Source organism: Papaver somniferum, chromosome 10, assembly GCF_003573695.1.
Source record: "Papaver somniferum cultivar HN1 chromosome 10, ASM357369v1, whole genome shotgun sequence".
Lineage (NCBI taxonomy): Eukaryota > Viridiplantae > Streptophyta > Magnoliopsida > Ranunculales > Papaveraceae > Papaver > Papaver somniferum.
The window spans coordinates 139,971,757-140,110,573 of record NC_039367.1 but is presented as its reverse complement, the minus strand read 5'-3'; the positions used below and the strand labels follow the sequence as shown (position 1 = coordinate 140,110,573).

The 138,817-nt window shown below is 38.1% G+C and overlaps 2 protein-coding genes and 3 pseudogenes across 4 annotated transcripts; all 5 read left to right on the top strand.

Moving 5' to 3' along the window:
* The first annotated feature begins 6,849 nt into the window (after positions 1–6,849).
* On the top strand, positions 6,850–10,697 carry LOC113318519 (RGG repeats nuclear RNA binding protein C-like). The gene is made up of 6 exons (XM_026566688.1): positions 6,850–7,220; positions 8,488–8,836; positions 9,195–9,435; positions 9,614–9,766; positions 9,867–9,929; positions 10,148–10,697. The coding sequence occupies exons 1-6, from the start codon at positions 7,058–7,060 to the stop codon at positions 10,418–10,420; spliced, it is 1,242 nt and encodes a 413-aa protein (XP_026422473.1). The 5' UTR covers positions 6,850–7,057; the 3' UTR covers positions 10,421–10,697.
* Positions 10,698–11,892: 1,195 nt separating this feature from the next.
* On the top strand, positions 11,893–15,462 carry LOC113319396 (homeobox protein ATH1-like). Of its 3 annotated transcripts, none has more exons than XM_026567656.1 (6): positions 11,893–11,952; positions 12,513–12,603; positions 13,148–14,421; positions 14,504–14,856; positions 14,945–15,005; positions 15,120–15,462. In XM_026567656.1, exons 3-6 carry the CDS (start codon positions 13,285–13,287, stop codon positions 15,264–15,266), a joined length of 1,698 nt encoding a protein of 565 aa, XP_026423441.1. In that variant the 5' UTR covers positions 11,893–11,952; positions 12,513–12,603; positions 13,148–13,284; the 3' UTR covers positions 15,267–15,462. The 3 variants fall into 3 exon arrangements, with proteins under 3 accessions (XP_026423441.1, XP_026423442.1, XP_026423440.1); XM_026567657.1 differs by lacking the exon at positions 11,893–11,952 and adding an exon at positions 12,141–12,242 and having other exon boundaries at positions 12,540–12,603; XM_026567655.1 differs by lacking the exon at positions 11,893–11,952 and adding an exon at positions 12,141–12,242.
* A 3,019-nt stretch (positions 15,463–18,481) lies between these two features.
* LOC113316335 lies at positions 18,482–26,825 on the top strand (annotated as a pseudogene).
* Positions 26,826–38,816: 11,991 nt separating this feature from the next.
* LOC113318720 lies at positions 38,817–40,205 on the top strand (annotated as a pseudogene).
* A 7,030-nt stretch (positions 40,206–47,235) lies between these two features.
* LOC113316334 lies at positions 47,236–106,166 on the top strand (annotated as a pseudogene).
* Positions 106,167–138,817: the final 32,651 nt, after the last annotated feature.

Below are 138,817 nucleotides of genomic sequence, written 5' to 3'. Positions count from 1 at the left end.
AGTGTCTTTTGATGTGAACTGGGCTTTGGATTCAGTCAAGGATCTGGGCCTTTGGGCCTTTGAGGAACTGAACTTCAGTTTTGATTTAGCTAGGCCTTTGGGCTTACCTTAACCTAAACTGTGGTTGGGCCTTAATAGTTCACTTGTGAACTGGGCTTGGTAGTGAACTGAGAACTAGGCCTTTAACTGGACTGAACTTGAGCTTTGAAGGCTGGGCTTTGGAGAGGAAACAGCAGCAGCAGAGCAAAGAAAGCAGCAGCAGTGGCAATATTGCACAGCAGCACAAGGCCAAGAAAACAGCAGAACAAGCCAAGGGGAAGAAAAACAGCAGCAGCAACAGGGTTGCAGCAGCAGCACTGCAGTGAAGAAAACAGTGGGAAAACAAGGCAATAAAGCAAAGGCAATGCAGTAAACAACAACAATGGAAATACTAGACAGCAAAGAAAGATGACAATGAAAAAAACAGTGTGAACAAGATAAATGAACCAAGGCCTAAGGCCAAGGGCAGGGATGTGGAGAAGAAGTAACAAAGCAAAGCTAAGGCATTCATCTAGAGTGGGAAGAGAACTAGCTTGCTCATTGTCACTAGTGAGCACTAGTTTCTCCCCACTACTCAATCAAAACAGTGCACTGAAAGCTCTAACCTAGCATATCATCACTTCTTGACAGTGAATTGAAACAACAAATGAAGAATGAAGGAACACACATCACAAGAACATGAAACAACTGAAATTAAACCTTAACAGACATCACAAGGAACAAGCATCACAACTGAAATTAAACCTTAACAGAACAAACATCACAACTGAAATGAAGGAACAAACATCACAAGGAACAAAACAGGATATTAAAACAGGGAAATTAAAACATGGAAAGAAACTAAAATTGAACAGAAATGAACATGAACAGAAATGAAATTGAAATTGAAATAAAATTGAACTAAAATTAACAGAACTAAGTTCTGGACACTGGCTAGTCCAGCATGCCCTCTCACACACACCCACAGTCCCAATTTATACCCAATTACATCATTAGGGTTTACACCCTTTTCACCCAAAAATCCCCAAATTGAAAACAGTACAATTAGGGTTTGGTTTTACCTAATTCACCTAATTCAATCATACCCATATCCCTACTCTAGCTTCCCTATGCTCTCCCTAACAGAAATTAGGGTTTTCTATAAAAATCCCAAATATTGAGAAATTAGGGTTTCGTAAAATCTTACTTTGATGGCGCAATTTCTTCAATCAATCGCTGACCCATCCTTCCTCTGACTTCACTGCTCCTTCCCATGCCTTTTCTAGCTTCGATTGATAACATGCAATCATTCTCATCAATTCCACACGTCACTGAAATCGTGTGATGTTGATGAAGTTGATTGAAAGTTACCATGTGCGGTAGGTGGTGTGGTTGTGGCAGAGTTGGTGGTGGCGGACATGGTGGTACGGTGGAGCGGCAGTGGAGTTGGTGGTTGAGCGGCAGGTGAAGAAGGTGGTTCTGCAGAGGGAGGTAATGGAGGAGAGGTCGATATGGGTTAGGGTAGGGGCTGTTTGTTTGAGGTCTAGGGTGTTCTGCACTTGGGTGTGAGGCGAGTTCATCGATTTTTGATGTTCAGCAAGACTAAGCCGTGAGATGTGGAGCTGGTAGGTATATCGGACGGTGATGCGGAGGCAAGCGAGGAGCGACCGTCGGATGAAGGGATACAACGAAACGAACGGTGCTAGATTAGGTTAGGTGCTGTAGTGTAAGGCGGAGATATCAAACTTTGATAAACAGCAAGGGAGCAACCGTTGGATTCAACTACCATCTAATCTGAAGGCTTGGAATTTCAGCGCTGTGGTGCTTGGCAGAGACTTCAGATTTTGATGCTCTATGAAGGAGCGACCATCGGATGCTTCTGAGAACTGATCTGATGGCTGAGAACGGAGGCGTTTTTGTGTGTAGAAAATGAGGTTGTGCGCACCATTCTTCGCGGCTTCCTTGCGTGATTTCTCCCGGCTTTTCACTACTTTTCTGCTCTTTTTGCTCCGCAAGTCATCCAGACTTTATTTATTACCTAAAAATGCAAAATTAATTAATAAAAATATTTATTCTTGAAAACAATGAAAATACAGAATATGGGATAAAATGTAGAATTAATACACAAAAGATGAGTTAAATGCCAACAAAAAGGGATAAATATATACAATATTTGGCACTCATCACATATACAAGGGAACCAGTGGTCGATAATCCTAACTTTAGGTCAAAACAACTGGCATATACAAGGGTACCAGTGGCCGACTTTATTAAATTTATTCCGGTTGGTTTAGTGGTCTGGTCTCTCTCTCTTTTTTTTTTTCCATAATACTTTTTTTTTGGGTATCTCAATCACTCTATTTCACCCTAGCAGTGGTAATAACTTGATTCGTGAGCCCCACCTAATCACTTAGAGAAACATATTTTAAAGAAAACAAAATAAAAAAAGAAGTGAAAAGGATTCAACGAGATATGGCGAAACTACCATGTTTTTTTTTCTAACACCTGAACTCTGTGCTTTTATGAATAGACTCTTTAGATGTTTCCATCTTATCAGATTGGTTCCTCAACTCCTACAACCAAGATGTTTCCATCCACTTAGATTGGTTAGTGCCATCCTTAATAAGCATAAATTTTTGGCTCTGGAGTTTATTTATTAATGCAACTAAAAAGTTTCTCCCATACCCCCAAACTTAAATCTAACATTGTCCTCAATGTTCTAAAGATAAAATTAAAATCATGAACAAGGAGAAATTGTTACCATTTGAAGCAAAAAGAGTTTAAGAAAAGATATTACCGTGTTGCATGAGCATGGATTACCTCCCAAGAAGTGATAAGTTTAACGTCTTCAGCCAGATTAATAAAGGATTAGTCACCTTATAAAATCATAAAGTAATAGCCGAAATATTTGTGGGTCATCAAAACCAAATAAAGCTACCACAAGTAAAAGGAATTTGCAACATAATGTGGACAAATAAAGCAAACCCTTGTCTAGTTTCCTATTTAAGACAACTAAATCTAGCTGTGGTTCAGGTTCAGGCTCTATAAATGGGTCCAAATAAAATATTTTCATGGGTTGGATTTCCTCGTAGCTAAGTTCCGATTCAGGTATTAGAGTCTGGAAAAACTCAAGTAAAAACTTAGAAGCACATAATAATAACCTAAATAATTGCGGATCCTTAAAGTCAATCAAATTTGACTTACATAGATGACCATAATTGAAGTGGTGGTCATTCTTAAACAAATGTGTCGATTCCAAAATCCTAAAGTACTTAGGTTTAGTCTCAAAACTTAATAATTGTCACATCTGAAACATATGCGTTCCCACAATTGGTTGAAAAATATTTGGTGGGAAAACAAAGTTAATCTGGGTATCATAGCCTCGACAAACCACATCAACCAGAGGATGGGTTTCTAACAACTGAACTTCCTTATGGACATCACTAGGTTCAGGAAAACGTGTATGAAGATAATCTTGTAAAATGGTTGAGGCACATATGTCAAGTCCCAAGTGAGGGACCTTTCTAAGAGTTAAAGCACATGGAGAATGATAATCACCCCCAAACTTAGAGATTTCAGTGTCTCTAGAAAGACTAGTCACAACTTCCCTAATTTCTAGGTCATCAGATTCCTGAAAATGGTCAATTGATTCTTCTAAGTCTGGTACATCCTCACTCATCTCGACGAGTTCATTTTCTTTGTCTAAGACTAATGTTTCTAAATCGCTAGACTCTAAAACAATATTCTCAGAAGAAACTTGTTCCTCTAAACAATATTCTTAGAAGCTCCGCATGATGAAAACACGCTCAAAATAATAACTTATCGCTGAGTAGGTGTTTTATTGGAGAAAAATAGTATTACAGCCGAATCTGTAACAGATATAATTGTTACAGAATAGTCTGTCATAGAAATTGTTGCGAACTGAAGATAATAGTTACTAATGCGACTGTTACAAGATTCTGAAATTTAAGACCCTACAAACGACAGTCATGTACAGTCTTATGTTCTTCAGCTTCGTCTTCTTCCTGCTGCTGCTGCAACTTCTCCCGCAGCTTGATTATTATCTCTGCAGCGTACCCCTAACTCCCGACTCCTCTATTTTGGATTCGAACCACTCCTTTTATACACAACAGGTCGACTAAATCTCAAGAATATCTCGGATCTCTTTTTTCTTTCTCCCCACGGCCAAGTTACGGCTTTTATTCATTTCTTTTCTCTTACGCGTCTTCTAAATTTGTCCAAACTCTTCTAAATCCGGTAATCAATCCTAGCAGAATCAAAACACAATATCCTCTCCAAACTTGCACGTAACTTCCAACCAAACTATCCCGATAAAATTTCTTCTTTCCCTGTTTGCCGAGAATCAACGTGTACCTCCCTTTTTATCGATCAAAATCATCTTACCACCCCTGTTTCAATATAACAGGATCGTACGTATGCAACTCAGAGAAAATATCTCTACCAAATACAATCCAGGGATCCAATCAAACCCGAGAAAACTTATATCCCCTGTGTTGTCGAGAAGCGATTATCCAGACAAATCTACACCATAAAATCACTTCTATCAGCCCTGTTCATCCCATTAGAGTCCAGCCCAATCAAAATATGAGATTGAATCTCAGTAAAACTCGTCCGGAAAATCAAACCAAAAATACGAATTTGAAAGATAAGAGATGGTGTGCCCATATCCATCTGTCGGGTGCCTATATCCATTGTATACCCTGGGGTGTAAATAGCAAGTGGGTGCCCCTAGTAACTGAGTGCCCCTTATCCAAATGAGGGGTGCCTTTAGTAGTTTTCTCCCACTAGCGCAAATATCACTTTTCGAGCCAATTTCTCAGCAAAAGCATATTTCTCCAAAAACACCTGCAAAAGTATAAAATAATCAACTAAATATAAAAATGGGTGCTAACAAAGTAGATAATTGAGATCAAAATAGACACATAAATGCGTCTATCACTCATCGCAGCTCGTAGCCATGCAATATTTACTCATCAAATACAATAAATCTCATGTAATAAAACCAAAATTACTAATCAAGATTCTCAGGTTTGTTGTTGAAGGCTCGTTTATGTCTCTCTTTCGTGTATTTTTTTCGGTAAGAAAAAGGTGATAATGGTGTATGTTTTCTGGTGATTTCTATTTTCCATGCTACTTTAAAAATAAAAAATGATAAATGAAAAGGGTTCTAAAACTGTACAAAAACTAATTCTCATATGATAGACTGTTAAAGGGTCCTATGGCATTCAATTGTTGTGCCCCAACATACAAAAAATAATTTTTCCATATTTATTTATTTATTGGCAAAATAAAATTTAATTATTATTAATAAAAGAATCCGGCATAATAGTTACATTCCCAAATTAACTATTATTTTGGAGAACATATACCTAGTTTTTTACATTTATGATTTTTCCATATCTGAATCCGGCTTTCGTTTTTAAAATTTGTTTTGTAGATGCTTTGCTGGTATCTGTCCAGAGACTAGACCTTACGAATTCGGAAACTGAAAAGGACATTAAATCATCTAAGAAGCTTATTCGTACTTATCGATAGCACTATCACAGTACCTTGTATTAATAAATGATTTTAATATTCTTTATAGTTTAATTTTCTTTATTTTTTAGGAAATGAAAACAAACCTTATATATTAGATAATAGCCTAGTTGAATTGGATTTATTACATCTTACATGACCATAAAAGTCTACAACAAAGTTCAAGCAATACTCATCCACATTATTATTTCTCCACACATATAGACCAAAGAATTCTACCGTTATAACCAATACAAACCGTTTTTTACGCCAAGAATTAATACATAAAACTAAGTTAAATGTCCATGGATGGATTGTTAAACCTAGACTAGAAGCTGATGCAAGTACGAACAAAACTTCAAAAATGAATAGATTACAATAAAACAAGATTAAAATCAATAGCAAGACTAACAAAAAAAATCTTAATAACAATTACTAAATCGAAAAGATAAATTTAAGTAGGCTAGAAACTGATTTGAACAATAACAGAATTTCAAAAAATAAATAGATTGCAATATCTAGTAACAAGAACAGAACTTCAAAAAATAAATAGATTGCAATATCTAGTAACGAAAGAAATCAATATATTTTTCTTTTCTGCTCAGATCCGCTCTTACCTTAGCAGGAAAGACTCAAGCGATTAGGATTCATGTGATGGTTTTTTCGAAAGAAAAAAGATTTTGGAAAAGCAGAGAGAAAAGTATTCTGGTATAATCTTTTATAGTCTACTATGTCTTTCGAGCCAACAATCATTTTACGCGTCCAATGTATCACGTTTCAAATAAACACATGTTTGTTTGATTATGTTATTAAAACGCTGGCCCGAATTTTCAGTCTAGCAAAATGAGATTACTTACACCGGTTAGATCTACGTTATATATTAACAAACTTGAACTATAATTACTTTACCTGTGTCTAGCTAACAAAGCCTGTACATCCAAACACCACATATCTGCAAACACATGGTGAATCAAATCATCCGATGACATCAATAAATGGTCCACAATTTTGGATGAAAATTAAGTTGTAATTTTTTTTCTTTTAATAAAACCCTAGTTTATATTAATAAATACTGAAATATACGCGCCTAAGTATTTGTTATTCGATAATTCTTCCACCATAAAACTTTCTTTAGGTTATCAACAATTTTAGTTGTAGTCATATGCGACCCGGGCTTGCATATTGGGCTAAAACATTAAAATGTGGTGCCCTAGTACTTCCATCTAGCAAAAAGATACCAACTAGCAGACACATACCATATATCAACCATCAACAAATAAATATCTTTACTCTCACGTTTTTCTCCTTTTCTTCTACAGTCTCAAGAAAACAAAACCCTCCGCCGCCGCAACCACCAAACATTTTCTAGAGTTTTATCAAAATCACACCACCACAGCCACCGCCGCTGCCGTCGATGGAGTTAAAACAAAACTAGATCATCAAAATCACTCCAAAGCTATCATTGTCTAAGTATTTTAGTGATCTTTGTTTGATTTGGACAAAAATGGTGACAATGAACTCTTTTGATCTCTTAGGAGATGTTGATAATGAAGATCCATCACAACTTCTTGAGTTACTTCAACAAAAGATCAAATCTAAGAAGTTATCATCTGTTGTTCCTGATGCTGATGAAGTTTCTGCTGCTGCTAAGTTTCCTTCACATGCTGGTATAAGCAGTTTTCTCCAACTCTTTACTTTTTTTGTTTCTTTATGGTGATCCTAGGGTTAGGGTTTTGTGGGTTTTGTTTTGTTGAAGTTTCTAGGGTTAGGGTTTTGTGGGTTTTGTTTTGTTGAAATTTAAGTAAGGGTTTTGTGGGTTTTGATTTCTTGGAATTTCTAGGGTAATGATTTTGTGGGTTTTGTTTTGTTGAGATTTTTTAAGTAATGATTTTGTGGGTTTTGATTTCTTGAAATTTCTAGGGTAAGGATTTTGTGGGTTTTGTTTTGTTGAGATTTTTAAATGAAGGGTTTCGTGGGTTTTGATTTCTTGGAATTTCTAGGGTAAGGATTTTGTGGGTTTTGTTTTGTTGAGATTTTTAAAATAAGGGTTTTGTGGGTTTTGATTTCTTGAAATTTCCAGGGTAAGGTTTGCCGTTTTGGCCATGGTGATTTGTAGTATATATAACATGAATGGATGATTTTGTAAAATGTAGTACCGGTTTGGTGTTCTGCTTGCTATTACTTTGTTAAGCTGCTATCATGATGTCTCTGCTGTATGTACTTGAATGAATGGATGTTTGGTGACTGCAAATTGTTGTAATTAGGGTATTGCTTGCCTGGTTCTCTCTGTATTGAGAAGAAATTTGAGATTTAAAATCTGGGGTTTCTTGAGAATGTGGAGAAACCTTAGGTTGTGTAGTAGAATAAATGATCTATGTAGGACCGCAAAGTGTAGTACTGTTGATAGGTGAAGTGTTTGCCTTTCTGTCTTTGAATTGATATTGTATATCCTTATAGATAATCTGTATTGCGAGAATGTTTAGAAACCTTGGGTTGTGTGTTTTTTGGTCTTTAATAACTTTAATCGATAGAGATGAATTTGGGATATGAATTAACTAGTAGGACAGTGTCATTTGTCACTGAAAAATCTGGGTTCTGTTTTAGGTTGTGTATCATTTGGTATGGCATTTGTTTTAGTTGTGTTAAATGAGGATATGCATTAACTATTAGTGCATTGTGTTACTGAAAAATCTACTTAGTAGTACATAGTGTCTTAGAACTGAAAAATAATGAGCTGGTTTAGTAAGAATTTGGGTTTGAAAATATCAAATTGATGGGGATGAATGGTTAGCGCCATTGAATGTAGTACTATTTGTTGTTTTAGCTTACATTTGGATTGTACTGTTTGTGTTTGTTACAAATATTATGTGTATTTTCTGCTGGTAAAATGAATGTTTGAACGAATGTTTTAATAGTTCAGTGTTATACTTGCAGTGAAGGAAAGGAGAGAAGGTTATTCAGGGCCACGAGATGGGGAACGTGGGGGTACTGGACGTGGTAGGGGAGGACGTGGAAGTGGTTTTGGTGGTAGGAATTCTTACAGCAATGAGAGTTCTGATGGGTACACACCTAATGATTCAGAATTGGAGAAGGATTCGAGGAACGGTTTTGATAGGGAGCACGGTATGCGTCATGGACCAGGTCCATATAGGCCTATTCGTGGTGGTGTAAACACATGGGGTGACCCTTTTGATGGTGGAAATCGTGATAGAAGAATCAGCAATAGGTGGGCGGGCTCGAGGAAACACGGCAACTCGGCAACAGCCCATGACCAGCCTGAAGAGTGAGTCCATTCTCTAATTCATAATTATTTTTGTTTATACATATTTCTGATATACACTGAAACTGTTGTTTTAAATCTGTAAGATTGTCTTGTTTGTGATCTGATACAGTTTACTAGTTTTTGAAATGAAGGAATGTGGAAATCTGTAAGAGTTTTGGGTTGTTTAAAGAGCTGATAGTGATTTTATATGCTTACTCGGTTATGTTTTTTTATTTTTAAAGTTTCTAGATTCTAGTAGTAGAACTCAAAACAATTAGTAACGTAATTTATACTTTATCCTCGTTTTGGATTTTTTTTTAAAGTCTTAAACTGTGAATGCATGAGTAGTAACTTACGTGAGGAGAGTTTGATGGATCAGAAAACATGAGGACCTTGTTGCGGAAATGAAGGAAATTATTTCTGATGAGGTGGAGCAGAGTGATGCAGCAGCATCTGAAGCAATTAATGACTGGGAGGAGTCCAAAACTAACGAGGAGAAGGAAGCCGAGACCAAGAAAGCCGAGGAGGAGGCCAAGAAAGCCGAGGAGGAAGCTTCCAAGAGAGCCGAGGAGGAGGCCAAGAGAGCCGAGGAAGAGGCCAAGAGAGCCGAGGAGGAAAAGGTACTGGTTGATCACATTTTCCTGTGTATATTTTACTATTCGCATGTTTTTTGATTTTTCTGTTCACACTTCTCCCTCTGCCGAGCAGTGAAGTTTGCAAGATACTAAAGATGGTATTTGTCTGAGGAATTAAGCATTGATTCTAAATTATGCAGCTGTTTTGCTTTCCTGTTTGTAGAAGATGACACTGGAGGAGTATGAAAAGGTACTTGAAGAGAAGAGAAAAGTTCTAGTTGCAATGAAGGCTGAAGAGAGGAAAGTTGAGTTGGACAAGTCGTTTGAGTCTATGAAGCTGCTTAAGAAAGGAGAAGAAGAAATTTTTGTCAAGCTGGTAAGATTGTCTTCGATGAGCTGTCTGATATGCATGTCTATCTCCTTTACTTATTTAGTGGTTCATTTTGGTTTCTGATATGCCTCATTGGCTCTGTTAGGGCTCTGACAAGAATTCAGGAAAACGAAGGGAAGATGGTTATCGCGAGGAGAAAGTCAAAAAGGTACTCCCTGTTGTATTTGTTATATACCCTATATGCCTTTTTATTCAGCAACTGTATTGACACAACATAAACCCAGTTTTTCAGTCCTAATGACACCAACATGACTACCCTAATATGTCTCGACGTCCATCAGAATGCTCTTTACTCATCTGTTCTGTTAGATAGTTATCTGTCATGTTGATAACTTATATGACCAGGACTTTTCTGTTTTTTGACAGTCTGTTAGCATCATTGAGTTCCTGAAACCAGCTGAGGGTGAAAGGAGAAACTATAGATCTGGAGGTGGTCGACGTGACAGTGGTGAAGGTGGTCGAGGTGCAACTGGAGGTGGTCGAGGTGCTACTGGAGGTGGTCGACGTGACAGGGGTGAAGGTGATCGTGGTGCCACCAGAGGCCGTGGTGGGGGTCAGAACAACAACAATGCAAGATCATCACCTGATGGTCCATCTATTGGTGATATCAGTCTCTTTCCCTCATTGGGTGGAAAATAGAGACACATATTTTAACCTACACCCAACTCTTTGTTTTGTTTGCCACAGAAGTTTTGTAGAGTTGGGTTATGTGGTTAGAAGAATTTGAGGTTCTCTTGATCCTCTACTTTTAGGTTATGAAAGATTTTTATATTAGTTTAGTGATACATCTGTGATCACAAATATTGAAGTACCTCTTTAGTTTATCTGCTTATGGTTAGCAGCAGCACAGTCCAGATTATAAAACCTCTCTTAACTAGTCAGATTTTAAGCCTATATTGCTCTATGGTCTTTTTTGGCAATACTAATCTTCCTTTGGGGTCAGTTTAGATGCTTATTTGGTAGCATTTGCTAGCATGTATTGCAACTGAGCTGCGTGACTTGAGTTGTACAAAGGCCAAATATGGTATTGGCTTTTAGATAGTCACTCACACTAGGAGGCATGAATGTGCTCACACCCTTGATTCCGAGTATAATAAAAAAAATTGGAAAAGAAAAAATGCATGGATAGAGTTAAAAGGGACTGAACAATAACTGGTTGGCTTTGGAGCTTTCATTTTCCAGATTATCACTTTACCTGGTTACTCATATGCAAACATAGAATAAACCACTGAGAATCCCAAAAACATTGTGAATTGTGATCTTTCAAATCCCCAAAATTCACTTCTATTACTACATTTTACTTGTAATAAACAAAAGATAAGACCCAAATTCCAATTATGATCATGGAGTGTGTTCATGATAAACCCTTCCAAAGTTCAAAGCATCATCAGGAGGCAGCAGCATTTGATTCTTTGATTCTCTTCTCTTGTATGCTTACACATTTGCTGCATCACTGCATGATAACTAGCTCTAGCCATAGCAGCAGGCTATAAACACCAGTGAGAACATGAGCCATTTTTTCTCAAAAAGGCTCAAAATTATAGACCAATCTGAATAACAATAATATAAAAGCACTTGCACAATAATATCAAAGTCCAATAATATAAGAAAAGACATAATGTTTGTAGACTCATAGCCCTTCCATTCCAGGTAAAACTGACACTACTCTGTTTCACAATCAGTAGTCCTATACCTACCAAACCAAACCCCTCTCCTCCTGCAATTCTCACTCATGAGATCATCAGAGACTGTATCTCTTTACTAGATTTTGTTTTTCTGCATCATTTTTTTCTTTTTCACTCATCACCTAATAGTAGTATCCATCAATAACTTCTGAAATTTTTTCAGTATTAGTACACTCTGTTTTTTTACTACTCTGTTCTCAAAATTTGAAGAATTTTGTCTTCTCATACTCATCTTTTTACTAAACCCATTATCCTAAAGAGCCCAAAAAGAGATAATGAGATGAGAAAAGATAAAGTAAAATCAATCTTCTTCACTCTTTGATTATCTGCCATGAACAGGGTTTTTTTAGCAGATAAAAAGATTCCAGATGCTTGCTTTTTGTAAGAAAAACAGAGGAAGGAAGGAAGACAAAGCAAAATCTGATACAGAAAACGATGGGTCCTCAAAAGCCTGATTCGAAAATGAGTGCTTCTGCTTCAACAACAGTAACCTCCTCCTCTCTCTTTCACTCTTTTCAGTGGTGTTTTTACTTGGGTTGTCTTTTTTTGATTCAATTTCTGTTTATAAGCTTTATAACATTGTGGGTTTCTCTTAGAATTTCATAAATTCTTCTTAAAATTTCGAAATTCTTTAAGACAAACCAATCAATCCTCTGTTCATGAAAAGATGAAGATTAGACTTTCTAAATGGGATGTTCTTTTTTCTATGGTGATTTGATTTGTGATTACTATTGGAGGAAGGAACATCAGAACATGACTACCAATTAGAAATTAAGGTTCTTTATCTTTCAATTCAAATAGTTGATTCTACTGTTCTTGAAAGTAAATGTTTAGTAGTACTAAGGTTTTGATTTGAAATGTTGAAGTGAAGTCTAACTTTTGATGTCAATCACTGTTTATGAAAAAAGGGAAAATAGAAATTATCCATTTCTGGTTGCTTGATTGATTGATTACAAGGGGCTTTAAAATGTGGAATAAATATTGGTTTCTTCAGCTTTGTTTGAATACTAAATTCATTCTTTTTCTTCGGTTTTGTGATTGATTAGGTTTTGAGTTTCAGCTGCAAATTTCAGGTCTTCTCGGAGTTCACTCATTCTTCTAAGTGGTTGTTGCTGCTATTGCTGCTTTACATTCAAGGTTTGTCACTGTACATGACTTGCTTTACTACTTGACTGATTAGATTTATGATTTCTTTTTGGGTTCTTCCTTGAATTTTGGGTTGTTGTTCTCTGCTCATAATGAATTCTGTTGTTAGTTCTGTTTGTTGTATAGTAAATTGCACACATTTTTAGTTACTTGAATGAGTGTTTCATACTTTCAAGTAAGAACCCTGAACCCTGAATGTAAGAACGAGTTGAGTATTGACTGTTAGAACTCTGAGTTGCACCATCATGATTTTTGCTTTGTTGGTGAATCTACTGTCTAGATGCTCATGCATCTTGCTTTGCATAACTGATTGGGTGCAACAGAAAAAAATAATGCGAAAATGTTAGGAAAGTGTCAATATGGCCATGTCAAGGGATCATACCTCTTTTGTATATCAATTCTGTGGAAAATTATCCGGTGAATGATTGCGAGTCGAAACGAGAAAGTACTTTACGTTGTGTTGCTTGATATGAAAGCTGGTAGTGTGTGTAACTGCAATATTTATTTGAAGAATTGCTGTCTTCGTATTTTGCAGGTAAATGTTACATGACAATGGGATCTATTTTGGGGACGTAATTTTTTGTATGAGTTTGGAGAACTGATACAGGACAGCTTGTTTAGAACTTCTAGCCAAGTTAAGTTTTGCACAATTCAAGAGTATCTTCTGGTAGAATGGAGGATGGAACTGTGAATTTTACGGGCTATACAGATCCAAATTCTTTACTCATTGATGGAATCATGTCCAATATAAGTTCACTAGTTCAAACAGATACTATGGATTTTAACAGCCTCAGCCAAATGATGGATAGATATTCTTCGGTTTCAGCATTGCAGGGAGAGCCAACAAATAATTTTCGGATTGATAATCTTGGTGCTATTAGTGATCCAAATATACCGCTTTCTAGAAATACTATTGGGATTAGCAACAGGAATCCTCCAGAGCAAATTTTTCGAGGAACAGCCTTGACCGATGCTTCATATGCTACAAGCAATAACGGCCATGAAATCCTTAATGGAGTGAGCATATCTTCTTCCTCGAGAATGGATTCAGGAGACTTGAGTTCTGTTGTTTCAAACAATCGCGGTATTGGTACTTCACAAGTGCCATGTAATGCGTATATGAACTTTGGGCATAATGTGGTGCAAAGTGATGCAGAGTTCTTGGCACAGGAAAAGGATTTAAGTTGGTCGCATCAACTGGATAGTAGATGGGGCTTTGATAACCCTTCCATCGGAAATTCGCACACCAGGGAGTGGAATTCGCTTGAAACATCTAATTCAGGCGTGGATCAGCATCCGTATAACTACCATATGCCCTCAAATGATGGCAATCGCGCAACTTTTGAACCTTCTATAGTTGATGTATCAAATATCCCAAATTGGTCTTCAGAAATGAATTGTTTGGGATCTTCTCGGGAAATTGGATGTTCTGACCAAACTTGTAGGTTTGAGGAGCCTTCTGTTGACGTTTGTACACAGAGACCGGTTTCAGGCACTCAAGAATCATCTTCCGGATCAGATTACCTCCAAGTTCTGCAGCAAATACTGGCCGATGTAGCAAGCTTTTCACTTGGAGGTTTTGAGAATGGTAAAGCATCTTCAGAACGGTCCAATATGGGTGCAAAGACATCAGGTTCTTCAAACTGCCGCGCTGAGAAGGGAAAGAAGGGGATGTTTACAAGAGGTCCCAACCCCAATGAGTTCCCTTATCCTCCTGTAGAAAGCAGCTGCAGGGATCAACCGATTGTCACCTTGGAAAGGCGAGAAGTTGAAAGCAGAAAGGATAAACTGTTGAATCTCTTACAACTAGTACGTCTTCCATACATAAGTTTGTTTCCCTGAATTTTCAGCTATGATATATTCAAAAGCGTAAATTCTATTGCTTATGCAGGTTGATAGGAAATACAATGAATGCATGGATGAAATCCATACGGTGATATCTGCATTCCGAGCTGCAACAGAGTTAGACGCGCAGATATACACTCGTTTTACTCTTCATACTGTCTCTTCAGCATATAAGAATCTGAGACACAGAATTGCCAACCAAATACTAATAAACCAAGACTGTCTCGGCCGTCAAAGCGTGAAGGAGGATCCTTCTCTGGAGTCTTCATTCATCCAAAACCAATGGGCTCTGCAGCAGCTTAAGAGAAAAGGTCATCATTTATGGAGGCCACAAAGAGGCTTGCCAGAAAAATCCGTCTCAGTCCTGCGAGCTTGGATGTTTCAGAACTTCCTTCATCCGTGAGTTCCTTTATTCCTTCACAATAGGTGATAGCAAATACTCTTTGTTCCGAAGATGACTTGCTCACTTGTACGTGGTTGATTTCAGGTACCCTAATGACGCGGAAAAGCATTTGCTCTCAATAAGAAGTGGACTCGCAAGGAGCCAGGTACTTGCAACTCAAAGAGCAAAAATTTAGCAAAAATCTTACAATCATTTTAAAAATTGTGAAGGTTTTACTCATTCTTTTACCTTCAAACCTGGGTTCTGGTTGTTTGATCAGGTCTCTAATTGGTTCATAAATGCACGTGTTCGACTCTGGAAGCCAATGATAGAAGCAATGCATGGAGAGATTAATAGCAGAAAGATCTGTTCTATTGAAGATGAAATTAACAGCGATGATCAAAGCTGGAGTAACATTAGTCATTGATGAATGCACAAATGGGTATAATGCACGCACACCTATTCCAGCAGACCCTTTTGGTGTTATATTGTATACTTACACAACCTAAATGCACTGAAATGCATATCCGTCGTTGGAGGACCTTGTACATTGCGACATTATAGTCGGTATGATGTTTAATATGGTGCGATAATCAGGAATATAACTGTTATTTATGCCACTTAATGTCCATCCTAATTTTGCAACAATTCGAACCTATTCTCGTAAATCCAAGTATGCAGAAAGTAACGTAGCCAACTGTTTTACAACTAGTCTGTTTCTGGTTCCTTGTTCGTTTCTTCTTCACCTTGATTGTCATGTATATTGTTAGCGAAGTACGACACATGTTTTAAGACCAAGACATGAACCGTGGTTTCTCATGCAAGGAAAACATAACTACCAAAAGAAAAAGAAAACCAGTGTGGAATAGGGAAATCTGGCAAAACCTTGAGACAAGTATTTCAATGTAGTTTCCAAATTTTGATGAGGCCGCAGGGCTATAAACAGTACTTACGACATGCTTGTTTGCATGTGACTCGTGATATGGATCTGTCTCCGCCCTTGACTCGGTGCCGTTTGTTGTATAGTTTTTTTTTTTTCCGAACAGACTCGCTACTTGAGTAAGACCTAATGTCTGATTCAGACTCGTTTTAGTGAAGGAACAAAGTGCCTCTTATTCATGGGATCAAGCCACCAACTCACATGATTTGAGTCAACTAAGTCTTGACTGACTAAAAGAACAAATACATTGAGTAAGATTTAGACGAGTCAAGTAATTTCAATCAGAGCTAGACAAGCCCGATCCAGAAGAAAAAGAAACAAAACACCATGTTAAGATGGCATAATAATTTGCTATTATCTAGTAGTTATCCTTGCTAAACACTTACAATAGTAATCTGTTACCTTTATGGGTTTTTTTTTCGCTTTTGACTGTTCTTGTTATATCCTATACAAGATAATGATCGATGAAAGCCGGGCTTCCCCATCCTGATTCTCCATCAGTTGGCAAGTTGGGAAACATTTGGCTAAACCCTTGGTTATATCATAACAAATCATTGATGCTCAAACCCAAGCTTTATTGGTGCATAGAACAATCAAAACTAACTGAAAAACCAATAAGAATATGAATTTTGTATATTATTTGACCAAAATATCTTGCTAGCATAGCTCACGAGCGGAGGCAGGTATTAGCAAGTAGGGGCCATGTCTTCACTCTCCAAATAGATCCCAAAGCCTAGTTATATATATTTTAAAAAACTAAAAAATATTTTCTTGAAAATATGCATAAATAGGCTTTGAGAACTCGATCACAAGTAAAACAACTGTTTCGACTTGCCCATGCCTAACACCGCTCCTGAAATAATCATAGCTCATCCATGAAAATTCTCTTTCCACACTTGTTTAATCCAAGGTCATCCCCCGAACAAAACCAATAGGAAATGAAGAGACCGATTTACATGGATTAGTACGAAAAAGGGGAAAAAATTTACATGATTATATCTTGTTAAACTAGTAATTAAGAAACCATATTTGGGGGATATCTCCAAACAAATTAGAAAATACCCAAACAGACAATAATTAGATATTATGAACTAATATAAAGAACCCCTTACCTAAATAAATTTAGTAATACCTAAATTTCCATTGATTAATTAATTATGGCTACATTATTTTTTTAAGATTAAACTTGAGATATGATTATTAGGGAGGATAACGATTCTCAATTGCAACTAGGTGAAGATAATCGAAATTTTATATTTGAAAGAACCATAAATTAAGAACGTAAGAATATAAGTGAACAGCTACACAAGGATGATGTTGTGACCATTCCATTGTGATGTCCATTGTGAAGCAGCTTCAAATCAATTCTTGATATTTTCAAGCTTAAAGTCCCCAAAACTGTGATTACATCTCAGTGAATAGCCATACGGAGGTGTTACTTAAATGTCTGAACGCCACTCTACTCCCCTCTACATCTTAAGTGTCCATATCATCTACTAAAATATATAAATTTTGAAAACTGGTGAACCTTTTTGGGGGAAGTGAACTAATAAGTGGCGAATATATTGACACTTAAGATAAGAAGTAGAGTAGGGAGGTGTTTAGGGATTTAAATGTCATTTCTGACAATAATAAGATCAGCCTAAGAGCATAGGCTATGGAGGAGGGTTCTCAGTCAATATGAATGAGTTTCACTGGGTTTGATCAAATTAGGTGCTGCTATGGAATGAGAACACTCACGCATTCATCAAAAATCACTCACACACTCATTGAGACGAATGAGTGGTCGAAAGTCTTCACTAAGCAGCTGAATGTCAGCTATTTGGGAAAAAAAGACCTTGAGCAGCTAAAGATCTGTCTCTCAAGCATTTTTTTAGCCTTTTTATTTATTTAAAACTCTTTAAAAAGGTATCCCATACTAGTTTTATTAATAAAAAAACTTTGAATATATCCAAAAACGGCTAAAGATCAGCCTTTTAGTCTATTTTCTACTCATTCCATAGTGCGAAAATCACTCTTCCACCCAATCTCTCACCGGATTTGGCAGTGAATGAGTGCAAAACACACTCATTCCATAGCCCTTGATCTAAACAACTAATACAAACTAGGATAAGAAAAAGTGTTATAAGCCTACACATTTTAACACACCTAGTCACTCACAATTCCTCCAATTTTTTTTTGTAACAAATGTGATTAATTAGAAATTAAAAATTAAATGAAAATAACCCAATCATCTAAACAAAAGTAGAAAAAACCCTAGATGTAACTGGAAACTTTCTAGTATAGTAAAGCGGTGAAGTCAAGTGTAAACAAGTATAGACAGTGTAAAAAAGAGGTCTTCCCAATCCAAAAGGAAAACAATAGGAAATGAAGAGATGGTTTTTCATCGATCAATGTCCTAAATGAAAACATGGTGAGTGCAATTAACCATACGCAAGTCATAGAAATTTAATATTCGACCACATCTCAGTCCCAAGAAAGTGATTATAACTATTGTATGGGGATCAAATATCGAAGGTATCTCTTCAAACTTTGACTCCCCACACATTTAAATGTACATATAAACTCTCCCGACGAGCATGATACTTTCATCAGAGGTAAAACCAAAAATTTTCTTTCCAAAATGAATGGAGTTCTTAAGAGATGACCAAACTCTCTAACAAAGAGTGCTCAAAAACTAGTATTTTAGAGATGATCGAATCATGGCTTCCGATATTGATGATCATGATAAACAACAAAAAGTAGATTCTGGCAGAATGATTTATCGTCTCAATTGTAAATAGTATATGTTAATATTGTTTACTTAGTTAATATTCTTTTACATATGAGAGTATAAATCATTATACGAGTATCATCTAGTTGTTGTTGCTGATCATCAACATCAAAAACCATGATTTGGGACGGTGGTTTTTGAGACTTAGGAAGAGACAAATAGGCAGTAAAAGAATGAAAATAATAAACCCCAACACATATACGTTTAAATAGTAGGTTGAACAGACAACAAAGAAGTAAGAACACGATTGCATTTTGTTTAGATTACTAGTATGTGTAAACGTGGAGCACCTATTTTCAGTATTGGTAATAGCTAAGGAATAAACACGCATAAATTTAAGTCTTTCTCTGTATTGTTAAGCCATTGTCTTGCCACGACAGAGATTGACTGTGGTTGGTAATTCTCAACCGAAAGATAAGACTTGAAGTTATATAAATCATCAAAAAGGAGAAAAGGTCATCGATAATGCTCCACTTTTCATGACTAATTTGTTTAGCGTCATTAATTTTTTTCGCATTTATTAATTTTTTTATGTAATTTTATTCATAAACAAATAGAGGTTTTTACGGAGTAGCGGTTCATAATAATAAGAATTATTATTATGTTACTTGTTAAATTATTGGATAGATATTATTACAGGAAACTAGTTAGAAGCCTAACAAGCTAAACTCCAACGACATACTATTACATTAATTGAACAGGTTGCTGTGCTAACCTACCAGCGAACCTCATGGATAACCTAACCAAGGGAGTCGAAACAGCGGGAGGGGGGCTGAGATTGTGTCACAAGGGGGACAAACTAACACTACCTTTCATGTTATTTCCTGCAATATTACGCCATTGGGGACTCGAACCTGGGACCTCCTGGAGCGCATTAAACTTTATTATTATTATTGTTATGATTATTATTATTATTATTTATTTATTTTTATTATTGAAGATTGCCCCAGAGGCTTTTATTCATAAAAGGAAAAATCGATGTTACAAAAAATGGCCGGGAGGCGTGCAACAAGTTGCGCCCCGATGCCTTTGTGAATGATAAGAATCAGACTAAGCAAACTTAGATGAGTAGGAACGCATTTTATACTACAATTAAGTTCAGTTCACCATCTCTATGTTTCTTCTTGTGAGTAAGAAGGGGAGAGTTAAATCTGCACCAGTGGAAATATTACTTTCACAATCGTTTCTCTCTATGTAGTATAAGGTCGGAGGTTGACATGCATTGAGACATGTTGACATTATAAACTTGGGATTTCGACCGAATCTTGTCAGGAAGGATGGGCGTGCTCAGGGGGGCGGCCCATACCTATTCAGTACCAACACATATTTTTTATATATATAAAGTCATGGATTAAACTAAAGAAAAGTTTATATTATAAGCAAGGTTTAGTATACATTTATCACAAGTCTACACATCTTTATACGCTTTTATAGCCTGTTTGGATATGCACTTGGAAATTATTTTCGACTTTAAGAAGTCGAAAAGCAAGAAGTTAGTTTGGTTGTTGAATTTCAAAACAACCTATAAAAGCAAAAAAGTTAACTTTTTGTGAAGTAAAATAGTTGTACTTCTGACTTCTGCTTATGGAGAAACAAAAACACTTCTACTTTTGATATCCAAACATGTTATTAGTCACTTATAGCATGTTTGGATACCAGAAGCAGAAGTGCTTCTATTTCTCCAGAAGCAAAAGTCAGAAATAGAAGTCAATATTTTTTTGCAACTTCTAAAAGTCACTATGAATTGTGTACCTAAACCAACTCCTGACATTTCTGTTTCCAGAAGTCAAAAGACAACTTTTGGAATAATAGTCAAACATGCTATTAATATCCCAACACATTTGTATTCATCATAATCATAAATAAGTATATCTAGTGTTTTAATTTGTGTACTAATATATGCAAGATGTTCCGGACAAATCCATCATACGATCATGTCCCTTGAAGAAATCTGGCCCAAACCCCCAATTTTTTCCATCTTAACTCGATGGATCCTCCTCACCTTCAGCTCATATATAGGATCTATGGAGTCATGAGAGTTCACATAGAATGGTAGTGGAACTCTCACCGTCTTCTTTTCATTAAATCTTTTTTCCCTTCTATTAGAAAACCACAAATCATCTTCAAAGAAAATGTCACTCAATGCAATGAAACCAGATTCTGTAGTTTTAGTTTTTTTTCCGTTAAACTTTTGATTATATATAGGTGTATACAAGTAAACCATACCGATTAAAATATGAACATGTTTGTACATTGTTTGGCGAGAATTACTTGTTATAGTTCCGGGTAAAGCCAAGTATTAGGCTGAGTGTAGTGGAGGAGGGAAGTATGGGGTTGAGCAGTGTTGCCACGTCAGGAAGAAGAGAGGCCAGAGGATGAGTGTAGTGGACAAATTATAGGGAATGAAAGCGACGTTTGAGTGTGGCTAAAGGCCTGACTCAAACACCTTTCCTTTCTCTCTGCTCGAAAGCAGGGAAGGCTAGCAGGAATTTAAAACTGGGCGAGATCTAGGGTATCGCCATAAAAATTGGAAAAGCAAGGTGGGGGCCTCGCTTTTGTGAAAACCAACTACTACCCTGACCTCGCTACAAATACTACTATAAAAAACAAACAATAACAATCAAGATAATTAGTTCAATTACATACCTCAACGAGTTCTAGGTCTTTAAAATGAAATTAATCTAAACCGTATGTTCACCATCACATACTTGTAAAACCCCTTTCAACGAGTTTGCTTAAGGTTTCTCCAAGCACTCACGATAATTAGACAAAAAATGATGAACAAAAAAACCCTAGAGGAAGAACAAGTTTTACACCAACTCTCTGTAGAGTTCGAATGGGGAGGAGAAAACGATGGGAAGTATAATATAACTGGAGCGAGGACAGCGTCGTAGCTTCAACGCATATTAACTAGTCAAGATATGGATGGGGCCCTCGCTTTAAAGCTATGTCCGTGACCTCGCTCAGAGCTATGCCCGGGACCTCGCTTATATTGTAATTCCCTCCCCGCCCACTGCACTCAGGCCTCTCTTCTTCCTGACGTGGCAACACTGCTGAACCCCATACTTTCCTCCTCCACTACAAGTATATGAGAGTGAACATATGGTTTAGATTAATTTCATTTTAAAGACCTAGAACTCATTGAGGTATTAATTGAACTAATTATCTTGATTATTATTGTTTTTTTTTTTTATAGTATTTATAGCGAGGTCAGGGTAGTAGCTGGTTTTCACAAAAGAGAGGCCCCCCACCTCGATTTTCCAATTTTTCTGGCGATATCCTAGACCTCGCCCAGTTTTAAATTTCCGCTAGCCTTCCCTGCTTTCGAGCAGAGAGAAAGGAAAGGCGTTTGAATCAGGCCTTTAGCCACGCTCAAACGTCGCTTTCATTCCCTATAATTTGTCCACTGCACTCAGCTTTACCATATGGAAAAGATGGTCTCCTCGATTATCAATCCAAAGCCTATTTATGAATATTTTTATAAAATATCTCAAAATTATCATTTTGTTCGTTGTTTGTACTCCCACTGGGGTAGAACAATGTCTTTATCGGTTCAGACCCCGTACAAAATGGTTTAAAATTACGGATCCCAGGCCATAAAAATGACTATATATGTCCACGTTTATATCTAGACACCAATGGCATTAGAATTGGATATTCCAATATTATTTTTTTACTTTGACTTCACAAATTTATACGTATACGTAAACTCTCCTAACATGTTGGTTGTATTGTTTTTTTTAGTTATGGTGAGTTTGGATGTAGAATTTTAAAGGTGAGATTTATGGGTTCATGGGATTTGGTGGAATTACGTTTCCTTCGGAATGTTTGGTTGTCTAAATCCCTGGAATCATGTTTCTCGCGGGACTCAATCTTCCAGCAAATCCTCCATATGGAGTCTGACCCCTCCTCCTAAGATTTGTTGGGAAACTTATCAAGGGATTCATGGACCCACCTTTTTTAACTTTAAATCTCATATATATATATATATATATATATATATATATATATTCAAGAACGATTTTTTGGGGACCATGGTTTTATTTTGGGTAAAGACATTAGAAGTAAATCTAGGTCACCCATTATCTGGATTTTTATACTAATACCTAAATTACCCTCCTGATTAATTTTGGGTGATGATTAGTTAGTGTTAATAATAGTTAGTGTAATGATTAGTGAGATGATTAAGTTAAAGATAATTAGTGACATTAAAAAATCAGATGTTTTTTTCAAAGAAGTAGAATTATTGAGAGGGTAAAGTTAGAGAAGATGAAGAAGGAAAACATGAAAAACGATGGATTTTACCAACCACAACCGGAGGAAGGGTATTTGGGTGCCCAAGTGTGCTTCAAACTTAGATAATGTTGGTTGAATTGTTCCAAAATTTCAAAAAAAATGAAATCTTTTATGTAGATTTGGGTCAGTTCGGTTACCATATGTCAAGAACATGTAACCGAACACACCTGAAAGTGTAGTTCGGTTATGTTTTTCAAACACGCAGGTTACCGAACTCGCTCGTTAATGGAGGTTTTGGTCGTACAGTGTAATGTTCGGTTACCTAGGATAAAATGGTAGGTAACCGAACTTTGAACTTAACAATTTATTTGGGTACATCTTGTGTGTTCGGTTAGTTCGCAAACTTCAACGCAACCAAGTTTCCAACCGAACTGCAGGTTAAAAGTAACCTAGTGTTAGAAGTTCGGTTGGTTCGCAAACTTCAACATATTTTGCGAATCAACCGAACTGGGCTTATATATGCGTATATGCAATTAGGCAAACGTTCGGTTACTACAAAAGTTCGGGGATATCCTTATTTTGCGAAGGAACCGAACTTATGGACTTGTGTTGTTCTAATACAAGGAGTTCGGTTAAAAGTATTTTTTACGAATCAACCGAACTCTATTGGCTAAGTTCGGTTACTTTGTGGTTTTAAAATTTTTTGCGAAAAAACCGAACTCTATTGGCTATGTTCGGTTATTTTGGAACTCAAGATAGTGGCCACAACAACACAGTTCAGTTAGACTGGATTTGTTTTTTTTTTCGGTTCTAAGGGTGGAGTTCGGTTACTTTGTAGTTTTAAAATTTTTTGCGAAACAACCGAACAGAGAGTTCGGTGACTTAGTTTTAAATCCAATAACACCGAACTGTTCTTCGTGTTCTTCATTTTCAAGAAGTTTGGTTAGTAAAACCCTATTTTTGGAAAATCGGCCTAACCGAACATGGCTCTGTAACTCCTACTAAAACCCTATTTTGATGATTTCTATTCGATTGAAGCAATCAAAATCAAATTAAAGTGAAGGGTTTGCTGGAAAATACCTCTGGAGTGGTCCCATGGCAGAATTAGGCTGCGGCTGGCGTCTTTTATACTCGATAAAATTATCATGTAACAGAACTTAATTGTGATTGCATTGATGTTGTTACATTTCTTAAATAGGCGGTGGTGGTGGTGGTGGGAGGAGGTGGTGGTGGTAATCGGTGGTTGGTGGTGGTGATAATCAGAGGTTGTGGTGGTGGTAATCGGCGGTGGTGGTGGTAATCGGTGGTTGGTGGTGGTGATAATCGGAGGTGGTGGTGGTGGTAATCGGCGGTGGTGGGCGGTGGTGGTGGGAGGAGGTGGTGGTTACATATATATATATAGGTGGTTATTAGGTTGGTTTTAAATTAAATTAGGTTAAGGGTAGGTTAGCCATTTCAACGTTTTAGGACACCCCTTATCACTATAGGGAAGGTGGCCTAATAAAACCATGGTCCTCCAAAAAAACCATGGTCCCCAAAAAATCGTTCATATTCAATTTTACGATTTTAAGGGTAATACCAAATAGTATATTGACTTAAAAATAAGATAATTTTATACTCCTATTAAGTGACCTAGTTCAAGTTTGCACAATTTTTAAGGCAAACAAGGGGAAAAGTATTTTTAAGCACTTTTTATAATTATAGCCTTATGGATAATAAATAGTGAAATTTTGAAATGATTTATCTCTCAAACTATACCACGGATGTTCGCAAACTTTGTATTATTGAAAAGCATTTTAAAACACCTATGTAACGAATATAAACATGACTACCAAATTATGCATATTTATTATATTTCTTATAATCATTAAAAGGATAACTTTAGGAATATCTCCTTGTTTAGTGATATAGATCACTTAATGATGGGACAAACTCTAAAAGTAACTAGGTCACTTATTAGTGGGACGGAGGGAGTATATATAAATCCTAGGAATTTTAAATGAGTTTCCAAACACACGAGAGATTTACATGAATTCCAGAATTTGTAATCCCATGGGATTATAAATTTTTAAATTCTCTTCTTCCCTCTTCTGAATGAGCCCAAGGTTTTACAAATTTTCAAATTTTATAACGGAGACTTATGAAAGAAATTTTAGGAGGCTTGCTATGCATTTGTTGAGATTCGAAAATATGAGAAAACTTGCAACATTGTTAATGGGTGTCAATTTTATCTAGAGGGTACCAAAATCCATATAAGACAGTATTTTTCAAATTTGTTTGATATAAATTTTGGGATCCTCCCACGTACACAGATACCCTTATTAGCAACCAAGAAAATTTGTGCATAATACGAGCTATATTAAATCAAACTTCTTGAGCCAGATCAGGCCAAAAAAAATTTAGATGATCTAGAGTTTTCATTACGAACAAGGTTTGGAATGTATGTATCACAAGCCTCCGCATCTCAATACCGTTATTCATTTATAATTTTTAAGGTTTCAATTTTTAAGTAGATATTACTGCGTTGTTAACATATATAACAATATACAAGTTAAGATTCGACATAAGAAACCATTATTTTCTTCATTAAATTCTAACTTATACATCAATATATAAATTAACAACACCCGTAACTGATTAATTAAAAACCCAAAGTGCTTATGTCGATAATACCATCGGAAAAATCAACAAATCACAATTTCACTAATCCCCACATTCAATCGAATATTAAACAAAAATAACCTATCAGGTCAACAAATTAACTCTTTTATCTGAAATTAACTCTTTTATCCGAAGTCACTGATTCAATTCTTCGTGCTAACTACTTCCAAGAAAAAAAATAATGTTTCAATCTCAATAGCACATCAAAGCTAGCAAATATTTCAACTAAAAACATTAAAGTCATGTGAAAACAATCTACACTAAGATTTGAACTTGTGAGCTAGGTATAATATTTTTTAGCAGCTACTCTCACAAAAAAAAATATTAAAACACTCCCCAAATAAATAATTGGGCCACAAATTATAAACAACAATTGGGCCAACATCGAATCCATTCAAAAGATTCTTCTCCCTAAGATTTTTCGTGTCAAAACGTAATAAATAACAAATTTAAGGGTACTTCCAGGAAAATAAGAAACCAAACCCGGAAGAACCTCATATCCTTTTCATCTTCCTCCATTGAAATTATCATCCTCAAACTCTGCTAACATACGCCACCATCATGCCAGGAGGTGAACCTCTTTATCCTTCACCGCAACATCAACCTGCAACACCACCGCAGCAACCTACAATAATAAAAACAACATCAGAATTACTAGAAGATGGTCTTAAATCAAAGCGGAAGCACGGCGTGTTGCAGAACCAGAACCTGCTTTAGCATCACCCTCTTCCCTTGAAAGATCAGGTAACAAACTCTGTTCTTCAACCTTATTATCAACACATTTGTGTCGGAACTCGTTCGCAACCGATTCCGATTTACGTTCTGCAACTGTAGCCGATTCAAGAGCAGTCCGGGTTCGTGACCCAGCTTTTGTGTCTTACTCACATTGTTTGTTGAATTACAAAGGTTTTTAGAATTGCACACAAATTAGCCTTAGCATTAAACTCTAGGATTGAGGATGTTTTTGCCGTGGATATACATCCCGGGGAAGATTGGGAGAGGGATATTTTGAGAATCTGCAGTGATTGGGAAATGATGTGTTGATTTTGCATCATTTAACGCTAGGTGGGACGGGAAATCGGCACCCGAAGATTAGTGATGCGGTGTTGATTGGTGAAGGTGCTAAAATTGGTGCAGGGTGTGTAGTGCTAATTGATGTGCCTGCAAGAACTACTGCAGTTGGTAACCCGGCTAGATTAGTTGGTGGGAAAGAGAAACCTTCTAGGCATGAAGATGTACCTGATGAATCAATTGATCATACTTCTTTTATATATGATGGGTCTGGTTATATTATATTATTTAATAGGGTGTATTGGATGATGATTTATCTTGATAAAATTAGATACTGGTTTTACCAGAATCTAGTGGATTTATAATGTTTCTTAAAGAATCTTTAAGATTCTTATAGATATATGATTCTGGATTATAATTGATTGCCTTAAAAATAGTTAGATTAGTAAGTTTATTTGAAAAAACCAAGGTCATCGTCATTCCCATAAAAAAAATATATATCCAAAAGTTGAGGTGGTGGGTGGAGGTTGTGGTGGTTGGTGTGTGTGGTGTGGTGGTGGCGGTGATGGTTGGTGTGTGGTGGTGTGGTGGTGGGCGGTGGAGGTGGTGGTTGGTGTGTGTGGTGTGGTTTGGTGTGGTGGTGGTTGGTGTGTTTGGTGCGGTGGTGGGCGGTGGTGGTTGGAGTGGTGGTGGGCGGAGGAGGTGGAGGTGGTAGTGATGGGTAGTGGTTGGTGTGTGTGGTGTGGTTGTCTGGTGTGTGGTGGTGGTGGTGGTTTGTAATGGTGGCGGTGGAAAAACATACCATGTTGTGGTAAAAAAAAATTGTCCATAAGAATCCATGAAACTCTTGCGATTTGGGTTAAGATTGATATAAGATAATAACATACATATTTTGCCATAAAAATCCATATATATATGTTCCTTAATTATTTTAAGAAATCTTAAATAAATTGAATACCTAAGATACTTGTGGAATTTAAAACAATACTGATTGAATACCATGAATATTTAATGATTTCTTACGTATCCTGATTAAATACTTAGAAATTTTTATGATTGTTAAATATCCAAATAAATCTTAATTCAATACACGCGTAAAAGTGTCTTAAAAGTTAAAGTTAAAACAGATAAATTTGTTGTCGGTTACATTATTTGGTAGATTTTTCTGCTTTTGTTGTTACGAGAGATTTGTCCTTTGTTATGGAAATTAGCAGTGTCAGATATTGCAAATTGCTGATTATTTTTGAATAAATCTTCTGTATTAGATTGTTTTTTTGTGCTTGCTTCCATGGAAATATGGGAAATTTTGGATTTGAAACTTTAAATGGGGAATGGGGGTTTGACGGGTGGTAAAATGGATTTTAGTGATACACTGTTAGCATCTTCCTGGCAGAGAAGATTAGTGTTCTGTTTTGGTTGTTGAGCAGATAAGAATTCGACTGATTTGTGTTACAAGGCCCTAGTTTTGGTGAAAATTTATTTATTGATTTTTTTTTTCTTTGTCAGAGGTAAGATTTTTGAATTAGGTAAAATGCTAGTCCCTACTTAGCAATTCGGAGAACTATTCGCGAAAAGTTCCGAATCCGAATTTTACCCGTCTAATTCGTGTCCGTCTGGAACTCCGATCAGGATTCGCTACTTTTTTGGAATGAACCGAACCATGCGCGATTTTTCCGAATTCCGAATTGTTCGCAACAAATAATTTGTGTACCTGGAAGGGGTCGAACTCCCGAACTAACTTCTATTAAGTGACTTAACCATCGATCTGTAGATCATTTGATGATTGTTAAGTACATATTTCATAAATATTCATTTTACACATAAAATATTACTACTCACCCTAGAATTTATGTTAAATATATATATATTTTTATATATTAACACAGACCGTATTTTGGGTGCCAAAATAACATCCCTAAAATAAATTATACACGTACGTACGTCGTTCCGTACTATCCCCGTTCCACGAATCGTTGACCGAATAGTGGACCGAATTTCTGTTCCACCAAAATGAATAATACACGTATGTCTGCCGTCCTGAACGTTTCCTGTATTCCGAATTGTTAACTATGTGCTAGTCTTCTCCCACTCCCTTCCCCACCCCTTTTCCCCTTTACTCCATTACGTGTCAAACAGATAGTGGTGTGATGTCACATAAAAGGGTCTTCTGTTAACTTCAATTCAAGAAATCAAGGGCTAAGATCGCTGTCATCTAATGGGGGAAGGGGACGGGAAAGGGAACGGGAGAAGTGTAGCAACTTCGTTGAATTAGTTTTGTTATCAGAGGTAAAGTTTTTTATTAAAAGGTGTGGACTCTCATTTCTGAATTTGACTACTACTTTGATTTTAAGTGCTTGTTGTTGTTGTGCTGGAAACCTTGAACTTCATATGGGTAACTGGAATTTGTACTTGGATGAAAACACATGATCGAGCAGGAAAATATGGTTGAGGTGCAGTGAGTTATTAAAGTTGTGCAGGTTGTACTTATGAGCATGAAAACATTTGTGGCATTTGGTTCTAACTTCCAAGTGATATGAACTCCCCCAGGGCCCCAGCCATTCAAATAGATTGGAGATAAACACATGACATTGGACCTAATGTGAAAAATTACAAATATGTTTGTGTTTAAGAGCACATCTCTTCGTTAAACTAGACGTTAAACACTAATAAATTATGTTATGTGTGTGTGAATGAATTAAGAGTTTCGAGTGATTAACCCTACTAAAGGAATACAATGATTCCCATAGCAGTAACATGACATCAAAATACTGGGCGAGAACTTGAAAGCACAAAAGAGAATTTTGAATCTCTTACGAAAAATCCGTTTCGGTCCTGGGTGCTTGGATGTTTCAGAACTTCCTTCATCCGTGAGTTCCTTTATTCCTTCATAATAGGTAATAGCAAATAATAAATAATGGAAATTAAATAAATATTCCTTCTTTTCAGGGATCTTCATAAATATTCCTGAAAACTTCACAAATATCGTTATAGGGTATATTTTATGTTTTTAGGGCCTAGTTTTTGGCACATGTAAAACCATATTAAGTCAATTCAATCTCCGGGAAAAGGTTGGGTTGACGTTTTCACGTGTCAAAAACATACTAGTTCATTTTCATTATCCAAAAAAATATTAGTTCATTTTCATTGGAAAAGTATTATAAATAAGGGTATTTGTGAAGACCCAAAAAAGGAGGGGTATTTAATTAATGTTCCCAAGCAAATATTGGTTGTTCCGAAGATGACTTGCTCAGTTGTACGTGGTTGATTTCCGGTACCCAAGAGACGCGGAAAAGCATCTGCTCTCAATAAGAAGTGGACTGACAAGGAGCCAGGTACTCGCAACTCAAAGAACAAAAATTTAGCAAAAATCTGACAATCATTCAAAAAAATGAATATCTTCATGAAGGTTTTACTCATTTTTTTTTTTTTTTGCCTTCAAACCTGGGTTCTGGTTGTTTGATCAGGTCTTTAATTGGTTCATAAATGCACGTGTTCGACTTTGGAAGCCAATGATAGAAGCAATGCATGGAGAGATTAATAGCAGAAAGATCTGTTCTATTGAAGATGAAATTAACAGCGACGATCAAAGCTGGAGTAACATTAGTCACTGATCGATGATTCAAGTTTAGCATAACTGAAGCAAATAGGTGCAACGCACAAATGGGTATAATGCACGCACACCTATTCCAGCAGACCCTTTTGGTGTTATATTGTATACTTACACAACCTAAATGCACTGAAATGCATATCCGTCGTTGGAGGACCTTGTACATTGCGACATTATAGTCGGTATGATGTTTACTATGGTGCGATAATCAGGAATATAACTGTTATTTATGCCAACTTAATGTCCATCCTAATTTTGCTATAATTCGAACCTATTCTTGTAAATCCAAGTATGCAGAAAGTATCCTAGCCAACTGGTTTACAACTAGTCTGTTTCTGGTTCCTTGTTCGTTTCTTCTTCACCTTGATTGTCATGTATATTGTTAGCGAAGTAAGACACATGTTTTAAGACCAAGACATGAACCGTGGTTACTCATGCAAGGAAAACATAACAACCAAAAGAAAAAGAAAACCAGTGAGGAGTAGGGAAATCTGGCAAAACCTTGAGACAAGTATTTCAATGTAGTTTCGAAATTTTGATGAGGCCGCAGGGCTATAAACAATACTTACGACATGCTTGTTTGCATCTAACTCGCGATATGGATCTGTCTCGGCCCTTGACTCGGAGCGGGTCAGAAGTCAGACCGTTTGTTGTATAGTTTTTTTTCAGAACAGACTCGCTACCTGACAAAGACCTAATGTCTGATACAGACTCGTTTGAGTGAAGGAACAAAGTGCCTCTTATTCATGGGATCAAGCCACCAACTCACATGATTTGAGTCAACTAAGTCTTGACTAACCAAAAGAACAAATACATTGAGTAAGAGTTAGACGAGTCTTGTAAGGCATGTATTGTACAAGATGTTGATTGTTTGTCGTGTGGTGTTCATGAGGAAACAAATACTCATTTGTTTTTACATTGCAAAATAACTTTTGAGGTTTGGTCATTTCATGAGTAGTTTCGGAGTCAGATGGGTTTTTGCTAGTGATGTAAGAAGAACTTTGTGGTGATGGAGTAACAGAAGGAGTAAGAAGAGACTTAAAAGACCATGGGGATATTTGACTTCTACTATTTGGTGGAGTTTTTGGAGAGAAAGAAATAACAGACTATATAATAGTGTGAGTAGAAACTCTAAGCAGATTATTGCGGAAGTAAAAACATTGTTATTCAATTGGACTCAATACACATATATCTTTTCCGGTTTCACTTTATCCACTCTTATTTGTAATTGGGTTGTTGTTCTTTGCACATCCATGTAATCTTTCTGGTTTCTTTTTCACATTTTCAGTGAGACAGAACCATTTATAATCAAATTTGCTCTTTGCCGTAAAAAAAGAAAGATTTAGACGAGTCAAGTAATTTCAATCAGAGCTAGACAAGCCAGATCCAGAAGAAAAAGAAACGAAACACCATGTTAAGATGGCATAATAATTTGCTATCATCTAAGTAGTTATCCTTGCTAAACACTTACAATAGTAATTTGTTACCTTAATGGTTTTCTTTTTCGCTTTTGACTGTCCTTGTTATATCCTACTACCTCCGTCCCATTATTAAGTGACCTACTTTATAACTAAATTTAGTTATAAAGTAGGTCACTTAATAGTGGGACGGAGAGAGTATAAGAAAAATGATCGATGAAAGCCGGGCTTGCCCATCCTGATTCTCCATCAGTTGGCAAGTTGGGAAACATTTGGCTAAATCCTTGGTTATATCATAACAAATCATTGATGCTCAAACCCAAGCATTATTGGTGCATAGAACAATCAAAACCAACAGAAAAACCAATAAGAATATGAATTTTGTATATTATTTGACCAAAATATCTTGCTAGCATAGCTCACGGGCGGAGGCAGGTATTAGCCAGTAGGGGCCATGTCTACACTCTCCAAATAGATCCCAAAGCCTAGTTATATATATTTTAAAAAACTAAAAAATATTTTTCGTCTTTTCACTTACTGCTTATGAGGTGACATTTTTTTGTTGTCTCTTCTGACCGTTAATCCTGGTTCAGCCACTGGTATAACTTTTAGAACTTAACTACTCAAACAATTAATGATATTCATAATTTATTTTTGTTGTTATTGAGCTAACCAATGGCGGTACTAGGATTGAAGGTAAGAAGGGGCAAAAAAAAATAATCTCACTTTGTAAGGATAAACAATGAATAAAAAAAATTAATACGTTTTTTTTAAATATGCATAAATAGGTTTTGAGAACTCGATGAAAAATAAAAGCAACTGTCTCCACTTGACCATACCTCACACCGCTCCTGAAATAATCCAAGCTCATCCATGAAAATTCTCTTTCTACACTTGTTTATCCAAGGTCACCCCCGAACAAAATCAATAGGAAATGAAGAGACTGATTTACATGGATTAGTACGAAAAAAGGGGGAAAAATTACATGATGATAATATCTTGTTAAACTAGTAATTAAGAACCAATATTTAGGGGATATCTCCACAAATTGGGAAATACCCAGAAAGACAGTAATAGGATATTATGAACTAATATAAAGAACCCTTTATCCAAATAAATTTAGTAATACTCAAAATTTCCATTGATTAATTAATTGTAGATGCATTATTTTGTTAAGATTAAACTTGAGATATGATTATTAGGGAGGCTAACGATTCTCAATTGCAACTAGGTGAAGATAATCGAAATTTCATATTTGAAAGAACCATAAATTAAGAACGTAACAATACAAGTGAAGAGTTATACAAGGAAAATACAGAAACTGAGGAGGTTAATCTTTTATTTTATTTTTTTATTTTGTTTTCCTTTTCTATTTTCGATTCGTAAGGAAAATGAAGACACAGAACCAGAGTTGATATTCCCAAATGTGGGTTCTTAACTAAGTGTCCGACAGGTGAAAATCGAGAGCAAACATAACATATATTTGGTCGTAAAGGATTAAAATTTTGGTTCACCACCTTACTAAAATGACCTCAATTTTTTTTATATGTGGTAATCTAATATTGAATTATTCTTGTTATTTTCTTTTCTTTCGAAAAGGAGGATTAAACCTCGTTCATTCCATAAAACCTCACATGTCTCTTTGTAGCGAGGAAGAGAGTTGATTATAATTGCATTCCAGATTTGGCATTCTAAATTGTTTAAAAGGTTCTAAGATTTTCCCCTGTTCAATATTTGGTGATACCAAATCTATTACAATAAGTAGAAATATAGGTTGTTTGAGCCGTATCAAATCTATATTTTGGGATAAAACCTTGCACTTTAAAATTTATGCAATTGTTAGGATTATAACAAAAATCTTCACTAATCTTGAATCTAAATTATCTCGCGTTCGCATATATTCCCGTCAACAACTTGAGAATAGGCTCGGAGTTGCTTTGGAAAATGATGTTGCAACCATTCCATTGGGATGCCCATTGAAGCAACTTCAAATCAATTCTTGTTATTTTCAAGCTTTAACTCGACCCCTTAAAACTGTGATTACATCTCAGTGAATAATCATACGGAGGTGTTACTTACATATATAATAAGTGGCGAACATATTGACAATTAAGATAAGAAGTAGAGTAGGGAGGTGTTTAGGGATTCAAATGTCATTTCTGACAATAATAAGATTAACCTAAGAACAAGGGCTATGGAGTGAGAGTTCTCATTCAATATGAATAAATTTCACTGGATTTAATCACATTAGGTGCTGCTATGGAGTGAGAACACTCACGCATTCATCAAAACTCACTCACACACTCATTGTGACGAATGAGTGGTCGAAAGTCTTCACTAAGCGGCTGAATGTCAGCCTTTTGGGAAAAAAAGACCTCGAGCGGCTAAAGACTCGGGCATCTTTTTTAGCTTTTTTATTTATTTAAAACTCTATAAAAACGGATCCCACACTAGTTTTATTAATAAAAAAACTCTAAATATATTCAAAACGGCTAACCGCTTGGGTAATTTTTTTCTTTTAAGCGGCTAATGATCAGCCTCTTAGTCTATTTTCTACTCATTCCATAATGTGAAAACTACTCTTTCACCTGATCTCTCGCTGGATTTGGCAGTGAATGAGCGCAAAACACACTCATTCCATAACCGTTGATCTAAGCAACTAGTACAAACTAGGATAAGAAAAAGTATTACAAGCCTACACATGTTAACACACCTAGTCACTCATAATTCCTCCATTTTTTTCTGCAACAAATATGATTAATTAGAAATTTAAATTAAATAAAAATTAAATATGACAAAAGTAGAAAAAACCCTTGATTATTGGAAACTTTCTAGTATAGTACAACGGTGAAGCCAAATGCAAACAAGTGGAGAGAGTGTAAAAAAGAGGTTTTCCCGATCCAAAAGGAAAACAATAGGAAATGAAGAGATGGTTTTTCATCGATCAATGTCCTAAATGAAAACATGGTGAGTGCAATTAACCATACACAGGTCACTGAAATTTAAATTCCGACCACATATCAGTCCCAAGAAAGTGATTATAACTATTGTATGGGGATCAAATATCGAAGGGATCTCTTCAAACTTTGACTCCCCACACATTTAAATGTACATATAAACTCTCCCGACGAGCATGATACCTTTATGTGTTGCTAAATTGGCATCTTATTTTGATTATTATCAGAGGTAAAACCAAAGTTTTTCTTTCCAAAATGAATGGAGTTCTTAAGAAATGACCAAATTCTGTAACAGAGAGTGCTCAAAAACTAGTACTTTAGATGAAAGTAGGAGACTCCTTATTGTTATTGTGGAGCTTATGTGGGTTGTGAACTCTGTTGAGAGAAGTTCGTACTCTAGTTTGTAATCTACCCGCTTTATAGTGTGATTGGTAGCACTTATTTTGCTATGAACCCTGTTTTTTTTTTTGGACTATATAACCAAATATATCGAGCTTGACTATAATTTTTTTAATATATTAGGAATAGACAAAGCACTGCTCATCTTCGGATTCTACACCCCTGTGCTACTTGGTACCTATAACTAATAAATGCTGGAAATATATGCTCCATGTTTATAAACACTGGTGTGTAAAATAAAGTGTAATGATATTTACTTCATTGTTATTTATTCAACTTACTATTTGAGTATCTGTTTATTAGGATCTATTATTCTCACTTTTTTACAGCCCCTTCGTCTCTTTTTTTTGTCTCGAAAACCACCACCCCAAATCATGGCTTCCAATGTTGATGATCATGATAAACAACAAAAAGAATAATTTCTCCTCTCAATTGTAAGTAGTATATTACTTAGTTAATATTCTTTTACATATGAGAGTATAAATCATTATGCGAGTATCATCTAGTTGTTGATACTGATCATCAACATCAGAAGCCATGATTTGGGGCGGTGATTTTTGAGACTAAGGAAGAGACGAATAGGCAATAAAAGAATGAAAATAATAAACCCTAACACATAGACGTTTAAATAGTAGGTTGAACAGACAACAAAGAATTGATAATAACATGATTACATTTTGTTTACATCACTAGTATGTATAAACGTGGAGCACCTATTTTCAGTATTGGTAATAGTTGAGGAATAAACACGTATAAATTTAAGTCTTTCTCTGTATTGTTAAGCCACTGTCTTGCCAAGACAGAGATTGACTCCCATTGGTAATTCTCAACCAAAAGATAAGACTTGAATTTATATAAATCATCGATAGTGGCTTAACTTTTCATGACTAATTTGTTTAGCGTCATTTTGATTTTTTTTAATGTAATTTTGTTCATAAACAAATAGAGGTTCTTACAAAGCAGCAGTTTATTACTACTACTATTATTTATTTTTTTAAAAGTGATAATTATACATCTATATGAATGATAAGAATCAGAGTAAGCAAACTTAGATGAGTAGGAATGCATTCTATATACTATAATCAAGTTCAGTTCACCCTCTCTATTTTTCTTCTTGTGAGTAAGAAGGGGAGAGTTAAATCCGCACCAGTGGAAATACTACTTTCACAATTGTTTCTCTCTGTGTAGTATAAGGTCGGAGGTTGAGGTGCATTGAGACATGCTGACATTATAAACTTGGGATTTCGACTGAATCTTGTCAGGAAGGATGGGCGTGCTCAGGAGGCCGGCCCATACCTATTCAGTACCAACACATATTTTTTTTTATAAAGTCATGGATCAAATTAAAGAAAAGTTTATATTATAAGCAAGGTTTAGAATAAATTTATCACAAGTCTACACATCCTTGTACGCTTTTATAGCCTATTTGGATATACACTTAGAAGTTATTTTTCGACTTTTAGAAGTGGAAAAGCAAGAAGTTATTTTGGTGGTTGAATTTCAAAACAATTTCTAAAAATAAAAAAATTAACTTTTTGTGAAGCAAAATAGTTTTACTTCTGACATCTTCTTCTGGAGAAATAGAAGCACTTCTACTTTTGGTATCCAAACATGCTATAGGTAATTAATAGCATGTTTGGATACCAGAAACAGAAGTGCTTGTGTTTCTCCAGAAGCAGAAGTCAGAAGTAGAAGTCAAAAAATTCTGCTCCTAAAAATTATATGAAATTGTGTACCTAAACTAACTTCTGACTTTTTTATTTCCAGAAGTCAAAAAGAAATTTTTCGAATGATATCCAAACATGCTATTATTCCGACACATTTCTATTCATCATAAATAAGTATATCTAGTGTTTTAATTTGTGTACTAATATGCAAGATGTTCCGGACAAATCCATCCGACAATCATGTCCCTTGAAGAAATCTGCCCCAAACCCCAAAATTTTCCCAACATAATTCAATGGATCCTGATCACCTTCAGCTCATCTGTAGGCTCTATGGAGTCATGAGAGTTCCCATAGAATGGTAGCGGAACTCTCACCGTCTTGTTTTCATTAAATCATTTTTTCGCTTCCATTAGAAAACAGCAAATCGTCTTCAAAGAAAATGTCGATCAATAAAATGAAACCGGACTTTATAATTTCTTAAAAAAAAAAGAAAAATTGTCCTTTTTTTTTGAAGGGTTAATTGAGATACTTTTTTTTTTAACTGGGGCTAAGTGCCGGCATGGTCGATAGATTGCCGACATGGAAAAATCATGCTGGCAGCTACAGTAAAATATCCCCAATTAATTGTTCTTTTTCTTCCCGTTAAACTTTTGATTATATATAAGTATATACAAGTAAACAATACTCATTAACTGGCCCAAGTATTACCAAATGGGAAAGATGCTCTCGTCACTTATCAACTGCCCCCGAAACCTATTTTTACAAGAAATCTCAAAATCATCGTTTTGTTCGTTGTTTGTTCTCGCACAATGAATTTTTTTTCCTACATATTCTACCTTTGGAATTGGTATATTTTGCGGTTTCCTACGGAAAACTAAACTCTAGTCGAGGCACTATTATTTTATTTGTAGAGTTTAAAAAAATTATTTTTTCTTAATGTTCATCATTCATTTTCTAAAGAGCTAATCGACAGAGCAGACCTAATGGGGAATCAAGACTGAAAGTAAGTAGGGGCTTAATCTCACTTTGCAGATACGAACAATAAATAGAAAAAATATTATTTATGCCCAACTCCGCCCCTTAATGGATCCTTATTATAGCACCGAGGTGAGAACAATGTCTTTATGGGTTCAGGCCTCATACAAAATGATTCAAAAATCAAAATGACTATGTCCTCGTTTATATCTAGACACCAATGACATCAGAATTGGATATTCCGATTAGTATTTTTTTACTTTGACTTCACAAATTTGGTCGTACACATAAACTCTCCTAGCATGTTGGTTGTAGTGTTCATTTATTTAATTACTTTTTTTTTTCTCTTTCCGATGCATGAAATTTTATTCTTCCCTTTTTTTAATAGGTACCCAGTTTTATTTGGGAGGGTATCAAAATTCATATAAAACAAATTGGTATTCTTCCAAATAAACAGATTCCCCTATCAGCAACTATGAAAATTTGTCCATAATAATAGTTAGATTAAATCAAACTTCCTTGAGCCAGATCAAGCCAAAACAAATTAAGATGAGCTAAAGTTTTTATTATGAGAAAGGTTATGACTGTTTGTATCACAAGCCAGCGCATCTCAATACAGTTGTGTTGACTTGTGTTTTTATGATTTCATATTTTGAAATGGATATTACTAGCGTTGTTAACATGTATACCAGCATACAAGTTAAGATTTAAGTTAACAAACTATTATTTTTTTTATTAAATCTTAACTTATACACCAGTATATAAATAAATTAACAACACCCGTAATTGATTAATTAAAAACTCAAAGTACTTACGTCAACGGTAGCCATAGAAAAATCAACAAATCACAATATTACTAACCCCAAATTCAATCGAATAATCAAACAAAAATAACATGATCGGCCAATAAATTAACTCTTTTATTCGAAGTCAGTGATTCAATTCTTCGCGCTAATCATTTCTAAGAACAAAAAAATGTTTCAATCTTAATAGGCACCAAGATTTCAACCAAAAACATTAAAATTACGTGAAAACGATCGGCACGAAGATTTAAACATGTGACCTAACATACAAGAGCTAGTTATAATTTTTTTACCGGCTAATCCACTAAAAATTAAAAGAGTACTGAAATAAAATAATTGGGCCACAAATTAAAAATAAAAATTGGGCCATCATCAAATGCATTCAAAAGATTAGATTTTTCGTGTCATAAACGCAATAAATAACAAATTTAAGGGTACTTACAGAAAAATGAAGCAACCCAGAAGAACCTCATATCCTATCATCTTCCTCCTCTATTGAATTCATCATCCTCATCTTCAAGTTCTGCTAACATACGCCATCATCATGCCAGGAGGTGAACTTCTTTATCCTTCACCGCAACATTAACCTGCAACACCACCGCAGCAAGTCAGCAACCTACAATAATAAAAACAGCAACATCAGAATTACTAGAAGATGGTCTCGAATCAAAGCGGAAGCACGGCGTGATGCAGAATCAGAACCTTCTTTAGCATCACCCTCTTCCCTTGAAAGATCAGGTAACGAACTCTGTTCTTCCAACCTTATTATCAACACTTCTATATGATTTGTGTCTGAACTCGTTCGCAACCGATTCCGGTTTACGTTCTGCGATTGTAGCCGATTTAAGAGCAGTCCGGGCTCGTAACCCAACTTGTGTGTCTTACTCACATTGTTTGTTGAATTACAAAGGTTTTTAGAATTGCACACAAATTAGCCTTAGCATTACATTCTAGGATTGAGGATGTTTTTGCCGTGGATATACATCCCCGGCGAAGATTGGGAAAAGGGATATTTTGAGAATCTGCCGTAATTGGATGTGTCGATTTTGCATCATGTAACGCTAGGTGGGACGGGAAATCGGCACCCGAAGATTAGTGATGGGGGAGTTGATTGGTGAAAAACAACTGCTGTGGGTAATCCTGCTAGATTAGTTGGTGGGAAAGAGAAACCTTCTAGGCATGAAGATGTACCTGGGGAGTCTATGGATCATCATACTTCTTTTATATATATATATAATATATTCTTTTGATGCAAATACTTCTTTTATATTTGATGGGTCTGGTTATATTATTTAAAAAAGTTAAAGTTTTACAGTATCTGGTAGATTTTTCTGCTTTTGTTGTTACGAGAGCTTTGTCCTTTGTTATGGAAATTAGCAGTGTCAGACATTGCAAATTGCTGATTATTTTAGAATAAATCTCCTGTGTTATATGGTTTTTTGTGCTTGTTTCTATGGAAATATGGGAAATTTTGGATTTGGAACTTTAAATGGGGGAAGGGGGGGTTGACGGGTGGTAAAATGGATTTTAGTGATACACTGCTAGCATCTTTGTGGCAGAGAAGATTAGTGTTTTATTTTGGTAGTTGTGTTACGAGGCCCGAAAATGCTTTATACCCCGCTTTTTTTGCCTCCAAACTTTGTCCCCGCGACGTCTCATCGCGTTAGTGGCTCATCCAACACCAATGGGTCCCCTGCTTGCTCCAGCACCAATGAAAAAATGCCACATCGCGGGGAGAACGGTGGGGTACAAAGTGTCGTACAAGGCCCGAAAATGGGTGAAAATTTATTGAATTTCGTTTTGTGTGAGGTAAGATTTTTGAATTAGTTTTGTTGTCAGAGGTAAAGTTTGTCAGTTTTTTTTTATTAAATGCAGTGGACTCTCATTTCTGAATTTGACTACTTTGATTTTAAGTGCTTTTTCTTTATAGGCAAAATAAGAAGATTACATATCACCTCTTAACACACTGTGGTCGTTACAAAGAGTTGGCAATAACCAGATCCGTGGGATAGACCAGACCATCTGACTCACATTAGTCTTAGCCCACTGAGCCAGATCGTATGCTATTTTATTAGCAGTTCCATGTATATAAGTGAAGCGAAGAGACTTGAATTTAGGGATTACGTTTTCCACATCTTGAAATAGAAAGTGAGTTCTCTGGTCTCTCAAAAATGTCTTATGATTGATTTGGTGCAAGGTATTCATGGCATCACTTTCAATGATAATCTAATCCTGTTTGTTCTTCCACGCAGGATTTAGGGCATCTCTAATGGCTCGAATCTCCGCTTCTTCTGCTGAGCAGCAATCCAAGTAAGTTGCTTGAGCAAAAATGAATATTAGTTCTGAATTTCTGATAATGAACCCCATTCCTCGTTCTTTAGAGTTTAGATTCCAAGCACCGTCAGCATTTATCTTTATCCAATCTGTTGGAGGATCCTCCCATGGAGATGTTAACTGATGGGGTGTTATTGCAGATATCTTGTTCATGATTGGAGCTTTAGGGGTATCTATCAACATGGATTTCGCTCTTGCCCAGATTGTTGAAGGTTCTTCTAGTAAGTCATTGTGGTCGATCTCATTTCTGCTTGTCCAAATTGACCACATCATGCACGCAATCTTCATGAACGAATCATCTCTTCCAGAAGAATCTTTGTAAGGTTGTAGCCGGAGCCAATATCTAATCCACTGATCAAAGGTAAAATTCTGGAACTGTATATTCTGAATATTTAGGATTACCCATACTTGATTCAGTCTAGCACAAGATACTAGGGAATGCGTAATGGTCTCAGATTTCAATTTACACCTAGGGCAAATATATTCGGAACTGTGTATACGATTATGTAGAATTTATTTAGTAGGTAATGCCCCTTTCAAAGCTTTCCACACAAACAACTTAATTCTTTCAGGGAGGTTTTGTTTCCACAAGGTTAACCAAAGTTCATTGTTTGTTTTGTCCCCACTCGTGCTGAGAGCACAATAGGCAGATTTTGTATTGAAGTTGCCATCTTTTGATGGAACCCATACCCTTCTATCACTAGAGGGCTCAACACTAAGAGTGATTTGTTCAATCAATTCTTTTGTATTTTGATCAAAGACAACACTTAGTTTTGCTGTATCCCATGTTCTTGTTTCCTGAATTATGAGGTCTTGTACTTTCAAGTTTACATCAGGAGCAGAGTTATTCTTTGGTGTAGCAATCCCTTTACCAGGTATCCAGTTGTCACATCATGGGTCGATGAAACTGTCTTCCCCCATTACCCATGATATAAATGGTTTGATTTTACACATAGTACGATGTAAGCATTTCCAGACCCACGAGGATCGGTCTGAGAATTTAGAGTTTAGGATATCTGTCTTAGGATAATATTTAGCTTTTAAAACTTTTGCTAGGAGTGAGTCTGGTTGCTCTACTAACCTCCACACACTCATCGCCATCATTTCCATGTTGTTAATTTCGCTAATTCCGAATCCCAGACCTCCTTCTTGTTTTAATTTGCAAATATTTTCCCACGCTATCAAGTGAAGTTTTCGCTTTTTTGAATTAGGATCTTCACCCCACCAGTATCTGTTCAAGTGACTATCAATCTTCTGACACATGCTTTTAGGGATCAGGAATGTTGCCATTTGATATAACGACATATCTTGGCCCACATGTTTTACCAAGGTGGTTCTTCCTGCTTTGGATAAGAATTGGGTGAGCCAACCATTAACTCGTTTTTCTACAGCAGAAAGGAGGGCGAGATGAGTTTGTGTTTTTGATCTTAAAACTGTTATAGGAGCCCCTAGATATTTTTCCCCAAGGTTGAGCTCAGATATATTAAGAATTTTTGCTAATATCCTTATATGTTTTGGATGAACTTTTTTACTGAAAAAAATTCCCGACTTGTCGAAATTAATTTCTTGACCACTTGCTTTACAGTATTTTTGCAGGTACTCTTTAATAGCGTGGAACTCTGGAATGGTGGCCTTAGCAAAAAGCAAATTGTCGTCAGGTTAATTTCTTCTGGATGTTTGATGTAAGACGATAATGCTTTTGCGCAAATGATATATAGGTAGGGGATAAAGGGTCCCCTGCCTTAATCCTCTTTCTGGTTTAAAATTCCCCAATGGGGCACCATTAAGAATGATAAAATACGATACAGTTCCCAGGCAATTCATAATTAGCTTTATCCACTTTGGATGAAAGCCCAATTTAGTCAAAATTTTGGCCAAAAAAGACCACTCAAGCCTGTCATAGGCTTTGGACATGTCCAACTTTATGGCAACATATCACACCCTTCCTTCTTTATGCTTGATTGAATGTATTAGCTCATGGACCAACACAATATTGTCAACAATTTGCCTTTTGGAGACAAATGCACTTTGATTAGGTGATATTACTTTTTCCAGTAATGGCTTCATCCTATTAGCCGTAGTCTTAGAGACAACTTTTTAAGCAAAGTTGCACAGCCCGATAGGCCTGAATTGGTCGACAGAGTCAGCCATAGGGTTTTTTTTGGTGTCAAGGCTATATTTGTATGATTAAACTGTGTTAGAAGATGTTCAGACTCAAAGAATTGTTTGACCATCATAGTGACACTTTCTCCTACCATTTCCTAGTAATTTTGATAGAACAGGACAGTGAACCCATCAGGTCCTGGTGCCTTTTTTGCTCCCAATTGGAAGGCAACTTTCTTTATTTCCTCATCTGTCAACGGGGCCACTAGGGCCTCATTATCTGTGTGAGCCTCATTATCTGTGTGAGTAACTTTGGACTTAATTGTATCAGTGATGTTGTCAGTAACTTTGCTATAAAGTTGTTGAAAATATGTGATGAGTTCTTCACCAATGGCCTCTCTAGTTGTTAACCAAGTCCCATTTCTGGCTTTAAGCCAAGAAATGTTATTTCGTTTTCTTCTAAACATGGTGGATTTGTGAAAGAATGACATATTTTTATCACCTTATTGTAACCATAATTCTCTAGATTTATCTTTCCACAAGATTTCCTCTATAGAATATAGGTACGTGAACATGTCAAATAAAGCAGAGATTGGATTAGTATCTCCTGGTGAATTCATTTACACCTCTTTTAAATTCTCTTTTGTTTCATGTATTGAGAAGATGTTCAGACTCGTGAGTTTGTTGAAAAAAGTTGCAGTAGTTTTTGAAGAAGAAAAACGTCTCCGTGAAGAAAAAGAAAACAAAACAAAAAAATGGGTCACTTCCTAATAAGTGATCAGAGAAGGATTTGAGGGTAAGAGCAACAGAAGATTGCTTCCTCAAATTAAGAAAGAAAAAAATTGGCAGGAGTGCCATGTTGTCACGAGACTCTAAATTCTACTCGTGATAAGAAGAAGAAAAAATGGTTGGGTAAAGGTGGAACCTCTGAACCATCTATGAGATCAAGCTTCAAAAATGGCAACTGAAGAGCTAGCAAAATTTCTAGGCTAGCAACAAAAGAAGAAAACAGAAGACAAGGCGATGGAGACACTACAAGGAAAAGTAGAAAAAAAAAAACTACTGCGAGCGGAAAGCAAACAACTGCCGAAGCGAAAATTGGGTGAAGATCAAGAACAAAAACCAATTACAAATTACGGGGGGAAGATGCATGAGCATAGATTTAGTGGAAAATATGAAGTTTAAAAACAAAGAGAAAATATGAAGTTTAAAAACACCCGAGAAGAAGAAAAAAGTTGCTGACAAAGAAAAAATACAAGGGAAGTGGAAACACTATTAAGAAGAGTTCACATTTGATCTACAATTTAAGTGTCACCAAAGAAAAAAAATGAACAAAAAAAAATATATATAAGAAAAAAGAAAAAAACACTTCCTAATAAGTGATCAGAGACTGAGGGAAGAGAGCGATGACAAATCTGCCTCCTCAATTGCAAAACAAGGAGTTTGAGGATAGAGGTACTGCCTCCTCAATTGCAAAACAAGGAGTTTGAGGGTAGAGGTACAGATGCCTCCTCAAATATCAAAACAAAAGATGACACTCCTTGCTTTGATATTTGAGGAGGCCTCAAACTCATGCCTCCTCAAATATCAAAGCAAAAGATGACACTGCTTGCTTTGATATTTGAGGAGGCCTCAAACTCCTTGTTTTGCAGTTGAGGAGGTAGACTTGTCAACGCTCTCTTCTCTCAGTCTCTGATCACTTATTAGGAAGATTTTTTTTTCCCTTTTTCTTCTTCATTTTTTCTTTAAACTTCATATTTTCTCATCTCAATAAATTTTTCTTGATCACTTATTAGGAGGTGCTCTTTCTTTTTCTTCTCTTATTTTCTTTTCGATCTTGCGGAAGACTTTCACGCACATATGGATGGAACGTGGCTCTGATACCGTGTTGAATTTTTGATATGTTTTGATGATCACGGAGATATATGAGCATAGATTAGATCTGCTCATATAGAGCTCCTAGATATGGAACAAGATGATTCTCAAACTCACTTTTTTATTAATGTTCTTGTTCACCTTACAACTGAGGACATCATTGCCTTTTTATAGGCTTTGTATACCGATTAGGACTTTACCTAGACTTTTCTAGAGAACACTGTTAGCTAGCCTTTTTAGACCGACCCTTACAGACTCTAGAGAATTCTTTTCTCTATCTTATCTTGATCAAACCAGTTACATATTCATGTTTTCACACTGTAACAGCTGACTGATTCCTATCTCTAGTATTCTCTAGAGATTTCTAACACCTAATGTTATAGAACCTAGTTCACACTTATCAAGCAAACTAGATTACAAATTAGACTTTTCCAATTTGTAATCACACTGTAACACCTGATTTTTGGGGGCGTATCTTCTCTTCTTCTTCAACATCATGTCTTCATATATATATATCTTCTTATCTCTTCAATTTGAAACGGAAGCTTAATTTGACGCCCATATGGATCGAGACAAGCTCTAATACGAGATGATTTTTTAGATATTTGATGATCATGGAGATGTATGAGCTTAGTTTTGATGTTGCTGCTCATACAGAGCTCCCGTATATGGAGCAATATTGTTCTCTCCAAACTCACACTTTTTATTTTGTTTTGCTCGCATCATAGCTTCTTTGCAACTGTTCTCTTTCTTTGGGCTTTTTACAAAAGTAGGCCTGTTTTTTTGGTGCTTTTCAAATCTAGGTCACTTTTTTTATTTATTGCTAGACTAGGCAAGTTTTGACCAAAAGTGATGGATGGAAAGTTAGCACCGTTAGGTGTAACTAAAAAGACCTAAAAGTCCTTTGTATCACTGATTTAATGTTATATCATTGATTTAACTCAGTTCCTCCTTTGAAGTCCTTTGAATCGACGATTTGAGTCTGTGTCACTGATTTAAATCGGGGAACGGTTTCAGTTCAACCCATGTATGTACTGTAATCACGACCATTTCCCTGTCATCATTCTCAGAAGCAAAGAGAACCCATCATTCTCAGTTCAACTCATCTATGTGTGTATATAATCCATCAAAAGCAGTATCTAATTGACGGCAAAGCTAATTCAGTTTAGGCTGAAACAAGAGTTGTGCGGTTCATGCATTTTAACAAGCACCTCGTGTGCGTTTTGCTGCTGCTTCAGAGATAAACTCCCTCTTGATTTCTAAGACCATATTATATCTCTTTCCCTGCAATATGATTCAATTCCACCAATACCTCCCATTTCCAATCATTCAAACCTATAAAATACACATTAATCTCTTCAACATTTGTTCTCCCAGCTACACCTAGCAACATCACTGCTAACACCTGCTCCCTGCAATTCCATCTCAGACTCATAGCACCATTTGTTCTCCCAGCTACACCTAGCAACACCACCTGCTACTACTTGTACATTGCATCACTTCAACTGCTTCAGTTCTTTCGACCATCCCAGCACGATAATCTCTGTCTTCCTACTCAATTCAATAACACAAGACAACTATTCTCCACAGACTTTCCTGTAACAAAAAAAGCCAATTCTTGGTTGTTCCATTTTCTTAGATCTGACATTCTCTGACGCAACACACAAACCCATTTACCACCAGTTGTGACTTCTCTGCAGCACAACTCCAACATCAACCAGCCTTTTAATATCAATTCCTGCAGCTGCAATATACCTGCAATTTTAGCTGAAATCAGTGATGCACACATCAGCAACTTCTGCAGCACTGCATCAAAAACTCCACCTGCTCATCCCTTCAGCCATCAAACTTACCCACTAATTCACTATAAACTGCACTCATTCAATTAACACAGTACCTCAACAACTCTGCAGTTCCACAAGTGCCTCCAGCTCCTCTGTAACAACCATTCTCTCTCTCAAACCATCAGCTCTCCACATTTCTGAGCAACATAACCCTGTCTCAGATACTGCTCGGAACAACAACAGCGGACTCAAATCAATTATACCATCACCTATTTCACATCAACATCATTACAGCTCTCTTACAGCACATCCTTCTCTTAACTTCAAGGTCAAAGAACCAACACCTTTTCGATCTCTCAATTCAATTGAAATCCAACTTCCACTTCTTCATCTCTGTCTCAATTTTGGTTCTTAAATTACACAACCTCTTCTGAATCTCAACCTCCGCAGCATAGATCCCATCGATCTCAACCTCCACAACAACCATTTCACTCTAATTCTGTAATAAATTCATAACAACCACAATTGAAACCCCTTTCTCAGCTTGTATTCGACATGAACCACCCTTTTGTGCAGCGAACGCTATCTTTCTCTGCACTAACAATCAATCAAACATCCTTCTGAAATCAACAAATCTTATGGTTTCAAACTCAATTTGAGCAACCCATCTTCTTATTCATCAACATAACCACAAAAATCTCACTTCTCTGCTGCCTTCTAACACAATTTTCACCACACAAACACCAAATTCCATGTTCATTCAAATGCAAGAACCCATTTATTTTCATGCCACAGATCTCCTTTAATTACCTCCAAAACTTCTTATCTTCCTCCTATTCGAATTCCCGTAGAAATGCCTCCCCCAATTGAACGCGAATACCACCTGCTGCTCTCAAGTATACAACAGATGTCTCCATCCACTCTCATGTTCCATTCTGTGTTCTCGTCATTCAGGAAATTCTGTGAACAGGTTGTGTTCCATTTTCAGTTCGTGAGAAGGTAGATTTTTGCTGATTTCTTAGCTCCTCCTTATAGATTTCTTGACCTGCAAAATTACATTTCATAACAAACCCACATTCATAATCATTTTGAACCTGAACAATACCTAACTTGGACGTACATCACCACAAAACCATCGGCAAAATGAGTACTCAGTGTTGTTCACAACCAACCCATTTCTTCACTGATTTTGCTCGAGTCTCCAATTCTATGAAACCCACCCTTTCACGACCTTGTATCTATCATTTCATTAATTCAACAGCAACCACTCTTGTCTCCATCTTGTCATCATAATTAAATTGTTAAATATCCTCTACCAAGTCTCAATCAGCAAACACATCACCAAAAATCATTTCAATTCCTTATCAATTTCATCTCAAATGCAGATAACCACAAATCCCTAAAAAAAAAATTGTAACATCTCCAACTAGAGTCAGATTGTAAATTTGACACAAACCCAAATCAAATCCACCATCAACTGCTTGTATTTCATCACCATATCTCAAATCAACTGCAATTGCAACTTTTAAGACAAAAAAAAAAAATCAACTGCAACGCATCGCTTTTTTAGCTCGCAACCACAATCGAAACACCTTTCTCAGCTCGCCTTCAACATCCTCCACCCTTTCTGCAGCTACCACTATCTTTCTCTAATCATCTCAAACCCTAGATTTTCTACATTAATCTCTCTTATTTTCGGAAGCGGCTGGTAAAGAACAGAGATAGAAAGAAGAACAGGAAAGGAGGAACTGAATGAATGCATTTTAGGTCTTTTTAGATTTGTAAAAAGCCCATTTTAGCAACACGTGGACATCTTACCTAGTGTGACTGACACACACGTGTGAAGGACATTTCAGTAATCTTACCACATGTATGAGATCTCCCTATATGATATTTTGGCGAGATATTGACAAGTCAACGCGATAAATTGACCGAGATGGTTAAAGTGGATGGAATCCGTTTAACTTGCCTAGTTTTACAAGAAATAAAAAAAGTGGTCTAGAAATGAAAGTGAGGGTCCAGACCAGGCCTACTTCTGCATATAATCCTTCTTTTTTCTTAACTTAGAACTTCTGTAGCAATTCTTCATGTTGTTTTTCATCTCTTTTCATTTTCTTTCTTTTCTTGTTCTTCTTTTTCTTTTACACTTGATTGGGTGATAGCTTGTGTTGGTCGTTGGGGTTTGAATCCTCTCATCTTCTTAAGCATCACATCTTCTCATCGATTTTGATTTTCGTCGCAAGCGGACCTTAACGCCCATATAGATCGAACTAAGCTCTGATACCATGTTGCGCTTCATTTCTTTGTTGTAGTATTTGCTTAGCACTGCAAAGCCGCATGTCTCGAGTGTACTTGTTCTGGAGATGTTTTCGACTCGTCAAAGAAATCAGTGGACATGTATCCACTGGAAGAAGAACAAACTACTGCTAAGGAAACTACAAGACAAAGTTTATGCAACATCGACATATCAAAAATGTCAACTTTGAAGAAGGCTAGCACAATAAAGTTAGCTATCACCGAATCCCAAGTGTCATCAAAGAAAAAGATGAAAAAAGAAAAGATAGAAAAAAGAAGAAGAAACAAAACTCCACTGAATTCGTAAGTTCAATAAACTTACAGAAGCAAAAGTGTCTCCATGAAATGAAAACAGAGAAGTTGTGTTGGAGGTGCACATGGGATTGCGTTTCTGATATTAATATTGAGGGAAGAGAGCGACACATGTTTGCCTCCTCAATAATCAAACAACAAAGATTAAGTCGAGGGAAGAGGGCAACATGATTGCCTCCTCAACTGTCGACAACTTTTTTGAAAGACAAAGTCGAGGGAATAGAGCAACATATATGCCTCCTCAGTTGTTAGCAAAGTTCAAGAGACTATTGAGGGAAGAGAGCTCCAAGGATTGCCTCCTCAATCGTTAAAGAGTTTTAGAAGCCGATATCGAGAAAATGTCTATAACGATTGCCTCCATATATTGAGGGAAGAGAGCGTCAAACGATCGCCTCCTCATGTTGTGGGAAGAGAGCGTCAATGAAGACAACCTACTCGATTTCGGAAAAGAGAAGAAAAAGAAATGGCAAGAAAGCCAAGTTGTCGGAAGAGAAGAAGAAAATGTTTGGACGGGAGTATCCGCATAGAAGACGGCAATACTCCCCAAACACCAAAAGGTGAAATGAGTCCATACATGAAGTCAGCGGACATGTATCCGCTAGGAGAAGAAAAACTACTACTAAGTTATCATTCTATAAAGCCAGAAGATTAAGACAAAGCCATAGAGAAACTAAGACAAAATATCATCGCCATGACGACAAGTGAAAAATGAAGTCACTGCGAGCAAGAGAAGCCAAGGATAAAAAAATTTGGGGGAAGATCAAGAAATCAAAGACCATTACAAATTAAGGGGAGTGTTAGAATATCCTAATTTGTAATGTTCTCCTAACTCAGATAAGTGTGAATAGAGTTTAGTCTTGTAATGTGAACAAGAGAAAAAAAAGTTATGGTGTGAACAAGTGTAGATGGTCTACCAAGTAATACCGTAGATTACTTGGAGTGCAAACAGATGTATACTTGGAGTCCAAGGGAAGTATACTTGGAAGCCAAGGGTCAGTAGCCTATAAAAAGGCAATCACATATCAATTGTAATGTGTGAGCAAGAAATACTAATAACAATCTAGAGTTTACAGAGAACTACATCTTGCTCCACCACTATTACTATCTCTATCTATCTAGGAGCTCTGTATGAGCAACTCTATCACTAGCTCATACATCTCCACGCACTACCTTCTATCAATATTACCAAGAATCAGGTTTATTACAAAATATCAACATCCTTGTTCCTAATTATGATGTACATCTTTGGGGTCGAGATTTAAGCTTCTGCTTTAAGATTGGGGATTTCTGGTTTTTCTTCCGGTGATTATTGGTAGCTGTTAGTGTTAGTTTTTGCTTTGTTGGTACTACTGAATTGTTAATGAAAAAGCAAGTTTATTAGAGACCAAGGTTTCGTTGTTCCTTGGATAGTGGTTCTATCTGCTATAGGAGAAGGAATTGATTTTCCTGTTCTTTCTTCTGTTAGAGACTCGTCTCTCGGTGAAGATGATTTGATCCAAATCGGCCATGTAGGACCGGGTTGGTTCATCTCTAATTCGGTGTGTAAGAAAATATCTTCAATTTTCTTGATGTTGAAGTTTTATCTCGTGTAGTGTGCCTGTTAGAAAACTAGGTGTCGTCTGTATGAAGCTTTGCTTCTGTCGATAGTCTTTATAGCCTGTTTTGGCAATTTAAGTACGTAAGCCTGCTGTCAGTAGTTTTTTTAGCCACGTGTTGGCAAACTAGTAAAAGTTGTTTTAATCACCAGCGTAGTTGGACTTTGAAATTGATTTTTGGACCTGAATTCATTATTTCGCTGATGAATTTGCCTGTTTATCCCCCCATTGTTCCGTTGTTTTGATGTTTTGACCCGCTTTTATCGTGCTCATTCTCGGGCTGCTCCTGTCGATGATTTAAAAGAAAAAAAAAAACGTTTGAGGGAAATATTTATTTTTTTATTCTTAATTTTGTTTTGGACGTTCGTCTCTATTTACGAAGAAGAAGCGGTTTTTTTGTCGGGACGTAACTCCTTTTAGATCTGATCCATCATTTTGCTCGTTTAGTCCATGTCTCGTTCCCGGCACAAATATGGCAATCCAGCTCTCCAATTTTCTTCTCTTAGCATCTCTAAAATCCCAATTTCAATCCCAAATTAGTTTCCATTCAAAACCTTCGTCAGAGCTCTTTAACAGTAAATCCTAAAAGGCCTATAGCGCATTCATCCCCTACCACTAAAATTCACCCAAGAAACTCTACCTAACTCAAAGCCGTTCTACCACTAAAATTCACCCAAGAAACTCTACCTAACTCAAAGCCGTTCTAGGCCCAAGATGAACATTCTAGCCTGGAATTGCCAAGGCATTAACAATCCAACTTCTATTCAACACCTACAGGGCCTAGTATCATTGTATAAACCCAATATCATATTCCTTTCAGAAACTTTAGCAAATGACCGACATATGTCAAATCTAGCTCGATCGCTTCAATTCCAAAACCTAATCTCTGTTCCTAAAGTAGGTCGTAGAGGTGGACTTTGTCTTATGTGGAACAACCTAAATATTCAGATTCTTCTTCAGTCCCGGAGTTACATTCACGTCATCATTACTCCACCTGGCCCTGCACAACCGTGGATATGTACCGGCATCAAGGGCCCTCCTCATCCAGACGCAAGAATAGACTTTTGGCAAGATTTCCCAACAATCTTCCCAAATACCAACAACTCAACTCCTTGGCTCCTAATAGGGGACTTTAATGACATAATGGATCAATCGGGAAAAAAAGGTGGCAGACAAGTCACTTATAGTCAGACTCAAGCGTTCATAACAATGATCGACCAAATGGGTTTTATCGATCTAGGATTTCGAGGAGATCCATTCACTTGGACCAACAACCAACATGGTCAAGACAACATCATGGAAAGACTAGATAGAGCAATCGCAACGCAACACTGGCGAACAGGGAACCCTCATGCAGGAGTCACCCACCTTCCAAGGATTACATCGGATCACGCACCTATCCTGCTACACACCAAAACAATAGACTGGCAAGGGAAAAAAAATTACAAGTTTGAGCATCTATGACTGACACATCCACAGCTCAAGCAAATCGTCGAAACTGCCTGGACATAACAAAGCGACTCAGATTCTACCCTGGATCTTCAACTCAGGTTAATCACAACGGGGCAAACACTAATGGAATGGAACAAAGACACTTTTGGTCATCTTCCAAAGTTAATTCGCAATTCAACAACACAAATGCTATCCACATCGGAGAAGAACTAATTTTTTGGATAAATCGCGAGAAGGAGTTACGCAATCATCACCTAACCTTACTTCAATGCCATGCAACATACTGGAAGCAAAGGTCAAGAATTCAATGGCTCCAATCAGGAGACAATAATACAACCTTCTTCGATACCAAGGAAACCATCCACCGGAGACACAACAACATAAAGCAATTACAGGATCAGCAAAACAACTGAGTCAGTGATAAAGATCAAGTGATCCAAATCATCCTTGATCATTTCACCAATCAATATACGGCCCCAAACACAACTCTAGACGAGGATCTCTTGAAGCAGTAGATCCACGATTGACACCATCACAATGTGACCAGCTCTCGGCGACCGTAACGGTAAAGGAAATCAAGCAAGCATTGTTCTCCATCAACTCTGAAAGTGCTCCTGGTCCAAATGGATACACAAGTAAGTTTTTTAAAGTTTTCTGGGACACCACTCATCTTCAATTAATTTCTATGGTTCGTAGTTTTTTCGATAACTTGAACATTGTAGGATCAGAATCTCGCAACAATTATGTCTCAGCGAAATTATCAATGGTATAACACAATAGCGTCGCAGAACAATTTCAGAAACGACGTCATCAAGGATCATGAGAAAAATGTGATAGTCCTGCGAAAATTAGAGAGCTTGCGAAATTAGCATTTGTAAGGTTGCAAGAATGTCGCAAACCATATCCGAAAATAAATGACAGATTAGATGTCATCCACTATGTATTTCATTATAAATAGTCATTCGAGTTGTAAAGGAGGGGGAGATCTTTTTTAAGTAAGAAACAAGTAAATGGGAGAGAAAAAGTTCAGAGCAAAGATCATTCTTGACTTCTTTATCTTTCTTGTAAGAACATTCAGAAATTAATCAATAAAGTTAAGAGTGTAAACCTAAAATGAGCTAATCAATAATGAAATCATATGAGGGGTGTAGTGTAGGATTTCCTGCAACTACATAATGGCGCTAGAAACAGGGAATTGAAGATCGAAAGTTGAAGACTGTTGATTGAGAATATTCAAATCAAGAAAGTGATTAAATAAATTAGTGAATCAGTTAGAAGAAAGATGAGTAGAATTAATGAAAATGGCAAAAGATTGGAGTGTAATATGATAACAAAAATCTTGATCAATGAATTCCATGAAAACATCAAAGGAAGAATACATAAACGAAATTTTGAAGGAAAGAAAGTTATGGAGGTAGAAAAAACATCACCCTTGAAAGATTGGGAAAAGCAAAAAATTGCATTCATGGCGGAAGAAATACCAAAAGAAAATTTGAACCATACATCTCCGTTGGTCATCACAGTGCCTATTACACGAAAAGAGAAGGATGCAGCAATAAAATCCACAGAAGAATGGATGTTGAACATAACTTTAATCGATACATGAAGTTCAGTTGATATAATATTTTATCATGCATTCCGGGGAATGGGATTTAAAGATGAAGAAATGTCCAGTTCAGCATATTTTGTTCACGGCTTTGGAAAATCCATAACAAAACCTAAAGGAGAAATAGTGGTACGAATTCCACTTGGAGAAATCGAAACATATGAAACATTGTGCGTGGTGGATATGGAATTGCCATATAATATGTTATTAGGAAGATCATGGATACATGTGATAAAAGATGTGGTAGCAACGTCGCATCAATGTATTAAATTCCCCACTCCAAATGGAATAGGTGAAATTAGAGGAGATGTTGACAATGCGAAATTATGTCATCAAATTGAAGTAAAACATTATGAAGAACAAGCAAAAAAGAAACAATTTCGCAGAAAATTGGCAAAGGAAGCAAAGAAGGAAGAAGAATTTAGAGTATATATGATAAGGGCAAAAGAAGAAAAAGGAATACCTAGCGAAATTTCGGAAGAAGGGGAAGGACCCATAAAAGCAATAAAAGAACCAACACCAATGGGAGAACCTAGACCCAGTTACACTGCCGCAGAACCAACAAAAGAAATAAATGTTGGGACTGTACAGGAGCCTCTAATGTTGAGAATTGGAACCAAAATGGATATACAAGAAGAAAAAATAACTGTTAACTTGTTGCGAGAATATAAAGATATTTTCGCAGGAAACATGGATGAGATACCAGGAATAGATCCATCAATTGCTTGCCAAAAATTGGAGACTAACAAAAATGTGAGACCATTTAAACAGAGAATAAGAAAAATTACAACAACTTACGATTCCCAAATAGAAGAAGAATTACAGAAAATGCTTGAGGCAGGAATTATAAGAGAAGCTAAATACCCAGAATGGATAGCGAATATGGTCATTGTCCCAAAGAAAAACAAGGGAATCAGGATTTGCATAGATTTCAATGATTTGAACAAAGCTTGACCCAAAGATAGTTTTCCGTTACCAGATATTCCTCAAATGGTGGAATCCGCAGCGGGAAATGATAGGGTATCATCTTTAGATGGGTACAAAGGGTATAACCAAATTCCTCTCGCTGAAGAAGATCAAGAACATACTGCTTTCTTTGCCCCTATAGGTTTATATTGTTACACGAAAATGCCATTTGGTTTGCGAAATGCGGGAGCGACATATCAAAGAATGGTAGAGAAGGTGTTCGCAAAATGGATATATAAAACATTAGAAGATAAAGACCATGTACAAGACTTGAGGGAGATTTTTGAACAAATGCGACAGTATAACATTAAATTGAATCCTGAGAAGTGTACTATTGGAGTTGCATCGGAAAAAAATTTAGGCTACATTTTATCAAAGGAAGGAATACAGTTTGATCCAGAAAAAGTGCAAGCAGTTCGTGACTTGCCAACACCAGCAACAATAAAAGATGTACAAAAGTTGAATGGGCTTCTAGCTTCGCTGGGGAGATTCTTTTCGTGATTATCAGACAAATGCAAATATTTTTTCGATATACTCAAGAAGGGTGCAAAATTTAAATGGATTGATGAATGTGAAAAGGCTTTTCAAGGAATCAAAGAACATATTATGAATACAACTATTTTACAAAAGGCAGAACCAGGAGAAGAATTATTGATTTACCTTGCGACAACATCGCATGCATTAAGTGTTATGTTATTGCGAGTAGACGCAGGAGTGGAGAAACCCATTTATTACATTAGCAAAACTTTTAATACCACTGAGAAGAATTACTCAAAGATTGAAAAGTTAATCTTAGCATCAGTTTATGCATCATTTAAGCTCCGCATATACTTTCAAGCACACAAGATAAAGGTATTAACAAAAGTACCAATTGAATCAGTGATGAAGAATTCTAAAAGATCAGGAAGGGTGGAGAGATGGAATGCACAAGTAGGCCACTTTGATATTAAATATGAAATTTTGTCTTCACCAAAATCACAAGTTGTTGCGGATTTCTTGGCAGAATTTCCCTTAGAAGAAGATGAAGCAGTAGAAGACATGATGGATGTAGAAGAAGAACATGGAGATCCAAAAGATTTAATAACAGAACCAAATAGGTGGGAAATAGTGGTAGATGGATCATCAAATGGAGAAGGAAATGAAGTTGGAATTGTTTTAATTTCTCCAGAGGGAATAAAGATGGCTTTTTCATTCAGATTGGAATTTGCATCCACTAATAATGAGACAGAATATGAAGCTGTGATACATGCTTTAAAATTCGCAAGACGCTTTTGCTTTCATCTCAAGTACGATGACAGATCCAACTGCGAGATGCATAAATATACAAACACTTCTGTCACCATCAGTCAATAAAGAAGAGGAAGATGTGGATGTGATGGTCATAGATAATGAAAAACAAGAACAAATAAATAATGTCGCAGACTGGAGAATGGAGCTTCACGCATATTTGGCGAAAGGAGAAACACCAAGAAATAGATTGGAAACACAAAAGTTAAAAAGCCGAGCAACGAATTATGAATTAAGAGATGGGTTGTTATACCGAAAATCTTTTAGTGGACCATCACTCAGATGTTTGACACGAGAGGAAGGAGAAAAGGTGCTGAAAATGTTACATAATGGAGACGCTGGCAATCATAGTGGAGGAAGATCTTTGGCACATAGAGAAAAAATGCAAGGTTATTACTGGCCATACATGCATGAAGATGCAAAACAAATATCAAGACGTTGCGAAGATTGTCAGCGACATGGAAAGAAGATACATGCACCAGGAGCACCATTGTCATCATCAACCAGTGTGTGGCCCTTTGGAAAATGGGGCTTAGATATTGTGGGCCATTTTTACCAGGAACTAGACAAAGAAGATACTTAATAGTCGCAACAGATTATTTCACAAAATGGACAAAAGTGAAGGAAGTACAACATATTCGCGACAAAGATATCATTACATTCATATTCGAAAATATCATTTGCATATTTGGAATTCCTGCACAGTTGGTATATGATAATGGGAAACAGTTTGAGGGGCAGAACATATAAATGTTACTCAATGCATTCAAGATAAAATGTGGAAAGTCCACTCCTTTATATCCACAAGCTAATGGGAAAGTAGAAGCAACAAATAAAACAATTGCAGATATATTAAAGAAAAAATTAGAAGGACATCACAGATCATCGTGTGAACAAGTACATAATACAGTATGGGCTTATAATACAACTAGAAGAGAAGCTACTGGAATGTCACCTTTTTGTTTAACATATGGAGTTGAAGCGGTGTTACCAACAGAAGTTGTTATTCCGACAACAAAAAGAGAAGCTTGGGAGAAAAATCTTACTGCGGGTTTAATTCTAAACAAACTTGATGAATTAGAAGAAAAAAGAGAAAAAGCTTTACAACATATGGAGACTTATCAGCGAAGATTGGCTCGAGAATATAATAAACGTGTCTAGATACGTGAATTTCAACCAGGAGATTTAGTTTTGGGAGAAACACCAATATATCAGCGAGAAAATGGTGGGAAATTAGCGAAAAAATGGGATGGACCTTACATCATAAAGGAGATAGTTGGAACATGAGCTTATAGATTAATGGACCCAGAAGGAAGAGATGTTGGTCATAGATTAGATAGACCATGGAAAAAATTTTACTTGAAAAGATATTATCCGTAAGAAGCTTTGAGAAGTTATTAATTCTGAAAGAATAATTGCAGGATTATTCATGACAAAACAAGATCATGATGTGCGAAATTTTCGCAGAGAACAATGACATAAAAGAAAGGGGCGAACCTTTATGGCGTACACCCTAGTTCACGAATAAAATTTCGCCAAGAGGAAAATGTAAGACCTAAAGTACGTCATATTAGGGGGTACCTGTTACATGACTCAGGGAAAGGATATACCGCCACCGGAACCTGAGTCATGAAGATTTGGGGTCAATAAAACCCATCCGGGAGAGGCATCTTGTATTATCAACTTAAGCATATGACTTAGGTTGGGCGACTAAGGTAATAAGGACTCTCCCAAGGAGTGCAGATCTGATAAAGGCGCCGAGGTACACGGTTGAGTCAAGAGTGTCGAGGGCGTTTGAAGCGTCCTTCCCATTCTTGACAAGTCTTGGCTTATACTGCACTCGGCCCGAAGAAAACCCCACTTAGGGTGCAGTCTCGTAACCATAAGCCCTATAGGTAAAAGAAATGAGAAAGGCATTTTTCTTCGCAAGAGAAGAATAAGATTCTTCTAATTTGGAATATTGATCTTTAAGATGATTTTTCTTCACACTTAAAGCTATTCTACCTTGAATGAGTGAATCTCTTTCAGTGATAGATGATTCTGTTACTTCTTTAAGTTCATTTTTTAAAGAGCGAAGAGATTTTTCTTGGTCAGCACATACTTTTTGGAGGATATTAAGTTGTTGCGAAGATATCTCCATCTTGTTTAAATAAACTCGCTTCTCTTGAAACAAGGTTTTATTCTCATCTGATAAAGTTTCCATCCCTAAATTAGCTTTGGTTAAAGAATAAGAAAGACGAGATACTTCATTACTTAATAGATCTTGTTTTTCAACTAATTGGGTATTTTCATTGGTAAGGTTATTTATTTGATCAAGAGAATATGAATAGAGATTATCTAATTGGTTATATTGATCCATTAAGACTTCTTTATCAACACGGGCTTCTTCAACAGCAAATTCAAATTGATATCTCTCTATTACTTGTTTCTGATTTAATGCTTAACATGCGAAAGAGGGATTTAAAGGATAATTAAGCAGGGGAAGGATAAAACCATCGAAAAGGCAAATTAAAGACATAGATGAGGAAATCATACCTCTTAACTCATCATTCTTCTTGCGAAGATTATCACGATCCAGCAAAACATTCTGAAGTTTCTGATTTTCAAGACGAAGAGCATTACATTCTTTTTCTAAAGTTGTCTGCGAAGCAGCTTTGTCAGAACCCAAATGCTTGCTCAGAATTTCGCAAACATTAGACTTGATGGGACCAGTGGAAGACTTATTTCCATCATCTAGAATCTCAGATAAAACCTTGAAAGAAATATTTATCCCTTCCAGGGTCTCTTTCGACAAAGGAGGAGACTTAGGAAGAGAACTGGTAGAGACAGAAAGTTGAGAAACATTCTCAATGGGAAGAGAAGAGGCTTCATTCGCAAAAGGAACCACAAGGGGAGTTTCAGTCATAGGAAGATCAACTGGAGAAATGAAATCAGAGGAAGCATTCTCGCGAGTTGGAGATAAAGGTTTATCTTGCGAATATATCGCAGGAGATTTGGAAGAAATGAAGTCAAAGGCAGCGTCTTCATGAATTGGAGATAAAGATTTATCTTGCGAAGATGTCGCAGGAGATTTGAAAGAAATGAGTAGATGGAAGGGAACAGTAGTTGGAACATCCTTGAGGTGGAGAGATTTCTTGTGAGGTCTATGAAGATCTTTATCGCCCTGCGAATTACAATCTAGATAAGAAACAGAGGCAACAATATTGTTATTAGAAAAAGATAGTGTTTCTTACTACCTCCTCATTCGCAGACTTCCTTTTATGAACGACAACTTTATGCTGTGATTTGGGATTGTTAGGATTCTGAACTGAAAATTTAGTGTTGGATCCGCTTTTGCTGAAAGAACAAGAGTATGGGAATCACATAAAAAACATCACATAAGGCAATAAACAAGATCAATTTCAAATATATTAATTTCATCAAAATTTATAAGGAAGAAAAAAAGAAGACTAACCTTGATGAATCCATGAAAGATGATAGCAGGGAAATTATCTTGAAGAAGATCACGAACTGTGAAGATCTAATTTGAAGTTGAAGAAGAATTTAAAAAGATTGAAGAAGAAAGAAGAAAAGTTGCAACAATTGAGTTTGCAGAAGAACGATGAAGTTGCAGAGAGAATAAAAAGAAAGAATAAGAGGATGAAAAGAAATATATATAGAGGGAATTTTTCCTCGAGAAAATAAACATGGTTAATACAGAAAGATTTAAGCGGTTAAAAAGTAACGGTTACAAAAGACGTGTCGAGAAATAAATGGAAGAAAGAATACGTGTGATAAATGCAGAATATGAGAAAATAAGTGGTTGCGGCATTTCTCACATCATTCTCTACTTTGCAGAGAAGATATGAGAAGAGGCAAGATGTAGGATCAGAATCTCGCAACAGTTATGTCTCAGCGAAGTTAACAATGGTATTGCACAAAAGCGTCGCAGAATAATTTCAAAAACGACATCAGCAAGGATCATGAGAAATATGTGATAGTCTCGCGAAAATTATAAAGCTTGCGAAGTCAACATTTGTAAGGTTGCGAGAATGTCGCAAACTATATCCGAAAATAAAGTACAGATTAGCTGTCATGCACTATGTATTTCCCTTATAAATAGTCATTCGAGTTGTAAAAGAAAGAAAGATCTTTTTTGAGTGAGAGATAAGTAAATAGGAGAGAGAAAGTTGAAAGCAGAGATCATTCTTGATTTCTTTATTTTCCTTGTAAGAATATTCAGAAATTAATCAATAAAATTAAGAGTGTAAACCTAAAAATAGGCTGATCAACGATAAAATCATACGAGGGGTGTATTGTAGGATTTCCTGCAACTACATCGAGAATGGAAAAACATCTTCAGGACGATCCAATATGGGTACAAAAACAACATGTTATTCAAACTGCCGCACTGGGAAGGGAAAGAAGGGGATGTTTTCAAGACGTCCCAACCCCAACGAGTTCCCTTATCCTCTTGTAGAAAGCAGCTGCAGGGATCAACCAATTGTCACATTGGAAATACGAGAAGTTGAAAGCAGAAAATAGAAATTGTTGAATCTCTTACAACTAGTACGTTTTTCATAGAGAAGTTTGTTTCCCTAAATTTTCAGCTATGATATATTCAAAAACGTAAATTATATTGCTTATGCAAGTTGATAGGAAGTACAATGAATGCATGGATGAAATCCATACAATAATATCTGCATCCCGAGCTGCAACAGAGTTAGACGCGCATATATACACTCGTTTTTCTCTTCATACCATCTCTTCAGCATACAAGAATCTGAGAGACAGAATTTGTTAGACAATTGCTTGGTTGAACCCACCAAGCGTTGGTATGTCAAGTTTAGTTGTCATATTTTAGTGAATCAAAACTCATTTTAAGAGTGCTTGATTATGTAATAGAGTCAACTTCGTATAGGTTAGCTTAAAAGTATTAGGATATGAGATATTACAAGTATTGTGAAGACTTGAAAAAGTGGAGAAGTAAGAAGCTACAACGACAACATCATCCTTCCACTTAAGGTAAGTGATATTTGACTTGAATTATTTCATTCCCTAACGTATCTTTCAAGTTGTGCATATTGAAAACAAAACTGCGAAGCATGAACACTCTAGATAGACATAGTATTAAGGAATACAATACGAGGTTGATTGCTTAACCATTAAACTTTGTAGATAAGACATCGACATAATCGTTTAAATGCTATTGTGATTATGTATGGGTATGAGGTGAGGATTTCATCCTAGGAAATAATTTTTTTACATGTGTTTTAAGGAAGTAAGTTCATAAACTTGTTTATGAATCGAAAAGGAAATCGTCAGGCGATATTGCTATTGTTATTCATTGCATATCTTGTGAACAACCAATATGTGTGATTTAGTATAACCGCTCATGACTTGTTTGTGTTCTTGGTAAAACTATTCACACTACAAAAATACTGAGTTTTAGTGATGCCAAACAGCCGTGGCAATTGGCCAAAAATCCTTGGGAAAAGATAACTTGCTACGCATGTATGGTCATAACAAATAGTCCAGTGGCTAATTGTATTAGCCACGATCTCTTCCACGGTTGTTTTGTGTGGCAACTACTATTTGATCATTTGCTGCTAGTTCCAGACGTGGCTATTTAGCGCACATGTGTGCCATGATTTGCCATTGTTGCCACATGTTATATCGTGGCAAAAGGTCACTTTAAGAGTTTCTTCACAGTCTGTTTATTATAGCTTGGTTTGATTTATTAGCAAGTACCGAAACTTCATACTAAAATTATTCACCAATAATTCACGGAGGAAAAATATTTAAAGCTTTCGTTCATTCGTTAATAAAAACCAAATACATCCAAAAGATTCAATTACAGATAAGCTAGCTAACTCAAATAATATTATCGTCAATTTTTGATATTGAAACATAACAAAACTAAACAAAAAAGCCGACTGCATATGATACTAGAAGTAGAAAAACTTCAGGTGTTAATATTTACTGACAACAAGATCAACCTGTCTCTCCATAACTTTAAGTGATCTAATAAGACATCTCTTTTCGCTTCAACCTTGAATTGAGGATATTAAGGGGAATAGATGACATCTTCACTTTGCATTTTTGCATGAAAAGATAAAGACCAGCCATTTTTGTTGTAATTTTCAACCATCCTGGGCTTCTGATCACCTTCCACCTGCTCTTACAATGGATGTAATTAAGCATGACCATTCTAATACCATGGGATGATACTTTCCAGCCAAATCCCAATAAGTATAAAACATACACTTCGAAATTATTATCGAACTCTGGTGTGCTGCATCTAGTCACATGGCAATGGACATAACTGAGCTATACATTCCAAGATTATTCAACCAAAATCAACCCTTAAACAGGAGCAAATAGGGTGATGTTAAGTTAGCCTTCATAACAAACCTTAGAAGTTGCAAATCGTAAGGAAATAATGTTATAGAAAAATCAAAAAGAAATGAATTGGAAAACATTTCCTCCAATAATTCTAAGATCATTGAAGCTCTGTTAATACAGATGCGTGCACATATTTTTCTAAATTCAAATAGTCTACTTATCTTTACTCATCCATAAGCATAAAGGAAATGGAAAAGAAATATACATACCTCCAATGAAAACTGAAAGCACAAAATCATAGGTTAAGAAAACCAAAGTTCTCTATCCTTATACCTCTTTAAGTCCATAAGTTGTAGCATTCTGGCTTTAAAGGTAACATTTTCGTCCACACATATCTCAGATGTAAAGAGCAAACTTTAATGACTACTTTAATAATTCCTGCAATCCAGATAAATCGAATTTTGAATACCTAAGACATTTGCAAGATTGAATTAAGAAAAGATGAGCATTGCTATCGTGAACAGGATATAAGTAGCTCGAGAAGTTTCCATGTAACGATAATTCCTTTGACCACGAATGCGTACCATCAGACTTTTCGGACGCTCGTTCAGCAGTCTCAATCTAAAATCACCAATCAAAATAATGACATTCACCAACTTAGAATGAGAATTTCAATCATAACACAAAATTTAAGAAAAAATGGAACTTGTACCGAAGGAATTTAAGATTCTTTATTCTGAGTGGAGTGTGGAGTGTAATAATGAACCACATTACCTACTTTTAGAGGCATACATTTTTCTGAAAGGGTAGATTACTACATCAGTCAAGAGAGTTCCAAGGGGAACATGAATGATACAGTTTAAGACTTGAATGGAAATATAAGGGAAACAATATATTTTCTGATGCAAAAATAAAATCACTATGAAGAAAAGATGCTTACTGGATAGAATACGACCAAACCAGCGCCCATAGATTGCATACATAGGTTGGATATGGACAACAAGGTCACAAGTTTATGTTTGTCGAGACATTTTCTACAAATAAAAGAGCAATTAAGAAAGGTTATGGTTGTAAATAGTATACTTAGTTTTGCTAAAACATTACCACACTTCCAACGATGTCTCTTCTCATGTTTACAGAGAAGGCATTGCGTTAGTACGTGTTGTTTTGATTAGAATTACACGCTTGGGGACACAACCAAAAAGGATCACCTGAGTTGAGAAAAATTTCACCATTCAGGGCTCTATTACAACTAGTATACCTTCCTTCGAAACTACTAGGCATAGCGGAGTCATGCCACTAATATATAGCATAAATGTGGTGCTCTTTTCCACAAAATTGTAAGAGCTCAAACTATGAAGCTGAACACCCATGGGAAATGTGGGAAATCCAAGTGAATAACTACTTACAACCAAACACACACAATAAAACGATTTACCCCTTACACAAACCTCCAACTACAAAAATCTAAGTGAAGTCCTGAAACAACCATGATCTCTATTTATATGTGTCGATAGATACAAACGAACAATTAGGTAATCTGCAGTTTTACTTTTACATGATTTTTTTACAAGTAACGATAAAAAATTAATTATATAAACAAATTATATAACCACTCTAATCTGATAACACGATGTAATTGTGTCTATGCTCTATCAATGTAAAAAAGAAACACAGTAAACAAGAACATCATTCAAATTGCATAAATCATAACAAAAACCCATGAATACATTCAGTAGATGGTATGCTAAATTAAATGAAAAACCATACCAGTAATCTCTCTAGAAATCTCACCCCCTAATCTTTAGGATGTTCATCTTTTTCTGATGAAATCAACTAACACCAGCACCACTTATATCGACCTCTTGTTTCCGATGTTCCTATTTCTTTTCCTCTTCTTCCCTCTAAAATCAAATCGAGCAATTAGGGAATCCCACCAACTTTATTGAGAAAATTATACTAAAACAGATTAAATTCCAAAATTAACGAAAACATTATAAAATTAAATTGCCAGACATAAAAATGAAACAATCTAGTGTTTTATTCGAGAGAAGGAAACAAAAATTATCTCGAAACAAATATGGATAGCCCTTACCCGTATAAGATTTTAGTATCTAGGGTTTCTTTCGATCTGATTTTAATGGTATTTAGGGTTGACATGATTTAGGGTTTAAAAATGAACAATTAATAACAAGGTAGGAATGATTATGTTGTAGGATTGGGACAATAGAGTAGAAGATGAAGCATTCAAGTTTAGGTTTACTTTTTTTTTTCTGACCTATATGTTTAAGTTATAAGTTACGGTGGTTTTGGGATGAAGATGATGGGATTGGGAGTATCGAAGAATAAGGAGAAGTGGGGAGGTTTCCTCTATTTTACAATTAAAAACGTGGGCCAAGTTTTGATTCAGCGGGAACATTTTGGCGCTTATAATTTGACCAGTTATCTCCGGCAAGGTGAAAAAAGCCCACTAGTTCCAACGAATTACTATGCCGTGACTAAAATGCCATAATAATATAAACATGGACCTATTGTATGCCCGTAGCAAATGCCCCAAAAGACGTGGCAAATAAGTCATCTATTGCCACACCAAAGATAACCCGTGACAATACGTCATCAATAACCACGACTTAAATTAATCTGTGGCAAGAAATTGTCACAAAGGCCTGACTTATGTATTGGTATGACTTTTATTAGTGAAACCGATCTTAAGTAATAACCTGAGATGGTATGATCAAGTTTGTGATTTGTGTATGACCGACTCTGGGTAAAGGGGAACCGATCCTAGTAAGAGGTGCAACATATCACAAAGGGGAATCGATCCTTGTATGAGGTGCAGCAAATTTTTAGCAGAAAGGGGAACCGATCCTATGGACATGTGCAACACGTTTTTAGGCAAAGGGGAACTGATCCTATGGACATGTGCAACACATATAATTTAGATATCATATATATGTGGGGAACCGATCCTAGTACCTAGTCAACGGAATTTTGGAAAGCTAGTGTGACTATGCATAGTACTCACATGGAGGTAGAACCAAAACTTCTTTTAGTAGAACCGTTAAACCCATGATTTGTGATTGAGTGTTCTTGATCAATCACATAGTTCTTGAAAGTCAGATAAACCAATTCTAAACTTGTTTGGAAGTGTGGGAAATCAGTTTCCAGGTTGTAAGTATGAAAGAGGACTTACAAAGTAAGGATGTCGACATACTTTGAACATGTGCTGTAATGTTTATCTTTCAAAGTTATTCCTTAATAGCTAAAGATAGAAAATCCCAGGATCGAAATATAAATAAGTTAAGAATCTTTTATTTAAGGTTGTTAATTTTGTTTTAGGAAAATGAGAATTAGTAATGTGCATTTACTAGTTAAAGATTTTCCAAAGATATTTCCGGTCAATATTTTGGACAGAGCATTTCCAGGAATTATGGAAACCGAATTTGGAATATATTGCATATCTTGAGAATATTTTCGGTTTTGGAAATTCCTTGGTGTCCAAACTTCCTTGTCTATAAATACTTGAAGTTTGCATTTCTAGCAAACTAATCCTTCGTGACAGCAAACTTCCTCGGTTGTGTTGTTACTGGTGTAGCCGCCTATTCGGAGAGGAGAGTAACCTAATTAGGCGAAATCTCTTACGACCGCTCAGTTTAAAGTCTTCTTTGGGATAAGCTCTATTAGTACAGTTGGTGAGAAACTAGATAATTGCGATTTATCTTGTGTTTTCGACTAATGGTGCTTAAGAATCTTATCTTCTGATATAAGATTCACTCAAACTAGATCGAAGTTTCAACATGGATCTTTAGACTGTTTTTAGTTCTAAAGACGATCTTGTAATAATCCATTGTTAACAGACTTCATTCTGTGCGTGATTGATCACAAGAGATTCAAGTTGTTGTGTGCAGGTGTTTATTGAAGATCTAAGAAGATTTTAAGACAAAAGAAGATATTGAAGATTTCTGATTTCGGGTTCATAATCTTTGATTTGCACAATATTTTTTTCGGTATAAGAGGATCCAACTATAATCTGTTTATCATGTGGTAGATTGGATTGATTAGTTGTGTAGATCGGCATCAATACAATTCTTTGTGGTTAAAATTATTGATTGAAAAATATTAAAAATTACCTTTGGTAGTTGAACATAAGATAGATCTAAGAACCTGACGAAGGAGTTTATTGAGATAAACAGAAGAGCCTTTGTCGAACTCACACCGCTTGGTTGAAGAGAGTTGCTACCAAACAGAATTGTTGTTCCTTTACTGTTTGGAATACGAACCAAAGGAATTGTTCCAAGTACGTGACTTATTCATAAGTTGGAGGCGTGGGAATACAGACGGAACTAGGTGAACTATAGGTTTAGTTGCTTGGTCTCAACTACACGAAGTTGGTTTAATTTTATGTAGCGGCTTAATCCTGAGAGTATTCAATTCTGGACAAGGTCCCGGGGTTTTTCTTCATTTGCGGTTTCCTCGTTAACAAAATCTTGATGCGTCATTTACTTTTATTTTTCGCATTATAATTGTTTTATTATAATTAAATTAAATTACACAAACGTCAATTCCTATTTACTTGATAAGCAATCCTATTGTGTTTGGTTAAGTCCGAACCTTTTTATCAAGTAAACATACTTCGTTGTTGTATTTTCTCGATATCGTATCCATATATGATCACACGAAGTGTGAACCGGTTAGTTGCATTGTCTCGACTCAGTCCATAGACAATCACTTTCAGAGAAAGTACTTATAGGTAGGAAAAGCTTTAGCTTGAGGTATATTTGGGTACCCTCGCCTTTTCAGAATTTCCAACCAAATACTAATAAACCAAGATTGTCTCAGCCGTCAAAGTGTGAAGGAGGATCCTTCTCTAGAGTCTTCATTCATCCAAAACCAATGGGATCTGCAGCAACTTAAGAGAAAAGGTCATCATTTATGGAGGCCACAAAGAGGCTTCCAGAAAAATCCGTCTCAGTCCTGCGAGGTTGGATGTTTCAGAAATTTCTTTATCCGTGAGTTACTTTATTCCTCCATAATAGGTGATAGCAAATACTATTTGTTCCGAAGATGACTTTCTTAGTTATACGTGGTCGATTTCAGGTACCCAAATGACGCGGAAAAGCATTTGCTCTCAATTAGAAGTGGACCGACAAGGAGCCAGGTACTTGCAACTCAAAGAACAGAAAAGGGAATTTTGATAAAGTGACCCAGTTTTGAATTAGGAAAATAAAGTGCCCCTGTTTTTTTGCACTTTTCTAAACTTCCCCATTTTATTTTTCAAATAACGCTTTCCATCCCGTTAAATACGAGGTGTCAGTTATCTCACCTATTAAAAAGTCATATTTACCCCTGAACTATGTCGTGAACCATGAACTATAACCATGAACCGTAACCCTGAATCCTAAACTATGAACCTTAAACCCATGACCCTGAACCCTGAACTATATCGTGAACCATGAACCCTGGACTATGAACCATGAACTATGAACCTTAAACCCCTAACTCTGAATCCATGAACCGAGCTCGACGAACCTGAAAAAATGAAGTAGAAGATAAACGTGACAAGTAAAGGGTAAATAAGTAAAAAATTAGATGCAAAACTAAATTAGATGGAAAAGTTAATAGTGGGGGCAGTTTTAAAAAGTTGAAAAAAACGGAGGCAACTTATTAAACCGGAAATTGAGAGTGGGACAGTTTATCAATATTATTAAAAAATTAGCAAAAATATTACAATCATTTCAAAAATATATAGATCTTCATGAAGGTTTTACTCATTCTTTTACCTTCAAACCTTGGTTCTGGTTGTTTGGTCAGTTCTCTAATTGGTTCATAAATGCACGTGTTCGACTCTGGAAGCCAATGATAGAAGCAATGCATGAAGAGATTAATAACAGAAAGATTTGTTCTATTGAAGATGAAATTAACAGCGATGATCAAAGCTGGAGTAACGTTAGTCATTGATGATTCAAGTTAAGCATAACTGAAGCAAATGGGTGTAACGCACAAATTGGTATAATGCAGGCACACCTGTTCCAACAGACCTTATCTCACCGATGTCTGATGACCCTTTTGGTGTTATATTTGTATATGTTGGGATATATGGTTTTTTAAAAGAATTATTTGTACATTTATATCAACAATTCAAGGTTGGCCCAGTGGTTAAGTATTTTGGGCCTTGAGGGTGAGGTCTCAAGATCAAATCCCTCCCCCTACTGATTGGGTATATATATATGTATATCATTAGTCCGGGAGAGGGGCCTAGGGGTCTTGGGAGGTCTTTTGAATTTGAAAAGTATTTTTTACTGTTTTTAAAAAAAAAAATTCAAAACATTTTTACAGGTTTTAATTACGGATTCAATTGTATTTATTTTGGCATAAAATGCTTGACCGTTTTTGGACTGTTACGCAGGATTTTGTGGAGACAATTAAAACCAAAATTTATTTCCATTAATTTTTTCTTAATTGAGAAGGCTATAATAAGCCATTTTTGAGAGGCAGAATGGTAAGAGTTTTGCATATACTGTTTTTGTGAATCAAGAGACCAAGTTTTTTTTGAGCAAGAATAAAAGAGTGAAAGTGATCGATTTCTCACTGTGTGCGTGAGAGATCGACGAGAGTTTTTTCTCGGCTGTTTTTTCCTGGGGACGTTGTGACAAAAAGAGACTGCTAGCACAAAACTCAAGGAAGAGCCACGAAACTTCTTAAAGAAAGCGACCTGGTCGTGACTCAGCCAATACCTTGGATTTTGTGTTTAACCCTTGTTTTGCAGGTGTGAAATCGGTAACTGTTCCAACAGTTTTAAGACGGATCTTTCTGCCATGGAATCTGAAAAGAAAACTGTTGCTGATATCAACAAGCCGTTCAAGTTTGAAGGAATTCATTTCAGAAGATGGAAGCTAAAGTTGTTTTTCTATCTCAAACTGATGAAGTTGCACATGATGGTGACCTTAATCAAACCAGCTAATCCACAAGATGTAGAAGCTGCGAAAAAAACAACTCCAGCCGCAACAACTGCAACTCCTCAACCAACTGAAGAACCTGTTGAAATCCAAACTGCTGAAGAAAAACAAAAAGCCTATGAAAAATGGATTGATAATGACTTTGATTGCAAAAACTATATTCTGAATGCTTTTTCTGACGATCTTTATGAATATTACTCCACATTTGATACTGCTAAAGATGTGTGGGATGCCTTACAGAAAAAATATGACACCGAAGAAGCCGGATCGAAGAAATATGTTGTAAGCCGCTACTTGAGATATCAAATGGTGGATGAAAAATCAGTCGTTGCTCAGGCTCATGAACTTCAGAAAATAGCTCATGAAATTATGAAGGAAGGTATGAAAACTGATGAACAATTTCAAGTATCTGTACTGGTTGATAAATTACCACCATCTTGGAAAGATTTTCGTAATACTTTGCGTCATAAAACTAAGGAATTTTCTCTTGAAAGTTTGATTTCTAAGCTCAGGGTTGAAGAGGAAGCACGGAAACAAGACAGAAAGGAAGAGATTCTTATCGTTTCCAACAATAAGAATCAGAATCAGCCGAGTTTGAAACCTAAGAAAAAACCGATGAAACCTGACCAGAACCAAAGTAAAGGAAAACCTAATCAAAACAAGAACCCACACCCATCAAGGAAATTTCAGAATTCTTATTCTGAGTTCCTTTGTTATGCCTGCGGTAAACCAAACCACATGGCTAGGGATTGCAGGAATAACAAAGGAAAGAATAATGCTCAAGCTAATGCTGCTGAAAGCGTTATAATTGCCATGGTTTCTGATCCAGAGATTCACATGGTTGGTGTAATCGATGGGTGGTGGATAGATAGTGGTGCTTCGCGCCATTGTTGTTTTGATAGGTCCCTATTTAAGACCTATGCAGAAATCAAGGATAAGAAAGTGTTGTTGGGAGACTCCCATACCACTATTGTGAAAGGTTCTGGTACGGTAAAAATGAAGTTGAATTCTGTGAAGACAATTATGCTGAAAGATGTCCTCCACACTCAAGAAATGAGAAAGAATCCTGTTTCCGGCTATCTTCTCAACAAGGATGGATTGTATCAAACTAATGGATCTGATGTTTACAATATTACTAAAAACAGAGTGTTTGTAGGAAAAGGTTATGCTGTTGCTGGAATGTTTAAGCTTAATGTTGAAATTAATAAAATTGCATCTTCTTCTTATATGATGTGTACTTTTAATGTTCGGCATACTAGACTTTGTCATGTGAACAGTAGATCAGTAGATACCATGAGCAAGCAAGGTCTTATTCCAAAAATATCCATGCATGATTTTGAAAAGTGTGAATCTTGTAGTCAAGCAAAAATAATCAAGAGTTCCCATAAATCTGTTGTTAGAGAATTTGAGCCTTTAGAGTTAGTGCATTCTGATTTGTGTGAATATGAAGGTATACTAACTAGAAATGGAAAAAGATATGTCATGACTTTTATTGATGATTACTCTAATTATACGTATGTTTACTTGTTAAGTCATAAAAATGAAGCTATTGAAAAATTTAAGGTTTTTATTGCTGAAGTTGAAAATCAATTTGGTAGGAAAATTAAGAGATTTCATAGTAATAGAGGAACTGAATATGATTCTAAACCATTCACTAGAATTTATGAATTTTCTGGAATTATACATGAAAAAACTTCTCCTTATAACCCTGAAATGAATGGAAAATCTGAAAGAAAGAATCTTACTTTTACTACTCTTGTGATTGCATGTTTCTTGAGTTCTGGTGCTGCCCCTCATTGGTGGGGAGAAATCTTGATGAGTGTTTGTTATGTTTTGAATCGTGTTACAAATTCAAAAACAAAAATATCACCTTATGAACTTTGGGAAAACAGAAAACCTAATGTTACATATTTTAGAGTATGGGGTTGTTTGGCTTATGTTCGTATTCCTGATCCTAAAAGATCAAAGCTAGCTAGTAAAGCTTATGAATGTGTTTTTGTTGGGTGTGCTCAAAACAGTAAAGCTTATAGATTTTTTGATCTGAATAATAAAGTTATTATTGAATCTATTGATGTTGATTTCTTCGAAGATAGATTTCCTTTTAAATCTAGAAATAGTGGGGGTTCCGTACCTAGTACAAGTTCTGAACTTAGAATAGAAGAACCTAAAACTGCAGAAACTAGAGACGCTAAAATTGAACCTAGGCGTGGCAAAAGGGCTAGGATTGCGACAGACTATGGTTCTGATTTTGAAGTTTATACCCTAGAGGAAGACCCTTCTAGTCTTCAAGAGGCACTTAACTCTCCTGAATCTGGTTTTTGGCAGGAAGCCATAGATAATGAAATGGACTCCCATAATCTTAATGAAACTTGGCACCTAGCTGACTTACCCCCTTGTTGCAAAGCAATAGGTTGTAAATGGGTACTTAAAAGGAAGTTGAACCCTGATGGTACAGTAGAAAAACACAAAGCTAGGTTGGTAGCTAAAGGATATAGGCAAAGAAAAGATGTAGATTTCTTTGATACTTATTCTCCTGTTACAAGATTGACTTCTATTCGTGTTTTGATTGTTGTTGCTGCTGTGCATAATCTTTTTGTTCATCAAATGGATGTTAAAACAACTTTTTTGAATGGTGAATTAGAAGAATAAATTTACATGGAACAACCTGAAGGTTTTGTTGTTCCTGGTCAAGAGCATAAAGTGTGTAAGTTAGATAAGTCATTGTATGGTCTGAAACAAGCTCCTAAGCAATGACATGAAAAATTTGATAACTTGATGATTTCACATGGTTTCGGAATTAATGAAAGTGACAAATGCTATAAGTTTGAAAACAATGCATGCACCATGATTTGTTTGTATGTGGATGATTTGCTGATTTTTGGTTCAAACTTGTCTGTGGTTGAAGAAACTAAGGATATGCTTAAGTCTAACTTTGAAATGAAAGATTTGGGTGAAACTAGTGTAATTCTGGGAATTAAGATTACTAGAACTAATGATGGTATTTCTTTGGATCAGTCTCATTATATTGAAAAGATTTTAAAGAAGTACAACTATTTTGATTGTAAACCTGTGAGTACTCCTTTTGATGCTAGTGTTAAACTGTTTAAGAATACTGGTGATAGCGTTAGACAATCTGAATATGCTAGTATAATTGGTAGTCTTCGTTATGCAACTGATTGTACTAGACCAGACATTGCGTATGCAGTGGGGGTTTTATGTAGGTTTACCAGTTATCCTGGTTTGGAACACTGGAATGCAGTTGAGAGGGTTATGCGGTATCTTAAAAAGGCCATTAACCTAGGATTACACTACAAGAGGTTTCCTGCAGTCCTTGAAGGATACTGCGATGCTGATTGGAACTCTCTTTCAGATGACTCCAAGGCCACTGGTGGATATTTGTTTAATATTGCTGGTGGCGCTGTGTCTTGGAAGTCTAAAAAACAGACAATTCTGGCTCAATCTACGATGGAGTCTGAATTGATAGCACTAGCAGCAGCTAGTGAAGAAGCAGGATGGTTGAGAAACTTGCTTTCTCAAATTCCTGTATGGGATAGACCGATACCAGCTATTATGATCCATTGTGATAGTACCACAGCTATTGCAAAAGTACATAACTGTTTTTATAACGGTAAGAATCGACAAATGCGTCGAAAGCACAGCAAAGTTAGAGAGTTTCTCACAACTAGTGTTGTACGTGTTGATCATGTTAGGTCGGAAGAGAACTTAGCTGTTTTTTTAACGAAAGGATTAGCTAGAGAAAAGGTATTATATACCTCTAAAGGCATGGGACTTTTGCCCACTAGAAGTTGAGTCATTTTGTGATGGATACCCACCTAGAAATAGGTTCAAAGGGAATAACGATTCACAAATGATATGGAGATAGAATCATGCATCTTTCCCATGGCATGATATCCTGAAGCGGGTTAAGGTTGAGTTCTTTAACTCTTAATGAAGTCTATAGCTCTGTATATAGTGTGGTACCAAGCTACACGAGTATCTTTGATAGACTCACATATGTGAATGACAAAGTGTGGCCGCTTTCTATGAGAACATGGGCAGTTCTCTAGAACATTTATTGAAACTGGGATAAGCACAAGGATGTAATGTGTTGGCATTTAGGACTTTACTCTTAGTATAGTTGCGTGTGTATTAAGTAACCTGTTCTCTCCATAGAGTTCAAAGACATGTGTTCACTCTATGTCAGAGTTCAGAGAATTTAATACTATGTAAAGGTTCAAAATCGAAAGATACCTTTACATATGCACATAACTATACGGATCTTGCTCAGTGTTTTTTTTTTTAAAAAACATATAAGTGAGGAATTGTTGGGATATATGGTTTTTTAAAAGAATTATTTTGTACATTTATATCAACAATTCAAGTTTGGCCCAATGGTTAAGTATTTTGGGCCTTAAGGGTGAGGTATCAGGATCAAATCCCTCCCCCTACTGATTGGGTATATATATATATATCATTAGTCCGGGAGCGGGGCCTTGGGGTCTCGGGAGGTCTCTTGAATTTGGAAAGTATTTTTTACTGTTTTTTTAAAAAAAATTCAAAACGTTTTTACAGGTTTTAATTACGGATTCAATTGTATTTATTTTGGCATAAATTACTTGACCGTTTTTGGACTGTTACACAGGATTTTGTGGAGACAATTAAAACCAAAATTTATTTCCATTAATTTTGTCTTAGTTGAGAAGGCTATAATAAGCCAGTTTTGAGAGGCAGAATGGTAAGAGTTTTCCATATACTGTTTTTGTGAATCAAGAGACCAAGTTTTTTTTGAGCAAGAATAAAAGAGTGAAAGTGATCGATTTCTCACTATGTGCGTAAGATATCGACGAGAGTATTTTCTCGGCTGTTTTATCCTGGGGACGTTGTGACAAAGAGAGACTGCTTGCACAAAACTCAAGGCAGAGCCACGAAACGTCTTAAAGAGAGCGACCTGGTCGTGACTCAGACGATACCTTGGATTTTTCGTTTAACCCTTGTTTTGCAGATGTGAAATCGATAACTGTTCCAACAGTTTTAAGACGGATCTTTCTGCCATGGAATCTGAAAAGAAAACCGTTGCTGAAATCAACAAGTCGTTCAAGTTTGAAGGACTTCATTTCAGAAGATGGAAGCTAAAGTTGTTTTTCTATCTCAAACTGATGAAGGTGCACATGATGATGACCTCAATCAAACCAGCTAATCCACAAGATGCAGAAAGCTACGAAAAAAGCAACTCCAGCCGCAACAACTGCAATTCCTCAACCAACTCAAGAACCTGTTGAAATCCAAACTGCTGAAGAAAAACAAAAAGCCTATAAAAATGGATTGATAATGACTTTGATTGCAAAAACTATATATTCTGAATGCTTTTTCTGACGATCTTTATGAATATTACTCCACATTTGATACTGCTAAAGATGTGTGGGATGCCTTACAGAAAAATATGACACCGAAGAAGCCGGATCGAAGAAATATGATGTAAGCCGCTACCTGAGATATCAAATGGTGGATGAAAAACCATTCGTTGCTCAGTCTCATGAACTTCAGAAAATAGCTCATGAAATTATGACGGAAGGTATGAAAACTGATGAACAATTTCAAGTATCTGTACTGATTGATAAATTACCACCATCTTGGAAAGATTTTCGTAATACTTTGCGTCATAAAACTAAGGAATTTTCTCTTGAAATTTTGATTTCTAAGCTCAGGGTTGAAGAGGAAGCACGGAAACAAGACATAAAGGAAGAGATTCTTATCGTTTCCAACAATAAGAATCAGACTCAACCGAGTTTGAAACCTAAGAAAAAACCGATGAAAACTGACCAGAACCAAAGGAACGGAAAACCTAATCAAAACAAGAACCCACACCCATCAAGGAAATTTCAGAATTCTTATTCTGAGTTCCTTTGTTATGCCTGTGGTAAACCAAACCACATGGCTAGGGATTACAGGAATAACAAAGGAAAGAATAATGCTCAAGCTAATGCTGCTGAAAGCGTTATAATTTCCATGGTTTCTGATCCAGAGATTCACATGGTTGGTGGAACCGATGGGTGGTGGATAGACAGTGTTGCTTCGCGCCATTGTTGTTTTGATAGGTCCCTATTTAAGACCTATGCAGAATCAAGGATAAGAAAGTGTTGTTGGGAGACTCCCATACCACTATTGTGAAAGGTTCTAGTACGGTAGAACTGAAGTTTACTTCTGGGAAGACAATTATGCTGAAAGATGTCCTCCACACTCCAGAAATGAGAAAGAATCTTGTTTCCGACTATCTTCTCAACAAGGCTGGTTTGTATCAAACTATTGGATCTGATGTTTACACAATTAATAAAAACAGAGTGTTTGTAGGAAAAGGTTATGCTGCTGATGGAATGTTTAAGCTTAATGTTGAAATTAATAAAATTGCATCTTCTTCTTATATGGTGTGTACTTTTAATGTTTGGCATACTATACTTTGTCATGTGAACAGTAGATCAGTAGATACCATGAGCAAGCAAGGTCTTATCCCAAAAATATCCATGCATGATTTTGAAAAGTGTGGAATCTTGTAGTCAAGCAAAAATAATCAAGAGTTCCCATAAATCTGTTGTTAGAGAATTTGAGCCTTTAGAGTTAGTGCATTCTGATTTGTGTGAATATGAAGGTATACTAACTAGAAATGGAAAAAGATATGTCATGAGTTTTATTGATGATTACTCTAATTATACGTATGTTTACTTGTTAAGTCATAAAAATGAAGCTATTGAAAAATTTAAGGTTTTTATTGCTGAAGTTGAAAATCAATTTGGTAGGAAAATTAAGAGATTTCATAGTAATAGAGGAACTGAATATGATTCTAAACCATTCACTAGAATTTATGAATTTTCTGGAATTATACATGAAAAAACTTCTCCTTATAACCCTGAAATGAATGGAAAATCTGAAAGAAAGAATCTTACTTTTACTACTCTTGTGATTGCATGTTTCTTGAGTTCTGGTGCTGCCCCTCATTGGTGGGGAGAAATCTTGATGAGTGTTTGTTATGTTTTGAATCGTGTTACAAATTCAAAAACAAAAATATCACCTTATGAACTTTGGGAAAACAGAAAACCTAATGTTACATATTTTAGAGTATGGGGTTGTTTGGCTTATGTTCGTATTCCTGATCCTAAAAGATCAAAGCTAGCTAGTAAAGCTTATGAATGTGTTTTTGTTGGGTGTGCTCAAAACAGTAAAGCTTATAGATTTTTTGATCTGAATAATAAAGTTATTATTGAATCTATTGATGTTGATTTCTTCGAAGATAGATTTCCTTTTAAATCTAGAAATAGTGGGGGTTCCGTACCTAGTACAAGTTCTGAACTTAGAATAGAAGAACCTAAAACTGCAGAAACTAGAGACGCTAAAATTGAACCTAGGCGTGGCAAAAGGGCTAGGATTGCGACAGACTATGGTTCTGATTTTGAAGTTTATACCCTAGAGGAAGACCCTTCTAGTCTTCAAGAGGCACTTAACTCTCCTGAATCTGGTTTTTGGCAGGAAGCCATAGATAATGAAATGGACTCCCATAATCTTAATGAAACTTGGCACCTAGCTGACTTACCCCCTTGTTGCAAAGCAATAGGTTGTAAATGGGTACTTAAAAGGAAGTTGAACCCTGATGGTACAGTAGAAAAACACAAAGCTAGGTTGGTAGCTAAAGGATATAGGCAAAGAAAAGATGTAGATTTCTTTGATACTTATTCTCCTGTTACAAGATTGACTTCTATTCGTGTTTTGATTGTTGTTGCTGCTGTGCATAATCTTTTTGTTCATCAAATGGATGTTAAAACAACTTTTTTGAATGGTGAATTAGAAGAATAAATTTACATGGAACAACCTGAAGGTTTTGTTGTTCCTGGTCAAGAGCATAAAGTGTGTAAGTTAGATAAGTCATTGTATGGTCTGAAACAAGCTCCTAAGCAATGACATGAAAAATTTGATAACTTGATGATTTCACATGGTTTCGGAATTAATGAAAGTGACAAATGCTATAAGTTTGAAAACAATGCATGCACCATGATTTGTTTGTATGTGGATGATTTGCTGATTTTTGGTTCAAACTTGTCTGTGGTTGAAGAAACTAAGGATATGCTTAAGTCTAACTTTGAAATGAAAGATTTGGGTGAAACTAGTGTAATTCTGGGAATTAAGATTACTAGAACTAATGATGGTATTTCTTTGGATCAGTCTCATTATATTGAAAAGATTTTAAAGAAGTACAACTATTTTGATTGTAAACCTGTGAGTACTCCTTTTGATGCTAGTGTTAAACTGTTTAAGAATACTGGTGATAGCGTTAGACAATCTGAATATGCTAGTATAATTGGTAGTCTTCGTTATGCAACTGATTGTACTAGACCAGACATTGCGTATGCAGTGGGGGTTTTATGTAGGTTTACCAGTTATCCTGGTTTGGAACACTGGAATGCAGTTGAGAGGGTTATGCGGTATCTTAAAAAGGCCATTAACCTAGGATTACACTACAAGAGGTTTCCTGCAGTCCTTGAAGGATACTGCGATGCTGATTGGAACTCTCTTTCAGATGACTCCAAGGCCACTGGTGGATATTTGTTTAATATTGCTGGTGGCGCTGTGTCTTGGAAGTCTAAAAAACAGACAATTCTGGCTCAATCTACGATGGAGTCTGAATTGATAGCACTAGCAGCAGCTAGTGAAGAAGCAGGATGGTTGAGAAACTTGCTTTCTCAAATTCCTGTATGGGATAGACCGATACCAGCTATTATGATCCATTGTGATAGTACCACAGCTATTGCAAAAGTACATAACTGTTTTTATAACGGTAAGAATCGACAAATGCGTCGAAAGCACAGCAAAGTTAGAGAGTTTCTCACAACTAGTGTTGTACGTGTTGATCATGTTAGGTCGGAAGAGAACTTAGCTGTTTTTTTAACGAAAGGATTAGCTAGAGAAAAGGTATTATATACCTCAAAGGCATGGGACTTTTGCCCACTAGAAGTTGAGTCATTTTGTGATGGATACCCACCTAGAAATAGGTTCAAAGGGAATAACGATTCACAAATGATATGGAGATAGAATCATGCATCTTTCCCATGGCGTGATATCCTGAAGCGGGTTAAGGTTGAGTTCTTTAACTCTTAATGCAGTCTATAGCTCTGTATAGATTGGGGTACCAAGCTACAGGAGTACCTTTGATAGACTCACCTATGTGAACGAGAAAGTGTGGCCGCTTTCTATGAGAACATGGGCAGTTCTCTAGAACATTCATTGAAACTGGGATAACCACAAGGCTGTAATGTGCTGGCATTTAGGAATTTAAACTTGGTATAGTTGTGTGTGTATTAAGTAACCTGTTCTCTCCATAGAGTTCAAAGACATGTGTTCACTCTATGTCAGAGTTCATAGAATTTAATACTATGTAAAGGTTCAAAATCGAAAGATACCTTTACTTATGCACATAACTATACGGATCTTGCTCAGTGTTTTTTAAAAAACATATAAGTGGGGGATTGTTGGGATATATGGTTTTTAAAAAAGAATTATTTTGTACATTTATATCAACAAATCAAGCTTGGCCCAGTGGTTAAGTGTTTTGGGTCTTGAGGGTGAGGTCTCAGGATCAAATCCCCCTACTGATTGGGTATATATTTATATATATATATCATTAGTCCGGAAGCGGGTCCTTGGGGGTCTTGGGAGGTCTCTTGAATTTGGAAAGTATTTTTTACTGTTTTTTTTTAATTCAAAACGTTTTTACAGGTTTTAATTACGGATTCAATTATATTTATTTTGGCATAAATTACTTGACCATTTTTGGACTGTTACACAGGATTTTATGGAGACAATTAAAACCAAAATTTATTTCCATTAATTTTGTCTTAATTGAGAAGGCTATAATAAGCCAGTTTTGAGAGGCAGAGTGGGAAGAGTTTTCCATAAACTGTTTTTGTGAATCAAGAGACCAAGTTTTTTTTTTGAGCAAGAATAAAAGAGTGAAAGTGATCGATTTCTCACTGTTTGCGTGAGAGATCGACGAGAGTTTTTTTTTTCTCGGCTGTTTTATCCTGGGGACGTTGTGACAAAGAGAGACTGCTTGCACAAAACTCAAGGCAAAGCCACGAAACGTCTTAAAGAGAGCAACCTGGTCGTGACTCAGCCGATACCTTGGATTTTGTGTTTAACCCTGGTTTTGCAGGTGTGAAATCGGTAATTGTTCCAAAAATTTTAAGACGCATCTTTCTGCCATGGAATCTGAAAAGAAAACCGTTGATGATATCAACAAGCCGTTCAAGTTTGAAGGACTTCATTTTAGAAGATGGAAGCTAAAGTTGTTTTTCTATCTCAAACTGATGAAGTTGCACATGATAGTGACCTCAATCAAACCAGCTAATCCACAAGATGCAGAAGCTGCGAAAAAAGCAACTCCAGCCGCAACAACTGCAACTCCTCAACCAACTGAAGAACCTGTTGAAATCCAAACTGCTGAAGAAAAACAAAAAGCCTATGAAAAATGGATTGATAATGACTTTGATTGCAAAAACTATATTCTGAATGCTTTGTCTGACGATCTTTATGAATACTACTCCATATTTGATACTGCTAAAGATGTGTGGGATGCCTTACAGAAAAATATGACACCGAAGAAGCCGGATCGAAGAAATATGTTGTAAGCCGCTACTTGAGATATCAAATGGTGGATGAAAAATCAGTCGTTGCTCAGGCTCATGAACTTCAGAAAATAGCTCATGAAATTATGAAGGAAGGTATGAAAACTGATGAACAATTTCAAGTATCTGTACTGGTTGATAAATTACCACCATCTTGGAAAGATTTTCGTAATACTTTGCGTCATAAAACTAAGGAATTTTCTCTTGAAAGTTTGATTTCTAAGCTCAGGGTTGAAGAGGAAGCACGGAAACAAGACAGAAAGGAAGAGATTCTTATCGTTTCCAACAATAAGAATCAGAATCAGCCGAGTTTGAAACCTAAGAAAAAACCGATGAAACCTGACCAGAACCAAAGTAAAGGAAAACCTAATCAAAACAAGAACCCACACCCATCAAGGAAATTTCAGAATTCTTATTCTGAGTTCCTTTGTTATGCCTGCGGTAAACCAAACCACATGGCTAGGGATTGCAGGAATAACAAAGGAAAGAATAATGCTCAAGCTAATGCTGCTGAAAGCGTTATAATTGCCATGGTTTCTGATCCAGAGATTCACATGGTTGGTGTAATCGATGGGTGGTGGATAGATAGTGGTGCTTCGCGCCATTGTTGTTTTGATAGGTCCCTATTTAAGACCTATGCAGAAATCAAGGATAAGAAAGTGTTGTTGGGAGACTCCCATACCACTATTGTGAAAGGTTCTGGTACGGTAAAAATGAAGTTGAATTCTGTGAAGACAATTATGCTGAAAGATGTCCTCCACACTCAAGAAATGAGAAAGAATCCTGTTTCCGGCTATCTTCTCAACAAGGATGGATTGTATCAAACTAATGGATCTGATGTTTACAATATTACTAAAAACAGAGTGTTTGTAGGAAAAGGTTATGCTGTTGCTGGAATGTTTAAGCTTAATGTTGAAATTAATAAAATTGCATCTTCTTCTTATATGATGTGTACTTTTAATGTTCGGCATACTAGACTTTGTCATGTGAACAGTAGATCAGTAGATACCATGAGCAAGCAAGGTCTTATCCCAAAAATATCCATGCATGATTTTGAAAAGTGTGGAATCTTGTAGTCAAGCAAAAATAATCAAGAGTTCCCATAAATCTGTTGTTAGAGAATTTGAGCCTTTAGAGTTAGTGCATTCTGATTTGTGTGAATATGAAGGTATACTAACTAGAAATGGAAAAAGATATGTCATGAGTTTTATTGATGATTACTCTAATTATACGTATGTTTACTTGCTAAGTCACAAGAATGAAGCGATTGAAAAATTTAAGGTTTTTATTGCTGAAGTTGAAAATCAATTCGGTAGGAAAATTAAGAGATTTCGTAGTGATAAAGGAACTGAATATGATTCTAAACCATTCACTGAAATTTATGAATCTTCTGGAATTATACATGAAAAAACTGTTCCTTATAACCCTGAAATGAATGGAAAAGCTGAAAGAAAGAATCGTACTTTTACTACTCTTGTGACTGCATGTTTGTTGAGTTCTGGTGCTTCCCCTCATTGGTGGGGAGAAATCGTGATGACTGTTTGTTATGTTTTGAATCGTGTTAGAAATTCAAAAACAAAAATATCACCTTATGAACTTTGGAAAAACAGAAAACCTAATGTTACATATTTTAGAGTATGGGATTGTTTGGCTTATATTCGTATTCCTGATCTTAAAAGATCAAAGCTAGCTAGTAAAGCTTACGAATATGTTTTTGTTGGGTATGATCAAAACTGTAAAGCTTATAGATATTTTGATCTGAATAATAAAGTTAATATTGAATCTATTGATACTGATTTTTTCGAAGATAGATTTCCTTTTAAATCTAAAAATAGTGGGGGTTCTCTACCTAGTACAAGTTCTGAACTTAGAATAGAAGAACCTAAAACTACAGAAACTAGAGACGCTGAAATTGAATCTAGGCGTAGAAAAAGGGCTAGGATTGCGACAGACTATGGTTCTGATTTTTGAAGTTTATACCCTAGAGGAAGACCCTTGTAGTATTCAAGAGGCACTTAATTCTCCTGAATCTGGTTTTGGCAGGAAGCCATAGATAATGAAATGGACTCCCATAGTCTTAATGAAACTTGGCACCTAGCTGACATACCCCCTGGTTGCAAAGCAATAGGTTGTAAATGGGTACTTAAAAGGAAGTTGAATCCTGATGGTACAATAAACAAACACAAAGCTAGGTTGGTAGCTAAAGGATATAGGCAAAGAGAAGATGTAGATTTCTTTGATACTTATTCTCTTGTTACAAGATTGACTTCTATTCGTGTTTTGATTGTTGTTGCTGTTGTGCATAATCTTGTTGTTCATCAAATGGATGTTAAAACAGCTTTTTTGAATAGTGAATTAGATGAATAAATTTACATGGAACAACCTGAAGGTTTTGTTGTTCCTGGTCAAGAGCATAAAGTGTGTAAGTTAGATAAGTCACTGTATGGTCTGAAACAAGCTCCTAAGCAATGGCATAAATTTTTTGATAACTTGATGATTTCACATGGTTTAAGAAATAATGAAAGTGACAAATGCATATATTATAAGTTTGAAAATAATGCATGCACCATGATTTGTTTGTATGTGGATGATTTGCTGATTTTTGGTTCAAACTTTTCTGTAGTTGAAGAAACTAAGGATATGCTTAAGTCTAACTTTGAAATGAAAGATTTAGGTGAAGCTAGTGTAATTTTGGGAATTAAGATTACTAGAACTAATGATGGTATTTCTTTGGATCAGTCTCATTATATTGAAAAGATTTTAAAGAAGTACAACTATTTTGATTGTAAACCTGTGAGAACTCCTTTTGATGCTAGTGTTAAACTGTTTAAGAATACTGATGATAGCGTTAGACAATCTGAATATGCTAGTATAATTTGTAGTCTTCGTTATGCAACTGATTGTACTAGACCAGACATTGCGTATGCAGTAGGGGTTTTATGTAGGTTTACCAGTTGTCCTGGTTTGGAACAATGGAATGCAGTTGAGAGGGTTATGCGGTATCTTCAAAAGACCGTTAACCTAGGATTACACTACAAGAGGTTTCCTGCGGTCCTTGAAGGATACTTCGATGATGGTTGGAACTCTCTTTCAGATGACTCCAAGGCCACTGGTGGATATTTGTTTAATATTGCTGGTGGCGCTGTGTCTTGGAAGTCTAAAAAACAGACAATTCTGGCTCAATCTACGATGGAGTCTGAATTGATAGCACTAGCAGCAGCTAGTGAAGAAGCAGGATGGTTGAGAAACTTGCTTTCTCAAATTCCTGTATGGGATAGACCGATACCAGCTATTATGATCCATTGTGATAGTACCACAGCTATTGCAAAAGTACATAACTGTTTTTATAACGGTAAGAATCGACAAATGCGTCGAAAGCACAGCAAAGTTAGAGAGTTTCTCACAACTAGTGTTGTACGTGTTGATCATGTTAGGTCGGAAGAGAACTTAGCTGTTTTTTTAACGAAAGGATTAGCTAGAGAAAAGGTATTATATACCTCTAAAGGCATGGGACTTTTGCCCACTAGAAGTTGAGTCATTTTGTGATGGATACCCACCTAGAAATAGGTTCAAAGGGAATAACGATTCACAAATGATATGGAGATAGAATCATGCATATTTCCCACGGCATGATATCCTGAAGCGGGATAAGGTTGAGTTCTTTAACTCTTAATGAAGTTTATTGCTCTGTATAGAGTGGGGTACCAAGCTACAGGAGTACCTTTGATAGACTCACCTATGTGAATGAGAAAGTGTGGCCACTTTCTGTGAGAACATGGGCAGTTCTCTAGAACATTCATTGAAACTGGGATAAGCACAAGGATGTAATGTGCTGGCATTTAGGACTTTACTCTTAGTGTAGTTGCGTGTGTATTAAGTAACCTGTTATCTCCATAAAGTTCAAAGACATGTGTTCACTCTATGTCAGAGTTCAGAGAATTTAATACTATGTAAAGGTTCAAAATTGAAAGATACCTTTACTTATGCACATAACTATACGGATCTTGCTCAGTGTTTTTTTTTAAAAAAATATAAGTGGGGGATTGTTGGGATATATGGTTTTTTAAAAGAATTATTTTGTACATTTATATCAACAATTCAAGCTTGGCCCAGTGGTTAAGTATTTTGGGCCTTGAGGGTGAGGTCTCAGGATCAAATCCCTACCCCTACTGATTGGGTATATATATATATATCCCTCCCCCTACTGATTGGGTATATATATATATATATCATTAGTCCGGGAGAGGGTCCTTGAGGTCTTGGGAGGTCTCTTGAATTTGGAAAGTATTTTTTATTGTTTTTAAAAAAAAAAAATTCAAAACTTTTTTACAGGTTTTAATTACGGATTTAATTGTGTTTATTTTGGCATAAATTACTTGACCGTTTTTGGACTGTTACACAGGATTTTGTGGAGACAATTAAAACCAAAATTTATTTCCATTAATTTTGTCTTAATTGAGAAGGCTATAATAAGCCATTTTGAGATGCAGAATGGTAAGAGTTTTCCATATACTGTTTTTGTGAATCAAGAGACCAAGTTTTTTTTGAGCAAGAATAAAAGAGTGAAAGTGATCGATTTCTCACTGTGTGCGTGAGAGATCGACGAGAGTTTTTTCTCGGCTGTTTTATCCTGGGGACGTTGTGACAAAGAGAGACTGCTTGCACAAAACTCAAGGCAGATCTACGAAACGTCTTAAAGTGAGCGACCTGGTCGTGACTCAGCCGATACCTTGGATTTTGTGTTTAACCCTTATTTTGCAGGTGTGAAATCGATAACTGTTCCAACAGTATACTTACACAACCTAGATGCACTGAAATGCATATTCGTCATTGGAAGAGCTTGTACATTGCGACATTATAGTCGGTATGATGTTTACTGTGGTTCAAAATTCAGGAATATAAACCCTTATTTATGCTAACTCAATGTTCATCCTAATTTTGCTACAAATAGAGCCTATTCTCATATAAATCCAAGTATGCAGAAAGTATCGTAGCCAAATGTTTTACAACTTGTGGTTTCTCGTTGGTTTCTTCTTCACTTGATTGCCATGGAAATTGTGAACTACTGCATGTTGTAAGACCAAGACATGAACCGTGATTACCCATGCAAGGCAAACATAAACCAGTGAGGAATGGGGAATATGGTAAGTTTTGGAGACAAGTATTTCACTGTAGTTTCGAAATTTTGATGAAGATGCAGGGTATAATTTGCTATGGTCCAAGTACTTCCCAATCTTGATGTGTACACATATATCTCACTGTCAGACACGTGTATATAAAAAGATACGTGGAAAGCATGCATGCCAAAACATCAAAACATGATACGCTGCGAAACACCAAATAAACCCCGAGGAGTTACTTTATCTCATCCCCAAAAGAGAAGCTAAGATCAACGGTGGAGAGAAAGTTAGCTGACACGGACGTGACAGGGGCAGAAGACACTTGTATGACACGAGCAGACCTCTCAACTACCCACATTAAACACTCTGAGCAGTGTACGTGTCGATCAACCTGTGGAACGAGCGAGGATGCATCTGCGGGATCAAGGGGCAAACGCAGACCTCTGCGTGATAGACGCAAGAACACAAGAAGATAAGGTTCCAACGGCCTTCAGAGATGGGTCCCACATTCTAACCTTATAAATACCCCGTCTCCACCAAGAGGAAGGGGGATCGGAAAAATCAGGAAGGGAAGGAGAGATATAGATTGCAAGTGTAAGTTAATCCTTTAGAAGAGAGAAACATGTAAACCCAAAAGTCATTCGACTATTCGTGTAACCGTGAAGAATATAGTAAAACAACAAACCCCGTGGACGTAGGCCTTAGTGCTGAACCACGTAAACCTTGGTCTTGTTTACATTTCAACACTTTATATTTATTTAACCCCATGGATCTTTACTTATACGTTTTGCTTTCTTTGTTTGTACTTATATCCCGTGCGTAAACGCCTCGCATGGAGTTGTTAGATGAGGCTATGATAAACCCGAAGGTTTTGAGCCAAGGAATCAACACTAGGATATCATCATCACAAATCTCTTTAAATGATGATGATTGATTGTGAGCATTCAGATGCCTTCGTGATTTGTGTGTTCACAATTTGGCGCTGTAAAAGATTTATCTTGTCCTGTGATTTCATTTTAAATTGGCATATGATTGCTCTGATTTATCATCTCGGACCGTATAGATCATTTGTTAACTGTATTGTATTCAAAAACCCACCTTTTATCTTCGATAAGATTTATTGTTTTAATCCGTGGATTTACGATTTTCTTTAGATCTCGTGCGAACCCGTCTCTCTGGGGGGTTTTTTCGTAGTTTTTATACTAAGGATCTCCTTTAATAAAACTTTAACCCGTGTGTTGTAACTTGCGTGTATTAATCCTCTCCTGGAAGAATGTATTTCGCCAACTAACCCGATTCACGCGGATATTCCCGTTTTTTTGTTTGGAATTCCTTATGCAGAAAGAACGTATTGTGAGTAAAGAAGGCGAGTTTCTGCGAGATTTCATTGTCAACAAAAGGACACGTGATGGAAAAGACGCAGGAAGCAGGAAAATCCAAAGCTTTGTCAAAAGAAACACTCAGGACAACCCCGGTCATCACCCGAAGCAGGCAGAAAGGAGACAAAGCTAAAATGACCAGTCAAAGGCAAGATACTGCGGAAATCACTTCACCTATGAACGCTAATTCAGTTGCAGCGGCGGCTCTCAGAGCAGCAGCGACAAAGTACGGTGTGGCTGCGGTAGTCCCGAAGGCTGCAGAGGCTAGCAATAATTGCGCCATGAATCAACTTAATCAACCAAGAGAAAGGGTGGATGAATCCAGAACATTCCAACCCGTGCACCTTCTAACTTTTGGAATGCCACCAACAAATGATCAAAATCAAACCATACCGGCGGCTCTAGCACCGCAGAGGGGCACTCACCCCAATTTGGAAATGCCAGCAACCGAAGCTGAACCTCTGCCACCTTTAGTGCAGACCGTAGAGGAAGGCGGCACCATGGCCGTAGTAGCACGCGCTGGGACTCTCAATCAGGGGTCCAACCAATCACATCGACTGATGGCTGAGCTTGAGGAACTAAAGAAGAGCCAGCAGGTTTACGCAGATGTTGTAGCCCTGTTGGCCAGAGAAAATCAAGATTTAAAGGAGCGGATTGCTCTAAGCACGAAGACCATCCAACAACTTGATGAAGCAAACTCCAAAGCACCAGATCCAAACCGAGACTGTAGAGTCGTCATAGCGGCTAATGAAGACGCGACAAGGGGAAGTAGCGTATCCGACCCGGATTATGACGACGGAGAGTCAGACGGTAACGAGCAGAAGAATTTAAGGCACCACCGCGCGATGGAAGAGCTACGAGATGAGATGATGGCCGAGATCAGGCAATTAAAAAATAAACAAGGCGGGGGGAGGTTAGAAGAGGTCATGAGAGAAGCTAACTCCACGCCCTTAACTCATCGCTTGGCCAACACCCCTATTCCACTGAAATGCCCTGTCCCAACGTTCGAATGCTATGATGGATCCAGTGACCCTGCTGCACATATTCGGTACTACAACCGTGTCTTAGCTAGATGGGGTCAGAACGATGCCGTACTCTGCAGATACTTCCCGTCAAGCCTGAAGGGATCGGCGTTATCATGGTTCGATAATCTGCCACCAAACTCCATCCACTCATACGACCAACTCGTAGAGAAATTCTTAAGAACGTACATGTACAACAAGACTGTAAACACCAGAATGGATAAGCTCTTTTCACTAGCGATTGGCTACAAGGAAACCACGAGGGAGTACACTAACAGATGGCACAAGATCTGCCAAGCCATAGGGAGCGTGGACCCAGTGGTAAGCATCAATTGCTACAAATGGGGCTTAGACCGAATGAGTCCCCTATTTGTTGAAATTCATGGGAGCGTGCCTAAGACAGAGGGAGATCTTCGAATAATTATAGAAAAGCACTCGACTTGAAGAAATTCAACGGGAAAACCTGAGGGCATATCCGCAGTGGTCTCACCGCACCAATTCAGCGGAACAAACCAATGGGGACAAAAGGAGTTGCTCAGGGGAGAGACCTCACGAAGATAGGAAGGAACGAAGGGATGAACGAAGAGCAGGTGACCGAAAATTCGAAGATCAAGTTTACACGAAACTCAACGCTAGCTATGCTCGTATCCTACGAGAAATCAAAGGGAGGGAAAACTTGGAGTGGCCATGGTCTAAGGGAAAGAAGCCCCCGAGATCCGAGAAGTCTAAAGATTACTGTGAATATCATTGTTTCAACGGACACCAGACCGAAAAGTGCAAGAACCTTAAAATAATGATCCAAAAATTAATTGATGCGGGAGAGCTCAAACATTACGTACGAAAGGATGTTACCGAGGACAGATCCAAGCGAACCAAACCAGTCCAACTTCCGGAAGGAAACCGAACAATCAACACCATCTCGTGTTCTGAAGCCACAGGACCCTCACTTACAGCGCAGATAGGAAAGAGGTTACAGAAGCAATTCGAAGACCGCTGCGAATTATATAAGGTCGATGGGATAGTGGTGGACGAACACGAAGAATGGATGAAATCTCCTATCATCTTCGATGCCGAGGATATCGAAGAAGATATGGAAGAACATAACGATCCCTTGGTCCTAACGCTACCAGTAGCTGGATGTAACCTCAAAAAGATCCTCATAGACGGGGGAAGCTCCGTAAACGTCCTATTTTACGATGCATTCAAACGGATGAAGCTCCATAATGAACAGTTAATGACCTCTTATCACACCATCTACGGATTCAATGGAGCAGCCACGAAGCCCTTGGGAGACATCGTGTTGCAGGTTAACGCAGGGCCCATGAAACTGGAAACCCGATTCAGTGTGGTGGACACCCCTTCCCCCTACAACGCTATTATTGGACGAAAATGGGTACATAAGCTCAAAGGAGTTGCGGCAACATACCACCAATATCTCAGATTTCCAACACCTGAGGGAGTAATGGAAATCAAGGGAGATCGGATCACAACGCGAGAGTGCCAGGCCACTCAGGATCATATCAACAACGAGCAAGAAGAGCAGCGAAAAATCCGAAGAGTAAAAAATCAAGAAACCGCGAAAGAGAAGGCCATAGACCTGTTCTTCAAGGAAACTACAGGGAAGGGCTTGACGAAAGATGATAATGTCCTAAGCACAGAAACAAGTACTTCAACAACCAGCGAAGAACAGAAACACGCTAAATAGCAATTAAAGAACGTCCCAGTCCTCGGAAACCCGAAGCCTGTGTTCACACCAGTGGAGCCCGTAAAAGAAATCAACATAGGAACGGAAGAAAACCCGAAGATGATCAAAATCGGGACCATAATGGACGAAGGAAGGGAACATTCATTAACCAAATTACTTAAGGAATACGCGGATGTGTTCGCCTGGAAGCTAGGAGATATGCCGGGGATTGACCCAAAAGTAATCCAACACGAGCTACGCATCAAACCGGGCACGCCCCCGTTCAGGCAGAAAATACGAAAAGTAGCTCCAGAGTATCATGAGGCAGTAGAAACAGAACTTCGGAAACTACTAAACGCAGGATTTATCAAGGAAGTCAAGTATCCTACCTGGATCTCCAACATGGTCATTGTTCCTAAGAAAAATGGAGGGGTTAGAATATGCATCGACTTTACTAATCTCAACAAGGCATGTCCAAAGGACAGCTATCCCCTGCCGAGCATAGACCAACTGGTAGAAGCAGTAGAAGGATATGAAGAACAGTCATTCATGGATGGACATTCTGGATACAACCAAGTAGCCCTGGAAGAAGAAGATCAGCCACACACAGCGTTCTACACCCCACATGGCCTTTATTGCTACACTAGAATGCCTTTCGGACTTCGAAACGCAGGTGCAACATACCAAAGGATGGTCGATGCTATCTTCAATCCATGGATTGGAGGAACCCTAGAAGTCTACGTTGACGACATGCTCGTCAAAAGCAAGCTGCGTAAAGATCACCACCAGGACCTGAGGAATATCTTCGAAGCAATGAGACAACATCACATGAAAGTGAATCCGGAGAAATGTACTTTCGGTGTCACCTCGGGAAAATTCCTCGGGTATCTGGTAACAAAAAGGGGCATCGAGGTAGACCCAGCAAAGATTCAAGCCATAGTAGAGATGCCGTCCCCAAAGAATTTAAAAGAAGTACAGAAACTCAATGGATCTATAGCAGCGTTGGGAAGATTTATTGCTCGGTCTTCGGACAAATGCAAACATTTCTTCAATATTCTCAAAAAAGGGAGCAGGTTCGAATGGACCGTTGAATGCGAGGAAGCATTCCAAAAAATCAAAGAACACCTAGCCTCAATCCCGATCCTGCAGAAGCCAGATCCTGACGAGGTTTTGGCACTGTACATAGCAGCAACAGAGGACGCAGTCAGCGCGGTATTGGTCAAAACCAATACAAAGATAGAACAACCTATCTATTACGTCAGCAAGACCCTCAATTCTGCGGAAAGAAACTATACTAAGATTGAACAGCTCATCCTCGCATTGGTGTGGGCTACTCAAAAACTGAGAACCTACTTCCTAACTCACCTCGTCAGGGTCCCATGCAAAGCACCATTGGAAGCAGTCCTCAAAAGCACGGGAAAAGTGGGCCGAATAGCCAAATGGAACACCCATCTGGACCAATTCAACATCATTCATGAAATTCAACATTCTCGGAAGTCCCAAGTTCTGGCGGATTTCTTAGCAGACCTCCCCCTTGACAACGACGAAGAGATTAAGGGAATACCAGAAGCCGAGGAAGAAAACAAGGATCCAATGGATATCCTCGAACCTGCGAGTCAAAGACAATGGTAAGTCTTCGTCGACTGATCCAAAAATAAGGAAGGAGCAGGAATAGGCATTGTCATTATCACCCCAACCGGAGAAAGGATTATACAGGCGCTTAGGTTAGAATTCAAAGAGCATACCAACAACATTGTTGAATACGAAGCTGTCGCACATGCCCTCTGTATAATAATAGAGATGGGGGTAACCGAGGTAAGGCTGACAAGTGATTTGAAGCTTGTCATACGGAAAATAGGGCTCGAGTATAATGTGTACGATGACACCCTCTCAGCTTACATGGCCTTGGTCCAAAATTTGGCATCACAAATCCCGAACATTAAGTTCCGGCACTTATGCAGAAGGGACCTCAGGCACGCGGATTCCCTAGCATATATATCATCCATGCTGAGGGATAAAGATGTCGAAGCTATTAAAATAACAAGGGTATACGAGCCTTCGATTGCATCTCAATTCTCCTTCGCTACCAATCAAGATACAGTGGAAGAAAATATCGAAGACCAGGTAGGAGAAGACATCCATAATGACTTTGACGAAGAGGATATCCTGTCAAGAGAAAATCAAGACGAAGACTTCAGCAACGAAGATGACTGGAGAGTGACGATCCATGCCTTTCTCGAAAAAGGAAGCTTACCTGCGGATCAGAAACAAGCTAGGAAGATACTCTCCAAAGTGGGAAGATATGATCTTCGGGACGGGGTCCTGTACAAGAAATCCTTCCTTGGACCATTACTACGTTGCTTGTCCCGGAAAGAGGGGCATCGAATTCTAAATGATATCCATTATGGTGACGCGGGGAATCATAGCGGCATGAGATCACTAGCTGACAAAGCAAAAACGCAAGGATATTACTGGCCGACAATGATACAGGATGCCGCGAGGATGTCCCGACGATGTGAAGAATGTCAGCGCTTCGCAAAAAAGATCCACGCGCCGGCGACAATGTTAAACTCCGTCGATAGCCCGTTGCCATTTGCAAAATGGGGCGTAGACATCGTCGGGCCTTTCATCGAAGGATCAGGGAAAAGACGATTTTTGATAGTATCCACGGACTACTTCAGTAAATGGGTGGAGGCTAAGGCCTTGGCCAGGATCAGATACGCGGATGTGTTTACTTTCATATTCCAGAACATCATTTGCAGATTCGGTATACCCGCTGAAATTGTATCTGATAATGGCAAGCAATTACAGGAGAAAAATATAGACATGCTCTTCGATACTTTCAAAATAAGAAAGAACAAGTCCACCCCCATATACCCTCAAAGCAACGGACAAGCGGAAGCTACCAACAAGACCCTCGCCCTTATACTCAAAAAACAATTAGACGAGCATAAGGGAAGATGGTGCGAACAACTGCACAATGTGTTATGGGCATACATGACAACACGAAGATCCGCCACCGGGGAATCCCCGTTTCTTCTAACTTATGGAGCTGAAGCAGTCATCCCTACGGAAATCCTCATGCCAACCACGAAGACCGAAGCTTGGGAGAAAAACCTCACAACAGATATGATGTTAGAAAGGTTGGACGACTTGGAAGGAAGAAGGGAAGTAGCATTACAAAAGATGGAAAATTATCAACGAAGACTAGCAAGGGAGTACAACAAAAAGGTAAAGCTTCGGAATTTTGTAGAGGGGCAGTATGTGTTGAGAAAAATCCCACGGTATCAGCAAGAAAAGAAATGGGGAAAATTAGCACCTACGTGGGAAGGACCTTTTATAATACACGGAGTTGCGGGTAACGGTTCCTACTACCTTCGTAATCTAAAAGGCGAGGTCCTCCGGCATCCTTGGAATGCTAAGTGGCTCAAACCATACTTCTCATAGGAGCAACGCAGACTTGAATCTGCTTGGAGTGTACCAGAAGAAGAAGGGAGCCTGACCGCTCCACATGTTTCTATCTCTGGAAGAGGAATTGCAGGCCTCAACCTATCAATCAAACAAGCTTTCAAATTATCAAGTCAGCGGAATCTATCGACAATTTTGGGGAAAGTAGTTAATCTACAATCTCTCAGGGCTCCCCCATCAGTGTCCATAAGTGTAAGACCAGGGGGAAGGCACCCAGCAGAAAGAGATACCCAACCAATCTTAAGGCAACGGGTCGACAGAATGGGTGTGTAAATATTTTAATCCCATATCCTAGAACGTTTCCCCGGCCCCCACCGTCTGGGAATCCTCTGGCCCAGGATTCGCCAGCGGGGTGACAGGTCTCAAGACGATCACGAAGGTACCTTCCTTCAGTATCGCACCCAAACACTTAAAAAACTTTGTTTTGTTTTTTCACAAATGCTTAAAATAAAAACAAACCAACATTGCAGGTATATCAAGAAAAGGATCCATTTCATAAAGGATGATTACAAAAAGTGAAAGGCCAATTCAAGGATACACATCAAAAAATATTCCTTTTACAGGATATTGGCAAAAAATATTCTTGTTACATGATTACAAAAAGGGAAGGATAATGATGTCGCGGTCTCTAAAAAATGCTGCGGTCTCTACCTAGATTGCCGCCCCATCGGCAGGATTGTTCCGAAGACTTGAAGGGACGCTCCCACCAGAAGAGGGTCCCGAGGAGCCAGGCAAGGCAGAAGGAACTGGACGACGAGGATAGTTCTTCACGAGACCATGCTCGTTCTTTAGGCCAAGTTCTATCCTCTCTAGCATCTTGTTCGTCTCCTCAGCCAATTGACAACGAGCCTTGTGCTTAATAACTGTTGTCCGTTGTTGGGCTTGGGATAATAACGAAGATAGCCGATTCACTTCTCTAGAAGCAGCACCAACGGCCTCCTCGCGGGTTGCCGCTCAATTCTTGAAATGATTGGTTTGTTCTTCCTGCTGCGCTAAGGAAGATTGAGCCTTTTCAAGTTTTTCATTTGTGACGCGAAGGTGTCCCCCGAGCTCTGAAAAAGACAACACCACGGATTTAGCGCAATAAAAACACGGTCACACTCGATGAAATAGGATTATACCTTCGACACAAGCCGAAGCCTCTTCATACTCATTAACAACCACATCTCGCACTTCATCAAGATGGTCATATTCCGCGGATAATTTCTTATAGTCTAGTTTAAGGTTGGTGAGAGTAAATTGACAGGCATCTAATTCTACCTGCTTCATCGAATCCATGTGACGAAGGTGGTCGACCTCTTTATTTATCTCTGAGACCCCTTTGCTAAGTCTGTACATACACACTTCAAGATTCCTCTCAGACTCAGCCTGACGAGGTACGTCGGCACGGGACGCGGCAAGAGCATTGCTGAGAGCGCAGACTTCGGCACGGGCATCATCTCTTTCTCTGACAAGACAGAGCATACTATCCTTAACTCCTGGAAGAGGAATGGATCGAGCCTTCTGTAATTCTTCTTCCAACAGCTGAATCCTAGACTCCAGCAAGGAAGTACGCTCACGGGCTTCCCGCAGACTATCACGTGTCCACAGCATTGTGCCATTAAATAAAGCACGATCATGGTTGTACAGATTTTGCATGTCGACCATCTGAACATGCCTCGTGCGCCATACCTCAGCCCGAGCATCCCATTTCTTGGCTTCATTCTTAATTTTCTCAACAAGATCTCTAATACGAGATTTTTGCCGAGCTCTTTCGTTTCGAAGCCATATCAGCTCGGGGACGCCACCCACTGGAGATAGGGTGGAGAGACTCAGACAGAACAACTAAGAAATAGAGGAATGGCGACATACTGCGAGGGAAAAAGAACCAAACCTGTGAAAGCTGAAATTTGGCTGCGAGTTTGCCCTAACTCAGCGCGAACAGCAACAAGCTCGGAACGAAGACCGGCTTCTCTTTCTCCTTGAGGATTTTCTTCAGCTCTTCTATTTCCACCTCAGCCGCAGATAATTCCTTTTCTCTGTGACGAAGCTTAGCCTCGAGCTTCATAGATTTCGCTTTGAAGAACTGATACAGCACGTGGTTACAATGCTCACTCCTCATCATCTACACATCAAGACGACAAACATTATTTCACCGAAGCATTCGATCGTCACGAAGAAGTATGTACGAAAATTTACCTCCAAGACACGCTGCTGCGGAAAGCCATATTGATACCCGTCAGCGATGGCCATCATATTTGCAACGGAAGCAGGAGGCTCCGGCACAAGGGTAGCTTCGGGAACACTCAAATTTTTTCCCCAGGCTTCAGACACCCGCGCCTTGGAAGACATCTCCATCATACGACGGGTATACGCAGTAGATTCCTTTTCCCCAGCAACAACAGGGGCGGGATAAGGGACAAATAGAAGATTCTTTTCCTTGAACCAATCCATTATAGCGTCCTCACCCTAAGACGTCGGCGACTGTGGAGGATTACCAGCAGGCGCATCAATGACCGATTTCCCCTTCTCTAACACGGCCCCTTCAGCACAAATTTCGGCATGCTCCTCCGCGCCTATATGCGCAGAATGCTCCTCCGCGCCACCATCTTCAACAGTAGCGTCTCCATTACCATCACCACCAAGAACATCCCAATTATCATTGGGGGAAAGTAAAGAGAAGTCCTCGGGAAAATCGAGGACATCGTCAAAGAACTCCCCTGTGGAGTACATCCGATCAAAAGAAAATTCTCGAGAGGTGGGAAGGGTATCCACGACATCACCAGCAGGGACAGAAATGTCACCAATAACAACGTCATCAGCCACCACGGCTTTGTTTCTCCCTTCATCACCATCATGACCCACGAAGACCTCTTCTTCGACATTGATAGGGGAAGTACCAGTACGTTCCTCCCCATCTGTAATCTCCTCATCCTCAGCAAACTCTTCGTTCACTGGACTAGTAACTTCTTCTTGGGCCTCAGCCTCTCCCATCACAATGGTAGAAGACTGCTTCGGCTTAATATTTTTCTTCTTCAACACCTGAAAACCAACACCACAAAAAGAATTATTTTTCCCGAACAGTTGAATTTCTAAAAGAGGAGAAGCGCAGCTAGAATCCGCGTACCTGAGCAGTTGAGGTATTCTTCGGTGGAAGTACAGCACCAGAACCTTCCTCCTCGTCTCCCTCTACGAAGTCAAGGGCATAAGGAAAATTCATACCAGCAAAGTTCAAACGCCAGGGACAGAAATCCCCATAACGAGAAGGAGGAGACTCGCGTGGCTTGCTACTCTCGGTAGGCCGCCAACCGCGGGGACCAGGAATCCAATCGTAAGCCCATGGACCAACTATTTCGATAACGGTGGCGTGCCACTCGTAGTCATGGTCGCGCTTGATCCTCTCGCGCGCTGGGAAAAGTTTCCGATGACTAGACCCCTCCGTGCCAGGAACATACTTCAGCTTGGCATTGCTGACCTCATTTAACAGACGAATCTCGCCCCGAGGAGCAGCGAGATTCCGAAGGCTGACACTCCACGGCTTGCGGTTCCTACTATTGACGTAATCACCGAAGGAGTTATTGAAATTCTCAGGAGTATACCATTCCTTCTCCGCGGGATTGGGGACGTAGCAAGTCATCGACGTCTCCACCTTACTCCGCAGATAGCACTCCTTCAGGGCGCGGAGATAATTCCCCGATAGTTGGGATACGGAACGGCTGTGAGTATTGGTGGAAGAGCCTTCACGACTAGCAAGCACGTCATAGTAGAAGGAATCACCTGATTTGTACAACGGCAGCATAAGACCAGCTTCGAACGCTCCAACCGTCGTTAACAAATGAAATTCATCGAACTCATACTTTGAGATGAGCTCATAAGTAATATCATCCTCAGGGGCATAGAAACGAACCCCGAAGGCTTGAAGCTCATGCTTTTCCTTGAATATTTAGAGATCAATATGCTTGAAGGTTACTTTTTTCTTACTAACCGAAACACTGCGTATCATAGGGGCAGTCTCATCCTCCTCGACGGGGCCGGATGAACTAATGAACGCTTCGGAAGCTTTTCTCTTCACAGGAGGATTCTTTGAAGATTCAGCCCTCGGAACTACACCCTTCGTATTCTTACCTTTAAAAGTTGGAGGGGACGGCAGATGATGCTCGGGCACTAACGAACGTAGAGGAGGAACATCAAAAGCAACAGCATGAGGCAGAGCCTGCGTACTCCTAATATGGTCGAGACACTGCGCGATCAAAGACTCTTCGGGACCCAGAAGGATTTGTCGGAGGAATCTCTTCCCTAGAAGACGAGGCTTTCGCTCCAGAAGAAACTCGACTTCGACGAACATCATCTTGAGACTCTCTACGCGGAGGAGATCTCGATAGGCCAGAACCAGGAGTCTGATAAGGAAGCCGCGGACGGTCAGACATGGCTGCGAAAAGATTAAAATCAAGAACAAGTTACACACATTCAAAAACATTACCAAAAATCAAAAAACCACATCAATAGCAATACACACACGATAACGCAGAAACCTTAAAATTATTATACATGCTCAAAATTCCATAAAATTCACACCCTCAAAAACTCAAATACAAGCAAAACAGTGGCCTCCTTGATTTAAGATGAAGAACAGGGGCAAACTAGTATGGAAGCATTAAAAGAAGTTCTTCATCACAAACAAGGAACAACAGTAGCAGAGAATTTACAAATCAACACAGCGTAAAACAGTGGAAACAAAGAAAAGAAAAACTTACCGGCAAAAACAGCAGCGGAAGAAACAACAGTAGAAGCGGGCGTGATTAATGCTAAGGTGGAGAGAATTTAAGGTCACAGGTTCAATGAAGACTGACAGAGAATTTAAGGGCTGAAAAACAAAGAATGAAAACTGAGAGAATGTTTAGGAAGAATGAAATCAATTTTCTTTCTCTCCTTCATATACCCGAAAGAAAGAGAAGGAAATTAATGGAGGAATGGGAAACGTGCCCGTTACATAAGCAGTTAATGCACGAATAAAAGACGTGCCCGAGTATCTAGGAGAAGTTATTAGGAGTGAGAAGAATATGCGACGATGGTTTTTCTTCAAGGCACCCATTAGACATTCAAGCCCGAAGAAAAGGGGAAAATTGTGTACACATATATCTCACTGTCAGACACGTGTATATAAAAAGATACGTGGAAAGCATGCAGGCCAAAACATCAAAACATGATGCGCTGCGAAACACCAAATAAACCCCGAGGAGTTACTTTATCTCATCCCCAAAAGAGAAGCTAGGATCAACGGTGGAGAGAAAGTTAGCTGACACGGACGTGACAGGGGCAGAAGACACTTGTCTGACACGAGCAGACCTCTCAACTACCCACATTAAACACTCTGAGCAGTGTATGTGTCGATCAACCTGTGGAACGAGCGAGGATGCATCTGCGGGATCAAGGGGAAAACGCAGACCTCTGCGTGATAGGAGCAAGAACACAAGAAGATAAGGTTCCAACGGCCTTCAGAGATGGGTCCCACATTCTAACCTTATAAATACCCCGTCTCCACCAGGAGGAAGGGGGATCGGAAAAATCAGGAAGGGAAGGAGAGAGAGAGTTTGCAAGTGTAAGTTAATCCTTTAGAAGAGAAAAACATGTAAACCCAAAAGTCATTCGACTATTCGTGTAACCGTGAAGAATATAGTAAAACAACAAACCCCGTGGACGTAGGCCTTAGTGCTGAACCACGTAAACCTTGGTCTTGTTTACATTTCAGCACTTTATATTTATTTAACCCCATGGATCTTTACTTATACGTTTTGCTTTCTTTGTTTGTACTTATATCCCGTGCGTAAACGCCTCGCATGGAGTTGTTAGATGAGGCTATGATAAACCCGAAGGTTTTGAGCCAAGGAATCAACACTAGGATATCATCATCACAAATCTCTTTAGATTATGATGATTGATTGTGAGCATTCGGATGCCTTCGTGATTTATGTGTTCACACTTGATTCTCGGGAGTATCCTCTAGCAAATTGGGAAACATCTGGCTAAACATCTAGTTATAATATAACAACTGATTGATTCTAAGAGAGGCACATTGATCAGCAGAACAATCAAAACCAAGAGAAAACCAACAAGAATATTAAAGACTTTTTATATTGTTTGACCAAAATCTAGCTAGTGTAGTCCAGGGGATTAGCCATATATTAGCAAGTGGAGGCATCTGCCCTCACTTGCCAACTGGTTCTCAAAGCCTATTTATATATATTTTCAGGAAAAAAATTTGATAATTTTTGTTTAATTACTCACTGCTTGCCTTCGTATAATGACATTCTTTTGTTGCCCTCTCTTACCATTAATCCCGACTCTACCATTGATATAACTTGTACACTTGAATGCTCAAACAATTAATGATATACAAAATTTGGTTATTAAATGAGTCAATCTAGTGGTGGAATTAGGATTCAAGGTAAGAAGGCGTAAAAAAAAACTTATTTCGTGGGGACAAATAATTAATAAAAAAAAATTTGTAAAAATATACGAAAATAGGCTTTGAGAACTCGTTGACAAGTAAAAACAACTGTCTCCACTTGCCCATACCTGACTTCGTCCATGAGAAAATCCTAGCTCATCTATGAGAACTCTCTTTCCAGACTTGTCCAATTCAAGGTCATCCCCCGAGCAAAACCAATAAGAAATGAAGAGATTGCTTTAGATGGATCATGACGCGTATAACTATTAAGAGGATGTTTGGATACATTTCCAAAATTAGCTTTTCGATTTTTAGAATTTAAAAACAAGAGGTTAATTTCGGTATTAAATTCCAGAACTTTCATAAGCAATAAAGTCAATTTTTATAAAGCAAAATATTTTTATTTCTGATATCCAAACGAGCTAAGTATTGATAGGTGAAATCGGGTACAAACATAGCATATATAGATCAAAAAGAAATTGTCCTTCAACACCTCAACAAGATGACCTCAAAAAGTTTCATCCAAACATTATCAATATGAGAAATCAAATATTTTGGAAATTTGTTATTTCAAGCTTTGACTTGGATACCTAAAAGTGTGGTCACACCTCAATGAGTAATAATATGGTGGTGCTATTCAAATCTCGAAACACCATCCTATTCTCCTCTCAATTTTAGGTGTCATTATCTAAAAACGAAAATTGTTGTCGCACCGCCATTCTTAACAAAATTAAAACAACTCTCTCGCAGGGGACCCAAAGACCTAACCCCTTGCAATTTCTCAGTCCAGGAGCCCATTCATTCGTGTCTTACACTATGTTTGTTTACTCCTGATTCATCTGAGTCGTCTGGATCTGAGTGAAATCACCTGACTCATCTGGATCTGACTCAATATGTTTGTTTTGAGTCAGATCTGACTCATCCGACTTAGAAAGCGTGAGTCAGTGGTTTGGTCCCGTGAGTCAGTGATATTTTGTTGCCTGACTCAAACGGTTCCGAGTCAGGAATTATGTCTGAGTCATAGGTCGAGTCAGATCTGACTCAAAATGCAAAACAAACGGTCTGACTGCTGACTCGGCCAGAGTCAGAGGTTAACTCAGATCCATATGTCGAATTAGCTGCAAACAAACAAGATGTTAGTTGTTTGAAAGTTGTTTGTTCAGGCAGTACGCCTACAACCACTAATCTAAAAAATGATGAATCTTTTTAAGAGAATAAGTTAATGAGTATTATATATGATGACACCTGGGATACAAGGAAAGTAGATCGGTGTTTAAGGATTTAAATATCATTCCCAATGATTATAAGATCATGTATGAAACGTAGCTGAGTGCAAGCTGAAAAACATGACAAATGTAGGTCGGAGATATTTAAGATTGTTGTTGCATTTGAGTCCCAAAATATTGCTGGTATGGTTTAAGGGAAGACCAAAGCATGGACGAGTGTGATTCAACTAGTAAGGGTATGAGTTTCATACTTTGAGTATGAATCCCCTTTTATAAGGGGATACCTTAATATTATTAATTCTCATGAACCATATATAACTTCACAACTATTGAAAATTAATTAGTTAATAGAAAGGAATTCATTCTCAAAGTATGAAGCACGTATCCATATTAGTCGGTCCGAGTAAATAGGGGGACATCTGTGTAACTTGCAACTGCTTCCAAAAACCTATTTATATATATATGTTCACAAAACTCTTATTTTGCATTTTAATTCAACCCACTCATAGTAAGTTGTTTTTCTTCCATTTACTAACTATATATCTAGGGGCGAAACAACGATTTCGAACTAGGGGTGGATTGGAACAAATTCGTGCATACTTATAGTTTTCAACCATGGCTTGACAACAGTTTCAACTGCATTGGAGTGGGCTAAGCTCGATTACCTATTTTAAAATTTTCTAAGTTTGGGGGTGGCTTAAGCCAGCCTCAGTCGACATGTAGATCCTTCCCGGCATATATCCTAATCTTGATGCTGGGTACAATTTATAATTTGTAGATTTCATATGAAATACTAGCCTCTAGCTAAAACATTCTGAATTTAGTTATGTATACTTAATCTAATATTGGAATCAGTATTGAAGATAAGAGGGATCAAAAAATAAATAAGCAAGAAAATTAAATTTAATATGAATTTTATGAAAATATACATAGATTGGTTTTGAGAACCCATAAACATATAAGAGCAATTATATGCATTTGCTCGTACCTGAGCCAACTCTAGTACATATCATGAGAACTTTCTTTCCAAACTTATCCAGTCTATTAAAAGAAAGGTTTTCCCAATCCCAAATGAAAACCATAGGAAACGAAGGGATTGCTTTCCATGAGTCAATGTCGTTTATGAAAACATATCGAGTGCAATAACCATATGCAAAATCGTAGAAATTTAAAATCGAATCACATGTAAGTTTCATGAAAATGACTTAACCATTGCACATGGATCAGATATCGTGGGGATTTGTTCTTAAGCTTTTGACTCCACATATTTAGACTTATACACAGACTCCCTGTAATGAGCATACTAATGTTTTCTTCTGTTGCTAAATCCGAACCCTATTTTGATTATGATCGGGCCTAAAACCAAGATTTTTTTCTTAAAAATAAATGGACGTGACCAAATTCTATAACAGAAAGTGCTGGAAATTTAATACCAAAGATGAATGCAGGGGACTTCTTATTGGCATTGCGGAGCTTATGCAGGTTGAATTCTGGTTGAGAGAAGTTTGCGCTATAGTTTATACTCCATCTGTTTTATAATGTGATGTTTTGGTACCACTTACTTCACTATAAACCTTATTTTTTATGCCCGAACCAGAACTCGACTATAATTTTTTATATATATATTAGGAATATACAAAACATCTTTCATCTTGGTATTCTACACCCTTAAGTAAATTGGTACCTTTAACTAAGCAACACTGAAAATATATGCTCTATTTCTATAAACACTAGTGTGTAAAACAAAGTGTAATAATGTTTATTTCTTTGTTGTTTATTCAACTTACTAGTTTGACGTATATATATTAAGGTTATACTATTCTCGTTCTTTTATTGTCTATCCGTCTCTTCCTTTGTCTCAAAAACCACCGCCCCAAATCATGGCTTCTGATGTTGATGATCATGATACACAACAATAAGAAGAAACTCACAGAATGATTTCTCCTCTATTGTTTACTTAGTTAATACTTTATTCCATATGAGAGTAAAAATCATTTCCCGAGTACCATCTAGTTATTGTTGATAATAATCAACATCACAAGCTATGTTTCAGGGTGGTGGTTTTTTAGACAAAAGAAGAGACGAAAAGGCAGTAATAGAATGAGAATAATAAACCCTAACACACAGACGTCTAAATAGTAGGTTGAACAGACAACAAAGAAGTAAAAACATTATTACACTCTGTTTACATCACTAGTATGTACAAACGGAGAGCACCTATTTTTAGCATCGGTAATAGTTAAGGAACAAAGACATAAATTTAAGTCTTTATTTGTATGGTTAAACCACTGTTTTACCAAGAAAAATTTGACTTTGCTTGGTTTCTCAACTTGGGAAATAGATAAAAGAAAAGACTCAACTTATATATGTGCATCACCGATAGTGTCTTAACTTTACATGACCATAATGTTTAGCTCATACAATAAATATTAAAAAAAAAAAAACTCAAAACTCGCACAATAATTTTAATAACTCAAAACTCGTACACAAAAGTGTACAAACTAAACTAGGAAATCCAGGCTACATAATCCTATTCCAATCGCATACTTATATGCAAAATCTTTAGGTATTGAAAAACTATAATTCTTGTTATATATACTGCATAGATATGGGTCTATTTCCAAACAAATCCACCGTATGACCATACCCTGAAACCTATTTATGAGCATTTTTATCCAAAATAATAAACTGACAGCAGGTTGAATCACGCGATTTGTCCCGACAAATACAGTGGGATGGGGTCTTCCAAATCCACCTTAAATCCACTGCAAATCTGTCCAGACACCGGGTTGGAAGAGGTCCCACACAACTGTGTCTATCGGGACACACCGAGGGATCAACCCGCGATGAGTATAGCAATCCCGCATTTTTATAGGAAATCTCTAAATTGTCTTTTTATTCATTGCTTGCTTGTCCCTTCGTAATGAGTTTTTTTGTTTTTTTTCCTCCCTATAGTCAATTCTAAGCTCTAGTTAGGGCACTATGAATTTAATTGTAGAGTTAATTTTTTCCTGTCCATTATTTATTTTTCAAAAGTTTTAATCAGCAGAGCAGACCCAATAGTGGAATCAGGGATATAATTTGATTTCGTCAAAACAAACAAGGAATACAAACAATTTAATAAAAGTGTATTTATAACATATATATATAAGCTTTGCGAACTCATTAACAAATGAGAACGACTGTCCATTTATCCATACCTGACTTTGCCCTTGGCCGATCCTCGTGTATATCACTGTGTTTGAAACCATTTTCTTTCCCAAATCCAATAAATCATTTAAAAAGGCTCTTCCAGTTCGCCAAAGGCAACCAAAAGGAAATGATGAGATTGCTTTTCATTGACTGTAAACGCTAAACACAACGTACGTAGGTTATCCGGAACTAAAATTGTTGTCACATCTGAGTGCTATGAAAATGACCATGGCCTCAAATGTATTATACCCGGACACATATGGCATCAAAGTCCGATATCCCTGGAATTTGTTTTTCTGAACTTTGACTCCATAAATTTAGATGTACACTCAAATTCCTCCGATCTCTTAGTAGTATATTTTCTTAAAACTAGATCGGTACCCTATTTCGAGTCTGATCTGATATGAGATTAGGTTCTTTTATTTTTTTTTTGAATTTTGTTATCTTGTGCATCCATGCACCTTTTTTTTCTTTTGAAATATGAAATTTATTCTTTCCTCTTTTGAAAGATTATTAACCCGAGACTTTAACAAATTATGAAATTTTATAACAGATCGAGACTCATGATAATAGATTCTAGTTGATTTGCTTTGTGCAAATATTGAGTTTTGAGAAAACGAATGAAAAGTTGCAACCTTGTTAATAAGATGTTAGTCTTAATGGGGAGGGTACCAAAATCCATATAAGACAAAGTATTTTTTAATTTGTTTTATACGAATTTTGGTACACACCCCAGGACACATGTACCTTATTACTAACCAATTAACCATGAAAATTTGGTAATAGCAAGTGTTAGACTAAATCAAACTTTCATGAGCCAGATCAAACCAAAACAAACTAAGATGAGCTAAATTTTTCGTATGAGCCAGGTTATATATCAAAAGCCTGCACATTTACGATTTTGTATTTATAAATAAGTATTACAGATGTCGTTAACATGTATACGAGTATACAAGTTAAGATTTAAAATAAGAAACTATTTTTTTCTATTAAACCTTAACTTATATACCAGTATACAAATAAACAACACTCATAACCGATTTAAAAACTCAAATTATTTATGTTGATGGTAGCCTAGCCAAAGAAAAATAAACAATTTAACTAAACCTTCCAAATTCAATCGAGTAACTAAACGAAAATAATCTAGTCGGGTCAACAGATTAACTTTTTTACCTGAGGTCACAAGTTCAATTCTACGTACTCACCATTTCCAAAAAAAAAAAATATTGTAAAATACAAAATCAAACAGAGAGATAAGACTTTAGGGAAAATGATGGATTATTATAGCTCTCCACCTCAAAAATGCCCATAAAAATCTGTCAATCTCAGTACGTCAAAGCTAGCAAAACTTTTAACCAAAAACATTAAACTCGTGTGAAAACAATCAACACGAAGAATTGAACATCTGACCTCACATACAAGAGTTTTTTTTACCGACTAATCCGGACGTAAATTAAAATTAGGCCACATATCAAAAAAAAAAATAAAATAAAATAAAATAAACTGGGCCACAATTGGAAAATCCTCGATTAGATCATTAAATCCAGTCCAAAAGATTCCTCCTCCCTAAAAAATTTCGTGTAATAAATGCAATAAATAAGAAGTTTCAAGGGTACTTACAGGAAAATGAAGAATCCTAGAAGAACCACACACATATCATCCATTGAAATCATCATCCTCATCTCAAACTCTGCTAACATACGCCACAATTGGTGAACTTCTCTATCCTTCACCGCAACACCAGCCTGTAACACCAACGCAGCAACCACATCCTGCAATAATATCAACAGCAACATCAGAATTACTAGAAGATGAAACATGGGTTTGGTCTCAAATCAAAGCAGAAGCACGTCGTGATACAGAATCAGAACCTGCTTTAGCTTTAGCATCAACAATCCTCTCACACTCTTCTCTTCAGAGATTATTGTCGCTCCATCTAGCTAACAAACTCTGTTCTTCAACCTTATTATCAACAGTACTTCTGTATGATTTGTTATTTACCTCTTTCTCGACCGGTTCCGATTTACGTTATACCACTGTTGACGATTTAAGAGCAGTCCGACCTCGTAACCCTGCTTGTGTATCTTACACCCATTGTTTGTTAAATAACAAAGGATTTTTAGTATGGATTGAATCTCGTCGGCCGCTAGCATTAGCATTATTGCGGATGTTTTTTTTCCGTAGATATACATCCGGCGGAGAAGAGTGGGAAAGGGATGTTGTTTGATCATGCTACTGGACTTGTGGTAGGAGAAACTGCAGTGATGGGTTGTTGCTTTTGCATCATGTAACATTTGGTGGGACTTGTCGCCATCCGCAAATTAGTGATAGGGTGTTGATTGGAGCTGGAGCAAATAGGATTAGTGTAGGGGCTAAAATTGGTGCAGCGTCTGTTGTGTTAAATGATGTGTCTGTAAGAACTACTTCTAGGCATGAAGATGTACCTGCAGGCTGCAGAGTCTATGGATGACACTTCATTTATACCATATGCACAATGTCTAAAACAAACAAAAATTTGCTATATATCATCTATTTATTCTTTCAAGAAAGTTTTCTGAGTTTTTTTGTTACGAATGAGAGCTTTGTCTTTTGTTATGGATTTTGTTTTGGGAAATTAGCATTCTCAGAATACATTTCCCAGTATTAGATGGTTGTTTGTGTGGAAATTTGGGAAACTTTGGATTTGGAACCTGAAATTGGGTGTGGGGGATTGACTGGTAAAGTGGATTTTAGTGTGATAAGAGTGTTAGCATCTTTGTGACAGTGGGGATTAGTGTTCTGTTGCGGTTGTTGAGCAGATAAGGCTACAGCTGTGCTGTTGTAGCAAATTCTGATAAACTTACAAGTTGTAGAGGCTGGTTAGTATTCACCTCAACACTGTGCTGGTGAGGCCAAAGGAGTTTCTTTAGGAAGAGAAGATTGAGATTAAGAGGATAATTTTGGTGAGATTTATTGAATTTAGTTGTCAGAGGTAAAGTCTATTGAATTAATTTTGTCAGAGGTAAAGTTTTCCAGTACTTACTTGATAGGATTTGATACTTTGATTCTCATTTCTGTATTTGACTACTACTTTGATTTTAAGTGCTTGTTGTTGTTGGAAGCCTGGAACTTGATATGGGTAACCGGGAGTTGTTGACCAAGTGGTTAGTTGGAATTTTCTTTAGTTGGGATTTAGGCTTTCGATGTAGTTGTTGGGAGAAAATGAGATACTGCAAAATGTGCTATAAAGATATACAACTGTGTTGATATGAAAAAGATTGAACAGGAAAATGTGGTTGAGATGCGGTGAGTTTATCGAGGTTGCGCAATCTGTACTTATAAGGCCCAAGCACTATGGGGTCTATATCCCTTCTATATCTCCTATTTCTAGAGGAGGGACGTGGTTTACAAGGTAACCTCACCGTCGTCTGTTTTTATCCCTTGACTACATTGCCGAAAATTTAGTTTATGTGGAATGTCAAACGGAAATTGAGTATTTCTTTTTACCCCTTTTTTTTATATTGGAACTTTTATATATATATGTAACTATTGGAAATCCAGTAGCACACCCAAGTAAGAAAATAAATAAATCTAAGACATGATAAAGATTTTGGATAAGAAATTCTTTATTGATTAACCACTTAAAGTAGTGAAAAATACTAGTTCTTGAGTACAAGGAAACCCTAATCTCTCACCCTAAGCAAAGCTCTCCCCTCTTCAAAGAATCCGACCCCCCATACATTGTACAAGGACCCCTATTTATAGACCAATCGACCCTAATGGCGTACAACTCATTTTACTTCGTCTGGATCTCGTGGAGATGCTTTATACTTCGCCCAAATCATTTTCCATAAAGTTTTCCCCTTTCTTTCGCTGACAATTTTGGGTGTTTGTCGGGACAGCTGTCTTCTTTTCTTGCTCCATAATTATCTGACTTCGCCAATTATCTTTTCAGCCAAGCAATCTTATTTCGCCAACCCTTATTTCGTGGCTGGTGTCTTGTGTTTTAGATTCCTTATGCGAGATACTTTGCTTTTGGATGTTTCCTCTTCGTGCTTCGTGTTGTTAGTTGGTGGCGAGGTAATTCTGACATTTGATTTGACAAGTCACTATCCGGAATCTTTGAGTAAGATTCTTCAGTCCTATTTCGTACCTTCCTGTGCGGTCACGTGGCGAACCTATTTTGTGTATCTACATTTTTCCTTTTCTTATTTCATACGAATTATATGAGAATGGAATAAGAATCGGTTGAGATTCCTTGGATGCCACGTTCTCCACCCTCCGGCTTTCACGCGACCACGTTCTTTTGGCAACCGGTTATTACCGGTCAAGTTTCCTCGAACGTGTCGTTAATCTGTTCTGCCGATAATCTCGTATTTGCTATAAATATATTGTTTTATCCCTAGTTTGGGTTTCTTCTTCCTTCCCTTTTCCATAAACCCAAGCTTATCACTTCTCCTGCTCCTGCTTTTGTTCTTATCGCTACCCTTCTTTTTTTTCAACTTTCTCTCCTTCCCTTCACTATCATGGCTCCAAAGAATGCTTCAACACCTTCCCTACTCAAAACCTTCGAGAATTTCCAAGCGGACTTTCAGAAGATGGGTTTATCTTTAACCCCTGCCATTGATTCCTCCGTGAGTCCTCCTGTGGCTGCTACTCAAGGCATGGAACTGAACTACAGGTGGATTCAGTCCGATGTTTGGTCGGCCGACAAGATGATCTTCACTGTTGGTCAGCTAAGAGTCGGATTGTCCTTTCCCCTTTACAATCCTTCTAACCCTATTTTTCTCGAGATTTTGAACAAGCTTTAGTGTGGGGTCTTTCAGCTTTCTGGCAATACAATTCATATTTCCAACAAGTTTGTGATCCGCTCAGATAGTGGCACTTCGCAAGCCCCATCAATGGTTGAGGAGTATGATCCTCGCGACTATAATGTTGACTCCTTCGTGGCTAATTATTCTGCTTGGTTTACAAGTATGCGAAAGTATCAAGAATGAGGTATCGAGCTCATCCGTAACACTATTTATGCCCCATCCAAAGCTCTCCTCCTTGATGTGGATCCTATCAAACTAGGGCGAGATGACCGACTTCGCTTCCCTTGTGACGAAGATTGGATAATGTTCCCTCTAGTGGTAGGGGCCCCTTTTATCCGGGGTGTTGACGAGAAAGGAGTTCCTCGTGAGGGTTATCATTGTTATCTCGCAGGTTTCCATCCTTGGAAGCTTCGATGGTCTATGCCCGCCAAGGTATAATCTTATTTCTTGGGCCTCTCTTTTGTTTTTGGGATTTGTTTGTTCTCACACCTCTTTTCCTTTTTATTTAGTACGAGATGCCTGCTACTGGTCTTCTCAAAGCGCACCATAAAGGGGAGGTTACCGCTGACTCTCATGCTCCCAACCAGGTAGCCACCTCGCCCATCACTTTCTTTTTGGCGTGATAACCTTAAATTCTAACCCTCCATTCTTCGCAGGATAATGTTCCCCTTCAAGCATCCTTCTTCTGAGTTAACAAAGGGACGGAAAAGGCGTGATCATCCTATTCCGCCTCCTTCTCCTGCTCAGGTATTTTTACTTCGTCCAAGTTATCATCTCGTGTACTTTGACCCTTTTATTTATCGACTTTAATGAACTTGCTTATTTCGCAGACTGTTGCTCCACATGTTCCTTCTTCTGGCGAGCCTAAAAGGCGACGCAGGGTCTTGGACTTGGCTGCTTTGACCGCAGTTAGGAGCTTTGTTTCTGTTCCAAGTCAACCTACTCCTCTCAAGCATCAACCTCCTCCGCCTCGTACAACTTCTTCTTCCAAGCTTGCTGATCCTCCCGGTCCTCCTCCTTTGGTGGTTCATGTTGAAAAATCCACCGAAAAGACTTCCCCTTGTGAGAAGGGTAAGCAAAGGGTCTCGTCTGTCTCGTCTAATCCCCTTTATGATCCTGATATGAAGTTTCTGCAAGATATTTACCACAAGGCTCGCGAAGATCCAGCTGTGAGATCTCGTGCTCTTGAATCTCTGGTGACTTTTAGCGATGACGACTTCCTTTCCCAAGATACATCCGCACTGTTGAATGCCTCTACGAATCTGTCTCTCCAACAGTATTCTGCTTTGATGAACCTGGTGAATCTTTTATGCTCTTTCAGTTATGCCTTCTCCTCATTCCGAGATATATTTCTAACTTTCGGTCCTTCAATTCGTAGGAAGTCAATCGTCACATGGCTAGTCTCGTGGAGATTAGACTTGTTCGCGAGAAAGCAAAGAGGGATGATGCTCAAATCAAGGCCTTAACGAAGGAGCTTAGAGAGGAGAACGAGTATTCCAGCAAGCAAGATAAGAAGATGGACAAGCTTCAAAGTAAGTTCCTCCCCCTTGCAGATCCATTCCTTTCCTTTGTTGTTACTTCTGTTATTTTCTTATTTCGTATTTCGTCAAGATCGATGCATGCAACGCAAAATGGATGCTTCCGAAGCGTCTGCCTCGCTGTAAGATATTCGTGCTGAGAATTTGAACCTCGTGACCCAGAATGATTGTTATGTGGCTGAGAACGCGATTTTGAATGAAAAGGTCGAGACCCTTTTCTCGCAAGTGGACCGCCTGTCTGTCGATTGTTCTCACAACGAAGAGCTGAATTTGAATCTTCATGACGAGAACAAGCGCCTTAAGCTAGAACTTCAGCAGGTTAACAATTCCCTTACTACTTCGAGGAATCTTCATTCGTCGTCGTTATCAGCCTATAAGAGGCTAGAGGAATATAACGAGCGCGTGATCAGTAGAAAAAATCAGGCTGCGGTTGATCTCCATAAATCTCGCAACAAGGTAGATGGCTTAAACGAGGAGATTGATTGTCTGAAGGAAAAGGTGGAATTTCTCCAGGTGGCAGGTCCGGACTAGTGTATATAAATGATGCGATGAAAACGGGGGCCTACAGTAATACCGCAAGTGCACGGTCGTCAGTTGTAGCTCGTGCAAGTACGGGTCGATCCACAGAGATCGGGTGTGTTTTGGAAGTGTTTTAGCTAATTGGGTTCCTAAATTGTTGTTGGGTTTTGAAGCCTTTTGGCTTAAATTGGGCTTTGAGTGCTAATGGGTTTGTTCACAATAAAAGGAACTGAGCATGGGCTCAGTTTGGTCTTTGAAGTGCAAATGGGCTTAGGCCTTAAACTTAGGCTTTTGATTAAGCCTGAATTGGATTGGGCCTTAATGAATTTGGGCTTTGGACTCAGTTGTCTAGATCTTGGGCTTTTGTTTTAGTAAAGAGTCTGGGCCTTTGGGCTTTACTGATTTGAATTGGGCTCAGTTGGATTGGAACTTGGGTTCAGTTGGCTGCAGGAGAAGGAGTGGCAGGGTAGCAGCAGCCTGACAGCAACAGACAAGGCAGCAACAAGAGCAGCAGCAGCTTGACAGCAGTGGAAGTGGTAGCAGCAGTAGCAACTGCACAAGCAGTGCAGCAGCAGTGCAGCAGATGAAAGTGCACAGCAAGGCAAGTGCACAACAAGAAAAGAAGTAGCAGCACAAGCAGCAGGAGCAAGAGTGGCAGCAGCTTGGCAGGGCAGCTGCACAAGCAGTGCAAAGAAAGAGCTGCACAGCAGCACAAGAGAGCACACAGCAGGGGACAGCAAATAGAATGTACAAGCAAGGAACAAAGCAACAGCAAAATAAAAGTGAACAGAAGCAAATGAAAATTACAGTGGACAAAACAATGCAAAAGCAACAGAAAATAAAATGAAAGATACAACAGGGCAACAGCAAAAGCAAAGAACAAAACAAGAATGGACCAAGGCCTAAGGCCAAGGGTAGGGGTGATAAAGAAACTGACAAGAAGCAATACTAAGGCAAGAATACAGGCATTCCTATAGAATGGGTTGAAAACTAGCTTGCTATAAGCACTAGCTTCTCCCAATGCACAATCAACACTACAACCTAAGCATACAAGGAGAATGGCAAGAACATCAGCTTGCTATGAGCACTGATTTCTTGCCATTGCACAATCAGCACATTGCTTCACAGATACCTAGCCTAGCATTCCTTCAAATTGACAGTGACAAAGCAACAACAAACATGATAGTGAATTGATACTAACAGTGAGCAACATCTAAACAGGATACAACTAACTGAACTAACAATAACAGAACATTTAACATATTTATAACAGAACATTTAACAGAACATACTAACTGAGCAAGAAATTAACAGAACATTTAACATATAACAGAACAAAGCAAGAAATTAACAAAACACAGCAAGAGAATTAACTACTAGCACATTTAACTGAAACATGAAAATTCAACAGGACAAGAGAATTAACAGAACTTAGCAGTCCTGGATGTGGGCTAATCCCAACATGAACTGAAATTAACATATGACTTGAAATTAACAGTTAACAGGACATGAGAGTCCTGGATGTGGGCTAATCCCAACATGAAAATTACACACAACCCATGGTGCTATTTATAGTCACAGACCCAAATTCCCTAAATTACCTAATTCCCCCAAAATTAGGGTTTGTTCTTCCCCAAATTACAACAGTTAAAATTAGCTCACCTAAAAGTCCAATTGATGCCGACCCATCCCTTCTCTGACTCCCCTGTATCACTCCATGCCTTCAATTTCACTCTAGCTCAACCCAATTTATCAATTTTGCACGCCTAGGGTTTCTGAAAGAGAATGTGCAAAAATTGAGAAATTAGATGGACTAGGGAGATGGGAGTAGAGGGTATTGTTTGTTGGGTGATAGGGTGATGATGGTGGAGGTGTGGTGGTGGCAGTGAGTTGGTGGCAGAGGTGGAGAAGGTGGTGGTGTACGGTGGTTCTGTGGAGAAGATGGTGGAGAGGGTATGGCTCGATAGAATGGGAGAAAGGGAGTGTTTGGGTAGGTGGTATAGGCTCGGTTGCTAGGGTGTTAGGCGGATCCATCGAGTCGGATGAACAGCGAGGATGAGCCGTGGGATATGGAGCTGGTAGTAGATCGGACGGTGATGCGGAGGCAAGCGATGAGAGACCGTTGGATTATATGATACAACAAAATGAACGGTACTTGATGGAGTTAGGTACTGTAGTGTAAGGCGGAGATATCAAACTTCGATGAACAGCAAGGTAGCGACCGTTGGATTCAACTACCATCTAATCTGAAGGCTTGGAATTTCAGCGCTGTGGTGCTCGGCAGAGACATCAGATTTTGATGCTCAGCAAGGAGCGACCGTCGGATGCTTCTGAGAAATGATCTGATGGCTGAGAACGGAGGCGCTTTTGTGTGTAGAAAATGAGGTTGTACGCACCATTCTTCGCGGTTTCCTTGCGTAATTTCTCCCGGCTTTTCACTACTTTTCTGCTCTTTTCGCTCCGCGACTCATCCGAACTTTATTTACTACCTAAAAATGCAAAATTAATTAATAAAAATATTTATTCTTGAAAACAATGAAAATACAGAATATGGGATAAAATGTAGAATTAACGCATAAAAGATGAGTTAAAATGCCAACAAAAAGGGATAAATATATACAATATTTGGCACTCATCAAATACCCCCAAACCTGAATTTTACTTGTCCTCAAGTAAAACAAAACTAGGGAAATCCTAACTATACCACTGTCGCTGGTCTCTCGAATGCATTTAGCGTATGCACTAAGCCTTTTAAACCACTAAGTGTCCCTAGTGGACGAGTTGAAGTCTCGTGAAGGTTTGCTTAGAACGTACCTACAAAGTTCTAGGTCAAAATATAAGCTCATATTCCATCAAATGTGACATGTGCAAAACAGTTTAAGCTCACAGCAAAATGGAGATGTCAATCTAGCTATCGAAGGCACAATCCTAGCACTGATAACAAATAAGGACATGTGATAAGAGTGTAAAGTGTATCTACACATGTGTAAAGAAAGATCTGAAGTTATGACTACTAATCACCAAGAGATAGTTTCTCAGGCTAAGAACTGAGGTCGAAATCTAGCTAGCTGTCCGGACTTTACGAGAATTGTGAATGAGTTGGAGGTATTTCACAATTACTCGCGTTGTACATCAATGGCATACACCCTCCTTGCTTATTACAAAAAACAACAAAATAACTCTTTACATGACTCTTATTTACATTGACTACTCTCTTTTATTTTTGGAACAAGAGATGATGGAATACTTGATTTTTTTGGTATTTTTCTGATTTTTTTTTTTTCTGAATATATACATCGTTTTTTTTTTTTTTGGATAAGGAAACACTTTTGATACATGACAAAAAGAAACAAAAGATTACATGACACTTTGCAAGAGGTAGCCCTTTTTGATGCACCCAGTTAAATTCGATGGTTGTCTTTCTTAATGTAACCTCCACCTTCTATCCCAACCAACCAAAGAACAAGCTAGTCAAGTTTCGTTCAGTATTCTAAAGTGATTGGCAATCGTAACTTCCTATCAAACACCTTGAAGATCGAGGCCATACATGTATTGGTAGATCGTGCGCGTGCAAATTTCTTATCACTATGTGAATTGTGCTAGAATCAGGGTGCCTAAATATCTAGACTAAGACTCCTAATAAAAATACATATTTGCACAAGAGTCAACATTTCAAGGTAAATGAGCTCCATTTTTATGTTTTTTTCAATTTTTTATTTTTTTTGGAATTTTTCAATTTTTTCAAAAAGATGGAGTTTTGTTTTCAATTATGGCATATTATCGTGGTATCTACTCTATACCCCCAAACCTAAACTAAACATTGTCCTCAATGTTTAAAAATATGGAAAGAATTAAAATGCAACATATGGAAAGGGACATGCTGAGTAGAGTAAAAGGAGAGAGAATACCCGATTTCGGCGAAAGCAGAATTAAAACTCCGTTATCCAAGGCAAAACTCCAACATATTCGGAGTCACAATGGATGAGCACAAAATATATACAAAAGGAAATTTAACTAACACATTATCTACAAGAAAATTTGGTTTTTAATGGGATTGGACTTTTTGGGAAAAATTTGGTTTTGTCGGGAGACATTTGGCTTTGATGGGAAAAAGAAAATTTTTGGTTTTTTAGGGAAACATTTGGAAAACTTTGGTTTTTATGGGAGAAATTTTTGGTTTTTGAAATTGGGAGCAAGCCCACTGTTGGTCCTCTAATGGAATGGGAGGAAGGCTGCGGCCCACGAAACACTAAGTTTTAATTTTGAAAGTTTAATTTGGCCCAGTTGGTTAAGGCCCGACGTTTGTTTTAAAACTTTGGTTTCGAGGTCCACTCTTGAGTGGAAACAAGCCCACAATCGGTTACAAGCTCAGCTGGGTTTAAACCCAGAGTCCAAAATACAAGTCCAATGAAAGAATTTAAACAAGCCCACACAAAATAAATACAAGCCCACAAATTAAACAAACAAGCCCAAAAATAAATTATTACAAACCCAAAATAGAGGAATAAAAAGCCCAAAAAATTGGGTTAATTATTACAAGCCCACAATTAAAAAATTTGGAAGCCCACAGGTTGGGTTCTCTCAAATGAATGGGTTTAGGCTTACCTTTTTAGCACAGCCCAGCTGCTCTGATATTGTTGCAAAAACCCAGTTGGGTTTTGGTTCTTTTCCTTGGTGGCGTCCCAGCAGAGGAAAAACAGGTTCAGAATCAGCAGGTCCAACAGCAAATGAAGTGAAGCAGATGCAGATGCAAATGCTATGCAATGAAATGCAAAAATAGCTAAGAAAAACACAGATAAAACACAACACCAATCCCCGGCAGCGGCGCCAAAAACTTGGTGGGCCCGGAGATGTGTATAAAATTGAGCGTAATGAAACGCGGGCCTACAGTAATACCGCAAGTGCACGGTCGTCAGTTGTAGCTCGTGCAAGTACGGGTCGATCCACAGAGATCGGGTGTGTTTCGGAAGTGTTTTAGCTAATTGGGTTCCTAGATTTGCTTTGGGCTTAGAAGCCCTTTGGAAGTGTTGGGCTTAATGTACTATTGGGTTTGAATGCCCTTTGAATGGATTGGGCTTAGTGGGTTTGTTAAAGATAAAATGAACTGAGTTTGGGCTCAGTTATCTTTGAAGTGCAAATGGGCTTTGGGCCTTTGATTGAGCTTTGGGCTCAATTTCACCTTAACAGTGAAATGGTCTTTCACAGTAATTGGGCTTTGGTTATGGTCTTCTGATGAGCCCAATTTGTGCTCTGGGCTTTTGGTTTTAGAAACTGGGCTTGGTTACTGAGGATTGGGCCTTAGACTTCACTGAAGTGAATTTGGGCTCAGTTGAAGCAGTGGAAACCAGGTTGCAGCAGCAGGAGCAAGAGCTGCAGAGGAAAGTAGCAGTGAAGCTGCAGTAAGGAAAAGAAAGCAGCAACAGCAGCACCAGTAAACAAGAAAACAAGTAGCAAGTCTGCACAGCAGGGCAGCTGCAAGGGAAGGCAACAGCAACTGCTGACAACAGAAGCAGTGCAAAAGCAGTGGGTAGCAGGGAAAGCAGCAACACATGATAGTGAACTAAAGATGAACCAAAGTGGAAGCAAATCAGATAACAAGGAGCAACAACAATGGAACAAAGCAAATGAAAACTAAACAGCAATAATCAGTGAACAAAAACAAAACAAAGCAAAAGCAACAGTAAGCAAAACAAAATAAGATGAACCAAGGCTTAAGCCAAGGGCAAGGATGTGGTGAAGAAACTGAAAGGAAGCAATACTAGGCAGAACACAGGCATTCCTATAGAATGGGTTGAAAACTAGCTTGCTATAAGCACTAGCTTCTCCCAATACTCAATCAAAGTGCAACCTAAGCATACAACAAGAATGGCAAGAAAATCAGCTTGCTATGAGCACTGATTTCTTGCCATTGCACAATTAGCATAAAGCTTCAAAGAAATCTAGCCTAGCATTCCATCATGTAACTGACAGTGACAGGAGCAACAACAAACATGATAGTGAATTGATACTAACAGTGAGCAACATCTAAACAGGATACAACTAACTGAACTAACAATAACAGAACATTTAACATATTTATAACAGAACATTTAACAGAACATACTAACTGAGCAAGAAATTAACAGAACATTTAACATATAACAGAACAAAGCAAGAAATTAACAAAACACAGCAAGAGAATTAACTACTAGCACATTTAACTGAAACATGAAAATTCAACAGGACAAGAGAATTAACAGAACTTAGCAGTCCTGGATGTGGGCTAATCCCAACATGGTTTTTACAACACACCCACACTACATATTTATACCCACAGACACAATTAGGGTTCTACCAAAAAAATTCCCAAATTAAAAACAGTACAATTAGGGTTTGGTTTTACCTAATTCACCTAATTCAATCATACCCATCTCCCTACTCTAGCTTCCCTATGCTCTCCCTAACAGAAATTAGGGTTTTACAATTTTTCCCCCAAATCAGTCAAAATTAGGGTTAGATATTTTACCTAATTTGATGTGATAACTCCCAATTCTTCTCGACCCATGCTTCCATTTGTACTCCTCTACCTCTCCACGCCTCCAATTGCTTCTCTAACCTAACTTATTTCATCATCCCTTAATCCTAGGGTTTCAGAGAAAAAGGGTTGAGAAATGATGAAATAAGTTGATAGAGGGGTAGGGTAGTGATGGGTTTACGTATGGAAGAGATTTGAGGGCTTGTGTGGAGTTGGTGGTGGTGGCAGCGAGTTGGTGGAGCAGGTGGAAGGGGAAGGTGGTTCTGCTGTGGAGAAGATGGTGGAGAGGGTATGGCTCGATGGTTTGGGAGAGAAGGGGGGTGTGTCTGGTTAGGTGGGTGGTGCTCGGTCACTAGGGTGTAAGGCAGGTGTATCTAGTTTTGATGTTCTGTGACTCTGAGCTGCGAGATGCGGAGATGGTAGGTAGATCGGACGGTGATTCGGAGGTAAGCGATGAGAGACCGTTGGATTATATGATACAACAAAATGAACGGTACTTGATGGAGTTAGGTACTGTAGTGTTAGGCGGAGATATCAAACTTTGATGAACAGCAAGGGAGCGACCGTTGGATTCAACTACCATCTAATCTGAAGGCTTGGAATTTCAGCGCTGTGGTGCTTGGCAGAGATATCAGATTTTGATGATCAGCAAGGAGCGACCGTCGGATGCTTCTGAGAAATGATCTGATGGCTGATAACGGAGGCGCTTTTGTGTGTAGAAAATGAGGTTGTGCGCACCATTCTTCGCGGCTTCCTTGCGTAATTTCTCCCGGCTTTTCACTACTTTTCTGCTCTTTTCGCTCCGCGACTCATCCGAACTTTATTTACTACCTAAAAATGCAAAATTAATTAATAAAAATATTTATTCTTGAAAACAATGAAAATACAGAATATGGGATAAAATGTAGAATTAACGCATAAAAGATGAGTTAAAATGCCAACAAAAAGGGATAAATATATACAATATTTGGCACTCATCAAATACCCCCAAACCTGAATTTTACTTGTCCTCAAGTAAAACAAAACTAAGGAAATCCTAACTATACCACTGTCGCTGGTCTCTCGAATGCATTTAGCGTATGCACTAAGCCTTTTAAACCACTAAGTGTCCCTAGTGGACGAGTTGAAGTCTCGTGAAGGTTTGCTTAGAACGTACCTACAAAGTTCTAGGTCAAAATATAAGCTCAGATTCCATCAAACGTGACATGTGCAAAACAGTTTAGCTCACAGCAAAATGGAGATGTCAATCTAGCTATCGAAGGCACAATCCTAGCACTGATAACAAAAAAAAGACATGTGATAAGAGTGTAAAGTGTATCTACACATGTGTAAAGAAAGATCTGAAGTCATGACTACTAATCACCAAGAGATAGTTTCTCAGGCTAAGAACTGAGGTCGAAATCTAGCTAGCTGTCCGGACTTTACGAGAATTGTGAATGAGTTGGAGGTATTTCACAATTACTCGCGTTGTACATCAATGGCATACACCCTCCTTGCTTATTACAACGAAACAACAAAAGATGACTATTTACATGACTCTTATTTACATTGACAAATCTCTTTTTATTTTTGGAACAAGAGATGATGGAATTGATAAATACTTGATTTTTTTTGTTTTTTTTTTTTTTTTTTTTTTTTTTTTTTTTTTTTTTTTTTTTTTTTTTTTTTTTTTTTTTTTTTTTTTTTTTTTTTTTTTTTTTTTTTTTTTTTTTTTTTTTTTTTTTTTTTTTTTTTTTTTTTTTGAACAAGGAAACACTTTTGATACATAACAAGAAGAAACAAAAAATTACATGACACTTTGCAAGAGGTAGCCCTTTTTGATGCACCCAGTTAAATTCGATGGTTGTCTTTCTTAATGTAACCTCCACCTTCTATCCCAACCAACCAAAGAACAAGCTAGTCAAGTTTCGTTCAGTATTCTAAAGTGATTGGCAATCGTAACTTCCTATCAAACACCTTGAAGATCGAGGCCATACATGTATTGGTAGATCGTGCGCGTGCAAATTTCTTATCACTATGTGAATTGTGCTAGAATCAGGGTGCCTAAATATCTAGACTAAGACTCCTAATAAAAATACATATTTGCACAAGAGTCAACATTTCAAGGTAAATGAGCTCCATTTTTTTATGATTTTTCATTTTTTAATTTTTTTTGAATTTTTATTTTTTAATTTTTTTTTGGAATTTTTCAATTTTTTCAAAAAAGAAGAAGGAGTTCGTTTTCAATTATGGCAAATTATCATGGTATCTACTCTATACCCCCAAACCTAAACTAAACATTGTCCTCAATGTTTCAAAATATGGAAAGAATTAAAATGCAACATATGGAAAGGGACATGCTGAGTAGAGTAAAAGGAGAGAGAATACCCGATTTCGGCGAAAGCAGAATTAAAACTCCGTTATTCAAGGCAAACAATCCAACATATTTCAGCCGAGATCATATTGGATTAGCAAAATATATACAAAAGGAACAAAAGGGTTTTTAAGAAATTTTATCTACTGGATTATATACAAAAAAATCACCATACACCAAAAGTCTAAAGAGTTGAGGATCAACCCAAAAGAAAAAGTGTAGAGACATGGAAAGTTTCAAAACACTAAAATTGGACTTAAATGGGAGAAAAATAAAACTTTTTTTTTTTTTTTTTTAAAAGAAAATAAAATTTGGTTTTTGAATGGGAGCAAGCCCACTGTTTGTCCTCTAATGGAATGGAAGGAAGGCTGCGGCCCACGAAACACTAAGTTTTAATTTTGAAAGTTTAATTTGGCCCAGTTGGTTAAGGCCCGACGTTTGTTTTAAAACTTTGGTTTCGAGGTCCACTCTTGAGTGGAAACAAGCCCACAATCGGTTACAAGCTCAGCTGGGTTTAAACCCAGAGTCCAAAATACAAGTCCAATGAAAGAATTTAAACAAGCCCACAAATTAAACAAACAAGCCCACAAATAAATTATTACAAACCCAACAGAAAATAAGAGAAGCCCAAAAATTGGCTTTAATATTACATGCCCACAATTAAAAAATTGGAAGCCCACAGGTTGGGTTCTCTCAATGGAATGGGTTTAGGCTTACCTTTTTAGCACAGCCCAGCTGCTCTGATATTGTTGCAAAAACCCAGTTGGGCTTTGGTTCTTTTCCTTGGTGGCGTCCCAGCAGAGGAAAAACAGGTTCAGAACAGCAGGTCCAACAGCAAATGAAGTGAAGCAGATGCAGATGCAAATGCTATGCAGTGAAATGCAAAAATAGCTAATAAAACAACAAGAAAAACACAGCACCAATCCCCGGCAGCGGCGCCAAAAACTTGATAGGCTTCTAAAAGATATTATATTTAAATGCAAAACATTCCCCGGCAACGGCGCCAAAAACTTGGCAGGCTTTGAAAAAGTTCCTAAAAATTATCCCCGGCCAAAAGCTTGGTGGGCCCGGAGAAGTGTATAAAATTAAGCGCAATAAAAACGGGGGCCTACAGTAATACCGCAAGTGCACGGTCGTCAGTTGTAGCTCGTGCAAGTACGGGTCGATCCACAGAGATCGGGTGTGTTTTGGAGTTTTCTAGCTATTTGGGTTCCTAAATTGTTGTTGGGCTTTGAATACCCTTTGAGTGAATTGGGCTTAATGGTTCACTTGTGACTTGGGCTTGGTAGTGAACTAGGCTTTGGCCTTAACTGGGCTTCAGAGGCTTTTGGGAGTGAACTGAACTTTGGGCTCAGTTGGTTGGGCCTTTAGCCTTTGGTTTCACTGAATTGGACTTGGGCTCAGGAGTGAAGTGAGCTTTGGAGCAGCAGCAGCAGGCAGGAAAAGGAAGGCAGCAGCTCAAGTGCTGCACAGCAGGTAGTAGCAGCAGCAGGAGCAAGAGCTGCACAGCAAGGCCAAGAAAAAGAAGTAGCAATGCAGCAGTGGTAGCAGGGTAGCTGCAAGGGAAGTGAGGTGGCAGCAACAGCTGCAGCAGTGCAGGAGAAAGAGGTGGCAGCAACAGGGAAGGCAGTGCAGCAACAGCACAAGTGCTGCACAGCAGCTGCAGGATAAAAGCAACAGCCACAGCAACTGCAGAGCAAAAGCAACAGCAGCTGCAGAGGGAGGCAGCAACACAAGGCAAAGAAGAGAAAGCAGCAAGCAAAGACAACACAGGGCAAAAACAAGGAACAAAGCAAATGAAAACTAAACAGCAACAAATCAGTGAACAAAAACAAAACAAAATGGAGCAAAGTGAAAGTGTCACAAAGGCAATTAGCCTAAGGCAGGGGAGATGGTTTTTGGTTGTTGGGTGATAGGGTGATGATGGTGGAGGTGTGGTGGTGGCAGTGAAGGTGAAGAAGGTGGTGGTACGGTTGCAGGGGAAGGTGATGGTGGTTCTCTGCTGTGGAGAAGTGAGGGAGGAGAGGTCGACTGTTTTGGGAAGGAGGGTATTAGGTATTTGGGTGTTAGGCGGGCGTATCGAGTTTGATGTTCTGCGATGCTGAGTCACTGGATGCGAAGCTGGTAGGTGAATCGGACGGTGATGCGGAGGCAAGCGAGGAGCGACCGTCGGATGAATGGATACAACGAAACGAACGGTACTTGATGGAGTTAGGTACTGTAGTGTAAGGCGAGGATATCAAACTTCGATGAACAGCAAGGGAGCAACCGTTGGATTCAACTACCATCTAATCTGAAGGCTTGGAATTTCAGCGCTGTGGTGCTCGGCAGAGACTTCAGATTTTGATGCTCTATGAAGGAGCGACCGTCGGATGCTTCTGAGAACTGATCTGATGGCTGAGAACGGAGGCGCTTTTGTGTGTAGAAAATGAGGTTGTGCGCACCATTCTTCGCGGCTTCCTTGCGTGATTTCTCCCGGCTTTTCACTACTTTTCTGCTCTTTTTGCTCCGCAAGTCATCCAGACTTTATTTATTACCTAAAAATGCAAAATTAATTAATAAAAATATTTATTCTTGAAAACAATGAAAACACAGAATATGGGATAAAATGTAGAATTAATGCACAAAAGACGAGTTAAAATGCCAACAAAAAGGGATAAATATATACAATATTTGGCACTCATCAAATACCCCCAAACCTGAATTTTACTTGTCCTCAAGTAAAACAAAACTAAGGAAATCCTAACTATACCACTGTCGCTGGTCTCTCGAATGCATTTAGCGTATGCACTAAGCCTTTTAAACCACTAAGTGTCCCTAGGGGACGAGTTGAAGTCTCGTGAAGGTTTGCTTAGAACGTACCTACAAAGTTCTAGGTCAAAATATAAGCTCAGATTCCATCAAATGTGACATGTGCAAGTCAGTTAAGCTCACAGCAAAATGGAGATGTCAATCTAGCTATCGAAGGCACAATCCTAGCACTGATAACAAAAAAGACATGTGATAAGAGTGTAAAGTGTATCTACACATGTGTAAAGAAAGATCTGAAGTTATGACTACTAATCACCAAGAGATAGTTTCTCAGGCTAAGAACTGAGGTCGAAATCTAGCTAGCTGTCCGGACTTTACGAGAATTGTGAATGAGTTGGAGGTATTTCACAATTACTCGCGTTGTACATCAATGGCATACACCCTCCTTGCTTATTACAATGAAACAACAAAATGACTATTTACATGACTCTTATTTACATTGACTACTCTCTTTTATTTTTGGAACAAGAGAGGATGGAATTGATAAATACTTGATTGATTTTTTTTTTTTTGAAAAGAAACAACTTTTGATACAAATACAAAAGGAAACAAAAGATTACATGACACTTTGCAAGAGGTAGCCATTTTTGATGCACCCAGTTAAATTCGATGGTTGTTTTTCTTAATGTAACCTCCACCTTCTATCCCAACCAACCAAAGAACAAGCTAGTCAAGTTTCGTTCAGTATTCTAAAGTGATTGGCAATCGTAACTTCCTATCAAACACCTTGAAGATCGAGGCCATACATGTATTGGTAGATCGTGCGCGTGCAAATTTCTTATCACTATGTGAATTGTGCTAGAATCAGGGTGCCTAAATATCTAGACTAAGACTCCTAATAATTACATATTTGCACAAGAGTCAACATTTCAAGGTAAATGAGCTCCATTTTTTATGTTTTTTTTTTTTTTTTAATTTTTTAATTTTTAATTTTGATTTTTCAATTTTTTTGGAATTTTTCAATTTTTTCAAAAAGATGGAGTTTTGTTTTCAATTATGGCATATTATCGTGGTATCTACTCTATACCCCCAAACCTAAACTAAACATTGTCCTCAATGTTTCAAAATATGGAAAGAATTAAAATGCAACATATGGAAAGGGACATGCTGAGTAGAGTAAAAGGAGAGAGAATACCCGATTTCGGCGAAAGCAGAATTAAAACTCCGTTATCCAAGGCAAACCTCCAACATATTCGGAGTCACAATGGATGAGCACAAAATATATACAAAAGGAAATTTAACTAACACATTATCTACAAGAAAATTTGGTTTTTAATGGGATTGGACTTTTTGGGAAAAATTTGGTTTTGTCGGGAGACATTTGGCTTTGATGGGAAAAAGAAAAATTTTGGTTTTTTAGGGAAACATTTGGAAAACTTTGGTTTTTATGGGAGAAATTTTTGGTTTTTGAAATTGGGAGCAAGCCCACTGTTGGTCCTCTAATGGAATGGGAGGAAGGCTGCGGCCCACGAAACACTAAGTTTTAATTTTGAAAGTTTAATTTGGCCCAGTTGGTTAAGGCCCGACGTTTGTTTTAAAACTTTGGTTTCGAGGTCCACTCTTGAGTGGAAACAAGCCCACAATCGGTTACAAGCTCAGCTGGGTTTAAACCCAGAGTCCAAAATACAAGTCCAATGAAAGAATTTAAACAAGCCCACACAAAATAAATACAAGCCCACAAATTAAACAAACAAGCCCAAAAATAAATTATTACAAACCCAAAATAGAGGAATAAAAAGCCCAAAAAATTGGGTTAATTATTACAAGCCCACAATTAAAAAATTTGGAAGCCCACAGGTTGGGTTCTCTCAAATGAATGGGTTTAGGCTTACCTTTTTAGCACAGCCCAGCTGCTCTGATATTGTTGCAAAAACCCAGTTGGGTTTTGGTTCTTTTCCTTGGTGGCGTCCCAGCAGAGGAAAAACAGGTTCAGAATCAGCAGGTCCAACAGCAAATGAAATGAAGCAGATGCAGATGCAAATGCTATGCAGTGAAATACAAAATAGCTAAGAAAACACAGATAAAACACAGCACCAATCCCCGACAACGGCGCCAAAAACTTGGTAGGCCTCGAAAGGGTATAGAAATTGAGCGCAAATAAAAACGGGGGCCTACAGTAATACCGCAAGTGCACGGTCGTCAGTTGTAGCTCGTGCAAGTACGGGTCGATCCACAGAGATCGGGTGTGTTTTGGAAGTGTTTTAGCTAATTGGGTTCCTAAATTGTTGTTGGGTTTTGAAGCCTTTTGGCTTAAATTGGGCTTTGAGTGCTAATGGGTTTGTTCACAATAAAAGGAACTGAGCATGGGCTCAGTTTGGTCTTTGAAGTGCAAATGGGCTTAGGCCTTAAACTTAGGCTTTTGATTAAGCCTGAATTGGATTGGGCCTTAATGAATTTGGGCTTTGGACTCAGTTGTCTAGATCTTGGGCTTTTGTTTTAGTAAAGAGTCTGGGCCTTTGGGCTTTACTGATTTGAATTGGGCTCAGTTGGATTGGAACTTGGGTTCAGTTGGCTGCAGGAGAAGGAGTGGCAGGGTAGCAGCAGCCTGACAGCAACAGACAAGGCAGCAACAAGAGCAGCAGCAGCTTGACAGCAGTGGAAGTGGTAGCAGCAGTAGCAACTGCACAAGCAGTGCAGCAGCAGTGCAGCAGATGAAAGTGCACAGCAAGGCAAGTGCACAACAAGAAAAGAAGTAGCAGCACAAGCAGCAGGAGCAAGAGTGGCAGCAGCTTGGCAGGGCAGCTGCACAAGCAGTGCAAAGAAAGAGCTGCACAGCAGCACAAGAGAGCACACAGCAGGGGACAGCAAATAGAATGTACAAGCAAGGAACAAAGCAACAGCAAAATAAAAGTGAACAGAAGCAAATGAAAATTACAGTGGACAAAACAATGCAAAAGCAACAGAAAATAAAATGAAAGATACAACAGGGCAGCAGCAAAAGCAAAGAACAAAACAAGAATGGACCAAGGCCTAAGGCCAAGGGCAGGGGTGATAAAGAAACTGACAAGAAGCAATACTAAGGCAAGAATACAGGCATTCCTATAGAATGGGTTGAAAACTAGCTTGCTATAAGCACTAGCTTCTCCCAATGCACAATCAACACTACAACCTAAGCATACAAGGAGAATGGCAAGAACATCAGCTTGCTATGAGCACTGATTTCTTGCCATTGCACAATCAGCACATTGCTTCACAGATACCTAGCCTAGCATTCCTTCAAATTGACAGTGACAAAGCAACAACAAACATGATAGTGAATTGATACTAACAGTGAGCAACATCTAAACAGGATACAACTAACTGAACTAACAATAACAGAACATTTAACATATTTATAACAGAACATTTAACAGAACATACTAACTGAGCAAGAAATTAACAGAACATTTAACATATAACAGAACAAAGCAAGAAATTAACAAAACACAGCAAGAGAATTAACTACTAGCACATTTAACTGAAACATGAAAATTCAACAGGACAAGAGAATTAACAGAACTTTAGCAGTCCTGGATGTGGGCTAATCCCAACATGAAAATTACACACAACCCATGGTGCTATTTATAGTCACAGACCCAAATTCCCTAAATTACCTAATTCCCCCAAAATTAGGGTTTGTTCTTCCCCAAATTACAACAGTTAAAATTAGCTCACCTAAAAGTCCAATTGATGCCGACCCATCCCTTCTCTGACTCCCCTGTATCACTCCATGCCTTCAATTTCTCTTTCTAGCTTCACTAATTCGTCAACCATTCACCTAGGGTTTCGGCAGGGGAGAAATTGACGAATTAGGGGGCTATAAAGATGGGTAATAGTTGTAGGAAGGTAGGGGTGATGATGGTGGAGGTGTGGTGTTGGTAGAGGAGTTGGTGATGGAGTCAGAGCAGGTGGAGAAGGTGGTGGTGTACGGCGGTTCTGTGGAGAAGATGGTGGAGAGGGTATGGCTCGACTGTGTTTGGGGTAGGGGGTGTGTTTGGGTTAGGTGGATGGGCTCGGGTACTAGGGTGTAAGGCGAATGCATCGAGTCATGATGTTCTGTGACTCTGAGCTGCGAGATGCGAAGCTGGTAGGTAGATCGGACGGTGATGCGAAGGTAAGCGATGAGCGACCGTTGGATTATATGATACAACAAAATGAACGGTACTTGATGGAGTTAGGTACTGTAGTGTTAGGGGGAGATATCAAACTTTGATGCACAGCAAGGGAGCGACCGTTGGATTCAACTACCATCTAATCTGAAGGCTTGGAATTTCAGCGCTGTGGTGCTCGGCAGAGACTTCAGATTTTGATGCTCTATGAAGGAGCGACCGTCGGATGCTTCTGAGAAATGATCTGATGGCTGAGAACGGAGGCGCTTTTGTGTGTAGAAAATGAGGTTGTGCGCACCATTCTTTGCGGCTTCCTTGCGTAATTTCTCCCGGCTTTTCACTACTTTTCTGCTCTTTTCGCTCCGCGACTCATCCGAACTTTATTTATTACCTAAAAATGCAAAATTAATTAATAAAAATATTTATTCTTGAAAACAATGAAAATACAGAATATGGGATAAAATGTAGAATTAATGCACAAAAGATGAGTTAAATGACAAAGAAAAAGGGATAAATATATACAATATTTGGCACTCATCAAATACCCCCAAACCTGAATTTTACTTGTCCTCAAGTAAAACAAAACTAAGGAAATCCTAACTATACCACTGTCGCTGGTCTCTCGAATGCATTTAGCGTATGCACTAAGCCTTTTAAACCACTAAGTGTCCCTAGTGGACGAGTTGAAGTCTCGTGAAGGTTTGCTTAGAACGTACCTACAAAGTTCTAGGTCAAAATATAAGCTCAGATTCCATCAAATGTGACATGTGCAAAACAGTTTAAGCTCACAACAAAATGGAGATGTCAATCTAGCTATCGAAGGCACAATCCTAGCACTGATAACAAAAAAAAGACATGTGATAAGAGTGTAAAGTGTATCTACACATGTGTAAGTTATGACTACTAATCACCAAGAGATAGTTTCTCAGGCTAAGAACTGAGGTCGAAATCTAGCTAGCTGTCCGGACTTTACGAGAATTGTGAATGAGTTGGAGGTATTTCACAATTACTCGCGTTGTACATCAATGGCATACACCCTCCTTGCTTATTACAATGAAACAACAAAATGACTCTTTACATGACTCTTATTTACATTGACTATTCTCTTTTTATTTTTGGAACAAGAGATGATGGAATTGATAAATACTTGATTTTTTTGGAAACACTTTTGATACATGTACAAAAGGAAACAAAAGATTACATGACACTTTGCAAGAGGTAGCCCTTTTTGATGCACCCAGTTAAATTCGATGGTTGTCTTTCTTAATGTAACCTCCACCTTCTATCCCAACCAACCAAAGAACAAGCTAGTCAAGTTTCGTTCAGTATTCTAAAGTGATTGGCAATCGTAACTTCCTATCAAACACCTTGAAGATCGAGGCCATACATGTATTGGTAGATCGTGCGCGTGCAAATTTCTTATCACTATGTGAATTGTGCTAGAATCAGGGTGCCTAAATATCTAGACTAAGACTCCTAATAAAAATACATATTTGCACAAGAGTCAACATTTCAAGGTAAATGAGCTCCATTTTTATGTTTTTTTCAATTTTTTATTTTTTTTGGAATTTTTCAATTTTTTCAAAAAGATGGAGTTTTGTTTTCAATTATGGCATATTATCGTGGTATCTACTCTATACCCCCAAACCTAAACTAAACATTGTCCTCAATGTTTAAAAATATGGAAAGAATTAAAATGCAACATATGGAAAGGGACATGCTGAGTAGAGTAAAAGGAGAGAGAATACCCGATTTCGGCGAAAGCAGAATTAAAACTCCGTTATCCAAGGCAAAACTCCAACATATTCGGAGTCACAATGGATGAGCACAAAATATATACAAAAGGAAATTTAACTAACACATTATCTACAAGAAAATTTGGTTTTTAATGGGATTGGACTTTTTGGGAAAAATTTGGTTTTGTCGGGAGACATTTGGCTTTGATGGGAAAAAGAAAATTTTTGGTTTTTTAGGGAAACATTTGGAAAACTTTGGTTTTTATGGGAGAAATTTTTGGTTTTTGAAATTGGGAGCAAGCCCACTGTTGGTCCTCTAATGGAATGGGAGGAAGGCTGCGGCCCACGAAACACTAAGTTTTAATTTTGAAAGTTTAATTTGGCCCAGTTGGTTAAGGCCCGACGTTTGTTTTAAAACTTTGGTTTCGAGGTCCACTCTTGAGTGGAAACAAGCCCACAATCGGTTACAAGCTCAGCTGGGTTTAAACCCAGAGTCCAAAATACAAGTCCAATGAAAGAATTTAAACAAGCCCACACAAAATAAATACAAGCCCACAAATTAAACAAACAAGCCCAAAAATAAATTATTACAAACCCAAAATAGAGGAATAAAAAGCCCAAAAAATTGGGTTAATTATTACAAGCCCACAATTAAAAAATTTGGAAGCCCACAGGTTGGGTTCTCTCAAATGAATGGGTTTAGGCTTACCTTTTTAGCACAGCCCAGCTGCTCTGATATTGTTGCAAAAACCCAGTTGGGTTTTGGTTCTTTTCCTTGGTGGCGTCCCAGCAGAGGAAAAACAGGTTCAGAATCAGCAGGTCCAACAGCAAATGAAATGAAGCAGATGCAGATGCAAATGCTATGAAATGAAATACAAAATAGCTAAGAAAAACACAGATAAAACACAGCACCAATCCCCGGCAACGGCGCCAAAAACTTGGTAGGCATCTAAAAGGTCCTACAAATTATAACCGCAAGTGCACGGTCGTCAGTTGTAGCTCGTGCAAGTACGGGTCGATCCACAGAGATCGGGTGTGTTTCGGAAGTGTTTCTTGCTAATTGGGTTCCTAAATTGTTGTTGGGTTTTGAAACCTTTTGGCTTAAATTGGGCTTTGAGTGCTAATGGGTTTGTTCAAAATAAAAAGAACTGAGCTTGGGCTCAGTTTGGTCTTTGAAATGCAAATGGGCTTTGGCCTTAAACAACTGGGCTTTTGTTTTAGTAAAGAGTCTGGGCCTTTGGGCTTTACTGATTTGAATTGGGCTCAGTTGGATTGGAACTTGGGTTCAGTTGGCTGCAGGAGAAGGAGTGGCAGGGTAGCAGCAGCCTGACAGCAACAGACAAGGCAGCAACAAGAGCAGCAGCAGCTTGACAGCAGTGGAAGTGGTAGCAGCAGTAGCAACTGCACAAGCAGTGCAGCAGCAGTGCAACAAGAAAAGAAGTAGCAGCACAAGCAGCAGGAGCAAGAGTGGCAGCAGCTTGGCAGGGCAGCTGCACAAGCAGTGCAAAGAAAGAGCTGCACAGCAGCACAAGAGAGCACACAACAGGGGACAGCAAATAGAATGTACAAGCAAGGAACAAAGCAACAGCAAAATAAAAGTGAACAGAAGCAAATGAAAATTACAGTGGACAAAACAATGCAAAAGCAACAGAAAATAAAATGAAAGATACAACAGGGCAACAGCAAAAGCAAAGAACAAAACAAGAATGGACCAAGGCCTAAGGCCAAGGGCAGGGGTGATAAAGAAACTGACAAGAAGCAATACTAAGGCAAGAATACAGGCAATCCTATAGAATGGGTTGAAAACTAGCTTGCTATAAGCACTAGCTTCTCCCAATGCACAATCAACACTACAACCTAAGCATACAAGGAGAATGGCAAGAACATCAGCTTGCTATGAGCACTGATTTCTTGCCATTGCACAATCAGCACATTGCTTCACAGATACCTAGCCTAGCATTCCTTCAAATTGACAGTGACAAAGCAACAACAAACATGATAGTGAATTGATACTAACAGTGAGCAACATCTAAACAGGATACAACTAACTGAACTAACAATAACAGAACATTTAACATATTTATAACAGAACATTTAACAGAACATACTAACTAAGCAAGAAATTAACAGAACATTTAACATATAACAGAACAAAGCAAGAAATTAACAAAACACAGCAAGAGAATTAACTACTAGCACATTTAACTGAAACATGAAAATTCAACAGGACAAGAGAATTAACAGAACTTAGCAGTCCTGGATGTGGGCTAATCCCAACATGGTTTTTACAACACACCCACACTACATATTTATACCCACAGACACAATTAGGGTTCTACCAAAAAAATTCCCAAATTAAAAACAGTACAATTAGGGTTTGGTTTTACCTAATTCACCTAATTCAATCATACCCATCTCCCTACTCTAGCTTCCCTATGCTCTCCCTAACAGAAATTAGGGTTTTACAATTTTTCCCCCAAATCAGTCAAAATTAGGGTTAGATATTTTACCTAATTTGATGTGATAACTCCCAATTCTTCTCGACCCATGCTTCCATTTGTACTCCTCTACCTCTCCACGCCTCCAATTGCTTCTCTAACCTAACTTATTTCATCATCCCTTAATCCTAGGGTTTCAGAGAAAAAGGGTTGAGAAATGATGAAATAAGTTGATAGAGGGGTAGGGTAGTGATGGGTTTACGTATGGAAGAGATTTGAGGGCTTGTGTGGAGTTGGTGGTGGTGGCAGCGAGTTGGTGGAGCAGGTGGAAGGGGAAGGTGGTTCTGCTGTGGAGAAGATGGTGGAGAGGGTATGGCTCGATGGTTTGGGAGAGAAGGGGGGTGTGTCTGGTTAGGTGGGTGGTGCTCGGTCACTAGGGTGTAAGGCAGGTGTATCTAGTTTTGATGTTCTGTGACTCTGAGCTGCGAGATGCGAAGATGGTAGGTAGATCGGACGGTGATTCGGAGGTAAGCGATGAGAGACCGTTGGATTATATGATACAACAAAATGAACGGTACTTGATGGAGTTAGGTACTGTAGTGTTAGGCGGAGATATCAAACTTTGATGAACAGCAAGGGATCGACCGTTGGATTCAACTACCATCTAATCTGAAGGCTTGGAATTTCAGCGCTGTGGTGCTTGGCAGAGACATCAGATTTTGATGATCAGCAAGGAGCGACCGTCGGATGCTTCTGAGAAATGATCTGATGGCTGATAACGGAGGCGCTTTTGTGTGTAGAAAATGAGGTTGTGCGCACCATTCTTCGCGGCTTCCTTGCGTAATTTCTCCCGGCTTTTCACTACTTTTCTGCTCTTTTCGCTCCGCGACTCATCCGAACTTTATTTACTACCTAAAAATGCAAAATTAATTAATAAAAATATTTATTCTTGAAAACAATGAAAATACAGAATATGGGATAAAATGTAGAATTAACGCATAAAAGATGAGTTAAAATGCCAACAAAAAGGGATAAATATATACAATATTTGGCACTCATCACCAGGCTCAGCTGGATAACTCCTCACGCTCGAAGTCTATCAAATCTTCCTCCCAAACCAAGTCTGCAGACCTTCGCAAGAATAAGGGTGCTCTCGTCATTCAAACTAGCAAAGATACTTCGAAGTCTGGTCACGGTAAAGGTTTGGATAATGCATTCACGAGCTATGCGTTCAACTCCAAGAGTCAGATCTATAAATCTCCAGGATGGATCATTTGCATTCTGATATCTAAGAGACTTTGAATACCACTATCTTACATATGGAAGGTAGCTCTAGGTGCAACGCGAGATACTATCGGTTATGACAAATTTCAAGTTTCTGATAAAATCTTGTTTTGCTTTTGCAGAGTCCGAAGAGCATTACAAGAATCAAGTTTTTCACCTTTCCCACGAGAGGGATGAGTTTCGTAAAGAAGTTTCTTGCCTCAAAGATGAGGTTAAGGATTTGAATGTTGATACTGATGAGATGATAGAAGATTCTAGGAAAGTAGCGAAGTTAACTTGCAAGAATACCCAGAACCACCTGGTCTCTCTCTTCAACAACTACTGCGACGAGCAAGGCATTCCTCATCCTACCTTTTCTCTGAAAGTCTTTTTTGACGACGAGCAACCAGTCAACCGCGGAATCATCTCAGGTGGAGAATACGAGGAGCAAAAACCAGTGATACGAAGGTCGAGGAGGCAGAGTCCAAGGATTCCTTCGCTTCCACGAGTTCTCTGGGACAACCTTCCAATCTTCATGCAGATACTGGTGCTGGTCTTGGCGAGGCTGGTAGCGAAATCCTGGGGCAGCAGCCACTGATGGCGTTCCTCTTCAGCAACAATCTTAGTTTCCCTTCTCTCATGTTTCCAACTTTAGTTATTATAACAAATTCTTTATCTGGGCGATCCCAAGCTTGGGGGGGAAAACACCTTGACTCCTTTCATATATTCTTAATACTCTTGTTGACTGTATCGATATTATGATTTTTCATTTCACCAAGTATATACTCGCCGAGGGAATACTCAAAAGAATAACAAAATTTAAAGTATATACTTTCCTCTTATTTTTTTGTGTATTTCCAAGGTATGAAATGAAAGGTTGGTATCTCGCTATGTTGACTTCGCGCACAAGCTTTGAACCTTGTTACTTGCCTCATTGTGTATTCTTTCTTTAATTTTTGCATATCCTTCTCATGTTGTCCTTACTTTCGCTGCTTAACCCTTCTCCATTAACCTTTTCCTTCCTTTGTCCTTTTACTCATTTCATGATAATTTTTCTTTATATATCGTTCTAGTGTTACTCATTCATGTTTTACTTTCCAAGGTTATTGTGCCTCCTAATTAAGTTCTTATGGTGCCTCATCCTTTTTGAAGGATCTTAATTCGACGAAGTTTCAGGCGCTTATTATTCTTTAAAATAGTAATCCATCTACCCCGTCTTAACTCTTGTTATGAACCCCATTTCGCGACAATGCGACAGGCCTAGCCATTCCCATGAATGTTAGCCCCATGACATTGACGTCTTTTTTGGTCACACGACTCCCTAGTCCGGAGAGTGCCATCCCTTTATATTGCCCCTGATTTCCCCTTCAAGGAGGTTAACCCTAATATGCATGTTGGTTTCCTCCCATCCATTTATTACGACATTCAGTTGTTTTCATGACTTGGGGTTACGAAGTCACACCCTAAGTGAGGTTTCTTTGGGATTGAGTATACTTTCCACACAGACATGGTCGGTAACGCTGCAGACGTCCCAGGCACCCGCATCTCAACCGAATACGTCGGTGCCTTGGTCATACTCTGCACTCCTTACCGAAGGCCATCATAAACGGGATCCTCAGCGGATAGGTCTTATCAATGCCCCTAGCTTCCTTTCTGAGAGTTGTTCATGACATGCGTTAGGTCTTTCCTCTTGCACTTTCATGCGAACTAGGGTGCATGCCGTGGATTCTCAGCTTTCCTAGGCGAAGGGTTTAAGTTTCCCTATAAACCATTTATTTCGTGGGTCTTATTTGCCTCATAATCTGAGGTCTTACTTGCCTGCGTTGTGGTTTGTTTCGTTTTAAATGCCTTATGGATATGAAAATCTGTATCTTTGAATCGGTTCATCAAACTTCAAAATATTATTTCTATTATTTTGTAAATCTGATACATTGCCAAATGATAAGTTCACAAGTACATTTTCTCGTCTCTATGATTCTTCCTTGATATCAGTGTTCTTCTTCTTGGCGGATGTGCTAAGACTGGTACCTTTTCAACTCCTTCATCTTCACCTCGTTCCTGATCTTGAACAATGTTGAAAATAAGGGGTGTCTGGCCGAAAGTGCATAAATAAACGATCGTACTAAATCTTCTTCTGATAGTCTTCCCTTTAGTTCTTTGCAAATCGTATCCCACATTGCCACAATACTTTGCAAGCTTTCTTTTTCCCTTTGTTTCAACGAAAATAGTGTTGTTATTTCTGGTTTACATGGCTCACTTCTCGCACATTTGTTCATCATTTCTGGTTCTTCCCGCATTCCAGATTTTCTCCCTGTCACTAGGTCATTGCTCGATGCACCTTTTCTCACCATCAATTGCTGCATTCGATATTCCTTTTCCCTGAACTCCCTCCTGCTTCTTTCTATGGCTCTTTTCAAATATTCTCTTTCATTTTGTTCCCCCCGCGCCTTTCTATCTCGCCAATACTCATGACATCCTTTAGTTTCCAATTTCTTTCCCGAAGTATTTTCTCCCCTTTGGTTGTTATGTTCCGTTTGTTTTATTTTTAGGTGATTGTTCTTAATCAAGAGCTTCTCGTTTTGCCTTTCTAGCCTTATTCGTTCTCTTACCAAGTCTTGCTTCCTTCGTCTTTCTTGGTAGAGCTCCTCTTTTCATTGCTCCATCTCCTTGTCTTCGTCGCACGCCTCATTTTCCTTACCGAAATGATCGGGCAATTCAACACTTTTCTCAGCCTCTTGTATTGATACCTTCTTGCGCTTGGAGTTGTTTACCTTTGCTCCGCCTTGCGGTTTCGTCTTTCCTTGACGATAGGGGTTTCTTTCTCGCTTCTCACTACTTCGATTCCTTCAGCTATTTTTCCCTTCTTCGTTTTTCCAATTTGCTTTATCTCAACTTGGCTTTCTTTCTCCGGAGTTTTCTCGCGATCCCTCTCATTGACAATCATTATCTTATCTGCCTCCTCCATGCTTTTCTGTGTTGTAATCTGCTCCTCGCTTATCCCAATGGTGAACACCATTAGTTGCTCCGCTCTTTTTGCTTCGCATACCCTCCTTTTTTTGTTTTATCTTCCTTCTCAGTTTTTCATCATAGTTGTGGACATCATTTTCGATACAATCTCGCGCGTCCTTTAGATCTCCCTTGATCTCGCCTATTGCCCTTGGCATGGGAAACCATATGGTTTGATGATATGTAGATGCAACCCCTTTTATCCCATGTATCCACGGCCGACCTATGAGAGCGTTATAAGGTGAGTCTATATCTATCGCACAAACAGTAACTTTTGTTTCCAACTCTCCTGCGAAAATCTTTACGACTAATTTCGGATTTGACGCAACCCCATTTAACTCATACATATTATATGTTGATGGTACAAGGTCTGAATCTTTGTACCACATGGTTCTAAATGCATGATAAAATAGTATGTTAACCGAGCTCCCCGTATCCACCAGGATTCTGTCTATTTCCCAAATTTTGACTTCGTCATCCTCCCATTTTGAGTATTTCCCAAAATTTAAGGTTGGATCTGTGTGTGAAGCTCCTCCCTTTGGTACGTCCTTTGCCGAGAATGTTATCACCCTCTTTTGCCACTCTTCTAATGGCTCATTCTTCACCACACTAAATATCTCATTCCCTTCGAAGTCCCTCTTATGTACTCTTTTGAGTATATTATCATGGAAATTTTGAATGCTCTTGGCTGAATGTATTATCAAATTACAATTCAGTTTGTGGGTTCCTCGATCTATTTCAATTCGGTACACTTGCTGATTGTCACGAGATGGGGGTGGGGGCGGTTGTACATATCCCTCCAAAAAATGAGCGAGCTTCCCCTGCTCCACCAGACGAAGTATTATCCTTCGGATGTTTCGGCATTCATTCGTGTGATGTCCATGAAACCTATGATACCTGCAAAATTCATGACTCCTAGTACTCAAAGGTTGTTCTCTTCCCAGATTTGGTGGGGGCGTAATATCTTCTGTCAGTACTATCGCTTCTCATACCTTCTCCACAGTTGTATTGAGTCTAGGAAGCTTTACATCTTCAAAGGCCGATGTATTTGGTCTTCGTTCTCCAAACCTAGGTCCTTGATTGCTTCTGTGTTGATATCCCGTGCTATGGCTTCAGGGCTCATAATTCATTCGTCTTGAATCCTCATACCTCTGTTGATCAATCCAGTCCCGATCTCCGCTTGACACGGCTACAAGTTTCGCCGGAAATGGGGTTGAAGGTTCCCCTTTCTCATATTTCGGATCATCCTCCACGGCATGTATTGTTCTTGGTAATAGCCTTGAATTTCCTTCCTTCGCTGGAATTGGTGTTACTTCGCTGACTTGTCTCTGCTTCTCTTCCAACGCTATATATTCCTCTTGATACTCCCTTAATTCATTCATTGTCAAGGAGTTACGGATTATGAATATTTGGGTGTACAACAGGTTGATCGGGAATAAGGCGTTCACGAAGGCTAGAATAAAAAATTTCTCGTCAACTCGTCCCGCGATTTCGCTACACACTGTCCTCCATCTCGTCACTAGTCATCGCAAACTTTCCCTCGGTCTTCTCCCTAGGTTAAACAAGGTCTCGATTCCTGGCCTCAGCAGGTTGTTACTTATGTACGTTGTTAGGAATATTCTCTGCAGGTCTTTGAATGACGAAATTGACCTTTCTGGTAGCCTGTCGAACCATGCCAACGCTTCGCCGGTCAAGCTCGCCGGTAAATATTTACAGAGTACCGCTTCGTTTCGTCCCCACTGCATCAATGATAAAGCATATTGTTTCAAATGCTTCACAACACTTTCCGATCCATTAAATATGCTTGAAAATGTCGGTAGCACGTACTTCTCAGAAATGTCCGCATACATTATCTCGTAGGTGAATGGAGATTTATCTGTCTCCTATATCGCCTCTGCCAGTTGCACCCTGCCACCTCTTCGCGAATTGTTTATCAACATCCTCATATCTCGTAGCTCATTCAAGACCTCTTGGTTTAGGTTTCCTCCATTTCCTTCGTGATGGTCGCCTCTCATCACGCTAAGCCTTCCCTCCCCACGTCTGATTGCTTCCTCGTGTCTCCGGTTTACACTGTGTTGCCTTTCCTCCTCTCGCCTCATTTCGTTTTCGTTCCTCCTTTATTGCTCATACCTTCGTCTTTGATTTTCCCATCTCATTTCCTCCAACGTCCTTCTCAGACCTCTTTCTTCGCTGCTTTCTCTTCGTTGTCTCCTTCTTCGGTCTCCTCCGTCGTCCTCGTGGGCGTACTTCCTCAGTTGTGTTCCTTCTTCTCCTAACGATATCGTGTTTCCTTCCGAGTCCAAGGTGTCTGTCGCTGCTTCCTCGTTAAGTTGCCGATTTTGTAGTCCCAACATAGCGTTTTGCCTTATCAGTCGAGCATGCTGCTTCGCTAGATCCCTGTCTCGTTCCCGTTCAAGGCGAAGTGTCTCCCTTAGCTGCTCCAACGTCGTATGTTCCTCATCAATGTTTTCTTCCAACCCTTCATGGGTCATTTCTTCCTATACAACGGTGTCCGTGTCAGAAGTGTGTATCAAGCCTTCCATAAATTCATCTTCACCAGTATGATTATTCCTTCGTCGGTTCACGCCTTGTCTTTCTCCTGCAATCGATGTTTCTCCCCTTTCCATTCTTCCTTCTCTCTTTGCTTCCAAACGTTTGCTTCTTCTCATCGCTATCAAGTGCCTCGCTCGTTCTGGTGTTCTGGCCATCAACTGATCCTTGGTTCGATCTCTTCCAACTAATTTCTTGCCTTCAATCTTCCGATGCTACACCCAAGGATCACTCTCTCTCCTAGATTTCTAGTCTTGACTATGAATGAATCGTTTAAGATCTACAAAACCCTAATTTTAAGACAACTCGCTAAAATATCTAACTTCTACAATTTTAAAACAATTGCAACCTTTCTCAAACTCTTAGATGAGGATGAATCTCCAATCTAAGTCCCTGTTTCTGGACGCAAAAATGTAACTACTGGAAATCCAGTAACACACCCAAGTAAGAAAAGAAACAGATCTAAGACATGATAAAGGTTTTGGATAAGAAATTCTCTATTGATTAACCACTCCAAGTAGTGAAAAATACAAGTTCTTGAGTACAAGGAAACCCTAATCTCTCACCCTAAGCAAAGCTCTCCCCTCTCCAAAGAAACCGACCCCCTATACATTGCCCAAGGACCCCTATTTATAGACCACTCGGCCCTAATGACGTACAACTCATTTTACTTCGTCTGGATCTCGTGGAGATGCTTTATACTTCGCCCAGATCATTTTCCATAAAGTTTTCCCCTTTCTTTCGCTGACAACTTTGGGTGTTTGTCGGGACAATTGTCTTCTTTTCTTGCTCCATAATTAACTGACTTCGCCAATTATCTTTTCAACCAAGCAACCTTATTTCGCCAACCTTTATTTCGTGGATGGTGTCTTGTTGGGTACTCCAATTTGATTCGTTTGTGTTTTAGATTCCTTATGCGAGATACTTTGCTTTTGGATGTTTCCTCTTCGAGCTTCGTTTTGTTAGTTGGTGGCGAGGTAATTCTGACATTTGATTTGACAAGTCACTATCTGGGATCTTTGAGTGAGATTCTTCAGCCCTATTTCGTGCCTCCCTGTGCGGCCACGTGGCGAGCCTATTTTGTGTATCTACAATATAGGTAAAAAAGATAACTTAGAGTAAAAAAATGATATATGGAAAACCCGAAACGGATACTTAGTTTCCGTGTGAAAAGTCACGGATAAGTAGTTTCGGTGCCATTTCCTTTTCCTACAAGGGGATCAAATCTGATCAACTTTTAAATACAGGCAAAAAGTATCCCTTCTCTGAAGGCATATGGGAGACCATAGTAGTTGCATTTCAAGGAATAGGGAAGGAAAATTGCACACCATAGTGCTTGGAGTAAGCATTAAAATGTTTGTTGCATTTGTTTCCGACTCACAGCCATTCAAATAGATAGAAGATAACCACAAGACACTAGACAAAATATTAAAAATTACAAATATGTTTCTGTTTAGGAGCCCCTAAAGATAAACTTTTGAATTTGTTATGACTAGTACGACTTCGATATAATAGTTTTGTTTCTCTGAATTTGCAGCTATGATCTACTCAAAAAAGTAATTTCTATTGCTTATGCAGGTTGATTGGAAATACACAACGAATGCATGGATGAAATCCATACAGTAATATCCGCATTCCGATCTTCAACAGAGTTAGACGTGTAGATATACACTTGTTTTACTGTTCATATCCTAATCTTTTTTTTTGTTACTAATGCCCCGACAATAATTGCTTAATCATATCCTAATCGCCCGACAATAACTGATAGTTATGTGAATGATAAGAATCAAATAAATTCAAGTACACAAAAAACTACTCTGTTTCTGATTCCTCGTTAGTTTCTTCTTC

What these genes read in the sequence shown, in the direction of transcription:
- LOC113319396 (XM_026567656.1), top strand. Translation starts at nt 13,285, where the DNA reads ATGGAGGATGGAACTGTGAATTTTACGGGCTATACAGATCCAAATTCT. An exon ending in TGTTGAATCTCTTACAACTA is followed by an intron (nt 14,422 to 14,503) that starts GTACGTCTTCCA and finishes TTGCTTATGCAG; the next exon opens with GTTGATAGGAAATACAATGA. An exon ending in GTGGACTCGCAAGGAGCCAG is followed by an intron (nt 15,006 to 15,119) that starts GTACTTGCAACT and finishes TTGTTTGATCAG; the next exon opens with GTCTCTAATTGGTTCATAAA.
- LOC113318519 (XM_026566688.1), top strand. Translation starts at nt 7,058, where the DNA reads ATGGTGACAATGAACTCTTTTGATCTCTTAGGAGATGTTGATAATGAA. An exon ending in GCCCATGACCAGCCTGAAGA is followed by an intron (nt 8,837 to 9,194) that starts GTGAGTCCATTC and finishes TTGATGGATCAG; the next exon opens with AAAACATGAGGACCTTGTTG. An exon ending in AGAGAGCCGAGGAGGAAAAG is followed by an intron (nt 9,436 to 9,613) that starts GTACTGGTTGAT and finishes TCCTGTTTGTAG; the next exon opens with AAGATGACACTGGAGGAGTA.